Source organism: Pan paniscus, chromosome 2, assembly GCF_029289425.2.
Source record: "Pan paniscus chromosome 2, NHGRI_mPanPan1-v2.0_pri, whole genome shotgun sequence".
Taxonomy (NCBI): Eukaryota; Metazoa; Chordata; class Mammalia; order Primates; family Hominidae; genus Pan; species Pan paniscus.
In genome coordinates, this window is record NC_085926.1 from 178,756,081 (window position 1) to 178,900,259 (window position 144,179).

Consider the following 144,179-nt stretch of genomic DNA (forward strand, 5'->3'; position numbering starts at 1 on the left):
AACAATATGACCTATAAATAAGAGTATTATGGTTACTGTCTTAATAGAAAGCTTGCACACTATTTAGTGAACTTGAGAATTCAAAGGAAAATTAAACACTCAAGTATTATTTCATCTTTCTCTTCATTTATTCTGCTCTTTACTCCCTAGGAAGGGGACAATGAATCCACATAGTTCTAAAAATTTTACTCTAACCTGTACCCATCAAAAGAGTGTGAGATTCAGGCTGGGCACGGTGGCTCATGCCTGTAATCTGAGCACTTTGGGAGGCCAAGGCGGGTGGATCACCTGAGGTTAGGAGTTCGAGACCAGCCTGACCAACATGATGAAATCCCATCTCTACTAAAATTACAAAAAACATTAGCTGGGCGTGATGGTGGTTGCCTGTAATCCCAGCTACTTGGGAGGCTGAGGCAGGAGAATCGCTTGAACCCGGGAGGCGGAGGTTGCGGTGAGCTGAGATTGAGCCGCTGCACTCCAGCCTTGGACAACAGAGCGAGGCTCCGTCACAAAAAAAAAAAAAAAAAAAAAGAGAGAGAGAATATGAGATTGAAACAAGCTGACCATGTACTTTTTTGCTTTTTATATACTTAGCACCTAGCCAACGCTTACCATGTTTATGTATTCCAAACACGTTTAGTTGATGAATGAATTTTAAAAACTGCTTTTATAAGAATTTTTCGGCAGGGCGCCATGGCTCACGCCTGTAATCCCAGCACTTTGGGAGGCTGCAGTGAGCCGAGATCGTGCCAGTGCACTCCAGTCTGGGTGACAGAGCGAGACTCCCTCTCAAAAAAAATAATAATAATAATAGTAATAATTTTTCTTAAATGTAGAAGATCATAATTGAAATTTTAAAAAATCTAAACAAGAGAGAATTGAAAGTCTTTCCTTAGTCTGCATACAAATGTGTATTTGATTACATTTCTTAGGTTAACCAATATAGTTAATAATGTTTGGGATAAGGGAAAAAACTTTTCTATAGGTAAGAGCGTCACTTGATACAGTGGACTGGATCCAATACACCTCCTTCATCCCCTGCTCCCATGGTTTCTTTAGAGCAGTGTGTCATTATCATTACTACAACTCTTTTTAGTCATTAGTTTATTCACAGAAAACAGAATGAAAAACTCACAAGAGAAAAACAAACAAAACACTTAATCGAGGTCAAATGACTCATTAAATCCTAAAAACACAAAACAGCATTCTCTTTGTACCTTCCATTGGATGAGATGTCTTCTTTCCCATTTTTACCCAACTGCACCTACTTGATTTAACATTTTTTAAATAGAAGTATCTTCCTCTCAACATATCCACGTATATATTTAAAGCAAAACAATTTTAATCAAATTCACATGCAGATTATATGGGCTCCCGCTAATTCCTCTTATCATAATCGACCAGAACAGTGGTACTGCCATGCTTTATAGAGTTTTAGAATAATTTTCTTTGATGCACATTTCATATAATTATAAAATGATATGGGCTGTTTAAAAATATGTTTTATAAAACCAATTCCCTCCCCTGTCTTATTAACTCGTGAAAGTACTGAACAGTAAAATTTTTGAAAGTTATTTGTTGCCCATCGTTTTGGCTTTGAAATTTCCTTTATGTTGGAAATTGAACAAAACACTATTAAATTTCACCTGTGTTTCTAAGTAGTTTTACTTCTTATCCCAAATATATTAAACAAGTACTACAAAATACATATCATCTGTAGTTACCTTTCAAAATGCCTCATCAAAATTAGCAAAGGCAATTCATGTCCAAACAGAAAATAACTCTATGGTAAAATTGAAAAATGCCGATTTTTTTTTAGTTTGTAAATCATCTTTAAAAATTTAAATGTTGGACGGGCACAGTGGCTCACACCTATAATCCCAGCCCTTTGGGAGGCTGGGGTGGGGTGCAGAGATCACCTGAGGTCACAAGTTCGAGACCAGCCTGGCCAACATGGTAAAATCCTGTCTCTGCTAAAAATACAAAAATTAGCCACTCGTGGTGGTGGGTGCCTGTAATCCCAGCTACTCGGGAGGCTGAGGCAGGAGAATCACTTGGGCTGAGGAGGCGGAAGTTGCAGTGAGCCCAAATTGCGCCACTGCACTCCAGTACGGGTGACGAGTGAAACTCTGTCTCAAAAAAAAAAAAAGAAGAAGAAGAAGAAGAAAGGAAATAAAAAACAGATACAGCCTCATCCTAAACTAACATGTAATGGAGCAGTAGTAATTAAAACAATCTTATCCATACAATTGAACAATATGCACCAATAAAAGAAATGGAATAGGACCACAGTTCCCAAATTTTGTGCCACAGGCACCAGGACATGGCAGTGAATTTACAGGAGTGCTATGGGATACTTTTTTTTTTTGAGACGGAGTCTCAGTCTGTCACCCAGGCTGGACTGCAGTAGCACGATCTTGGCTTACTACAACCTCCGCCTCCTGGGTTCAAGTGATTCTCCTGCCTCAGCCTCCTGAGTAGCTGGGATTACAGGAGTGCACCACCACGCCAGCTAATTTTTGTATTTTTAGTAGAGACAGGGTTGCACCATGTTGGCTGGGCTAGTCTCGAACTCCTGATATCAAGTGATCTGCCCACCTCAGCCTCCCAGAGTGCTGGGATTACAGGCACGAGCCACGGTGCCTGGCCATTTTACGTTTTTAAAATAAACATTGTGACACTTGACATCTGTTAGGCATTGTGCAAACTACTGTCAAGGTAGTTGACAGTTTATACATTAGACTATCCTACATTCTATTCCATGATGTTATAACCTTGCACGCATGGGGTTTTCAGTGATTGATGTGACAAAAACAAAAATCAAACAGGAAATATGGGTAGTAGTATATTTTATTAGGGATATTAATTACATATGTAAAACCCCTTCACCTTTGCCACATTCTATTGGTTACAAGCAAGTTCCAGGTTCTACCCACACAAAAACTGGACACCAGGGAGCAGAATCAGGAGGGGTATCTTAGAATTCTGTCTACCACAATATACAGAGTGCAGAACCTACTGGTGACTGAAAATCTGTGAAACACAGCTTTAACCAACCAACTCTCTCTAGACTGTTTCTTCTATTCATTCATTCATTGATTCATTCATTCATTCATCTATCCATTCATTCATCTGACTTATGTAAGGCACTTACAGCCAGGCACATAGTAAACTGATCGTAAGTGTCGACTACCATTATTTTTATTTTTTTATGTTTTAAACAACAACTGAAGATCGTATATGCTCAATGCTAGGTAGTGGAAGGGAATACAAAGGAAAATAAGACTGATCTCTGTTTAAATTCTGGGAGTGAAGGTGGAGGACAGCCACATAAATAAGCGATAACAATTCAATGGACTATGCAATATTACAACTCTGCACCATGTAAGATGGGTGTTCAAAGAAGGAATGCCAATTCTGCACTACGTCAGTGGTGCCTTTATAGGGCAGAAGACAATTTAGTGGCATCTTGAAGACACTGTAGTTTGGCTGATAGTCAAGGAAGGAGATGTTTCAAACCTAAGAACAACATGAAAAATGACCACAGTGTGAAAAAGCAAAATTCAGCCCAGTTTAAGCTTTTCCCTTTATTCACACAGAATTTGAAAATATTTCTACTTCATTTGTATTATACCACGTAACTGTTTGCAACATTTTGTACTCATTATTTTTCATCAACTCACATGCTCTTTGAAGAAGTTTTAAAAATATACAGATCAACTATACTTGGTATTTAATAAGTAATTAATGAATGGGGAGATGGATTTGGGATTGAATTGGGAATAATACCATAAGCCACACTAAGAGGTCTGGAATTAATATATTTGTGAAAGGTAGCTGTGAGGTAATGTTAAGAACAAAGACCGTAGAGTCAAACTGCCTGGCTCTGCCAAATTACTGATCTTGGGCAAATTATTTAACCTCTCTATGCTCTGGTTTTTGCATTTGTAAAATTGGAATGAAAATAATGGCTGCTTCAAAAGGGTTGATGCAAAGATTAAATTAAATAATATAAAGTACTTAGAAGAATATCTGGCATATATTATATGTTCAATAAATGTTTAAAATGATGATAATATGATGAATTGATAGTGTCAGATAACAAACAAGAAATCATGTGTTTAGAAGTAAGATCCTTTGACTAAGGTTTTTTTTTTTTTTTTTTTTGCAGTTTTTACATTTTTATTTAAACACAAAACGTGCATATGAGCTGTCTACTCATTTTCTTTGCTGCGCAGCCTGGCATTGGGGTTGGTGACTCTGATGGCCAGCTGGGCAGCTCTTTCCACCAAGGCTTTGCATTTCTTGGAGGAAACTGTGAGCGATCTCAGTACAGTAAGATTTGTTGCACATCAGCAGCACTTCCAGCTCCTTGGTGTTGTGGACCAGGAACTTCCAGAAACCACTGGGCAGCATGTGCTTTGTTTTTTTGTTGTTCCCATAACCAATGTTGGGCATCAAGATCTGGCCCTTGAACCTTCTATGAACCCTGTTGTCAGCACCTCTGGGTTTCTGCCAGTTAGGCTTAATTTTGACATATCGGTCAGACTGGTGCCAGATGAACTTCTTGGTTTTCTTTTTGAGGATCTTGGGCTTCATAAGGGGTCTGAGGGCAGCCATGATTCCGAGGAGGAGATGACTGCCACCTCCATAGGTAGCGCCCAGGTTGGGGTTTTTAAAAATTAATTAACTTATTTATTTTGAGACAAGGTTATGAGACTATTTTTTTTGTTTTTTGTTTTTTTTGTTTTTTTTTGAGATGGAGCCTCACTCTGTCACCCAGGCTGGAGTACAGTAGCACAACCTCGGCTCGCTGCAACCTCTGTCTCCCAGGTTCAAGCAATTCTCCTGTCTTGGCCTCCCGAGTAGCTGAGATTACAGGCACCCGCCACCATGCCCAGCTAATTTTTTGGTATTTTTAGTAGAGATGGGGTTTCACTATGTTGGCCAGGCTGGTTTCGAACTCCTGACCTCAAGTGATCTGCTGGCCTTGGCCTCCCACAGTGCTAGGATTATAGGCATGAGCCACTGTGACCAGCTGAGACTTTCTAACTTTTGTACTTTTGTAGAGACGGGGTTTCACCATGTTGCCCAGGCTGGTCTCGAACTCCTGGCCTCAAATGATCCATCCACCTTGGCCTCCCAAAGTGCCCAGGTTACATGTATGAGCCACCAAACCTGGCCTAAGGTTGGCTTTTAAAAAGAGAATTCTTATCAGTAGAGAGGGATAAAGACTGAAAAATCACAATGGAGAAGGCAGAAACCAGTTAAAGAGCTACTGCAAGCATAGAGAAGAGATGAGTAGAAACTGAAGGAATACAATGAGAGTGTAGATAAAGAGATAAAATTGAGATATTTAAAATGTCGAAGTAATGAGGCCTACTAGGTAGAGATGTGATAAGAAATGAGGAGAGATTCATAGGTAAATTTAAGTTTTTACTTAAAGAAAACCTTATGAACAATTGGGTACATAATGATGCCATTAGTTAACATAGAACATAGAGGAAGATCCCTTTATCTGTGGAGGGAGATAAGTTCTTTTTGGAAAAAATTGTATTTGAGGTGTCTTCAAAACTTGCAATGAAGATTTTAGAGAAGATTAAATTTTGGGAGTCTGTAGTGAATGTTCAGCATTTAAGACTGTCGGATATAAAAATGCTCTAGAAATAAATGCTCGGTGCCACAAAGTGAAACCAGCACTCAGGCAAAAGTTTTCTCAGCAAGGCAATTTACTTCTGCAGAAGGGTGCCACTCACATCAATCAAGATAGCAAGAGCACATGGAACAAAGGAGAGCAGGGGGTTTTTATCTCTGACGTGTAGTCCTTACCTCTGTGTCACTCCCCAATGGGCTGGGGTCAGACCACACAATCTGAACTGACCTAATTGGCTACTTTCAAATATCTTTCTAAATACGGAAGGGAAGGGGGATGTGAGGTACAGTGGTAAAGCATGTGAGACGTGCAGTTTTGGGCAAACAATGGGTGCAGGTAACCAAGGAAACAGATGTGAGTTATTGATTAGAGCTGACAAGAAGGGGGTAGGCTGTTTAGAGTAACTAGGGGCGAGGAGGCAGGTAGAACAAGAAAGTTAGGTTTGGGAACAAAGAACCAGGAAGTTAGCAGGCTAAACCTTTGAAGAGAAACTTTATTGTATCCTACAAGATCAGGAAGATGAGATTTTTTAGGGAAAGTTTATATGAGGAGAAACTATAAAAGAGTAAATGCAATTTATAGGAGGACTATTTTGAAAAAAAATAAAAAGAGGCTACATGGTGTAATTTACAGAGCACAGGAGACTATATTATTGTATTAATATAGACTATTGCATGTAAGAATATTAATAAAAGATGGAAGGCAACAGGCATGGTGGCTCATGCCTGTAATCCCAGCACTTTGGGAGGCTGAGGTGGGTGGATCACTTGAGGTCAAGAGTTCAAGACCAGCCTGCCCAACATGGAGAAACCCCACCTCTACTAAAAATACAAAAATTAGCAGAGTGTGGTGGCAGGTGCCTTGCAGTCCCAGCTACTCCAGAGGCTGAGGCAGGAGAATTGCTTGAACCCAGAAGGCAGAGGTTGCAGTGAGTGGAGAGTGTGCCACTGCACTCCAGCCTGGGTGACAGAGCAAGACTCAGTCTCAAAAAAAAAAAAAAAAAAGAAAAGAAAAGAAAAAAAAGATGGAAGGCAAAGTAACTGATTAATGCAGACTAGATATAAACTCCCCTGGAGCAAAGATGCAAAGATTTCTGTTTTGGCATGACATTATCTTGCCCAGTACTTCATTCATTATAAGTTCTAAGTAAATATAGATGAATACATGAGATATGAATGATAAAAATAAATATACCAGGTGCAGTGGCTCACGCCCGTAATATCAGCATTTAGGGAGACAAAGGTGGGAGGATAGCTTGAGCCTAGGAGTTCGAGACTTGCCTGGGCAATATAGTGATACCCCCATTCTCCAGAAAAATTAAAAATAAAAAACCATGAATAGATATACCTAATCTATGTAACAACATGGAAAATGCTTAATAATACGTGTACAAAAAATAAAGCAGAATATAAGTTGATCCTCTGGTGTGTACTGGAGTTTGAAAAAAAAAAAAGCTGATCAGCAGTATGATTATAATTTTGTAAAATTTATATGTGCAAATAGATAAGAAGTCAAGGCTTAAATGAAAATAGTTTGTTAGGGTGATTAAAATACTGCTCCCCCAACTTTGGAAGGCTGAGGCAGGCGGATCACAAGGTCATGAGATCGAGACCATCCTGGCTAACATGGTGAAAACCCATCTCTACTAAAAATACAAAAAATTAGCTGGGCATTGTGGCAGGCGCCTGTAGTCCCAGCTACTTAGGAGGCTGAGGCAGGAGAATGGCGTGAATCCGGGAGGCGGAGCTTGCAGTGAGCCAAGATTGCGCCACTGCACTCCAGCCTGGGTGACAGTGCGAGACTCTATCTCAAAAAAAAATACTGCTTCCCCTCAACCCCAACCACTTATTTGGAATTCCATTCATAATGTAATTTAATAAGAAAGAGAACTGTTAAAACATATTTTAAAATTTTATTTATTTACTTTAGAGACAGGGTCTTGCTCTGTTGCCTGGGCTGAAGTACAGTGGCATGGTCATAGCTCACTGCAACCTTGAACTCCAGGTCTCAAGTGATCTTCCTGCCTCAGCCTCCTGAGTAGCTGGGATGACAAGCACATGCCACCACACCTGACTAATTTTTTAAGAAATTTTTTGTAGAGATGGTGTCTTGCCATGTTGCCCAAGTTGGTATTGAAATGTTTTTGACCAGAAGGCAGGATCACTGACCTCTACAGCAGGCTTGAGTCTATTGTGGTTACCTTAGGCTAGCCAATTCACCTCTTTGAGGTAGTGCCATTATGCCAAAACATGAAAAAGATGATTTCAGATATAACCAGGTGGAATGGAGACAGTAATAAAGGGGACAGTATTCTAGTAAGAATATGAAGGCTCCCAAGGAGCAAGATGACCGAAGCATAGAGTATAAGCGAGACATGGCAAGAGTTGAGCTCGGCCTAGAGACTCCTGGCAAACAACAAAGGGATTTATGTTTTATCCTGTCGTTTCAGCTATTTGGGTGGCTGAGATGGGAGAATCACTTGAGCCCAGGAGTTTGTATTTAGCCTAAGCAACAGAGTAAGACCCTTTCTAAAAAAAAAGAAAAAGGAAAAAAAATGTTATTCTAAGGAAAATGGGAATCCATTACAGGTAGAATAAAGCAAGCTGTGGCTCTTAGAAGACCAGAAGCTCATGTGAGGAAGCATAAGGTTTTATCAAAACTTAGAGTTTACTCGAGAGGCTGAGGTGGGAGGATGACTTGAGCCCAGGAGGTCTCGGCTGCAGTGAGCCTTGATTGAGCCACTGCACTCCAACCTGGCTGACAGAGACCCTATCTCAAATTGTTTTTTAAAAAAGCAAAAACAAAAACACTTAGAGACTATCACAGGATAGCTGTTCACCTCACTTCCCTGGTCAGGTAAACTTAGGAAAATTCTCAACTTCTTCGGGAATGAGGACTTGAAAATATATTATCACAAATTCATAATCTGGGGGCTGTGATCAGCCTCCTAAAAACTTGCTCACCTCCACATTACCCTGAATATTTTCCAGAATTTGCATGGAAAATTATGGGCCTCCTTATTTTAGAATTCCTTGCTTTCAGTTCTTTCTTAATGTTATTGTTATGAAACAATACTCGCTTTTTAAAATAAAATTTTTATTCTGGAATAATTTTAAATTTACAGAAAAGATTCAAGTGTAGTACAGAGTTCCCACATACATTCCAACTAGTTTCCCCTAATGTTGGCATCTTATATTACCATAGTACATTTGTCAAAACCAAAAAACTAATATTAGTATATTGCTATTAACTAAATTCCAGACTTTACTAAAATTTCACTAGTTTTTTTCCACTAATTTTTTTTACTAACACTTGGTGCCAGGATCCAATCCTGGATAGCAAATGGCATATATTGTCATGTCTCTTTCATCTCCTCTGGTCTGTGACAGTTTTCACTTGTTTTTCATGACACTTCATCTGTTTCAAGAAGTCAGTTATTTTGTAGAATGTCCCTCAGTCTGTTTTTGTCTGATAGTTTTCTTGTGATTAGACTGGAATTAAAGATTTTGGAGAAGACTACCACAGAGGGGAAGTGCCCTTCTCACCACATCCTATCACAGACGGGATGCCATCAACATGATTTGCCCCTGGTGATATTAGCTTTGATCACTTGGTTGAGAAATCTGTTCTTCAGATTTCTCCACTGCAATTGTTTCTTTTTTTTCTTTTTTTTTTTTTTTTTTGAGACAGAGTCTTGCTCTGTCACCCAGGGTGGAGTGCAGTGGTGCAATCTTGGCTCACTGCGACCTCCACCTCCTGGAGTCAAATAAGTCTTGTGCCTCAGCCTCCCAAGTAACTGGGACTACAGGTGCCTGCCACCATGCCCAGCTAATTTTTTTGTGTGTTTTCAGTAGAGACAGGGTTTCACCATGTTGGCCAGGCTGGTCTTTAACTCCTGACCTCAAGTGATCCGCCTGCCTCAGCATCCCAAAGTGCTGGGATTACAGGCATAAGCCACTGCACCTGGCCCAGTTGTTTCTTATACATACTTTATTCTTTCGACATCACTAAGTTCAACCCACACTCAAGGTGAGGAGGAGTAAAGAGGGGAAAGAGTGAATAAATTCCATCTTCAGGAGCGGGGGTTATCTGCATATATTATTTGGAATGCCTCAGTAAGAAAAATTTGTCCCTTTATTCCCATTTATATGTTTATTTACTCATTTATATCAGTCTAGATGCCTTGTTGTTCATTGTATGAGTATAACCCAATACTACTTTTGTTTTATTTAATTAATTAATTTATTTATTTATTTATTTTTGAGATGGAGTTTTGCTCTTTTTACCCAGGCTGGAATGCAATGGTGTGATCTCGGCTCACTGCAACCTCCACCTCCCGGGTTCAAGCAATTCTCCTGCCTCAGCCTCCCAAGTAGCTGGGATTATAGGCACCCACCACCACATCTGGCTAATTTTTTGTATTTTTAGTAGAGATGGGGTTTCACTATGTTGGCCAGGCTGGTCTCGAACTCCTGACCTCAGGTGATCCACCTGCCTTGGCCTCCCAAAGTGCTGGGATTACAGGCATGAGCCACTGCACCCAGCCTTATTTTATTTTTGTCACAGAGTCTTGTTCTGTTGCCCAGGCTGGAGTGCAGGGGTGCAATCTCAGCTCACTGCAATTTACATCTCCTCTACTCAAGCGATCCTCCCACCTCAACCTCAACACCCGGCTAATTTTTGTATTTTTTGTAGAGATGGCATTTCACTACATTGCCCAGGCTGGTCTGGAATGTGCAGGCTCCAGTGATTCACCTGCCTCAGCCTCCCAAAGTGCTGGGATTACAGGTGTGAGCCACTGAGCCTGCTCTACTTTATTTTTTTGCTCAGATTACCCAGCTTTGGCCATTGAGAGCTCTTTCAGGTTGGGTCCTGTGGTCTTTGATGTACTCCCATCCTTTAATTTTCTGAGTACTTCCTTGCTTTCTATAAGCCTCTGTAAGCATCTGGAAGAAGCTAATGGCTCATTTAATAGTTTCTCTGGTCCAGCCCTAGAATAATTTATTTCTCCAAATATTCTTTTTCATTAACAATTTGTCCCAGCTAGGCACGGTGGCTCATGCCTGTAATCCCAGTGAGACAGCCAGGTGGAAGAGGGTCCCTGGAGAAACTCCAACCAGCCTGCCCACTGAGGTGGAGCCTCGGGAAGTTCATGATGTTTGTAGCAGGGAGGAGCCTGGCTCCTCCTCTTCCTGTATGGAACCTGAGATTCAAGCTGCAGGTGGGAAGCACTCTAGCAGGGACTCTGTCCTAGCAAGAGTCCCTGTTTCCCCCCCTTTTCTTCCTTTTCACCCAATAAAACCCTGCTTTACTCACCCTTCAAACTGTCTGCAAGCCTAAATTTTTGTGGCCATGGGATGAACAAGGACCCCATCTTTAGCTGAATGAAGGAAAAGTCCTGCAACATTTTTTGGCACCCAATGTGGGGCCTCAAAAAGCAGTAAGTGAAATGGGGACTCAAAACCTCTCACTGTTGCTTCTAAGCCTTTTCATCCTTGGAGTTCTGAGGGTGGGAGAAACCATGTCCCCAGCCCCCCATCACTCCTGGGCCTTTTCATGGCTTTTTCCTTCCTTTTTCAGTACTGACCGGCGAGCAGCAGCTCCCCATGACTCTCCTCTCCTTGCTGGGGCTGGGATGCATGGCCCAAGGGTCCAGCACAGCCAGGTGGCTGGCATTTTCCGCCATGTGCCACTGGAGACTTCCCTTTCCCCAGCCAGGGGGCTCTACTCCATCGGACAGTAATTAAGCTTTTCTCCTGTTGGAGGAACCAGTTGTATAAGAATAAGAGGTTATTTCTCAGGCATGTTTAAACCTTTTTTTTTCCCTCTTCTCCACCCATCAGCAGTTAACCTTTAAATTTTTTTCCCCCATTTAAGAAGATGGTTTTATTAGGCCAGGACCCAACTCTCACTGTATTCTTTGCAAAGTTTTGGTTGTGAAATCAAGCCTCCATCTTATTTTATATCCTGAGGGCAAGGCTTGTAACTCCGGTGGCAAGGCTTTGTTTAGCAATCCTGACTTAGGGAATAAGTTTCTTTCTGGTTTGATATCTGCATGTTTTCCTAGCCCTGTTTCTTAAAGAGTGACACCCAATGACTGGGTTTTCTCCTGCCTCTCAGTGTGTATGTTGTGCATAATGTCTGCAAAAAGAGCATTAATTAATTTGGCCTAAAGGAAGACAAGGGCTTGGATCAAATACTTTTTAAAGGGAAGATAAATGCTGTGGTACCTTTTAGTTCACATGACTTTAATCTTTGAGAAATAAAAACAGTCCTAAAGACTATTGGTAAAATGCAGGTCAGACGCAAGGTTTGCATCTGTTTTAAGGTTACAAACTGCCACTGCACTCCAGCCTGGGTGACTGAGCGAGATTCCATCTCAAAAAAATAAAATAACAAGATTTTCCTAAGGTGATAATCTGCTCTTTGGCAAAATTTGTAAAGGGTTATAAAAGACTTTTGCTTCTTTGAAATTTCTAAGTCATGATTTTGGCAAAATAAATAACTTATGGTAATTTGGAATTCTTTTTTTATTTCCTTTGAGACAGAGTTTTGCTCTGCCGCCCAGGCTGGAGTGCAGTGGTGCAATCTCGGCTCACTGCAACCTCTGCCTCCCTGGCTCAAGTGATTCTCCTGCCTCAGCCTCCTTTGTAGCTGAGACTACAGGCATGTGCCACCACACCCGGCTAATTTTTGTATTTTTAGTAGAGACAGTGTTTCACCATGTTGGCCAGGCAGGTCTCAAACTCCTGACCTCAGATGATCCACCCATCTTGGCCTCCCCAAGTGCTGGGATTACAGGTGTGAGCCACCATGCCCAGCCCAGAAATCTGGAATTATATTTCATAATATCAAGTGTTTTAAACCTCAAACATTTAACAGCCTTCCCAAAATCAAACTTCAGTTTCAAAATTGTCTTTCCTGGCACCTGCCTTTTCGAATACTTTAGAGGGCCCCTGAAATGTCCAGAAAAGAGAGGTAAACGGGATTATGTGACAAGTTTAGGTACATGGAATTGCCAAAATATGCTCAATCTTCTTTAGGTTGTATCTTGGTGAATGATGCTAATACATGTTCCAAATTGTATGGAATTTATAAAATTCTAATGTCTGAATATATGCTATCAATCGTAATTAAGGTTTTTATGTTAAGTTATTGTAAACCATGGAGATAACCAAACTTCTTTGTCAATCATGTTTCTAACTGACTACCCTGGACATTTTGCTATTCACAGATAATTGTTGTCTTGTTTTAATCCTTTTCAAAGATGGTTTATAATGAGCTATATAACTTTTTTTTTTTTTTTTTAGTAGAGACAGGGTTTCACCATGTTGGCCAGGCTGGTCTTGAACTCCCAACCTCAGGTAATTTGTCTGCCTCGGCCTCCCAAAGTGTTAGGATTACAGGCATGAGCCACCACGCCCGGCTGTGATGAGCTATAGAACTTTAACAGGTGCTCTCAAACACAGGCTTCTCATAACTTTAGAGATTGTAACATTGGAATAAAGGAAAATGTACAGGACTCATAAAGCTGAAATGCTCGTGAATATCAAGCAAAACAAGAGTTAACTAAATGGACAGAACTCAGCTGAAGCAACCTTTTTGAAATTTGCTTGGAATATTGCTGATCCTTGTTTTGTTTTTCAGAGTCAAGGAAACTTTTTTTTTTTTTTGAGATGGAGTTTTGCTCTTGTCAGCCAGGCTGGAGTGCAATGGCACTATCTCGGCTCACTGCAACCTCCGCTTCCTGGGTTCAAATGATTCTCCTGCCTCAGCCTCCTAAGTAGCTGGGATTACAGGTACTCACCACCATGCCTTGCTGATTTTTTGTATTTTTAGTAGAGACGAGGTTTCACCATGTTGGTCAGGCTGGTCTTGAACTCCTGACCTCAGGTAATCTGCCCACCTTGGCCTCCCAAAGTGCTGGGATTACAGGAGTGAACCACTGCACCCAGCCATTTTGAACTATTTAAGGCCTTTAATAATTGAGTAAAGTATGCTCCTATGAACAAAATTTGGAGTATGTTTGTTTTTCTCTACCTGGTTCCTCTAAAATTTGGAAACTATCTGTGAGCATTCATATGGCAATATAGTGCACTAAGAATCAGTGCACTAAGAATCCATTTTCTTTTGCAAAAGAACCCAATTGGAGAAACTGGTCATTTTACCACTGGAAGGACATGCTTTCCTTTAAGGAGTCAATCTCAACTTGCAGAGCCAATAAAAGCCCAGTGGGGAAACTGGCCTCATACCCTTGCCTACACAGTCCCTGTACAGGATTCCTGACCTGTGGTCAGTAAAGAATGTCACTTTCTAACAGGTCTAGAAGCTCCAAGTTTATCTTGAGACCTTAAGAGGAGAGAATCACCCAACTCACAGGTGTTTGAGGATACAAACCCATGGTTGGGCTCAGCTTTAAAATGTCTTATCTTAGATCCGTTGGGGAACAGAGTTCCATCAAAGCCAATCCAAAAGGCCTATGTAGAAGTAATTATTCTTGCTGCACTTTATGCAAATAATCAGGCCAAGTATAAGATTAAAATATATTGGGCCAGGCACGGTGGCTCACGCCTGTAACCCCAGTGCTTTGGGAGGCTGAGGCAGGCCGATCAGGAGGTCAGGAGTTCGAGACCAGCCTGGCCAGCATGGTGAAACCCCGTCTCTACTAAAAATACAAAAAAAAAAAAAAAAACTAGTCAGGCATGGTGGCACACACCTGTAGTCCCCGCTACTTGGGAGGCTGAGGCAGGAGAATTGTTTGAACCTGGCAGGCGGAGGTTGCAGTGAGCTGAGATTGCGCCACTGCACTCCAGGCTGGGCGACAGAGCAAGACTCCATCTCAAAAAAAAAAAAAATTATTAAAATCTATTTTGCAAACCACTCAGTCCTATCGTAATTTTTTTTATTTTTAACAAAAATGAGGACTGGAGAGAGAGAAATTATGTTCCCAAACTTATCATACATTTGTCACTAAATTCTAAACTCACTAGCTGTTTTCAAGTTTTTGCCTACATGTTAGACTAGCCCTGCTTGTTCCTGTGAACCAACCAGCAATCTCTAGCTCTAACTCAGAAAAGACAAGAGGGATGGTAATGTAGAAATCCAGATCAACATTCTGGTTCTGGGCAATTATCCTACAAATCCTGCCAGATTGTGATGGGGATAAACAGGATGTCCATCACTTGGAGGTTTCCTTTTTGGGAAAGTAAAACCAAGGGAGCTAACAAAAGCCAGGAACCATGCACCCAAATCCTAACAAGCATAACTATAGCTACCAGTTATCTGGGTGTGTCACAAGACATCCTTTTCTCTCCCTTGTTGGAGGAGGACTTCAATTCCACAGTTTCACCTTAGCATTCGGCTTATGATAAGGAGTCTATGCACCGCCCCCTCGTGACACATTTTTGTCCCAGACTCAACTTCAAGCTTCAAGTCAAAGCCGTGGGAAAGAAAACTGGATCTAAGGGATCCAGAGGCAGATGACAACAGAGGTTAAAAGGCACAGCGCAGGTGAGCGTGGCTGATTCCTGCCGATTAAGCCAAGTCCAAGCTTCCTATTTCATGGATAAAGGCCATGTTAGTATCCATGATGTAAATTAGGTCTAGGCAACTCCAAGGCTACTGACAGCAGGGGAGATAGGGTATATGTGGATAAGAGCAGATGATTCTTGCCCCCTAGATGCCCCCTGCTTCATGGGTGGAAGTCGCTTTGACACCCATGGCGGCACCTGCCAAGGTCGCAGGGACTCGGGGATGCAAGGACGGAAGATGGAAATAAGTTGCTCTTCCATCTCTCCCTCACATACCCTGGGTATCTGCTAGGAAGAGAAGGGAACCAGGGAAACCTGCTTCCCTCTCTCTAGATGGGTAGCCATTCATCTTCAGTCTGTACCCCATTCAAATGCATACTGAACCTCTGGGACTCCTTTAAAAATGCCTTCTTTTTCCTTTCTCCTCCTCTGTTCTCTCTTCACTAATAGGTAATTGTGTTTTCGTACTACACTCCCCTGAGATGCATCCTCCAACCTGAAAGAGTTAATTTGCCAAGCTTTAAACTGGTTGTCTTAGGATTGGACTTAGGGGAAGGGAACCCAGAAGCCCAACATGCCAGCAAAAGGGTAAATTTTTTTTTTCCAGTTGGGCTTTTGGCCTCCCTCTCCCTGTGCAAACTGGTAAAAGGCCTAAGGATTTTTGAGCTGTCCTTACCCCTACCCTTGTTTCGTTTTCATACATGTTTTCTAATAACCTGGTTTGTCTGTTCTTGCCTTCAGGCCATCAAATTCCAAACAGTCATGCAACTGGAGCTTCTGACAATGGCCTCTTCTGCCAGGAACCCTTAAATAGGCCTCTGAGGGAGCTCTGACTGCTATTTCCCCCAAAACAGCACCCCCTGTCAGCAGGGAGCAGTTAAGATTGGTCTTCGTCCTTATCCTTAATCTAAGAGCAGTTAGATGTACCTTTTTTTTTTTTTTTTTTTTTTTGAGATGGAGTTTCGCTCTTGTTGCCCAGACTGGAGTGCAATTCATTGCATGATCTTAGCTCACTGCAACCTCCACCTCCCGGGTTCAAGTGATTCTCCTGCCTCAGCCACCTGAGTAGCTGGGATTACAGGCATGTGCCACCATGCCCGGCTAATTTTGTATTTTTAGTAGAGACAGGCTTTCTCCATGTTGGTCAGCCTGGTCTTGAACTCCTGACCTCAGGTGATCTGCCCGCCTCAGCCTCCCAAAGTGCTGGGATTACAGGCGTGAGTCACCGCACTCGGCCAGATGTACTTCTTTAGAGAGGGGAATGAGACAGCCAGGTGGGAGGGGGTCCTCAGAGAAACTCCAGCCAGTCTGCCCACTGACATGGAGACTTGGGAAGTTCACTTTGCAGCAGGGAGGAGACTGGCCCCTCCTCTTCCTGTGTGGAAAGTGGGATTCGAATAGCGTGTGGGAAGTGCTCTGACGGGGACTCTGACCTAGCGAGAGTCCCTGTTTCCCCCTTTTCTTCCTTTTCATCCAATAAAACCCTGCTTTACTCACCCTTCAAACCATCTGTGAGCCTAAATTTTTGCAGCTGTGGGACAGACAAGGCCCCCATGTTTAGCTGAACTAAGGAAAAGTCCTACAACACCAGCACTTTGGGAGGCCAAGGCGGGCGGATCACCTGAGCTCAGGAGTTCAAGACTACCCTGGAAAACATGGCAAAACCCTGTCTCCACTAAAAATACAAAAATCAGCCAGGCGTGGTGGCACGGGCTTCTAATCCCGACTCTCAGGAGGCTGAGGCAGGAGAATCACTTGAACCTGGGAGGCGGAGGTTGCAGTGACTGCACTCTAGCCCAGGCAACTTAGCGAGACTCTGTCTCAAAAACAAACAAGAAACCCAGTTTATCAGATTTAGCCAGTGGGAACGTCTCCAAACTGGCTGGTGGGTTCTTATAACACGGTCCATCAGTATTTGAGCTATACGTATATTGTGGCACAGCAGCATGTACTAGGTTCATCTCATACTCTCCTTCCCCTGACATGGAATCAGCCATTTCTCCTGGAAGCCCTGGTTCCTATTATTCGGGAACTGCGTTTAAAAACTAAAGTCTGAATGATGGGTATACGTCTGCTTCTTTAAAAATATAAAATGTTTTATCAAAGACATTTTTAATGAACTAAAAAGGTAAGACTTTAGAATTTCTAATGAACTAAAAAGGTATGACTTCAGAATTTTATTCGTAGGCGTAAAATATGAGCTAGGATGCCATGGACTTCAAAAAGTACTTTTTTTGATTTTGGTGGTCTTGAAAGCATTGGAAACTAGGAGTTATTTTATTGTAAACATAGACTTGACCTTAGACTTTTATGAATATGATAACTTATTACTGTAGTGAAGACTTTGAAAAACATACACAAGGCCAGGTGCAGTGGCACACACCTGTAATCCCAGCACTTTGGGAGGCCAAGGCAGGCGGATCACGGGGTCAGGAGTTCAAGACCAGCTTAGCCAACATGGTGAAACCCCATCTCTACCAAAAATACAAAAAATTAGCTGGGCATGGTGGCAGGTGCCTATAATTCTAGCTACTTGGGAGACTGAGGCAGGAGAATCGCTTGAACCCGGGAGGTTGCAGTAAGCCAAGACTGCGCCACTGCACTCCAGCCTGGGCAACAGAAAGAGACTCCATCACAAAAAAACAAAAAAACAAAAAAAGAAAAACATACGCAATTAATCATTTTTAATCATCTTTATCCTTCTATAACTGTTCATTTTATTTTCTCTTTCCATAATTGTGCATTTTATTTTTAATCTTCCATAACTGTTACCTTAAGTGCATTTATTTATTTTTAAGTTTTTTTTCTTTAAATCAATGTTACTGCGCTCTTATTTAAAAGGAGGGGACCACCATTAGCTTCAAACAGCACTAGGCCAATGTTTCTCAAACATTTAAGTAAGCCTTTATTAGTGGAAAGTTCTCTGGTCTATTCATTAGTATTTTATTTCAACTTTTAAAATGTTGATAATATCCACTGAATTGATTTCATGATCCAATAATGAATCGGGATTAGCCGTCTCTATTAAAAATACAAAAAAATTAGTTGGGCGTGGTGGCATGCGCCTGTAGTCCCAGCTATTCAGGAGGCTGAGTCGGGAGAATGGCATGAGCCCAGGAGGCGGAGCTTGCAGTGAGCCGAGATTGCGCCACTGCACTCCAGCCTGGACAACAGAATGAGACTCGTTTAAAAAACAAACAAACAAACAAACAAAACACTAAGTAAGGCTGTGCGAGGTGGCTCACGCCTGTAATCCCAGCACTTTGGGAGGCCAAGGTGGGCGGATCATCTGAGGTCAGGAGTTCAAGACCAGCCTGGATAACATGGTGAAACCCCATTTCTACTAAAAATACAAAAAATTAGCCAGACGTGGTAGCACACACCTGTAATCCCAGCTACTCGGGAGGCTGAGGCAGGAGAATCGCTTGAACCCAGGAGGCAGAGATTGCAGTGAGCCAAGATCGCGCCATTGCACTCCAGCTTGGGCAACGAGAGTGAAACTCTGTCTCAAAAAAAAAAAAAAATCACTAAGTATTTATAGTGATTTCAGATAAATGAGTCTTGTACTTAAAATACTGAATCTAGCAGTAATAGACTTCTAGAGTTTAATAATAATAATTTAAGTGCTTATTACATGCCAGACACTGTGTAGTCAGCACCTTTACATATATTTCTTCACTTGATCTTATTAGCCCATTGAGGTAAACATTATTCTACATTTTAAAAAGAGAGAAGTAAAGCTCAGAGATGTTAACCAACTCACTAAAGACCATATAGCAAATAAAGGATTCTAATTCTAAAGTTCATGCCCTTAACCGCAACATCACAATATCTCAGCACTATTAGCAATTTAATTAAGGTGGAATGAGCATAAGAGTTACATTGTAAGAGTTGCCTAAAAAGCATAGTAAAGGAAAGCAGCTTAAGAGTTGAAAAATGACATGATAGCATAGGCCTGAAATATGATCCTAAAGTTAAGAACCATGTCTTGTCTATTGACTTTCAGAACATTCTATTTTTCTCGGTCACTACTGGTGCTACCAGACCTCAGACCCTCAGTTCTGCATTAATGCATCTCAGTCCTGGATTGTCTACAGAGCAGAAAGGATACTCTTTCTTCTGAAGAAAATTGTATTTCTTCTTTTTAGCTTTGATCTTTGTCAAAAATTCTACCTATTTAAAGAATCAGGCTGCTTTGGGCACACTGCCTGTGGGGTAGCCCTGCTCCAAAAGGAGCGGTTAAAAAGAAGGAAAGGGGCCAGGTACATTGGCTCATGCCTGTAATCCCAGCACTTTGGGAGGCCGAGGTGGGTGAATCACCTGAAGTCAGGAGTTCGAGACCAGCCTGACCAATGTGGTGAAACCCCGTCTCTACTAAAAGTACAAAATTAGCTGGGCTTGGTGGTGGGCGCCTGTAATCCCAGGAGGCTGGGGCAGGACAGCCTGTAATCCCAGCTACTCAGGAGGCTGAGGCAGGAGAATCGCTTGAACCTGGGAGGCGGAGGTTACAGTGAGCCGAGATTGTGCCACTATACTCCAGCCTGGGCGACAAGAGCGAGACTCCATCTCAAAAAAAGAAAAAAGGGCCAGGCGCAGTGGCTTAAGCCTATAATCCCAGGACTTTGGGAGGCCAAGGCGGGCAGATCACTTGAGGTCAGGAGTTCAAGACCAGTCTGGCCAACATGGTGAACCCTCATCTCTACTAAAAATACAAAATTTAGCTAGGCATGGTGGCAGGCACATGTAATCCCAGCTACTTGGGAGGCTGAGGCAGGAGAATCACTTGCACCCAAGAGGTGGAGGTTGTAGTGAGCAGTCTGGGTGACAGAGTGAGACTCCGTCAAGAAAGAAAGAAAAAAGAAAGAGAGAGAGAGAACAGAGAGAGAGAGAGAAAGGAAGGAAGGAAGGAAAGGAGGGAGGGAGGGACGGAGGGAGGGAGAATCAATTAGTTCTCAAAAAATTTTAGAAAAACTTCAATGTCTCACTACTCTCCATAATTATTTTCCTTTTCCCAGACACAACTGCGTTTAACTTTTTAGCTTATTATTTGGTGTCTTCCATATCTCAAAAAAATATGTGGTCATTTATCTATTGCCCATAGATTATGGGCATTGTGGAAGATGAGACCTCAGCTCTCTTCCCTTTATTTCCCACATTACACATGCACAAGTACCACTGCTCTTTCTTCAACTTACTCATGTTGGAATTCAGTTGGATCAATTTTATATGTATTTTCATAATATTTATACATTCAGAGCTGAGCCATGAGATAAATGAGGACTACTTTTCTGGAATGACTTTATTTCTTCCTAATGTTGTTAATTATCTTTTTAAAACTTGCTTAATGTTCTAACTACCTATTCATAATTCAGTCCCAACAGTCCATTAACCATCTAAATATCTGCTCAAGAAGTTCATTCACAGGAAACATTCTATCAGATTAATCCTGAAAAAGTCTCTCTCAAAGATGTTTTTACTTCCTAAAAACTGGGCTGGAGGCTAGGTGCGGTGGTTCATGCCTGTAATCTCAGCACTTTGGAAGGCTGAGGCAGGCAGGCAGATCACCTGAGGTCAGGAGCTGAGGCAGGAGAATCCCCTGAATCAGGAGGCAGAGGTTGAAGTGAGCCAAGATTGCGCCACTGGACTCCAGTCTAGGTTATTTTTAAAACAAAAAACAAAACAACAACAACAACAACAAAAAAAACCTGGGCTGGTTACACTCTTTTGTGTTGATGTTATTACACACTTTTTAAAAAATATTTTTTTTTAGTTTTTCAGATAGCCATTTCTGGGTGCAAGGCTGGTTAAACTATTTTTTCTTTCCTTTTTTTTTTTTTTCACTGTTGGACACCATTGACTAGACGGTTACGCTCCTAATACAACTGTTATGCTGACATCTTCCTTCACCAACATCTGGGGATTCACTTTTCACCTCTCCTCTGTGTTAGAATCCTTTTTTGACCACTCAACTTTCTTTTTTTCCTTTGGAATAACCATAATCTTCAGCTGCTTCCTCAGAAAAAAAGTTGAGTAAGCAAATTTTTTACGTTTTTTAATGTCTTCTTTTCTTTTTTTTTTTTTTGAGACAGAGTCTTCTGTGTTGATCAGACTGGAGTGCAGTAGTGTGATCTCGGCTTACTGCAACCTCCACCTCCTGGGTTCAAGCGATTCTCCTGCCTCAGACTCCTGAGTAGCGGGGGCTACAGGCACACAACACCACGCCCAGATAATTTTTGTATTTTTACTAAAGATGGGGTTTCACCATGTTGGCCAGGATGGTCTCCATCTCTTGACCTCGTGATCTGCCTGCCTCAGCCTCCAGAAGTGCTGAGATTACAGGCATGAGCTGCCGCGCCCAGCCTTATTTTAATTAGGGAAGGGTTTTTGCCATGTTGGCCAGGCTGGTCTTGAATTCCTGAGCTCTAGTGATCTGTCTGCCTTGGCCTCCCAAAGTGCTGGGATTACAGGTGTGAGCCACGGCACCCAGCCTTAAAGTATTTTCATTTTACTGTTACAGCTGATGATAGTTTGGCTGGCTATAAAATTCTAATTTTAAAATAATATTCCTTCAGAATTTTGGAAGGCATTGCTCAAGTATCTTATTTCCATTGTTGCTATTTAAAAGTCTAAAGTGATTTCAATCCTCCATCTTTTGTATGGGAACATTCTTTTATTTCTAGAAGCTTGTAATATCTTATTTTCTTCTCAGGCATCCTTGAATTTCTTGATGTGCTTTGGTGTGGGTGTGTTTATGTGTGGGGCACTAGATGGGGTCTTTCAATGTGGCACTACGTGTCCTTCTTCTCTGGGAAATTTCCTGAATTATTTCATGTACAATTTTTCCTCCTCCTTTTTCTCCATTCTCTCTTTTTAGAATGCTTACTATTTGGAAATTGTATCACTTAGACTGATATTCTTATTTTCTTATATTTTCTAGTGTCCATATGTTAATCTCTTTGCTCTATTTTCTAGAACATTTTCTCAACTTTATCTTTCAACTCCTTTATTGAGTTTTTTGCTTTTGCTGACATACTGTTAATTTCCAGAAGCTCTTTTTAATTTTCTAAAATAAATAAATATATAATGTATGCACAATAGCATATATACGTCATAGATTTTATATATATAAATATATACATATGTATAATTCTACACACACACACACACACACACACACCCCACCATCACCACCACCACACCTAGCTAATTAAAAATTTTTTTTCTGTAGAGATGAGGGGGTCTCACTCTGTTGCCCAAGTGAGTGTTGCTCACTCTCCAACTTCTGGCCTCAACTCAAGCGATCCTCCTGAAGAGCTGGGATTACAGGGGTAAGCCACCATGCCAAGCCTGAAATTTTTTTTTCCTTGAGACAGAGTTTTGCTGTCATTGCCCAGGCTGGAGTGTAATGGCGTGATCTCGGCTCACCGCCACCTCTGCCTCACGGGTTCAAGTGATTCTCAAGCGTCAGCCTCTGGAGTAGCTGGGATTACAGGTATGTGCCACCATGCCCGGCTAATTTTTGTATTATTAGCAGAGACGGGGTTTCTCCATGTTGGTCAGGCTGGTCTCGAACTCCTGACCTCAGATGATCCACCTGCCTTGGCCTCCCAAAGTGCTGGGATTACAGGTGTGAGCCACCGGGCCCGGACAATATTTTTAATATTTATAAAATCAGGCACAATTAGTTCTAGAAACTGTTGATTGAGAAATTAAAAGTTATTTTCTATTTCCTAATTTTTTGTTTCTTGAGAAAGGATAACTATCGTCTCAATTTAGAAAAGTTAAAATTGGCCGGGCACGGTGGCTTACGCCTGTAATCCCAGAACTTTGGGAGGCCGAGGCAGGCAGATCATGAGGTCAGGAGATCGAGACCATCCTGGCCAACATGGTTAAACCTCGTCTCTACTAAAAGTACAAAAATTAGCTGGGTGTGGTGGCTCGCACCTGTAATCCCAGCTACTCAGGAGGCTGAGGCAGGAGAATGGCTTGAACCTGTGAGTCAGAGATTGCAGTGAGCCCAGATTGTGCCACTGCACTCCATCCTGGCAACAGAGAGAGACTCCGTCTCAAAAAAAAAAAAAATAATAACAATCAAATAAAAGTTAAAATTAATTTCAAGGCTGGGCACAGTGGCTCACGTGTCATCCCAGCACTTTGAGAGGCCGAAGTGGTCGGATCACCTGAGGTCAGGAGTTCGAGACCAGCCTGACCAACATGGACAAATCCTGTTTCTACTAAAAATACGAAATTAGCTGGGCGTGGTGGCGCATGCCTGTAATCCCAGCTACTCGGGAGGCTGAGGCAGGAGAATCGCTTAAACCCGGGAGGCAGAGTTTGCGGTGAGCCAAGATTGTGCCACTGCACTCCAACCTGGGTGACAAGAGCGAAACTCCATCTCAAATTAAAAATAATAATAATAATAATTAATTTCAAGTGAAATACTTCAAGGAGATTTAAAATGATAGCACGTTTCAATATCACATTAAGACAATTCAAGCTAAAAATAGTGCCACAAAATTGATCGAAACCTTAATCTTAATAAGTGTTCCAGTAGCTGTGTATACAAGGTTTCAATCTGCATTTACTTTTATTTTAAAAAAGTATTTTCCTTTTTGGAGTGCAGTGGCACAATCTCGGCTCACTGCAGCCTCCGGGTTCAAGTGATTCTCCTGCCTCAGCCTCCTGAGTAGCTGGGATTACAGGCGCCCACCACCACGTCTGGCTAATTTTTTTGTATTTTCAGTAGAGAAGAGGTTTCACCATGTTGGCCAGGCTGGTCTTGAACTCCTGACCTCAAGTGATCTGCCCACCTAGGCCTTCCAAAGTGCTAGGAATATAGCATGTAACCCAGGAGGCAGAGGCTGCAGTGAGCCAAGATCTGGCCACTGCACTCCAGCCTGAGCAACAAAGTGAGACTCTGTCTCAAAAAAAAAAAAAAAAGAAAAAAGAAATAGTACTGCTTTTCAATACAGAAAACTTGGAAAATATAGAAACTCACAAAGAAGGCAGAGCATGGTAGCTTATGCCTCTAATCCCAGGACATTAGGAGGCCCAGGCAGGAGGATTGCTTGAGCCCAGGAGTCCAGGGTTGGCCTGGTTAACACAGCGAGACCCCAATCCCTATTTAAACATACATACAAACACACACACACACACACACACACACACGCACACACACAGAAAGAGAGACAGAGAAATAAACATTCATAGTGCCACTACCCTAAGAGAACCACTGTTAGCATTTTGGTAAAGTCTTTGTAATACATGTTCATGCAATATACATATATGTATCCTGTACAAAATTGGTTGCATATATAAGCTGCTTTTTACAGTTATAGACATCTTCTCATATCAGTAGATAGTCTTCTATAATTTCATTGCTAGTGGCTGTAGAAGATTCCATGGTATAGTATTTAAAAATGAAAATATCTTTTTTTTTTTTTTTGAGACAGTGTATTGCTCTGTTGCCCTGGCTGGAATGCAGTGGTGCAAACACAGCTCACTGCAGCCTCGACCTCCAGGCTCAAGCAATCCTCCTGCCTCAGCCTCCTGAGTAGCCTGGACTACAGGTGCACACCACCACGCCCTGCTAACTTTTGTCGCTTTTGTAGAGACGAGCTCTCATTATGTTGCCCAGCCTGGCTTTAAACTCCTGGCCTCAAGTGATCCCCCTGCCTTGACCTTCCAAAGTGCTGGAATTAAAGGTATGAGCCACTGTGCCCAGCCAAAAAGAACTTTTTTTTTTTTGATCAGGTAACATGCTCATTGTGAAAAATTCAGATGAGGCAAAAAATATAGACATTATATAGTTTATGTAAATCATTAGCCCATCTTCTGGAAATATCCTCTAATAATATATGGAAATATTAACTTTCAGACTTTATATATGTATATACACACTGCATATATATTTTAATATGATTATGTATGGTGTTTTGTGACATTCTTTAAAGTGAACATCTTTTTATGATGATGAAAATAGATCTACATCAAAATTTTAAAGTTTGTGTAATGTCCCATTTTGAATATTATATGGAGGCTGCAAACAGTCATTGATGTGGCACTGGAAATGGAAAGTAAGAGGGCTCAAATCGTAGTTCTGACACTTATAGCTTGTCTGATCTTACATGTGTTACTGGTTGCTATAGGGCTCGGTTGCTTAACTGAAATCACGAAGTCTACCTAGAAGAAGTAGTTAAGTGTTGGCTGGGTTCCAAATTCAAATGTTTTCGCTATGCAAGGCCTGAAGAGGGACAATACTTATTCTTTAGAGTTCAGGCAGTATGAGATGCTTTGGCCTGTGCCCAAGTGGAATTTTCGCATCCATACTCAAAATCACTCACATTGAGAACAAACAAAAAATACACTGAAAGCCAAAACAGAGAGAGAGAGAGGAGAGAAGAGAGAAGAGAAAAGGAGGAGAAGGGAGGGGAGGGGAGGACAGGAAAGGAGAGGGGAACCCATAAAGAAAAGCACACTGGGACCCTCATACACTGTTGGTGGGAATGCAAATAATGCAGCCACTTTGGAAAAGTCTGGCAATTCCTCAAAAGGTTTAAACATGGAGTTATCATGAGTCAGCAATTCCATTTCTAGCTATATACCCAAGAGAAACAAAAACATACATCTGTCTATACCAAAACATATACAGCAGTTTTCATAGCAGCATTATTCCTAACAGCCAAAAAGTAGAAACAAAGCAAACGTCTATCAATTGATGAATTAATAAATAAAATGATGTGGTATATCCATACAACAGTATATTTGACAAAAAGGAATAAGTAGTAATACATTCTACAACATGGATGAAACTATAAAACATTATACTAAATGAAAGAAGCCAATCATAGGCCAGGTGCAGTGGCTTACGTTTGTAATCCTAGCACTCTGGGAGGCTGAGGCGGAGGCAGTGGATAACTTGAGCTTAGGAGTTCGAGACCAGCCTGGGCAACATGGTGAAACCCCATCTCTACAAAAAATACAAAGATTAGGCGGGCGTGGTGGGTGGTGTCTCTACTCCCAGCTACTTGTGGGGCAGGGGGTTGAGGCGGGAGAATCACTTTAGTCCAGGAGGTGGAGGTTGTGGTGAGTGGAGATCAAGCCATTGCACTCCAGCCTGGGCAACAGAGTGCGACTCTGTCTCAAAAAAAAAAAAGAAAGGAAAAAGAAAAAAGAAAGCCAGTCATAAAACAACACATATTCTGCAATTTCATTTATATTAAATATCTAGACTAGGCCAATCTATATAGGTAGAAAACAGGATAGTGATTTCCTAGGGCCTGGGGAGCTGGGGTTAAATCTAGAGTGAACGCTAACAGGTATGGGGTTATTTTTGCAGTGATGAAAATGTTCTAAAATTGACTGTGGTGATGGTTGCACAAATCTGTGAATATACTAAAAACTACTGAATTGTACATTATAAATGGGAGAATTATATCTGAAGAAAACTTTTTAAGAAAGCAAATAGGACATTATAATTCTGAAGGATCATAATGAGATACAATATAGAGTGTTAGCATAAGGTGCCCTTAATAAATGGTGGCTATTACTCATTGATGGGCATTTAGTTGTTTACATTTTTCTCATGATGATCAACACTTTAAAAAGAACATCCCAGCCCAGTGTGGGATGGCCAAGAGTTCAAGGTTACAGTGAGCTATGATTGTGCCACTGCACTTCAGCCTTGGCGATAGAGATCCTGTCTTAAAAAAAAAAAAAAAAAAAAATAGGCCGGGAGTGAATAAATAGGCTGGGCACGGTGGCTCATGCCTGTAATCCCGAGGCAGGCAGATCATGAGGTCAGGAGTTCCAGACCAGCCTGGCCAACATGGTGAAACCCCATCTCTACTAAAAACACAAAAAAATTAGCTGGGTGTGGTGGTGCGAGCCTGTAATCCCAACTACTCCGGAGGCTGAGGCAGGAGAATCACTTGAACCAGCAGGCGGAGGTTGCAGTGAGCTGAGATCTCACCACTGCACTCCAGCCTGGGCGATAGAGCGAGACTGTCTAAAAAAATAATAATAAATAAAATAAAATAAAATAAATATTGTAGTCCTAGCTACTCGGGAGGCTGAGGTGGCAGCATCACCTGAGCCTGGGAAGTCCAGGCTGCCACGTAATCACTCCACTGCACTCCATCTTGGGTAACAGAGTGAGACCCTGTCTCTAAATAAATAAATAAATAAATAGAATATCCTGTACATAACAACAGTGAGCACTTTCACAGCCCTCATTTTTTCCCAGAATCTTCAGAGATGCAGACGTGCTCATAAAATGTTGTGTACATTTTATTTTTTTAGAATCTGAAAAACTGGGTCGGTGGGCGTTTCATGGGAAGTATAGAATGTTAGCAAAGTATCCTTTCTTAAGTTTTTCTGCGAAAACGGTAATAATGTAAGTGTAACAAGGGGCACTTATAGTATTATTTTCCAAAGCCCTTGCTTAGGGAAGGAGCTTCAGTATTAAGTTGTTAAAATCCATACCCAAAGTATTTGTTATGCTTACAAAACTGGAGGTGGTTCTGCTTTGATCCTATTTGCGGAAATTTGCATGCATTTAGCAGAGGAAAACGTGGTCTCCTGCTCTATTAAGTTTGTCTGACTACTTTTAATAAGGCGAATTCACCTAAACTCTGTTCTAGGGTGTGAACACAATTACTTGCCCTGAAAATACTCAGTTTGACTTTTAAATAGCTAAAGTGGTAACAGGTGGGGAGAGGGCTAGGCCAAATTGTTTGAGGGAATGTGGAACTGTGGAATTTGAGTCAAGAGAAGGCCCAACTTTTTTTAAAAAAAGAGCGGGGCGAAATAACTTGGGGCACAATAGTATGTCTATTTTGTAGGCATCCCTCTTCCCCAGGGCAACTGGAGCCCAAAAAGTGGGTGAGAAAGCCATTCCAGGGCAGCCAGCACTTCCAGAAGTTTAAGGTCAGGATGCCGGAGCTCAGGGGAATGCCGATGCGCCGGGCAGGCTGTGCCTGGGAAGTTCATTCTGTGGCAGCTGGAGGCACTACTCGGCCGCCGCGGTGCGAACTGCGTGCACTGTGGGGCGGGGACCTAGGGGCGGGTCAACAAAGGTCGGGCGATTGTGTCTGGAGGCAAATCCGACGTAGACGGCGGCAGGCGGAGCCCAAAGCCAGTGATGCAGGGTGCGCAGGGATCCCACCTCGAGAGTCGGGGCGGCACGTTGGGACCCCAGGGGTGAAGGGCGGGGGATCCCAATCCCAGCCCTGTTTTCCCCTCCCCTTTCCCCGCCTCCTTCTCGCCCCTCCCCCCTCCTCCCCTCTGGTTGGAAAGTTTCTAGAATCTCTTCCCAGCGGCCTTTGCGGTTCCAACATGGCGGAGCTGACGGTGGAGGTTCGCGGCTCTAACGGGGCTTTCTACAAGGTACTGACCGTTTTGCCACTTTGTCGAGTGTTCTGGGTGCTGGAGCGCGTTTGAGGGCGGGTTGGTGGTCCCAGAGAGTGAGGTTTGGGGTCGGAAAGGCAGCCAGGCCAAAGCTCGAGGCCGCTGGATTCCTTGCTTCTCCCCCCTCCACCCGCGGTTTAACGGTCTCGGGGGCCGGGGCTCCGTTATGTTTTGAAACAACACGTCGGACACCTCTTGCATTTTCCTAGTTATGAACCCTCTTGGTTGCTAGTACGGTTCTTGGCGGGCCGGTGGGAAGCAACTGAGTGGCTGCTGGGCGGCGGGAGCTCCTTCGGAGCAGGCCCGAGCTCTGGGAGGTGGGGGAGTCGTGAAAGGAGGCGGTGGGATTGTGTGGTCTCCCCCGCTCCCCCGCCCCTCGAACTGGGCCGGGCGGGAGCTCCTCAGCCCGCTCCTCCGACCCCTCCCCACCCCTTGGGGCGGGTGTATCGCTGAATCTTTGGAATTCACCCTTGTATTTGAGTTTTGGGCCAACAAATCTTTAGTGTCTGAGGAGAATGGGGGTACTGGATTGAGGGTTAGGATCAAATACAGAAAAGCAGAAAACCTTGAATTGTGGCGGGTTGGAATATTTTTGCGGCCTGGGAAATTGGGCGGCGCCTTAGCCCCTCTATTACGGAAGAAAAGGAGAGTTGTGAGCTTTAAAGTAAGATTTAAAATGCGAAATGGATCAGGGAGATAGGTGGAGAGGTGACTAATTCCTTTATATCACTGCCCCTGTTTTTGGAGGGAGGTTTTGTTTTGTTTTGTTTTGTTTTGTTTTTTCTCCCACGAGGTTTTTTGTTTGTTTGCTTGGGAGGAAGGACATCCATTACTATGGAATCGGGGCTGAAAAACGTAAGAGGAATAGAGTAGAGGAATTTGGTGGGGCATTCAGCGTTCACATATCTGAAAATGAAATCCTGATAGTTGATTTTTTGCCACTATAGCGTTCTTTTCTCCTTATTTTCCCGAAATACGCCAGGCTGTTAGAAGATCAATACAGAATCTCCCCAGCTGTTGTCTGTCAGTCAATCTCACTAAGCCAGCATCTCAAATGTTTGAGAGTCTTGGCTATTTTTATGAAGGGCCTTCTTCTAATACATGAGTATTGTGCATATGCAAAGTGAATTCTCACAGGTTTTCATTTCAGCGTACCTTTTATCCTATGGGTTTTTATTTTATTTGGCCACGATTTTCTATTTTCAGCATTTTGATTTTCCTTTCTTAGTTTACTGATTAGCTCTGTGGATTTGGTTTAACTGTCACGTGGTACTAGCATAATGGGGAATCACAGCGTATAAAGGATCCCCCTAAGCTTTTTGCAAGTTTAAATCTCCTTAGGTGGTAAACTTAAAGTAGGAACAGTGCCTGTTGGAAATGAGACTTTATGTTAATGCGTGAGCAGTTAACATTGACGTTCTCGGTTTAAGACTTGATGTCAGACCAATGACCTAGGTGAAATTTGAGTACATAGTTAATTGACTTTTGTTGTTATTGAAACCTGGTGGTTGCTTTGCCTGGACTACTGCAGATACAGTTCGCTGGGTAAGACGGCGAAAAGAATAGACTTATCTATGTTTTTCCTATCAAGTGTAGATAAGTCGTTTTGCATCACCCCCCACCCCTTTCCCGAAAAGTTTTAAATTCTCACTATTTGGCCCTATAGTTCTTGTATAAGGGAGGTATGCATTTTTTCTTGCATATTGGAAAAAATAAAGTGATTATTTTGCTTTAATTCATGGTTCTGCATCATGCATGTGGTAGACAACTATTTTTAGCAAAGTATATTTGTCAATAGCCTGCTATGCAAGATATTTTTTCCTTTTTTTAATAAGGTGAAGGTAATTTTAGTAAAGATTGTTTGCAGTTTACTTTGGTTTCTCACGGTATTTTTTTTTTCCAGTCAATTCACAATGAATCAAATGTCCCCATTTTGGAACTCTGAAGTATTTATAATTGATCTCTATACATATCTACAATCTACTGCTTGTTTCTACTTAGACTTTGACTCCATTACTCATTTTGCCTCACAAAGTGAGTTGGTACTTTGACAAAGGTTGGAAAGGACACTAGCCACCTGTGTGTGCACTGAAATCATGTACGCTTGAACATTTGGAATTTTATGTCCAGCCATAATCCACTTGCATATGCACTTTGTGGAAACTGTGGTCTTCAGAACTCTGGAAGAATGAGAATGGCGGAGTGGAAAAGAGTCCTGGATTTGAAGTAAACAGATGAGAATTCTAGGTCTGTACTTCACCTTACCATTATCTAACAATGGACCCCTGAACAAATCTCTCTGTCTAACATGAGGGGCTTGAAGTAGTTCTGTGATCCTCAGTATATTTTTATCCTATTAAACTGCTGACTTGAAAACCATTGGCTTATTGCACAGAAATTTATTGCTTTTTATTCATTAGAATGTAAAAGTTAATGTTAATTTACACACAGTAAAATAAGCCTTTTTTGGTGTACGGTTATGAATCTTGATAAATGCTGACAATTATCAAGATTAACTGTCACCTTAACTGTGGTGGTGTCAGCATTTATCAAGATTCATAGCCCCCAAATTTCCGTCATGCCCTTTTCAGTCAACCATTCCTCAACCCCAGCTTCTAGAGTGTTTTCTGTCCCCATAGTTTTTCTTATTCAGAACGTTACGTGTATAGAATCGTACACTATATTGTGTAGTGTTTTGAGTCCGGCTTCCATTTAGCGTAGAAGCAATTTAATTTTAATCAGTTTTTTTCCAATTTAGAAGATAATACATGGTCACTGAGGGAATTTTGGAACTCAGCAAAAACTAGAAGTTGCCTTGAGATGAGAGCTGTTAACATTTTAGTGTATTTCTTTGGTTTTTTGTGGTGATTTTTCAATGTACAGGTGATCTGAATTTCCCCTTTTCCCCCTCCTCTTACCCCGTATAGGCAGAAGACACACATTTGGCCGTAAGTGTGAATTGCCATTGATGAGTTTCAAAGTCAGTTATCATGCCTTGAGGCAGTACTCTGTAGACTTTGATTAAAGTTTTTGTAGTAGAACTGAAACTTCATTTCACAAATTAATTGGAACCAGTGAAACGCTGAAGATCTGAATATTTTACCTAAAATTAGGGTAGCCTTTAAAAAATAGTATGTACACAAATGGTGGCGTGCTAAATACATTGTTCTGCATTTAACAGTGGCTCTATAGTTAGAGATATTAGAAACTTGATTTGTGCATGTTCGTAGCCCTATAAATCTGCGGGGATGAGAGAGAATGGGAAGATGTTAATTAAGCATTTGTTGGTGGGCTATGCTGTTATATAAAATAACATTATAGGCTTTGTACTTTTGTACTTCTCATACCTAAAGTAGCATCTTAGGTTTTATACTACTGGACATTTAAGGTGTCTTGAAAAAGAAAGTTTTAATGAGGTAGAATGTATATTCTATAAAACTAACCTTTTTTAAGTGTACAGTTGAATGACAGTATATTTACAGAGTTGTGTAACCACCGCCGCAGTCTTCCTTCGGAACATTCCATTACCCCACAGAAACCTCCGGCTCATTTGCATCATTAAAGTGCTTTTTAACTGATGTATAAATATATATTAGTCTTTGTAATAGCATTGCAATTTGTATGGCCTTGGGCTGAGTATAATTTCATTTTATTTTTATTTTTTGAGACAGAATCTTGCTCTTTTGCCCAGGTGGGAGTGCAGTGGTGCGATCTCGGCTCACTGCAACCTCCACCTCCCAGGTTCAGGTGATTCTCCTGCCTCAGCCTCCCAGGTAGCTGGGACAACAGGCATGTGCTAACATGGCTGGCTAATTTTTGTATTTTTAGTAGAGACGTGGTTTTACTCTGTAGGCCAGGCTGGCCTCGAACTCCTGACGTCAAATGATCGCCCTCCTCGGCCTCCCAAAGTGCTGGGATTACAGGTGTGAGCCACCACGCCCGACCATGAGTATAATTTTAAATAGAAGTTGGAAGTAAGTCACTCAGTTTCTGGCTCATAGGAAAGTTTCCATGATGTTCCAAGGGAACCTGTAAGCTCTGAGATTTCAATCACTTTCTGCAGAAGGTAGAGTTACTTTTTTTTTGTTTTCTTGAGACGGAGTCTTGCTCTGTCACCAGGCTGGAGTGCAGTGGTGCAATCTTGGCTGGCTGCAACCTCTCACTCAGTGGTTCAAGCGATTCTCCTGCCTCAGCCTCCTGAGTAGCTGGTATTTCAGGGACGCACCACCACGCCCAGCTAATTTTTTGTATTTTTAGTAGAGACGGAGTTTCACCATGTTGGCCAGGATGTTCTCGATCTCCAGGATGGTCTCCATCCATCCGCCTCGGCGTCCCAAGGTGCTGGGAATACAGGCGTGAGCCACCGCGCCTGGCCAGAGTTAATTACTTTTAGAGCTGTCTGCTTCAACCGTGTAACTGTCTACAAAACAAATCTCAAAGTACTATATTTCTATAATTCCCTGTTTAGCTTGATTTAATATTAAGTGGAATTTGAGCGTAATCTAAATTATGCAGTAGATATATTAATAATGATGACCAATAGAATTATAGTAAAAAGTTGCGTTCAGAGGGTATGCTGACTTTTCAAGGTTAGTACAGAGTCTTGTTAGTTGGTTTCATTGTGGAGATTTGTAATTGAAAAAACGATAATTGTCTTAATATTAGGCCACCCTGTTAATTTAAAAATACATAGTTCCAGATACTTTAAAATGGTTGTTTTGCATATTTAAAAAGATAATTTTCATTAAAATGCTAAGGAATGAAGATTTAACTGGATGTCAAAATAAATGATCACAACAGCTTTTATTTTCATTCACAGATAGTTGCAAAACGTGGAGGGGAAGGAAGGCTGGGATTTTCTACTCTATCTTGCTGATGGTGATCACAGTTATTAAAAAGTCAACTTAGGCCGGGCGCCGTGGCTCACGCCTGTAATCCCAGCACTTTGTGGGGCTGAGGTGGGTGGATCACGAGGTCAGGAGTTCGAGACCAGCCTGGCCAACATAGAGAAACCCCATCTCTACTAAAAATACAAAAATTAGCCAGGTGTGGTGGCACACGCCTGTAGTCCCAGCTACTTGGGAAGCTGAGGTGGGAGAATCGCTTGAACCGGGGAGGCAGAGGTTGCAGTGAGCCGAGATCATGCCATTGCACTCCAGCCTGGGTGACAGAGTGAGACTCTGTCTCAAAAAAAAAAAAAAAAAAAAAAAGTCAATTTAAATGCATATATTTCTTGTAAAGTTTTGTGTTTTGTATTAGAAGAGCAACACATAATTACGAAAAATATGAAAGCAGAAAAGCACATCTTATCTATCTAGAGAGATACTGTCAAGGCCCTGGCTTTAAATACTTCCAGAAAACATTATTTTTCCGTATTTTTACTTTTATGTACCTGTTATTTTCTATGTCAGATATTTGTGTGCCTTCTGTAAGATAATAGTTTAAGATGAGAGCCTGTTCTTTACTAGATTATGTATTAAGCTTCTATATGTATTTCCTGATTTTCTTTTCCCAAGAACTCTGTGAGGTTGGTTTTATTTTTTTATTTTTTATTTTTTAGTAGAGATGGGGTCTTGCTATTTAGATCAGGCTGGTCTCAAACTCCTGGTCTCAAGCAATACTCCCATCTGGGCCTCCCAGAGTGCTGGGATTACAGGCATGAACCACTGAGTCTGGCCAGCATTAGGGATTTTTCAAAGTAACTTTTAGGATAGTGAGCTTACATTTTCATTAGGAGGAAAAGGGCAGACACTTTGCTGGATTATCACTCTGGGTAAGTTCTCTATCACAGTGTTTAAGGTTGTCAAATTAGCTTTTTTGTAGTGGGAAGAGCAATATGCATTCATTCCATGATTGACCCCTAATTCTTGTAATAGTCTTTAACTGGCAGGATCATCCAGGTAAACTCCTTGGTTTTTTCATATGCAGTATGAAGCAGTTGTATTTCCTTTAACCTATTTATAAGTTGTGAAATCTTCGCTAGTTTCTGTTGATGGCAGTCCCATCTACCTCTAGTAACTGTAACTAATTTTCATTGAGTACCCAGACTACTTACCAGACTTTGTAGGTGCCTTACTCGAATTTCCCATTTAATCCTTTCAACCACAGTGAAGTAGATAACTCCACTATTTGAGAATACTGAGGCTAAGTGAATCCAGGTCTGTAAAGTTAGATGCTGATTCAAGATTCAGACTCTGAAGTTTGACGCCACAGAACCAATTTCTTTAACCATTATGGTGCAATATTTTTTGAAGTACAAATGTTTTGCCACATTATTACTAATTTTGAATTGTTACTAATATGAGGAGAATTATGAGGAATAAATTGGGAGATTCCCAGAGAAATGATTTGAGCTATGCCTTTGCTTTAGACAAATCTGCTTTCTAATATAGTAGCCACCAGCCATGGAGCTGAAATGTACTAGTCTGAATTGAGATATGCTTTAAATGTAAAATACAAATTGGGTTTCAAAGCCTTAGAATTAAAAAAAAAAAAAAGTGAAACACCTCAATTTTTTTTTTTTTTTTTTTGAGCCAGAGTCTTGCTCTGTTGCCCAGGCTGGAGTGCAGTGGCACTATCTCGGGTCATTGCAACTTCCGCCTCCTGGGTTCATGTGATTCTCATGCCTGAGCCACCCGAGTAGCTGGGATTATAGCTGTGTGCCTCCACGCCCAGGCAATTTTTGTATTTTTAGTAGAGACAGGGTTTCACCATGTTGGCCAGGCTGGTTTCGAACTCCTGACCTCAAATGTTCCACCTGGCTCAGCCTCCCAAAGTGCTGGGATTACAGGCGTGAGCCACTGCGCCGGGCCAATAATTTTTTACATTGATTACATGTTGGATAATATTTTAGGTATATTAGGTTAAATAATATTGAAATTAATATTACCTATTTCTTTTCATGCATTTTGTTTTATTTTGAGATGGAGTCTTGCTCTGTTGCCCAGACTGGAGTGCAGTGGCGCAATCTCAGCTCACTGCAACCTCTGCCTCCCGGGTTCAAGCAATTCTCCCGTCTCAGCCTCCTGAATAGCTGGGACTAAAGGTGTCAGCCACCACGCCCGGCTGATTTTTGTATTAGAGATGGGGTTTCACCATATTGGCCAGGCTGGTCCCAAACTGCTGACCTTATGATCTTCCTGCCTCAGCCTCCCAAAGTGCTGGGATTACAGGCATGAGCCACTACCTCCTTCTTTTAATCAAGATAATTTATGCTATCAGTGTATTTAACTTGCCTGCCATTCTCTATCTTCAGCGTTTTTTGCTGTCTATTTTGGGAAGATGAACAGAGGTCTCCATTAGTAAAATAGCTGATGAAGTTTATTATTGTTGGCAAAGGGATGCGCTCCCGTGTTGAGATTTCTTCAGATCAGGAGCCTCAGAGGCTCCTGAATTCCTTTCTTAATCTACATAATTAATCATAGGTAGCTGTTTTTGGTTCCCTTTTCATATAACCTTTTTGTTTTTACAGTTTTTCAGGTTATTTTCAAGTCTTAAATTTTGTTGATATATGTACTTAGTTCATAGTAAGCCCTCAGTGTATATTTGTTGAATGATGTGTAATCTTAGTAACTGCTAACTTCATCATTTCTGATTTTGGTTCAAACTGAATTTAAATGATTTTTTTAAAGAAGTTTTGATCTTGGTCAAGTTCAGATACTGTCACAAAACTTTATGCATGCATAGAGGGAACTGTATAGAACTTAAACTCTGCAACGAGAAAGTCAGAATAGTTTTGTTCTTTTTTTTTTTTTTTTTTTTAGTCTAGCTCTGTTGCCCAGGTTGGAGTGCAGTGGCGCAATCTTGGCTCACTGCAACCTCTGCCTCTTAGGATCAAGCGATTGTTGTGCCTCAGTAATTATTGTAGCTGAGATTACAGCCATGCACCACCACGCCCGGCAAATTTTGTATTTTTAGTAGAGATGGCGATTTGCCGTGTTGACTAGGCTGACCTTGAGCTCCTGATCTCAGGTGATCTGCCTGCCTCAGCCTCCCAAAGTGCTAGGATTACAGGTGTGAGCCACCATGCCCGGCCCAGAATAGTTTTGGGTGGCCATTTGGAACTGTTAACTTATTCCATTTCAAAGAGAACTGTTAGATAATACATACAAATGGGTGAACCTAACAAGCCAAGAACATTACTGGTATGTGAACAGTAGTAGTAGACACTTGTGTATTCTTAAAGAAATCTTCACATCCTCATTGTCCTTTTTCTTTTTTCAAACTCAGAACAGTTACATGCTCAATACTAATGAATGCTGAATGCTTGCCTTGAATAATTTTTTTTCTTATTAGAGCTTACTCCATAATTGGCTGGGCGCGCTGGCTCTTGACTGTAATCCCAGCACTTTGGGAGGCTGAGGCGGGTGGATCACTTGAGGGCAGGAGTTCGAGACCAGCCCGGCCAACATGGTGAAACCATCTCCACTAAAAACACAAAAATTAGCAGGGCATGGTGGCTGGTGCCTGTAATCCCAGCTATTCTGGAGGCTGAGGCAGGAGAATCCCTTGAACTCAGGGTGGGGGTGTGTGTGGAGGTTGCAATGAGCCAAGATCACGCCACTGCACTCCAGCCTGGGCAACAGAAACTCCATCTAAAAAAAAAAAAAAAAAAAAAAACTTGTAATAATTATTGTAATGTATAATGTAATTGGTAAATTTGCAGACTTTTTGAATTTGTGGAACAAGTATCTAGTGATTTGGAATAATTTTACTTTGTAGATTTAGTTGCGTAGATCTTTTTAAAAAGGATATTGTTTGAAGTTAAGACTTTTTTTGATTGCAGTAGCAGCCTTGACTATTTGGTACTTGTTGGAATCAAATTACAACTTAGATCTTTTAGTTGTTGTAAGCTTCTTATAAGTTTATATCTTATAAATTTGAGATCCCTAGAGATGGAAAAATTAGAAGTGGGGAGTGGTGATGCACATACGTGCTGTATGGAAAACGTGTTGGCTGACAATAAGATATATTCTAATTCTTAAAAGTATACGTTTACATAGACACATGTATAATTTTACACACACGTAAGTATGATATAAAAACTTAGTCTGTTGTATTTTTTTTTCCCCTGGTTGCTCTTCACCACCTGGGTCTCTCACCTCCGCCTCCATATTAGGTAACCTTTGTTTGTAGCACATATACGTGGTTCCATATATTTCACTATGCTCGTAGAATTGTATATAGGTACGCATTCAGTTACAAGTATAGGGTTTTTCAGTATTACTGTATAAAAATAGGATCATCCACATCTTAACTATTTTCATGTGGAGTATGATTTATTTTTTAAGGTTATATAATCATAAGAATGTATTAAATTCAGCCATTCCCCAGTTAATAGACATACACTTTGTTTTCAGTTTTTTGTCGCTCCACATAACTATTTCCATTGGATAGATATCAAAGAATGGGATAGCTTGGTGAAAGGGAACCTTTAAAAAAACAAAAAACTGTAATAAATGTTGAAAGATTGCTTTCCAAAAAGGCTTCTGATGCTTCCTGTGTTCTCCATCAATAATAAATGGCAGCTTTTTCTTTTTATCTGTGCCAGAAATTGGCTTTATGATCTTTAATTTTTGCCAGTCTGTTGGATGTAAAGGGATATCTCATTGGAACTTGATCCCAGTTGTGAATTTTAATGTTTGTTTGCCATTTGAACTTGTTCTTTTAAGACTTACCTTTGTTTGCCATTTGATTTTGTTTTTCTAAGAATTGCCTGTCTTTTGCCCATTTTTTTGTTGGGGTGTCCTTTGTCAGTTTTGAAAATCTTTCTGTATTACGGATAGTAAGCCTCTGACCTGATGTAAGAGTGTCCACTCTCCCACCTATTTATTTAGGTTATTAATTTTGAGATAGGATCTCAAAATAAATAATACTGTGTCACCCAGGTTGCAGTGCAGTGATAGGATCATGGCTCATTGCAGTCTTGACCTTCCAGGTTCAAGCGATCCTCCTGCCTCAGCCTCTGGAGTATCTGAGACTACAGACATGTGCCACCATGCCCAGCTAACTTAAAAAAATTTTCTGTAGAGATGGGTCTTGTTATGTTGCCCAGGCTGGCCTCCAACTCTTGGACTCAAGTGATCTTCCTGCCTCGGCCTCCCAAAGTGCTGGGATTACAGGTGTGAGCCACACTGTGCCCTGCCTCCCCATCCTTTTAACTTCTTTTCTTATATTGCTGGTCATAGTGAGATTTTAGTTTTTAACATAATTTTTTTTTTCCATTAAGGCTTCTGGGTTTCCAGTCCTGGTTAAGACAGTCTGTGCCCAGATTATACATACAATTTCTTAGGTTACTTTGGAGTTTTATTTTTACATTTAAATAGTACGTTAATATTTTTGCATATTTGTATGTATAGGCAGTTATGCTAGTGCCATGTATTAATCATCTCTGTTTGAAAGTTGTTTTTCTTGCATGTGTGTCTCTCCTTAGCTGGATCTCCCTCACTTCTAGGATTGGGATGAGAGGTTGATGCTCAGCATCCTGGAGGGCTGGATCCCATTCCAGATTGATAGACCCTCCTGAGAATTACTCCAAAGAGTCTGGGGTGTCCTGGGAATACCATACAGAGATCTCGAGAAGGGAACATTGTGATTTGCTTTTTGGCAAATAAGGCCAGTTAGGGATCTTATTTTCCTTACATTACTGTCTTGGATCCTCTCTTGTTATACACAGTAAGTAGTGGGATCTGAGACCTTACAGTGAAACCACTGTATTGTAGTGCCTTCATTTAGTGAGGCTTTTTTTTTTCCTTGCCCTGATAAGGAGCCCTTTATATAATCTGTTAACTATGTAGACAGTCCAGAAACTTTATTATGAATCTTTTAAATTACTTTACTTATCATAAAAGCTCCAGGAAGATTTACCATGGTAGTTGTGGGGAGGGAGTAGCTTTAAGTACTCCTAGCACATCTTTGAGTGTCAGGGAGTACCCCAGTTTAAGAATCTTCACCTCCTTTATTTTGCAAATAGAGAAATTGTTGTTGTTTTAGGAGACCGGTCTGTTGATCTGTCTCCCTATGTTGCCCAGGCTGGCTGGCCTCGAACTACTAGGCTCAAGTGATCTTCCCCGCTCAGTCTCCTGAGTGGGTTGGGATTACAGACCCTCGGGCATCCTTCTTGAGAACTTTAAAGTTGCCTAGATAACAATGATCACCCAGATCTGGGAGACAAGTCAGACTTTTGCAGCTTGAGTTTCTTTTTTTTTTTTGAGACAGAGTCTTGCTCTGTCGCCCAGGCTGGAGTGCAGTGGTGTGGTCTTGGCCCACTGAAACCTCTGCCTCTCGGGTTCAAGTGATTCTCCTCCCTCAGGCTCCCAGGTAGCTGGGACTTAAGGTGTGTACCACCATGCCCAGCTAATTTTTGCATTTTTAGTAGAGATAGGGTTTCGCCATGTTGGCCTCGAACTCCTGACCTCAGGTGATCTGCCTGCCTCGACCTCCCAAAGTGCTGGGATTACAGGTGTGAGCTGTCGTGCCCAGCCTTCAGCCCGAGTTTCTTATCTTAACTATAAGGCACAGAAACACAGTTTCTCAGTTCTCCTGGTGATGGCACATAGGTCGTAGTACCATTCTAGATATATGTGAGAGAAGTTAATTCATTACACACAGCGGATGCCTTATTGCATCGGGCTGTATTCTCCTAGAATCCTGGTTAAAAAAGATTGTTTGCTGTGTTCAGTTTTCTCTTTCATTTTGAAAATCCTGTTAAATGGATCATGCTGTGTAGGGTGCAGAGCAGGACAACAGATGAGATTCTGACTGTGGACGTGTTGATTTTAGGTGTCAGTAAACTATGGGTGGAGATATCTGAATAGTTGGAAGTTGGGTTTAGAATCAACAGAATAGATTGTTTTTCCATATATAGATTTGGGAAATTAGTGGAAGATCAACCAATTTTTGTATTTTTAGTAGAGACGGGGTTTCACCATGTTGGCCAGGTTGGTCTCAAACTCCTGACCTCAGGTGATCCACCTGCCTCGGCCTCCCAAATTGTTGGGATTACAGGCGTGAGCCACCGTGCCTGGCCTCAATGCAATTTCATTATACCTAAAACAGCATCAGTTGTCAGAGGCACTGTACCATGAAGAAAGAAGAAATGTGCCAATTAATCTGAACAATGGTTGTCTTTATTTTTTAATATTCTTATGTAGTTATTGAAAAATATCCTAACAGTCCCATACATAAAATGGGAAGTTCAAGCAAAAGAAATTCATTAAAACATATTCATATTCAGATACCTGTGTTTCTTCTCAAAATATCTTCCTCAGTGCCATGGAGAGTATTGATGTTGTAAACCTACTTTAAAAGGGCTCTCCTGGCCGGGCGCGGTGGCTCACGCCTGTAATCCCAGCACTTTGGGGGCTGAGGTGGGTGGATCACGAGGTCAGGAGTTCGAGACCAGCCTGGCTAATATGGTGAAACCTTGTCTCTACTAAAAATAAAAAAGTTAGCCGGGCGTGGTGGCACGTGCCTCTAGTCCCAGCTACTCGGGAGGCTAAGGCAGAAGAATTGCTTGAACTGGGAGGTGGAGGTTACAGTGAGCTGAGATCAGGCCATTGCACTCCGGCCTGGGCGACAGAGCGAGACTCCATCTCAAAAAAAAAAAAAGTGCATACCTCTGTTGTCTTCAGGATTTTCTTCCAGTAATTTTTACTCATTTTGTGAGCTTTGATCCTAGTGCTTTCTAGATTTTATCAGAAGGTGTTAACAAACAAACATTCTGATAAGAAACCGCGGTCATTCCTAAAGTGGTTCTTCGTTGGTTTGCTGACTGAAATGCTCAGGGGTTACCATCAGGTGCCACAGAAAATCGCAAGCAAACCAAGTTTGAGTACTAAAGAGTGACATTTATGTCCTGACTGACATGTGGCTGTCAGCTATTCCAAGATGCCATCCATTGTAAGAAGCATCCTGATATCAGAGATGTTAAATCATTCAAATTGATGGGCTGGAAAGGTAGACTGGGGCCAGAGTATGAATCAATAAATAAACTGATAATTGATCAAGGGATAAAAAGTGATAATAAAATCCATTGTGGCAGTTCTTGGGGAAGAAAAAACCCGAGGTACTGAATTTTGCATGAATGATGTTAGTACCTTTTTCTCATGGGCTATATATTTTGTAATCAAATTTATCCACATCAGTAATATTTAACTGATGTAGTTGGGATAAATGGAGAGTTAACCTAGTCAGAGGAAAGACCCTTCACTATCTAACAGACAGCCCAGTGTCTCTAATAAAGAAGGATTTATTTTAATCAGTTTATCTTTAGAAATACAGTAAGTACTTTACCACAAGTTTGCATCAGGAATTAAGCCATGAACTGCACTTTTTTCTTTTTTTAACACATTTGAGAAGGCATAAAAAAAAGTAAAGTTATTTCTGACTGTTGTGCTAAATCTAGAGAGAAAAATAAAATGTTTAAATTTCATGCCAGCGATTCATGAGAAGAGAATTAAAAAGAAAAACAGTAGTCTTAAAGCTGGAGTGACAAACTATGTAAGAATACTTGATCAGGTTTGAGGGAAGCAGTAATGTGAGTCTGATACTTCCTTTTGCTTCCGTAAGAGAATAAATGTGAACTAGAGGTATGATTCCTGACAGGTCTCCTGCTTTACCATGAAACTTTTAATAGGTTGGAATCTTGAGACTGGAGTCATTAAAAAGTTGGGTTAAGCCAAGGGTAGTTCCTAACCTCTATTTAGGGGGATTGTACTGTATATATATATATATATATATATATATATTTTTTTTTTTTTTTTCTGGCCTTTTGTTGGCATTAAAAAAGAAAAAAGGCAGTTTGTTTTGCAATCAGAAAACTCTTCTAAGAAGAATTTTGAAATATGAGAGTTACACTTTTAGGGTGTAAATCTTCGATTTTTTTGGTTCTGGACTTGGTTTTAAAACTTCGGATTCAGGCTGTGCTGTTTCTGATTACATTTGGTAGTCTGCCAAATACTAAGGTTTTAAAGTTTCTGTTTACTCCTTTATAAAGTTTGTTTACTCCTTTATAAGGAATGTAAATTTACTGTTGTAATGAATTGAAATGGTAGGAAGGCATCAGTGGGTCTTAAAAAAAATCTAAAGTAACAGATGAATTAGTAATCATGGTTACTTTCCAGTCAAAAGAATTTTTCTAGACTAGGATGGTATATTCTTAATGGGTTTATTAGGAATGTTCCTGAAGGGACATCTGTACAGATTTCTAAGCCACAACTCAATCAAGATACCTGATCTATTGATCAGTATTTCAAACATTAAAATTTTCTTTCAGCTTGAATCCAGGTTTTGGACAAGATAATTGCCTTACCAGTTGTGAGTTAGTTTTTGATACTTTGGGAACCTTGCCTTAAGTATCTTTTTATGATAGGTGCCTTATTTCCTCTGATTAACATTACTACCAGACTCAATCTTTTAGAGTTTAAAACTATATGAATTGGCAAAAGTATTTCATCATTTGGTTCATAGTGATTTAGTGAAAAGTGCTCAAGACAGATGAGATTTTAAATTTGTACTTTTAACCTAGGGAGTGAAACTTTGGGGCTATATAAGATGTGTATTGTTTCAACTTTCCTTCTTTAAAATGAGTGCTCTTATAAAATGAGTGGTTTATAAATGATATTTTGTCTGCCGTCATACAGTGTCATTAGGTCACTGTTCCACAGCCAGGGTCCATAATACATCTGTTCAGATTTTTTGCTATATTTGTAATATTAATCTTTTAACTCCTGAAATATAGTCATACCATGTTTCTTTCTGTTTAGCCTATAGGATTTTTTTTCCACAACGGCTCCTGTCAAGTTGAGAAACTTTTTGTTTTTCAGCTATATTCTGTAATTTCAAAAATATATTCATAAAGTAAGCAGATATCCTGTGTACTTTTTTCCCCCACAGGCCATTTAAGCACCCGTCTAAAAAAAAATGAGTAGATCTTCATAGTAAGGTAGGATCTACAAGACACAAACTGAAGAGAAAAGCAAAGTTCAGAACAAATTGTAGCAAATGTTTAACAATTTAAAGGAGATTTGTATATTATTAAAATTACATTTTTTCCTGTGAATTACTTGTTCACCTAGTTCATATCCATCGATACCTTTTCCATCAGCTTGTTCTTACTCACCTAAGAATATTTGAATTGGGGATTTAACCCTGTTGTATGCTGTTTCACCCTCTGCCCCCTTTTCTCCTTTGTATGTGATGCTTTTATATTTTAGCTTCTGGGTAGTATATACTTTTATCAAACTTTGTGGCTTTTGGGTTTTGCTTTTTTGGTTAGAAAGGCCTTCCTTACTGCAAGTTATAGATAATTGGCTCCTGCTTTCTCCTGGAATTGTTACTGATTTTTTTTTTGAAGTTTGAATGTTTTATCTATTGATTTTTTTTTTTTTCTGATGAAGACACCCATTTCTGTTTTCCCCAAGAATTATTTAAATGTTCCAATACCATTTTAAAAAGAGTCCATTCCTTCCCCATTTGTAAATTCCTAAATGACTTTAGGCCTACTTTTGGAATCTGTGTTCTGTTCCTTTAAAATATCTTTTCCATCTTCATTATTGTAGTTTTAAAATAATCTTTAAGGTTTGGTAAGTATGGAGTGTTATTGTTCCCTCCCATCCCAGCCCCCCCCACCCCATTTTAGAAGTTTCCTTTTTGAATGCTTTCTTTTTTAAAATTTTTTGAGATAGGCTTATTTTATTAGGTCCCCCCACCCCAAACACATACACACTGTTAATATTTCAGTGGGATCCCATTGAAATTATAGGTTAATTTTAGGAGCATATTGAAATTTTTATAATATCAAGGTGTCTAAGAACATGATGGTGTTTTACATTTTCCTAAATTTTGTATTTATATTTATTAGAGCTTCAGACATTTTTTGTACATAGCTTTTGTGCATATTTCTGTTGTTGAGGACACTTGTAGGATTTATTTTTTGGTTGTTGCTGTAAGTAGAATTTTTTTGTATAAAATTTTTATTTTACAGCTGCCTGTTGTTTACATGTAGAAGGCTAATGGATTGTTAACAGTTAACTTGCTGCTTAAGTGGATCTTTGACTAGAACCTTTTTTTAAAGAATTGTTTTATACTAGATTGCTTTTGAAATTAGTTCTTCGGATAGTGCTTTTTCACTGCTCAAGGATTCCTTCTACTCCTTCCATCCCTACTTTCATTTTACACTTAATTTATGGCATTTTTTGTTTGTTTTTTTTTAGACAGAGTTTCACTGTTGTTGCCTAGGCTGGAGTGCAATGCGCTGTCTCGGCTCACTGCAGCCTCCACCTCCTGGGATCAAGTGATTCTCCTGCCTCAGCCTCCCAAGTAGCTGGGATTATAGTCATGCGCCACCACACCCTGCTAATGTTGTATTTTTAGTAGAGACGGGGTTTCTCCATTTTGGTCAGGCTGGTCTTGAACTTTGCCTGCCTTGGCCTCCCAAAGTGCTGGGATTACAGGCGTGAGCCACCGTGCCCGGCCTAATTTATGGCATTTTTAGTTTTTTATTACATGATGCCTGTTTGTTTTGTCAGAGTTATGTGGGCATTTTAAGATATTTTTTTTTCCGCCTATCCATAGCAAGCTGTGAACATCTTAAGATTTTGAATACACTTCAGATGTGTTATACTGCCTAGTTATTAATGATTATCTTATAGTTAAGAGTTTCAAATGTAAACATTATTGGACTGTGCGAGTGAACAAGACAAGTGACCATTTAATAAGGATGCCTTGAAATCTTCTGTGTCTGCATATGTATGGGAAGAAGAAAAAGACATGTCAAAGGCTTTGTTCTGAGAAATATGGGACCTGAGCCAGGTGGGTGTGAATAGGAAGAGAGACAGTCGAAATCCCCAAAGATTGGATGGAGACTTAAAGGCATAAAGCCCCCTGCCATGTGCAGACAAATGTGGCTGTTGCGGTGTCTCCTATCGGATTTTGGCAAAGACCCAGCCCTGTCAATTTGGGTCTCTTGAGCAGGTGGGGAGACCTACCATCATTCTGGTGGCTTGGGAATACAAAAATACATTTAAAAGTATTGACTGTGTCCTGTGTCAAGTGGACTAAATTTTAGAGAAATCTGCCCATTAGAAACACCTTTGTCTAGAATTTAGGACTTGGGGATTAGATTTTATGGAGTAGGATGTTAGAAATCGTTCACTACAGTCCAAATAGATTTTAAGGACTTGGTGTCAGGCCTTACTCTAGTAAATCTTATGGCAGAATGATACTAGCAATAAGAGTAGATGCACAAGGGCCGGGGCGTGGTGGCTCACGCCTGTAATCCCAGCACTTTGGGAAGCCAAGGTGGGCGGATCACGAGGTCGGAGTTCGAGACCAGCCTGGCGGACATGGTGAAACCCAGTCTCTGCTAAATATACAAAAATTAGCTGGGCGTGGTGGCGTGTGCCTGTAATCCCAGCTACTCGGGAGGCTGAGGCAGGAGAAGTGCTTGAACCAGGGAGTTGGAGGTTGCGGCCAGCTGAGATTGCACCACTGCACTCCAGCCTGGCAACAGAGTGAGACTCCATCTCAAAAAAAAAAAAAAAAAAAGTAGTTGTACAGAGCTGTGTTTTAAAGTTTGTGAAAAATGTGCACTCAAAGTTGATACTGATGTTTATGGTGGAAGCGTTTGTGGGAAAGGTAGAAGTGGTGATTTTTAGATAGAAAAAAGGTTTTTATTACAAAGAGTGAGAGATTATTATAAAGGTGAGAAAGGAGTGAAAGTTCCTAGTGATTTAGAGTTCTGATTTGAACTAATCCACTATGAATTATACAGAGACTAGAAAGATTAATTTGTGAGACTTTTCAAACTTTGTGAGAGTTTATTGAAGAACTAGAACACGTTAGTGGAAGTTGAAAATATGGCTGTCTTCTGATGGAAGAGATGCTTTACTAATATTCATAAACATGGAAATTCCCAGTTTCTGAAATTTGTTAAAAAATGGCAAGGGTATAATACAGTTATATTTGCTGGTAACATAACTGAATGTGCTGACCAAAGTGATTTTTGAAAGCGAATGTGGTCCAGGTGTGGTGGCTCATGCCTATAATCTCAGCACTTTGGGAGGCCGAGGCGAGTGGATCAGCTGAGGTCAGGAGTTCGAGACCAGCCTGGCCCACATGGCAAAACTCTGTCTCTACTAAAAATACAAAAAAATTAGCTGGGTGTGGTGGTGTAGTCCCAGCTACTGGGGAGGCTGAGGTAGGAGGATTCCTTGAGCCAGGGAGGTGGAGGTTGCTGTGAGCCCAGATCACACCACTGTACTCCAGCCTGGGCAACAGAGCGAGACTGCCTCAAAAAAAAAAAAAGACGTGAATGTGCCCTACTAGAAATAGAGAAACTGGCCAGAAAGTCATTATTATAGCATGGTCAGATAATCAGAGCTTGAACTAGAGTGGCAACTCTTAATATTTAAATTTAGGGAGGATTAATTAATAAATATCTCCAGAATTGCAAGGCAGGAGCTACTATAGCAGTCTTTTTTGTTTTTTTCTTTGAGATGGAGTTTTGCTGTTGTCGCCCAGGCTGGAGTGTAGTGGTGTAGCCTCGGCTCACTGCAACCTCTGCCTCCTGGGTTCAAGCGATCCTCCTGCCTCGGCCTCCCGAGTAGCTGGGATTACAGGCAGCTGCTACCACATCTGGCTAATTTTTGCATTTTTAGAAGAGATGGAGTTTCACCATGTTGGCCAGGCTGGTCTCGAACTCCGGACCTCAGGTGATCTGCCTGCTCTGGCCTCCCAAAGTGCTGGCATTTCAGGCGTGAGTCACTGCACCGGGCCTACCATAGCAATCTTCAAGAGAAAGATATCCTGGGTTTTAGGCCTCAGTGAGGATGTTTGCATAGAAATGTCCCGTGGCACACAAATAAATGAGACAACAGGCAGTTGGAGCTGGAGAAGAGAACTGAGCCATTCCCACTGCCAGTTTATATTTTATAGTCTTAATTTGCTTAGAAAAATGTCTAACACAGAGTATGCCCTTAAAAATTAGTTGTTGTGGTTTTTTTTTTTTTTTTTTTTTTTTTTTTTTGGAGATGGGGCCACTCTGTCACCCAGGCTGGAGTGCAGCAGCATGGTCATGGCGCAGCAGCATGATCATGGCTCACTGCAACCTCTGCCTCCCAGGCTCAAGTGATCCTCCCGCCTCAGCCTTCCAAGTAGCTGGGACCACAGACACGCCATCAGGCCTGGCTAATTTTTTTATATTTTTGGTAGAGATGGGATTCCACTGTCTTGCCTAGGATGGTCTCGAACTCTTGAGCTCAAGGTGTCCGCCTTTCTTGTTCTTCCAAAGTGCTGGGCGCCTGGGCTTGCTTTGTTTTTTATTACTTAAGTTACCCTTCTTCCATTTACTTTGTAAGTTTCAAAAACAAACAAACAAACAAACTTTTTTGTTGTTGTAAGTTGCCTTTTCCCTTTATTCTCTTCTTTCTTTTGGGTTTATTCCTTCAAGTCTCTTTACTGTTAGTTAATGGACTTTTGGGAAGGAGTGAGATAAACAGATGTGTTCATTTTTGTCTTACTTTGACCAGGTACTATACATGTGTTTATATAGCTAGTGTGCCTTGGACATTATGGAGTCTAGTGTGATAAAGATGTTTTAGAAAAGTATTTCCTATGTACCCCATGGTTGAAAGTGTGTGTAAGCATTTGACTAACATTCAGTAATTTGCAGTTCTGATTCATAGTAATATAAAGTCATTTAATGTTAATTGTAATTATATAAGTGCCAAGGACTGCTTGCCTATGGTTACATAGTGGTGGAATCAGGATTTCAGCAACAGTAATTCTACACCCAAGTCCTTTGCTCTTTCTTGAGTATGTCAGATCTTATGGTTTCTTTCAGCTGTATTAATCAAAGGAAGATAGAATAAGAAGGCTAATTTTAATAGTAATTTTAAGGCTGAAAAATGACCGCCAATTGTTATTGAGAATCTGTATTCGTTCCAACATAATCGTGAACAGTGTACTCACTATAGCCCAATTTTCTTTTAAGGGAAGGGAAAGAGAAGTATGTAGGAAAAATAAGATTAAGTTAATGGCAAAGATAGTATTCAAAATGGAGTCATGCATTTTACTGAAGGTGAACTATAATATTGATAACATTTATAACAAAATTGGGTTCTTACTTTGTGCCAGGTACTGTGCTAAACATTACTTCATTTACTTCTGATAAATTTTTCATTAGGTGGATGATACTGTAATTAATTTCATTAGATCAAAACTGTATTCAAGAATATACAAGTGATAGAGCTTGGGTATGAATCCTGGCAGCCAGTACTCCAGAGCTTGAACTCTTTGTCACAGTAGTAAATACTGAACTCTTAGTCACAATACTAAATAACTGCCTTGCTGAACTAATACCTGAGGTGTTCCAGGGATGTACATTTACTTTTGCTAATTCCCAGGTAGATGACACCGGGTGAAAAATGAGGTTCAGAGAGGTTAAGTAACTTAAAAGATCGTATGTCTCATAAATGGAATAGATGGAAATCAAACTCACATCTGCCTAATTCCAAACCTTGTGTTCTTTTAGCACTCCCTATTATCTTTGAACTAATACAACCTTTTAGAGTTACGAAGTGCTTTAATATATATGCTTTTATAATGTTTTTGTGTCTTGCAGGGATTTATCAAAGATGTTCATGAAGACTCCCTTACAGTTGTTTTTGAAAATAAGTAAGTTATTTTTGTTGACAAAGGCCTTAATTTTAGAGATGGCAGTGCCAAACTTTTTGCTTTTGGGTGTTCCTACTGCCAGTGGAAAAATGATTTTGCTTTTGGGGGGTGGGGAGGTTTGGTTGTTTGATCATAAGTCTAGTTTTGATAATTCTTTATCTGTTTTTCTGTCCATAATTGTCACTTTTTTCATAACCCTCTTCGCCAGAACATGTATGGATATGAATCAGTTTTGCAGAAATAGATGGCACAAATTAGATGATAATATGCTTAATATTTAAAAGCCCAGAATTTTCAAATGAGGTTGTAGAAGGTCTTCCAGTTGACTACTGGTCATCAGAATAAGTATTAAGCCATTTTTAATTGCCTGAGGGGTATGCAGTCTAAAAATGGGAAAGACAGCATGCTGGGTTTGGTTAGGAAGGGCTATAAAATAGCGCTGGGCTGGGTGCGGTGGCTCATGCCTGTAATCCCAGCACTTTGGGAGGCCGAGGCGGGCAGATCACTTGAGGTCAGGAGTGTGAGACAGCCTGGCCAACATGGTGAAACCCTGTCTCTACTAAAAAATACAAAAAAATTAGCTAGTCATGGTGGGGGGCGCCTGTAATTCCAGCTACTTAGGAGACTGAGGCAGGAGAATTGTTTGAACCCGGGAGGTGGAGGTTGCAGTGAGCCGAGACGGCGCCGTTGCACTCCAGCCTGGACGACAAGAGCAAAACTCCATCTCCAAGAGCACTGTTTAATTGATGGTCAGAAAAAAACTGTTCAGCTTCCACTTTTAAGCTGTTTCTGGAATTGCCTGAAAAGATCTTTGCCTAACAGCTGCTTCATGTAGAAACAAGTGTTGAGATGACTTCTATCTTTGAGCAGCTGCCATTTGGACAGTAATGGTGAAAAGAAAGCATCCCCAAATCTTTTACTTGTCAGCTGCTACTTTGCCCAGCCTTGGCAGATAGAAACTTGAGGGACATTTTATGTCATAGTATACTTCCCAGACATATAAATGACCTATGAGAAATTAGAGTAGGGAATAATTTTTTACTTTATAATTTCAGCTTTTAAAATACAACATAAAAAATGTCAGTTAACTGCTAAATTGGTTTAATACATTCATATTTGCTACAGAGTTAAAAGTAAGCTTTTTCTAGGTTCTAATTATAATGTATATATCCACTGTAGGAAAGATAAATGGAACGTGAGAAAATGAAATCTTTTGTAATTCAGCTGTTCAAAATAATTGCTGATAATTTTCTGTATTTCTGTGAACATGTATACTAAAAAGAATTACACAGTTTATATTGTTTTGTAATATATGAAATTGTGTTTCCTTTATTGATAGGTCATGTAGTTGTGAAACTATTTGAAATAAGTTGATACCACTACTATTTATTGGGCAGCTGTCCGAATCAAAGTTAGTCATCACTGTGAACTTAGCTTATTTCATTTGCAGAATAATGTATGTATTGCTCTTATGATGAGTAATTTGGGAGAATGTGTACTGCTGTTAGGATGAGTAATTTGGGAGGTAATGTACAATTGTTAACAATTATGTTAATTATGAACTTATTAAGAGTCATACAAAATCTGTTCTACTTCAGTAACTAATTACTTGGGAAATTATTAATAGTATGAATGTTGTTTTTTTTCTCTTTAGGGAAAGCTAAATGATAAACTAACTTGAAAAAATATGCAACACCAGGCGTAGACTATATATTTTTAAGTTGTTAATACACCTTTTCTAATCCTTCAGTTGGCAACCAGAACGCCAGGTTCCATTTAATGAAGTTAGATTACCACCACCACCTGATATAAAAAAAGAAATTAGTGAAGGAGATGAAGTAGAGGTATGTATTTTTAAGTTTATTTTCTTGTGTCTATTTTTTTGATTTAAATAAATACTCTTTTAGGAGAATTAGCTTAGTTGATGGAGGATAAATCTAATTCCTTTTCTCTATTCTTTCTATTGGTGGTAATAGCTGTGTAATATAGCAGTGCTTGAGTTTTGGAGTTAGAATCGGTCTCACCTGTCCCATTTTTAGCTTTGTAGACTTTAAATTTATCATTATAATTTGGAAGTCATGGATGATAGTGCATTTGAATTCTTAAAAGAACCTAGCATAGAACGCTATGCACTATGGTGTTACCCTTTTCCTTCTTTTTGCTAATTACTTTAAATAATTTGTCTTAACGATTTGCCTAGGTGTCTTTATGAGGTGTTAATAGTTATTTTACTATAGTGATCATTAACAGAGTTCATATGTAACAACGTGAAATATTGTAACTAGCTTTCTGCCTTCTACAATATTCTAGAAATGTCTGAGGAAAAATTTAAAAGTACAGAAAAGCAAAAAAAATACAGGAGGAGGGAAAGAAAAATCACAGCTCACAGATGAATAAAACATTGTTCATGTTGTGCATGTTCTTTCAGGCTTGTCTCACCATCCCAAAATGATGGGATTATAGGCGTGAGCCACCGTGCCCGGCCCTACAAACATTTTATTTTATTTTATTTATTTATTTTTTGAGATGGAGTTTCCCTCTTGTCTTCCAGGTTGCAGTGCAATGGCGCTATCTTGGCTCACTGCAACCTCTGCCTCCCAGGTTCAAGCGATTCACCTGCCTCAGCCTCCTGAATAGCTGGAACTACAGGCGTGTGTCACCACGCCTGGCTAATTTTTGTATTGTTAGTAGAGACGGGCTTTCACGATGTTGGCCAGGCTGTTCTCGAACTCCTGACCTCAGGTGATCTGCCCACTTTGTCCCCCCAAAGTGCTGGGATTACAGGTGTGAGCCACCGTGCCTAGCCATTTACAAACATTTTAAACGTACGTATTCTGTACTAAGCACTTTGCAAATGATTTAGTTATCTGCCAATTTTATTTTACTTTATTTTATTTTTTGAGATGGAGTCTCACTCTGTCGCCTAAGCTGGAGTTCAATGGAGCGATCTCAGCTCACTCCAACCTCCTCTTCCCAGGTTCAAGCGATTCTCCTGCCACAGCCTTCTGAGTATCTGGGATTATAGGTACCCACCATCACGCCCAGCTAATTGTTTCTTACTTGTAGTAGAGACAGGGTTTCGCCTTGTTGGCCAGGCTGGTCTTGAACTCCTGACCTCAGGTGATCCGCCCACCTTGGCCTCCCAAAGTTCTGGGATTACAGGTGTGAGCCACCATACATGGCCTGATTTTTTAATGACAAACTTTCTTTGAGCTCTCATTAATCTAGATAATATGCTAGGAAGTCAAAAATTGCAGCACTTCAATCCCTGACAACCTTAACTTAGTGTACCCACTTTGGTGGAAGTCAAAGATAGTGAGTAGAGTGAATGCTTTACTCATTCATGAGGGACTTGGCTCATGGCACCCTGACATAATTTATACTTTGCTTTAGTAAAAGCAAAATAGTACACAGTGAACTTAGTGCAAATAATTAAAATCCAGGCAGAATTTTTAAATGGCAGTAAGTTAAGAAGTAACTTTTTGTAAGGATACCTGTAACTATCTGTGTGTATTAGAGTTCTTGAGGAAAATGTTACTGGTGGCATCTGGGGGAGACACGAGGAAACAAAGTGGTGAAGTGACTGCTGCAAATCAAGGAGTGTGAAGTGGGGTCCTTGGTGGGTGCTATATATGGCAGTGATGCTGCAGATTACTGTGTTCATTTGGACTTTAGATTTTATTGAAAATGTTTTTCTCAATATTGTATCTCTTTCTAATAGTTTTCTGTGAGAATAAAGGGCTTGATTCATTTTCATTTTTCAAAATTTATTTCTGGTACCGTGTTTTTTGGATTTTGAGTAAGCAAAAGTTAGGTCAAGCAAGGAATGATGTAGGTTTGGACATGTTCTAGAATTAGAAATGTGTGGCACTCAGTTTTGAGAGTAATGCTTCTTACACTTTTTTGTTGTTTAGACACTTAAAATTGGTAGCGTCAAGTCTCAGATTAAAGGGAAAACTACTCTTGGTGGGGTGGTGAGGGTGTTGTTACAGTGTACTTTTTCCATTCCTGTCCAGGAGGGTCCTTCCCTGTTCCTGAACAGTCTGGCTCACCCCTGTGGTCTGCCTCCGCTTTTGTGAAGAAGACATTGGTGTTAGAGATTGAATGATTTAGAAATTGAATCTAGAGTTTTTTTTAAATTTCACGTTATGTTTTATGATTCAGCTCTGGTCAAATTTGCTCTCTAGAATTTTGTAAGTCATTATCTGAAATTAAGATGTGATTTTTTTTCACTTTTGAAAAATTTAAAAATTAATATAAGGAAAAAGTTTAAGCATAACCTTGCCACCCATAGGATTTTGTTTTTTTGTCACCGTTTATTAAGGATTTATCCGTATTACGTAGAGTGTTTAGAAATTCGGAGTTAGTGCTTTCCCAGGTAACGTTTCGAAAGCCTCTTCCCCTTCTTTAAATTTAAAGTAATAAAGCTTAATGTAAAAAATGAAATGGTAAAAAATTATATAAAGTACAAAGTAAACCTTCCATCTTAATGTAGGTGTACTTGTCCACCCACCCTATCTTAAATCTCATTTACCAGAGTTGATTCTCTTGTAAGTTTTTTATTTGCATGTATAAAGGACATACTTAAGTTGAAAAAAAATTGGGATTAAGTTATATATTTGTGACTTTTGTATTCACTTAATTAGGACAGCAAACATTTTCATGTCTTCTCATTTAAATTTACCTCATTTTTTGTAACCACCTCAAAATTATTTGGTGTGGATATATCAAATTAAAAGACATTGAAATTACCAGATTTTTTGCTGTTAGCAAAAGAAAACAATGCCAGAGTTAAAGTTAATATTCTTATGCAAGTCTGGTAGTATAATTCCTAAGAGGTTAACATTTTTAAAAGTATTAAAATGTACCATTTCATCCTCCAAAAATGTCTTCAGAATTACTTTATACTTTTATTAACACTGGAGGTATCTTTTTCATACATTAAGTGACTGTATTATATTGTTCGTATGTACAGTTTTGTAAACTTGGTGGATGGAAACTGATGTCTCGTGAATTCTCATTTCCTTAATGAATAGTAGTATGGGAACATCACTTAAATTAGTTGGTTGGCTCTTAACCCCTTGTTCTGTGAATTGTCTATTTTTTGTTTGTGCAGTTTTTGGTGTAGGAAGTCCTTGCATTTTATGGTTGAGTTTTATTTTTTTTATTTTATTTTATTTTTGAGATGGAGTTTTGCTCTTGTTGCTCAGGCTGGAGTGCAATGGTGCGATCTTGGCTCACCACAACCTCCACCTCCCGGGTTCAAGCGATTCTCCTGCCTCAGCCTCCCTAGTAGCTGGGATTACAGGCATGCACCATCATACCCGGCTGATTTTGTATTTTCAGTAGCGACGGGGTTTCTCCATGTTGGTCAGGCTGGTCTCAAACTCCCGACCTCAGGTGATCAGCCTGCCTTGGCCTCCCAAAGTTCTGGGATTACAGGTGTGAGCCACTGTGCCCGGCCCTGAGTTTTTATCTTTTTTGTGTTTTTTTCTTAGGCAATTTTTTTTATTTTTTATTTTTTGAGATGGAGTCTCACTAAGTTGCCCAGGTTGGAGTACAGTGGCACAATCTCAGTTCACTGCAACCTCCACCTCCCGATTTTAAGTGATTGTCGTGCCTTGGCCTCTGAGTAGCTGGAATTACAGGTGTGAGCCACCATGCCCAGCTAATTTTTTTATTTTTAGTAGAGATGGTGTTTTGTGATGTTGGCCAGGCTGGTCTCGAACTTCTGGCTTCAAGTGAACACCCGCCTCGGCCTCCCAAAGTGCTGAGATTATAGGCGTGAGACACTGCGCAGGCTTACTTTTACATTTTTAAATTATGTTTTTTACATCTGCTTCCCTGCACTATTTTTCCCTTATACCGGTGGGGGGGTGTGGGTGGTAATCCTTTTAGGTTGCTTCATATCTGATCGCCTTAGTTATGAAATGTAATTTTTTGGTCAATAAACACTTTTTCTTAAAATTTTTCTGGGATTGTGCAAAATAGCAGAGGTAAACTGACATTCTTCAATCATACTTAGAGATGGTCAGGCTCGATTGTTTACTGGTTTATTATAAAGGATGCAAGTCAGGAACTGCCAAATGAAAGAGATGCATGAGGCAAGGTCGGGGTGAGGGAAGGGGCTTGGAAAGTAGAGCTTCCATGACTTCTTTGAGCATGCCACATTTCCAGCCCATGAATAGATTCACCAGCCTGGGAGCTCTACCATCATACTTTTTAAACAGATTATTTCAGAGTCACAAAACGGTTTGTGTCCTCTTCTTAACTGTGTGAATACTTTATTAGCTTGTCCAAGGTTAGTCTGGAGGTTGGGAAGCTGATAACCAGTTTCATTTTTTGTTTTTCCAAATGTATTCACAGGGTTTGGTCAGTTTTGTGCCAGACTCACAACATTCTTCTGCAGCTCTAGGAATCCTTCTTTGAAGGAAAGAAAAGGTGACTTTGCCCTTAGTAATAAATTTAGAACAAAAATGATCCGAGAGAGCTTTATTAAGCTTGTAAGGTGATTTTTAAAGACTTGAGCCATAAGAAATTTCCATTCTTGTAGGTCAGAAATGGTTAAGTATTGACAGTTTCATATGGTTTACACTAACGTTTTGTTACATTAAAAATATATTGGTTGCTTAAATACAGGGTTTGCCTTTCTAGCCCCTTAGGAAATTTACATGAAGTTACAGCACATAAAGTAATGTCATGGCCCAGCAGTGGACCCAAGAAGACATCATATGATTTATAGTAGAAAGTTAATTTTGAAAAGGTCTAAAATGGAAATATTTATTTTTATACCTAATTAGTGGCTTTTTGTTTGCCTTTTAAAAAGTGGTGTCATCTCTTTAAAAATCTTCATAACACTTAATAGTAAATATTTCATAAATGTTTGCTTAATGATTGATTTTTGCTGACTAAAGATTGCTAGAAAAATATGCTCCGCCTGTAAAGTTTGAAGGTAATGTGAAAATGAAGAGTTCTTTAGATTTCGTTTACATTGGGTATCTAGTACAGTGTTTTGGGCTCTTGGAAGGGCAGTAGAAATATCCCTCCTCCCTCATTTCACATGTAACATTTTTGCTTTTTATTTTAGATATCTGCCTTGCTCAGCAAGTAATATATAAGCAACACACATAGACATGTTACATAGTAAGCCTGACATCTAAGTTGATAACGTGTTTTGTTTTTGTTTTTTTCTGTTTTCTTTTCTTTTTTTTTTTTGGAGATGGAGTTTCGGTCTTGTCCAGGCTCTAGTGCAATGGCGCCATCTCGGCTCAGCGCAACCTCCGCCTCCTGGGTTCAAGTGATTCTCCTGCCTCAGCCTCCCAAATAGCAGAGATTACAGGCATGTGCCACCACACCCAGCTAATTTTGTATTTTTAGTAGAGACGGGTTTTCTCCATGTTGGTCAGGCTGGTCTCGAACTCCTGACCTCAGGTGATCCACCCGCCTCGGCCTCCCAAAGTGCCAGGATTACAGGCTTGAGCCACCACGCGCAGCCCTGATCATGTTTTTTGTAAGGTTTCTTCCTTGCATTTAGCATATTTGAAATTTTAAAAACCTGTTTTTGAACTGTGAGGTTTTCTGGTTTAGTATTCATAGTTAAAATAGGAATTGGCAAGTTTTTGTTCTTGTGGCATATGCCTTTCCTTTTCTAGTCATATGGCGGATTGTCAGGCATTATGGTTATATATCTATATATTATATTAAAATGTTGGGATAGGCGCCTTGAGAGAAATTGGATTAAAAAAGAGAATAAAAATTATCTGAGGTAAGACACTCCTTTCTTTTACAACTTTTTAGATTTTTTTTTTTCCCAAATTTTATTTTTTTGAGACAGGGTCTTAACTCTGTCACCCAGGCTGGAGTACAATGGTGCCATCATGGCTCACTTACAGCCTTGACCTCCCGGGCTCAAGGGATCTTCCCTGTCTCAGCTTCTTGAGTAGCTGGGATCGTAGGCGTGTGCTACCATGCTGGGCTAATTTTTGTATTTTTTGTAGAGATGAGGTTTTGCCATGGTGCCCAAGCGAGTCTTGAACTCCTGGGCTCAAGCAGTCACCCACCTCAGCCTCCCAAAGTGGTGTGTGCTACCATGCCTAGTCTAATTCAGTATTTTATTTATATAAAAGATATACATGGATTATTTACTCTACTTTTTAAAAAGTTTTAAGTTTGATTCTTTTGGCCAGTCTGAAGTTTTTAGCTGTCTGTATTTAGATGTAGTTTTTCTCATCATACCAGACCATTGTTAGTCTTACTGCTTGGGAAACGCTCGCACATAAAGGAGAGACGAACATATTCTTTGTTACTTGTTTTTGTCTTGCAGAGTGGCCAGTTTCTAGGACTTGATATAGTAAAGAAAGCTGGTAGGAAACTGATTTGTTAAAGTGTCAGCCTTAAAGGTGAATGAGATAATACTGTTATTTAGGTAGAGAAATCATACATGTTCATTCCAGATGTTAAACTTTTCTAATGCGCATTTTCTTCTTAAAATGTCATAATACAAAATGGCAGATACATAACAGCAGTACTCAATAAATGTATTTCACATGTTGAAAATGGGTCCTTATGATTATTTAGTTTAATAGTAAATAATAGGAAAATTTCTTTGGAAAAATGGAAATATAGTTAATTTACTGAAGACTGGTAAAAATTCTCTGTCTTTGATACTTCTTCTTAATTTGGCTACTTGAAAGGCATAGGTTGGGCCAGGTGCAGTGGCTCACGCCTGTAATCCCAGCACTTTGGGAGGCCGAGGCGGGCAGATCATGAGGTCAGGAGATTGAGACCATCCCGGTTAACACGGTGAAACCCCATCTCTACTAAAAATACAAAAAATTAGCCAGGTGTGGTAGCGGGTGCCTGTAGTCCCAGCTACTCGGGAGGCTGAGGCAGGAGAATGGCGTGAACCCGGGAGGTGGAGCTCGCAGTGAGCTGAGATCGCGCCACTGCACTCCAGCCTGGGCGACAGAGCGAGACTCCGTCTCAAAAAAAAAAAAAAAAAGGCATAGGTTGAACATTATGAACTTGAATGAAAAATTGATGACTTTAGGATCCAGATTGGAATTACATTTAAATCACTCACATTTGTTTGCTTGAGTTTAGAGATTTTTTTTGAAACAGAATTTGACTTGGGATCATTTGGTGGAAAGAATCCTGAAATAGGCTTTTGGAATTTGATTCTTCCTATTTATTTCATCCTGTACTCCATAAAACGATAGTGATTAAAATGAGTGCTATTGTGTTTTTAGGCTTCTCATCATGGTCACTGCACAGTCTCCTGGATTTTAGTATGTTAGAGCAGTGTGTGGGCCATTTGAGAGTGTGAATTGTTCCTGCGAAATAGTTTGCAGAGTTAAGTAAAATCTGAGGAAAAGGAATTTCTGTGGGGCGCTGTTATTCAATGACATATTCGTAAATCAATTCAGTAATTAACATTTAGGATATAGTACACTAGAGCACAGTTTTAATGCTGGCTTATTGAAGTGATATTTTATTGTGTGAGATATACTCTTCATTTTGTATAGGATATGATTTGATCCATAGCACTGTAAGTGGGGGTGTTTTTTTTTTTCCTTCTTCCTGAGACGGAGTCTTGCTTGTCGACCAGGCTGGAGTGCAGTGGCGTGATCTCGGCTCACTGCAACCTCTGCCTCCTAGGTTAAAGTGATTCTCCTGCCTCAGCCTCCTGAGTAGCTGGGATTACAGGCACTCGCCACCATGCCCGGCTAATTTTCGTATTTTTAGTAGAGACGGGGTTTCACCATACTGGTCAGGCTGGTCTCAAACTCCTGACCTCAGGTGATCCACCCGCCTTGGCATCCCGAAATGCTGAGATTACAGGTGTGAGCCACTGTGCCCGGCTTTTTTTTTTTTTTTTTTTTTTAAGAAGGAGTCTTGCTCTGTCATCCAGGCTGGAGGGCAGTGGTGCGATCTTGGCTCACCTCCCAGGTTCAGGCGATTCTCCTGCCTCAACCTCCCAAGTAGCTGGGATTACGGGCGCCCGCCCACCACCATGCCCAGCTAATTTTTGTACTTTTAGTAGAGACGGGGTTTTGCCATGTTGGCCAGGTTGGTCTCAAACTCCTGACCTCAGGTGATCCACCCGCCTCAGCCTCCCAGAGTGCTGGGATTACAGGTGTGGGCTGTGCAGCCAAATTTGTAGTGTTTTTGATTCAGGCTTAGGAATTTAGGTTTAGTCACTTTATGAGAGTAACTTGGTCTTTCAGGGGTGAAGTTATGAAGCTTACAGAAGTGGATATTAAGTTTAAAATTGAGTTCAGCATTTCATCGTTCAGTGAGAAAAGCCTCCAGGCAGTTGGGATGGTTTATTTAGAAAGCCAGATTCATGAATGATTATGCTTTGGTGAAAATAGAATAAGGGGGTTAGGTAGTTTTAAGACATAACATTTTCAGCAAATGAGGCTTGATTTACCCACATTAACAAGAGATATTCGAACTGCCTCTCTGAGATAGTTACTCGAATGGGCACCTTCTTTTGGTTGTTAGGATATTCTTTTTTTTTTTTTTGAGACGCAGTTTCGCTCTTGTTGCCTAGGCTGGAGGGCAATGGCGCGATCTCAGCTCACCGCAGCCTCCGCCTCCCAGGTTCAAGCAATTCTACCTCAGCCTCCCGAGTAGCTGGGATTACAGGCATGCACCACCACGCCTGGCTAATTTTGTATTTTTAGTAGAGACAGGGTTTCTCCATGTTGAGGCTGGTCTCGAACTCCTGACCTCAGGTGATCCACCCACCTCGGCCTCCCAAAGTACTGGGATTACAGGCGTGAGCCACCGCGCCCGGCCTAGAATATTCTTTTTGTAACCCTCAGTATACTTGGGAAAACAGTCATCACTGATCATTTACCAAATAATTTTGTAGCAGAAAGATTGAAAGGGTAGTAAGGTCGTTATTGGACCTTTTTTTTTTTTGAGACAGGGTCTCGCTCTGTCACCCAGTTTAGAGTATAGTGGCATGATCATGGCTCACTGCAGCCTTGACCTCCCAGTCTCAAGTGATCCTCCTTCCTCAGCCTCCCAAGTAGCTGGGACTAGAGGCATGCACCAACCACACCTGGCTAATTAAAAAAAATTTTTTTTTATAGAGACGGAATCTTCCTGTGTTGTCCAGGTTGGTCTCAAACTCCTGGGCTCAAGCAGTCCTCCTGCCTCAGCCTCCAAAAGTGCTGGGATTACAGACATGAGCCACTGTGCCCCCCATTATTAGACTTTTTTAAAGGCCATTATTGACTCCATGCTGGAGTATAGTGAAGCAAACACAACTCACTGCAGCCTTGACTTCCTGGGCTCAAGAGATCCTTCCACCCTACCCCAGGCCCCCAAGTAGCTGAGATTACAGGCACATGCCACCATGCCTGGCTAACTTTTGTATTTTGCATAGTGATGGTGTTTCACCATGTTGTCCAGGCTGGTCTCGAACTCTGGAGCCAAAGTGATCTGCCCACCTCAGCCTCCCAGAGTACTCGGATTATGGGCGTGAGCCCCACCACGCATGGCCTTATTAGACATTTTAGTGAGGGTTTAAACATAGCAAATCTAACTTTTTCATATTTTCCAGGTTTTGATGATATATGTATCTACAATGAATGCAGTTCTCTAAATGTAACTAACTGCTCACTGTTATACATGAACCTAGAACATACCAATCTTATAAATATTGATAGCAGATTTAAAATATATCTCTAATAAATTCTAGCTTATTCTGGTTATTCTTACAGTTGGATCATCAGAATGCAGTCCTTGAATACTTTGGAACTTTTAATGACATCTCATTCTATTGAAGAAGGGATAGCCATCTCTGTGCTGTAATTTTAGCACATTTAGTCAATTGGATTGACTAATCTATTGAATATTTTTGCATTTCATTATCTTTCTTTTTCTAGTTACCTTTGTATACACATCTGCTTTTGACATTTCCACTTACGAAGTACATTTTGGCACACAAACATTTCTTAAAATTTTATCTTCAATTTTTATTTTACCTTTTTTTCCCCCCCGGACAGGGTCTCGTTCTGTCACCCAGGCTTGAGTGTAGTGGTACAATCTTGGCTCACTGCAGTCTCAACTTCCCAGGCTCCAGCAATCCTCCCACCCTAGCCTTCCATGTAGGTGGGACCACAGGTGCGCGCTACGACACCTGGCTAATTTCTTTTGTATTTTTGATAGAGATGGGGTTTCATCATGTTGTCCAGGGTGGTCTTGAACTCCTGAGCTCTCAAGCAGTCGACCTGCTTTGGCTCCCCAAAGTTTTGGGATTATAGGTGTAAGCCACCGTGCCTGACCACAAACATCTTAAAAGATGAAAGAATACTGTCATATACCCTTTTAGCAAACCAGGATGATCTGGGTTCTTGTTGGAGGATTTTGCATGATGGAGTCTCAGTTGAGTCATTAACTGGATGAGAATACACATCATCTTTCCCTCTTCTCCTTAGAAATACATTGTTTGAGAACAATGAGAAATACATCGTTTGAGAAATACATTGAGAACATTCATCTAAGATGTCACCATCTCAGACTTCATAGTCTGAGGTTTTGCTTTGTAAGATAATTTCACATTTATCAGTAGAATCTAGTGTGCTGCTATCTCTTTGCATCTGTTGTCTGATATCTCTAATAATTAGAAAGGCCTTCCTCTGTAAATTTTTCTTCTCTTCGCAATTATGAGTGAAAAAAATTCATAATTATCAACTGGTCAACGGTAGCTAAAAGCAGACTACAAGGATGGTGTCTTTGGTCTTTTTGAACTGTTTTGAAAGAGATGTGATACCTCAGGCTATGCAGTAAGGAAACTCTATGAACATTAACAGTTTATTTCACTGTTGTATCCTCTAGGTGATGCCATCATTCCTCTGTTCCATTTTAGTCTTTATTTAAAGCATAGCTGAGAATAACTGATGAATGTTGATGAAATTGTAAAGTGTTTCAAGATATAGGAAAAATAAGATCACTAGATTCTACCTTACATTTATAAAAGGGCCCAGTGGATACATATAATAATTACAGAATAAGGGTGAGTTCTGTTCTAGTCTTAGAAAAGTAAACTTTCTTGTTTTTTGGAATATGTCGTAAGGAAGAATATAAGTCATGAGATATTGATCCCTTCGAATAGTTAGATCTGTTTATAAAAGAAATGGAAAAGCTAAAATTGAGTTTAATGGACCCTGATTGGTATATTGGACTTCCTGCTTTTTCTCATAGCTTTTTTCTAATCATGGTATACGATAAAGTTCATTAGTAGGTTTTGGTTTATTCATTTCCAGTTCCAGTATTCCTACCACTTCCAAGATTACTCTCAAATCATCCTGATAGAAGCTTCAGGCTTTCTAAAAGTCTTTGTTTTTAGTTGTTTGTGTTTATCTCCCAGATGGCTGTTAACAGCCACCGATAGGTTTCCCTGATGATCTCTGCAAGGACAGTCAATCTTGGTTTTTATTGGTTTTTAGTTTCTTCTCAGCCCGCCTTTGCTACCTTTCTCTATATTGAAAATATAATATGTTAAAGAAGCTCTGCTGTGTCATAAGAAATAACTCTAATCCCAAGTGAAAGCTTCTGTGACCTATTACGTTAATAAAACTGATATTTATAGATATAAAGAATATGACTTGTTTTTTTGTGGATAGTTTTTATTTTGTTTTTTTTGAGATGGAGTTTTGCTCTAGGTGCCTAGGCTGGAGTGCAATGGTGTGATCTCTGCTCACTGCATCCTCCACCCTCTGGACATGATTCTCCTGCCTCAGCCCTCCGAGTAGATGAGATTACAGGCACCTGCCACCATGCCCGGCTAATTTTTATGTTTTAGTAGAGACAGGGTTTACCGTGTTGGTCAGCCTTGTCTCGAACTCCTGACCTCAGGTTATCCACCCACCTTGGCCTCCCAAAGTGCTGGGATTACAGGTGTGAGCCACTGCGTCCGGCCTGGATAGGAATTTTGTAAGATACTAGCTAGATGTATTCTGCTAGATGGACTGAATGTGTGTAATTTTTTTATTCAGTTAAACAATTTTAGTACATTTGATTTAGGTTCTTTAGCACGGGATCTAAATGTCATATCCTCGATGGAATTTAAAAATTACGTTAATCACTTTCTGAGAACAATTTTTAATATTAACAATGTTGACAGAAACAGGAAGACCTGTGTTTTACATTATTTAAAACTCCTTTGTAAGAGCATTTCTTTAAAATAATACTTATGTTTAGTAAACCTCATGAATATGGAATTAATTTCTAAGAAGCTAAATTGCCCAAAAAAGTAGTTTTATTTTTAAGTAGTAAATTTAAGTTACATATCACTTTCTTTAAATTGCATTTAATATGCCAATTTAAATAAAATAGCATTTTTCATTCTTAAGTTTAATGGGATTGGGTATTAATAAAAAGTCATTTACAGCATTGAAATCTTTTGGGATGAATGGATATAGGCATTTTTTTTTCTTCTCAGGTATATTCAAGAGCAAATGACCAAGAGCCATGTGGGTGGTGGTTGGCTAAAGTTCGGATGATGAAAGGAGAAGTAAGTACTCTTCACACTTGCTTTGTGACTAGTTTCTAAGGAAGTACCTCAGTGCTTGGTTTTTGTAAATCTTATTTCAACTGTTAGTTTTATTTCTAAAAGCCTACCTGAGAAATAGTTGATCAGACATTTCCATTAGCATTAATTTCTGTTTGTGTTCTGTATTGGCAAACACCAAAGCTGCTCTCCAGAGGTACACCTCAAGCATGTAAGGACCACCAAGGTTCATGCTTGTAAGAACCTATAATCTAGTTTAGGCAAATCAGATTGATGTAGCTAAGCTGTGCTTAGTATTTTATGCCACATGGGGGAGGGTCCGTTGGTTAAGCTGAGCAAGGTAATTAGAACTTCATTTAAACTTCATTATTTTTGTTCAGATGGGATTTTTAAAGTATTTTGATGTCTTTTAGTTTTATGTCATTGAATATGCTGCTTGTGACGCTACTTACAATGAAATAGTCACATTTGAACGACTTCGGCCTGTCAATCAAAATAAAACTGTCAAAAAAAATACCTTCTTTAAATGCACAGTGGATGTTCCTGAGGATTTGAGAGAGGCGTGAGTAATTTTATATACTATTGAATTGTTCTGTGAATTAAGAAGATTTTTCAGTCCTACAAAACATTTTCCCTAATGCCCAATCAAACCTTCTGATGGAAAATCATCTTAATGAACAAAGGTTTTAGTGGGGGATGTCAAAATGAAACACTGACTTTGTATTGTGACTCTCCTCTGACTTTAATCTGTTATTGAGTTCTTACACATAAATTGATTTCTCTCTAGGTGTGCTAATGAAAATGCACATAAAGATTTTAAGAAAGCAGTAGGAGCATGCAGAATTTTTTACCATCCGGAAACAACACAGCTAATGATACTGGTAAGTTAGTACCGTATTATAAGGTAGCTTATTAATGGGTATTGCACAGATTTTATAATTACATATTTCAGAAGAGAAAAGCTAAGATCAACTTAGTGTATAGTGAATTTATTAATATAGTGTGGGAGAAAAATTTGTTTGCAGCTATAAAATGTTAATTACTTTACATTCTTAATATCATAAAATTCTTAATGTGTGAGATTCCGGATTTTTCCCCAATCAAACATATTCTGAATAGCAGATCTAAATAATACAGGAATTCAGAAAGGAAAGTGTGATTACTCAGAGTAGTGAATGTTAGGTGAAAGAAGTGTAGTAGATGAGAAGCAAGGAAGGCTTTGCATAGAAGATGGGATGGTGTTTGTGCTATTTGGAAGAATGATTAAAGTTTTGAGTAATTAGCTTGTTTGTTTATAGTCTGCCAGTGAAGCAACTGTGAAGAGAGTAAACATCTTAAGTGACATGCATTTGCGAAGTATTCGTACGAAGTTGATGCTTATGTCCAGAAATGAAGAGGCCACTAAGCATTTAGAAGTAAGTGGGTTTACTTACAAAAGAGTTTTCTGTGTCCCATTTAGTTTTTGTTTGTTTTTTGGAGACAGATTCTGGCTCTGTTGCCCAGGCTAGAGTGCAGTGGCACAATCTTGGCTTACTGCAACCTCCGCCTCCCGGATTCAAGCGGTTCTCCTGCCTCAGCCTCCGTGTAGCTGGGATTGCAGGTGTGCCCCACCAAGCCCAGCTAATTTTTGTATTTTAGTAGAGGTGGGGTTTTGCCATGTTGGCCAGGCTGGTCTCGAGCTCCTGGGCTCAAGTGATTGCCCGCCTCAGCCTCTCAAAGTGCTGGGATTACAGGCATGAGCCACCGAACCTGGCCCCCATTTAGTTTTATATTTTTCAAGTTCCTTGCTTCAGACGAAGGCAGCCCAGGACCTCTGTTTCGTGACTGTTTGGAGTTGTGTCTGTAGAAGAATTGCTTTTGCATTTTACCTTTTATCAAACATAGCCTTTCCTTTGCGAAATGCCTGTTGACTTGTTGGTAGGACTTAGATGACAGGTGCCAAAGAGCTAAGAAACTAGGGATACTCAGTAGACTGTATTGCTAGTTTTTTACTTTGTATTTAACCTTTTTATTTTTTTAACTGCCTTGTCGTCTGTCAGTCATGATATCTTTCATCAGTAACTAGTTCACTGTAACAACTCTTGTGTGAGAGGAGAGGAGGACTAGGAGTGAGGCATCATGTGGCATGTAGTATTAAAATATTAAGCTTATCATTATATCTCTGTCTTATCCTGAGGTACTCTGTTTTGTCCTGTTCTTCCCTGCTACACTAGTAGGATACTTGTTCTTCCCACTCACTCACACTTTCTAGATCTAGATGAACACATGTGCATGCACACACTGTGATGTCTCAGAGAAATTAAGATATGTTTATTATCCTTAGGACAAATTTGGAAATGTTCTCATTAATTTAAAAATTCTGAACAAGGGATATGTGAACAAATCTGCCTGTATCTGGAAAAGTGTTTTAGACTAATAAAATAGATGAATAAAACAGTTTCTTTTCCCCATTCATTTTATGACATTAGATGAGTTTCCTTTGTTTCTTAAGAAACTTGAGTTTTGGCCTTTTTAAAAAAATTTATGTGGGTTTTTGGTGGTTTTTTCTTCTTGGGTTTTTCTTTATACTGTGGTAAAGTACATATGAAACTTAGCATCTTAACCATTTTTAAGTGTACACTTAGTATTAAACATGTTTACATTATTGATCAATCTTCAGTACATCTCATCTTGTAAAACTGCAAATCTATACCCTTTAGACAACTGCTCATTTTCCCCTTTCCGCAGCCCCTGACAACCATCATTCTATTTTCTGTTGCTATAAATTTGACTATTTTAGATACCTCATGTAAGTAAAATCATTTTAGTCTTTTTTGTGACTGGCATATTTTACTTAGCATCAAGGTTCATCTATGTAGCGTGTGTCAGAATTTCCTTTTTAAGACAGAATGTATATACCACATTATGTTCATTCATTAATTGGTCTGTGGATTTGGGTTGCTTTCACCTCTTTACTATCGTAAATAATGCTATGAACATGGATGTGCAATAAAACATTTTGTGGCCGCGTGTGGTAGCTCATGCCTATAATCCCAGCACTTTGGGAGGCTGAAGTGGGAGGATTGCTTTAGCCCAAGAGTTCGAGACCAGCCTGGGTAATATAGTGAGAGCTCGTCTCTACAAAAAATAAATTTAAAAAAAAAATTAGCTGGGCTCAGTGGTGCGTGCCTGTATTTCCAACTATTCAGGAGGCTGAAGTGGGACGATTGCTTGAGCCCAGGAGATTGAGTTGGCAGTGAGCCATGATCACGCCACTGCACCCTAGCCTTGGTGACAGAGTGAGACCCTGTCTGGAAAAAAACCAAACCATACAAAAAAGCCATTTTGTATTTTGATCTTTTATAATACTAATTTTCCTCTTTTATTAGTGCACAAAACAACTTGCAGCAGCTTTTCATGAGGAATTTGTTGTGAGAGAAGATTTAATGGGCCTGGCAATAGGAACACATGGTAGTAACATCCAGCAAGCTAGGAAGGTTCCTGGAGTTACTGCCATTGAGCTAGATGAAGATACTGGAACATTCAGAATCTACGGAGAGGTAAGTTCTCTTTCTCCTGCCTTGGCCTTTAGTTTATTAACCATCTATTGTTTGATTATATTTTTATCTGAAATTCCAGTTTCCCGTGAAACATTTTTGAGGTAGCATGTATTCAATTAGCATCAGTCAGCCTAGTAGTCATTACTTATGAAGCTGAATTGAAGTTAACTTTGTATTGAGGGGAGTGAAAGATTTACTAAGTAATTAAATATGTAGTTTTTTTATTGAGGTTTCTTAACCGCTTCTGAGTTTACTTCAGTTTTATACCCGTTAACAAATAATCTATCGAAGTATTTTTTTGAATGTTTACTGTGTGCCAGGCACTGGCAGGAGTAAATGGTATAGATTAGAATAGCTTTTCTAGAACTTGAGTTTGTATAATACTTCGTCACTGGTTAATCATGACGTTTGCAGGGGTAGAAAATTAGTAAGTTATTTTAAAAATGTTATTCAGCCAGGTGCAGTGGCACACACCTGCAGTCCCAGCTACTTGGGAATCTGAGGCAGGAGGATTGCTTGAGCCTATGAGTTTGAATCTAGCCAGGGCAACATAGAGTTTAGAAAAGTATATATAAATTTATATATATACATACACACGCATCTTATCTATATTTTTATATATGTAAATTGAGACCATCCTTCAAATTAGAGTAACTGGATTTTTATTTTTTAAAGAGACAAGGTTTTGCCATGTTGCACAGGCTTGTCTCGAACTCCTGAGCTCAAGCAATCCACCTGCCTCAGCCTTCCAAAGTGCCGGGACTATAGGCGTGAGCCACCGTGCCTGGCCTGGAGTTTTTTTTGAATGACAATTTTGTGTCTTGACTTTTCATACATAGCTCTTATGAACAGCTGCTTTCACATAGTAAAGCTGACTAGAAGCTTCACTTTTAATTTCAAAACCTTTAAAAGTAGACAGTATAACATAGTAATTAAGAAGACAGCCAGACACGGTGGCTCACGTCTGTAACCCCAGCAATTTTGGATGCTGAAGCAGGAAGATCACTTGAGTCCAGGAATGAGAGGCTGCAGTGAGCTATGATCATGCCATTGTCCTCTAGCCTGAGCAACAGAGCAAGGTCCTGTCTTGTTGAGAAGGAGGAGGGGAAAAAAAAAGACGAGCTTTGGAGCTATACTGCCTGGATTGGAATTCACTTTAAGTAGGCTGCTTTGAGTAGGCTTGGAGTTTGTTACTTCCTTGTATAAGTGTTCTCATTATAAAATAATAATAGTGCTTACCTTAATACAGTTCTTAAGGATTGGATGCATTGTAAAAAATGTTGATTGCATATGGTATATCATGTAGTGTGCACACAATAATTTGAGCTATGGTTTTAAAATTAAAAAAAATGTTTATTTGCTTTTTTTTTTTTTTTTCAAAGAGACAGGGTCTACTCTGTTGCTCAGGCTGGAGTGCAGTGGCGTGATCATAACTCACTGCAGCCTCCAACCCCTGGGCTCAAGCCATCCTCTGGCCTCAGCCTCTTGAATAGCTAGGACTACAGGCATGTGCTGCCATGCTGGGCTAATTTAAATATATATCTATATATTTTGTAGAGATGGAGGTTTCCTATGTTGCCCAGGCTGGTCTCAAACTCTTGGCCTTAAACGATCCTCCTATATTGGCCTCCCAAAGTGCAGGGATTACAGGCGTGAGCCCACTGCATCCGGCCTTATCTGTGGTTATTAAAGAACGCACGTTAAAAGTGAAAGTGACTTTATTGAGAAGTAGAAAGTCCGTGTAGAGACTCACTCCCAACCCTCTAGTTGTTTAAAATTGTACTCATTAGAAATTATGAATTTTGATAATCTTACCAGTAGGTACTTTTAAAAAATGCATCTCTGCAAAAATAGCTTTTTAAGTCATACACCTGATTTTGAGAATAAATAAATCAGACAATTTTAACAATTTGTATTGTTAACATTTAACATGAGAATTTCAAGCAGGAGGTATAGACTAGTATATTTAGGATTGGGTTAAAGTTTTGGCTGTTCAGCAGCTGTGTAATTTAAACTCTGACACTAAATTTCTCAGCAGCTTAAAGATTTTAGAGATGTTATTTTATTTTTGGTTTTAATAGTACTGACTGATTTGGGGTTTTTAAAAATGATTTTTTTTAAGTACTTTGTGAATCACTTCACCTGAAATCTCTCCCCAGTGGAATGAGCATAATCTTTTAGTAGAACATAATCATTCAGAATTTTCTCTTTTCTCATCTTCTTGTTTTGGATTATGGGTTGCTCCGAGATTGAAACAGGATTTCATTTTTACTTTTCCCCTCATCTACAGAGTGCTGATGCTGTAAAAAAGGCTAGAGGTTTCTTGGAATTTGTGGAGGATTTTATTCAGGTTCCTAGGAATCTCGTTGGTAGGTACTTTTACTAAATGTTAAATAAGTTAATAAACATTATTTAGTTACATATAGCGACTTAATTGAAAACTAGTCTTGTAGTCTGATAACCTTATTCCAGTTATGTGTAGATTTATTTAGATAGCAATACTTCTTTTCTTTTTTTGGTGATAACATTTTGTGTAACTTGTTATTGTCATATTTTAAAAAGTAAAGATGTTTCTTCTGTACAGGATGACCCACTAATAAGGCCCAGGGTTTTTATAAGTTTGTCATTACAGTTTTTCATCAGTCTTTTCATCCCTTGGGATCTTCCCTATTATTCTCACTCCTTTACTCTCTTTTTATGACTGATATATATTCATCAAAATTATGATAGTACTTTTTGAGAAGGTATTGGTGATATTTGTTTTGTTTAGTGCAGAAGAAAAATAACAGTGAACTAACAATAGGGTAATAAACCTCTACACAGTAGGTCCTGAATAGTAGGTTGTTGCAAGGCATAGAATAGTAAGGTAAGAAGTTGTGGGCAGGAGAGAAGGATGATAATATGAGGGGAGGTTTCACTGTTTATTATTTGACACCATTATTGAAACTGTTGTACCCATGGATTATAGTCAAGTGACAAGAATTTGCATTTGAAGCTATGGTTAAATGAGCATTATAGCTTGGAATGAGTTAATTTATAGCTCTGTTATTAATATGCCCTACATCTGTGCTGTCTTTTTGCTATTTGAGGCAATTGGGAAGGCTTTGGTTATGTGTTAAGTATGCAGTGACTATACTAAAAATTGACTTACCTAAACATTTAATATAAAAAGAAGCATCAAGATAATGTAGTGTAGTTTTACTAGGAGGGGGACGAGTTTTTGTTCCCTGTTATCTCTCATTTTTTTTTTGACGCTAAGGAAATACTTTCAGCTTCTTGGGTTCCATTTATATAATGCGGCCTATTCTGCCTTTAGGAAATGATGTTTAGCTACGGACATTCTATTTGTTAAATTGTATAAAACAAACGTTAATAGAAAAATAAACACTTCCATTCTAAAAAGATTTTTTTTTTTTGGTCATTAGTAAGTAGTATATTCAGGAAAAGTAGTTTAAAACACAGGAATTTGTTTCTCGGAATTTAACTGTTAGTATTTATGTAAAAATAAATTTTTTTTTTTTTTTTGGAGATGGAGTCTTGCTTTGTCACTCAGGCTGGAGTGCAGTTGCAGCGATGCAATCTCGGCTCACTGCAACCTCTGCCTCCTGGGTTCAAGTGATTCTACTGCCTCAGCCTCCCAAGTAGCTGGGACTACAGGCGCCTGCCACCACGCCTGGCTAATTTTTGTATTTTTAGTAGAGATGTGGTTTCACCATATTGGCCAGGCTGGTCTTGAACTCCTGCTCCTGATCTTGTGATCCGCCCACCTCGGCCTCCCAAGGTGCTGGGATTACAGGCGTGATCCACCGCGCCCGGGTGTAAAAAGCCTTTCAATTCTGCTCAAACATTTGGATAGGTATGACATTACTGCCAATTGTGTAAGCTCTACTTTATTAGTTCTTGGTATACCATTTTTCACTGTAGACTGAACTGCTAGAAAGATGAGATGTTAAAATTCAATATAAACTTGAAGAATTTTGTATAATTATAATTATACAAAATATAGGTAGGGTGCACGTTATCAAATGTTTATCAGTATCAAATGAAATCACCTTTGATAAGCTGCTTTTGAAAATGCTGCCCTTTTAAAGAAATCGTTAATTATTGACATCTGTCAGTACTAACATTGTGGTAGCTGCTCTACAGATGTAATTTTGACTTAACTAAGGTTTCCTCACTTGTAAAAATGATTTGGCAGTGGGTTTGTGAAAGGGAACCAGGTTTCTTTTCAATCCAAGTCTGTCAATTATAAAAGATAGCCTTGGTCTTAGAGAGTTGTGGTAGGTGTTGTGAGTAAAAGTTTCTGATATTTCAAAAATAAGAAAATTGGGTATATTTGTAGTTCTTTGTTCTCTTTATTCACTGAAGTGAGTACCTGTTGTCTCTTTTCCTGTATCCTGTCTACGTTGGCTTTGGTGATGTGGGTTGTGTGCTCTTTAGGAAATACACATTAGCAGTGACTATTACACACTGGTGAAATACTCAGGAGTAGTACAAGAATTTCTATTGGTTGTCATGTGTAAAAATACAGTGTTTCCCTCCATAATGTTTTATGGATGAAGCAGGCTTTTGAATAATAGTACATTCTTAGTCCAAATGAAAGAAAAAGAGAACTGAGGATTAAAAGGGAATGAGAACACTTGGGTAAGTTCCAGAGAGGATTTCCTTACACATTCGGGTTCTGAGAGTTCTAAGATGACCATTCCCACCCCTCCCAAATCAAAGGGAAAAATATCTGAACGTTGATTTGAAAATGGTTCAAAACCTTTCACCTCCAGAAGCCTTCCTTAATCACTTCTCTCTGTCCCTTCAGCATTTATATTCAGTGCTCAATTTATACTACAGGTCTACTTCAGTTTGTCAATATGGTCTGGAATTTAAACTATGGAAATGATCATTTAAAATATTGACGGTCTGTGGTGGGACTAAATAAAACTTGCAGGTAGGTTCCTGCCAAGGACCCCAGAAGGGTGATGGATGATCACTCAAAACTGGTATAGTTCACAAGAAGGAAGTGGCAAAGGTTCTGGGGGAGGAATATGGTATGTCAACCTAATCTTTGTTTTTCGAAAGACATTTGCTTACTTTTAGCAGGGTCAAGGATGGAGTTGCTGCTTGAGCTTCACTGTGTTAACAATGAAGGTTGCTTTTATGTGCTGCTGCTAGGGCTGCTCAGAGAAGATACACGTCATGTGAATTCCCTGCCCTACTTTTTTTTTTTTAACATGTTCAATTGCTGCTGCTTTTAAATTTAGGCTTATTAATGGGGAAGGAGGCTTGAGAGTAGGAATACAAGAGAGAAAAACCCATTATAGTCCTTTTATTGTATTGACCAGTCTACTGTTGTCGTTCTTATTCATTCTTTAATAGAAACTGTTCAGGCATGCAACAGGAAAATCTTCCATTTTAACTCTTTCAACCAAGGTTTAAGTTTTTGTGAAAAGTGATATACTTAAATTAACTGAGGATGTGGACTTGATAACAAATACGCTGTCGCTGTTCACTAAGGGATACATCGGTTCCATATGGTGAAGGTTACTTAATAGTACTTGTTAATAGGTACACAACTCAGTGTTGCTTTGTTATTTATGTGAGTATGTGCTAATCTTTAGATAGTCCTTTAGGGAAAGAGAGCCTTTTGACCCCTTTATTTATTAATATACTCAATAACTGCTGTTTGACAGACTTACGAGTTAAGTGTAGAAAAGTTAAATACTTGAATTTTATGTAATTTTACAATATTTTATACCTAGCAAGACAGCGTATCATGTACATGCTTTATGTCATTTTTTATATAGCTGTGGAGTACTTGAAAAACTTCTTGATGTAAAATATAATACATGTAAATATTCATTCTAAAGTTATCTTCAAGTCATAGAAATCTCTTGGACCCATAGAAACTTGAAAATAAAAGCAAGATTGATGAATTTGTTACTTATGTGAATTAATAAAGTGCTAATGATTAATGTCAAAATAGTTTTTCTCTTTGCCTTTATGTATACATCCAAGGTTTTGAAATGGGTTGGATATTTTAAAAATATGAAAATGATATAAGCATATTTTAAAAGTCTAGATTTTGAGAATTCCTTACATGTGAACACTGTTGTCAGTCCCAGTTAGTAACCTTAGGTGTGCTGAAAGAGAAGTAAGTTTCAGACCAAGGGTGAAATTTCTTGGTAGTCTGTAGGGCGAGTTAATTGAAAGTAAAAAGATGGGAGCTTCACTTGATGGTTATAATTTAGTAGCAAGTTACAAATAATTGGGGCTGACACTGAAAGAATAGCAGAATTGAGTTTTAGCTTACCATTATATTTGTTTTCTCTTACTAAAGGAAAAGTAATTGGAAAAAATGGCAAAGTTATTCAAGAAATAGTGGACAAATCTGGTGTGGTTCGAGTGAGAATTGAAGGGGACAATGAAAATAAATTACCCAGAGAAGACGTAAGTATTTAAAATGTAATCTCCCTCTTTAAAATGTCCTTTTTTTGGCCAACTTAATAGTTGTAAACATTTTGTCTGTTTTATCTGATACAGAGGGTTTTTCTGTCTTCTTTTTAAAATTATGTTTTTATAATATTATTTCATACACTTAGAAAACAAGTCATTTTCTACTATGTGGGCCTTGTTCTTAGTTGTTTTGATTAGTACTTCAGTAAAAAAAGCCAGTTCTTGACATAAAGATTTCTATTTGATAATCTTAACAGTTATTTTTCATACGTAGAGTGTAAAGCTGTAGAACTTGATACTCCCAAAGGAATTTTTTTTTCAATAGTTTTTGGGGTATAGGTGGTTTTTGGTTACATGGTTAAGCTGCTTCAGTGGTGATTTCTGAGATTTTAGTGCACCTGTCACCTGAGCACTGTACACTGTATCCAATATGTAGTCTTTTATCTCTCACCCCCCTCCCAACCTTCCTCCCCACTGAGTCCCCAAAGTCCATTATAGCATTCTTTTGCCTTTGCGTCTTCATAGCTAAGCTCCCACTTACAAGTGAGAACATATGATATTTGGTTTTCCATTCCTGAATTACTTCATTTAGAATAATGGCCTCCATCCAAGTTGCTGCAAAAGACATTATTTTGTTCCTTTTTATGGCTGAGTAATATTCCATGGTATATATATACCACATTTTTTTTTGTATCCACCATTGGTTGATGGGCACTGAGGTTGGTTCCATATCTTTGCCATTGTGAACTGTGCTGACAAAGGAATTCTTGATTGTACTCTCCTTAACTATTTTATAGAATCTGAAAGTATTGACCACTTCTTGATTGAAATCCCCTTACACTTTTACATTGCTATAGAATCTGAAAGTATTGACTTTTTTTTTTTTTTTTTTTTCCTGGAGACAGAGTCTTACTCTGTCACCAGGGTGGAGTGCAGTGGCACGATCTCGGCTCACTGCAACCTCTGCCTCCCTCATTCAAGCGAGTCTCCTGCCTCAGCTTCCTGAGTAGCTGGGACTACAGGTGTGCGCCATCACACCCAGCTAATTTTTGCATTTTTAGTAGAGATGGGGTTTCACCATGTTGGCCAGGATGGTCTCGATCTCTTGACCTTGTGATCCACCTGCCTCCACCTCCCAAAGTGCTGGGATTACGGGCGTGAGCCACCGTGCCCGGCCTTGACCATTTCTTAATTGAAATCCCCTTACGCTTTTACGTTGCTATAGAATCTGAAAGTATTGACCATTTCTTAATTGAAATCCCATTGCGTTGCTGTTAATTCGTTAATTCTGATCCTAGCTTTCTAAAATTTTTTGTCGTGTTTCTTCCCACATGTTGATGATGTTTTGTCTCCTTAAAATTCCTGTTTTTTGGTCATATCATTAATGCTGTACAATGAGTTTTTTTATGAGAATGTTTAGTGTTTTTTTTTTTCCTGAGATTTTGATTATCCTTAGAACAGAAACTATTCTTATACATTAGCAGAAGATTCTGGCAGTTAACAAATAGATGTTATTTGGAATTAGGTAACTAGATGAAATTGGCTGGCTCGGTTGCTAATTTTATGACTTCAGCAAGTTACTTTGTTAACTGTAAAACTGGTAATACTATTTCTTAGTCAATTTTTAAATGAGTATTAAATCAAATACATGAAATGCATAATACAGACCTGAAAACAGGCTATGTGCTTAAGATTTTTTTAGGTCCTTGCCCTCCCACCCCCCTTTTTATTCACTTTGAATGCCCTTTTATCTGCTTGTGAACTCCTGAGGACAGTGTTAAGACTTCCTCACTCCCTAATCTTAAATAAGGAGTTTCCCTTGTTTCATGCTTTCATAGTTGAAATGACTTCTTCAAAGCCACTGTGAACCTCTGTAATAGCTGTGCTATATCCCTAGCACTTGCCCTGTTGCCTAAGTTTTAAATGAACCATATCTAAAAATCATTACTCTTAAAAATTACTTTGAAAATAATTGAGTCATATATAGAACTAAAATGTCTTAAACCACGCTTAGTTTCATATTTAGAACAAAAAATCCCTAAACCATTCTGTTTAACTGTTAGAAACCATTCTGTAAAATGAAGAAAATGGGAGACATGGAAACTGATTGGGGGAGTTAAGCTTTACTCTCATTTTTCTCAGCCATTAAGAAGCTGGAAGTATGTTTCTTTAAAGAAGAAAAATTCACAGTGTGCCATCTTATTTCTCTTTTCTGCCACTTTTAAAAAATCTTATTCAGAAGTTCAGCAAAGTAAACCAAGTCTGGCCTAATACTTTGATTTACTTGAATACCTCTACGTATCTTAATAATTCCTTTAATTTTACATTGTGTAAATATTTATGCTCTGGAGGTGATATTTCTTTTAGTGGTCAGGAAGTACCTCTTGTAGTACACAGACACTCAAGATTTTGTTACCTGAGCACATACTGTAGGGATAACTGGGCTAATGTGCTTTATTATGCTTTAAAGCTATACCTACTACGGTGATGTATCTATCTAGTCTGTAAGTTTATAGACAGTTTGAAGGAAAATTGTTTATTTTTGTTTTTGGAGACAGATGCTTGCTCTCTTGTCCAGGCTGGAGGGCAGTGGCACAGTCTTGGCTCACTGCAATCTCTGCCTCCCAGGCTCAAGCTATCTTCCTACCTCAGCCTCCCAAGTAGCTGGGACTACAGGCATGTGCTACCCTGCCAGCTAATTTTTGTATATTTTGTAGAGATGGGCTTTCTCCATGCTGCCCAGGCTGGTCTCGAACTCATGAACTCAAGTGATCCACCTGCCTCAGCCTCCCAAAGTGCTAGGATTACAGGTGTGAGTCACCATGACCTGCCAGAAAATCATTTTAACTTTAAAAGTTGATTTATATACTTGGAAAATTAAGTTAATTATAAATCAGAAAACTTGATATAAACTGATTTTTAAAAATTATTTTTAAAGTGTTTAGCACACAGAAGACAATTTACAACAGTAAATTGGGGTGCAAATATGACAAGTTATTGAAAATCTGAGTATTTCAACTTACATGGATTTTAGCATTTTTTTCCTTCTTAAATCTTGAAGTTTAGTACATGTAAATTGCTGCGTGTTTCAGAAGAGTTTTCCTAATTATATATTGGTGCTGGGTACGGTGGCTCACGCCTGTAACCTCTTTACGAAGTCAATAATCCCAGCGCTTTGGGAAGCCAAGGCAGGAGGATTGCTTGAGGCAAGGAGTTGGGCAACAGAGCAAGACCCTGTCTCTACAAAAAATAAAAAGTAATAGCTGGTTGTGGTGACACGCATCTATAGTCCCAGCTACTCTGGAGGTTGAGACAGGAGAATCACTTGAGCCCAGGAGTTTGATGCTGCAGTGAGCTGTGATTGTAACACTGCACTGTAGCCTGGGCAACAGAGCAAGACGTCATCTCAAAAAAAAAAAAAAAAAAAAAGTGTGTGTGTGTGTGCCTGCCTGTCAGTTTCATTTCACTTTTAGGCTAGAACTTTGTTAAAATATTAAACACTGAATACTTTTTTTTTTTTTTTTTTTTTAAACAGGGTATGGTTCCATTTGTATTTGTTGGCACTAAAGAAAGCATTGGAAATGTGCAGGTTCTTCTAGAGTATCATATTGCCTATCTAAAGGTTTGTATATGGTTCATACTATGTTCTGATGTTGTTGCTGCATTTACTACATAAATGTTGTACATTTGCTACAAATTTAAAATGTCCTCACATTAAACATTTTATATTTGAAGTAAACTTCAAATCTTTAAATACTTTTTGTTAATTCAGCTTCAGATTTGCCATTGTTCTACATGAGAATTTAAAAAGTCCTTTGTCATCATAAAATGATTGGCCTTGTGTGCATAATTTCTCTTCTTTCTGAGCTTTTATATTTCTTTCTTTCTTAAGAAATGATTCCTTTGTCTTCATGCAATTTGACTCTCAGATCACTTATGTATCTGCATGTTCATACTGGAGCCATTTTGTTTTTCCTTTTGTACTTTACATACAAATAGGGTACAGAACCAGGAGTGACATTGGGCTTCCTTGGTAACTTTGGCATTATGCAAATCATCTGCATCATCTCCACTGACATTACTCGATAATTTGTAACCATTGTTAACAAAATAGTCTATTTGAGTTGATACATAAAGAGCAAGGGTTTTTAGAAAAATATGACCCATAAATTATTAAACATTTTAATTTTATTTTCTACTCTTTCCCTTTTATTCCTGCTGTGTTTCTTTTTAAAGTATAATAATATCCTCACCTGTTCTCTGCCTCTAGTATGTTTTCCTCCCAGTCTGTCGTATCATTGTTGCTGTTACTATTTTGAGATCACTCCGATAATGTCATTTCTTTTCTTTTGAAATTCATCTTTATATGAAAAGTTGCAATTAAAGCTGGCATTTTGAAGCCAGTGCTTTATCTTTCAGTACTCATCTTTTAACCAAGAGCTTTCTCTAGACATCTAACCTTTGCATCCTGTAATGACCTCAATTTCTGAATGACGAAGTCTAGCACTCCTTCTAGGTCACAACTCGTGTCACTGCTTTGATAGGAAAGTAGCTTGTTAATAGTACCTTTCATAGATGCTACGTGTATCTCATTCAGCAATTCTAACTCCTTGAGGGCAAAATCTGGTAATATTGTATAATTGTTAGCTATTTAATAAATAACTTATTTTAAAGCTGTCTGTTAAACATCCCCTTGATTGGGGAGAGTCCATGTCTTCTTTTATATTGTATGCCTATAGCAGCATGTTTGGCACACTCTAGACCATTCAGTAAATGTTGAACAGAAACAGCAAATGACCTCATCAGTTCTGTTGACTAGGAACACAATGCTCTTTACCATCTAATTGCCTAAGGTCACAGCTTTGATAGGGAGTACAGCTTTAGCTTTAGGCTTTAGGAAAACAAAAAGTTATATATAAGAAGACTTACTCTTTTTTGTTTTGATTGTAGGAAGTAGAACAGCTAAGAATGGAACGCCTACAGATTGATGAACAGCTGCGACAGATTGGTATGGGTTTCAGACCTTCTTCCACCAGAGGGCCTGAAAAAGAGAAAGGATATGCCACTGATGAAAGTACCGTCTCTTCTGTACAAGGTTCTAGGTCTTATAGCGGAAGAGGCAGAGGTCGTCGGGGACCTAATTACACCTCCGGTTATGGTAAAAAAAAAATTTTTTTTTTTTTTTTTTTTGGTAATAGTAATAATAGTAGTTATAGTTTAGGTGCTCTAACACATTTTCTTATAATTAGTTCATTACTCTGTCTTGGCTTTGAGGGTAGAAGGTAGTTCTGAAGGTTTAGTACACGTCTTAGTAGTAGTGATAGTATACATTAAAATGACAGTAAAATATATAAAATTTCCAAGCAGTTATGTAATGAAGCAAAGCATGTTTTTAAGTTGGTAGTTCATTGTCATGTTTATTATATTTACAAAGAATACATATGTAACTTGTTTTTCAAATACTTCGCTAGTACAGTTTTATACATTTCCCAGTAAATACCTAGTAATGGTGGTGGTGATACTTCTAGGAATCATCTTTTGTCTACCCTCTTTAAGTAAAAAATGAAAAGTGTGCGAATCACTCTAAGATTGCATATAGCAAGTCTTTTTACTAGCTTTTAAAAAATATTTTATTTACTCATTTGGCGTATTTGAATATATTAACATCTCACATCTGGAATTATTTTATTTAACAACATTTCACTAAAATGAAGGCTCTGAAAGCCAGAATCTAATTTAACACTTTATAAATGAACATTTTCTAAAATGTATTTCACTGTGAGGATTGGGTCTAACCCAGATAGGAAGGGGGACAGTGGAGTGGTGATAGTCAACAATTCTCTAATCCTAAATTCTCCCTTATTCTTCTTCAGCTTTGGAGTTGTTCCATTTTTCTACATTTGGACTTGGATCTTAGCAGTGACCTGATTTGTTTTTTTCCTTCACCCCTTTTCTTTATTTTCTCTTTTCCTTTTCTTTTCTTCACTCCTATACTTACTCCCTTTTGAGGAAATATAAAACCTTTCCCAAAATGTAAGGCATTTAAGGAAAATAGAAATAAATGCAAATTTCATGCTTTAATTGGAGGATCATCTAATGCTGACAAAGTTATATTAAACCTGAACTATCTTCAATTTGTTGTAGAGTTGTAAGTTTGTGTCCCTGCCCTTTAATATCATATCTTTATGTTCTCATTTTCTTATATATATGTTATTTAATGCAGTATTGAAACCTAAACAGCAAAATTCTAATAAAGAAGTGTTCAGCATATAAAGGGATGAAAATTGCAGACTATTATTATATTTCTGAAAATGTTTAATGCAAAAGACAGTTAACCAGTAATCACATAGAAATTAAATATATTCTCATTGATTTTTTGAACCATACATTATTAGCATAGATAATCAGACTTGGCTTATTGGATGATGCATATGATGAATTCATTGAATAATTTTATTAGCTTTTGTGGGAAGTCGGCTTATTGATGAGAGCTTACTCTGGCAAAATGCTTTTGTTGAGAGTAGATAATTATGTGAGAGGTAGAGAAACATCTGGATTCAAGAAAGCTGTGCAAATTGTTCAGTAGATGGCACTCTTAGCTCTGAATCTTAGTGGAATTGATAACATTTTATTTCTTGAAATAGTTACCGAACCTGAGTGGGCTTGGAAAAGCAAGAAAAACCATTTGAATTTGGTTGTAGACATTCATGTATACATTATATCAGAGGGACTTGTAGTTGATTTATTTATATATATATATATATATATATATATATATATATATATATATATAATGAGTACTGTAGTTTTATCAGTTTAACAGGAACTATAAGAAACATTTCCCAGTATAACATCTCTGAAGTTGGTATGTGTGTTAAATTGGACATCTTACAACTTTAGCAGCATTTTCTTTTTTAATGGCACATAAAATAATGTCTTAAAATTGATGGCCTCTTGGAGTCGATAAAACGTGATTATTTTTAGCTGTTAAGCTTAGCACAACCAACCATTGAAAAATGATATAAACCATCTTCATAAGGTGATTTTAGAAGTTTGAGGGGAAAATATGATTTTAAAATTGGTTAAAAACACAATGTCATTATGTTTTGTTACTTTTTTTTTTTTTTTTTTTGAGATGGAGTTTCGCTCTTGTTGCCCAGGCTGGAGTGCAGTGGCACAATCTCGGCTCACCGCAACCTCTCCCTCCTGGGTTCAAGTGATTCTCCTGCCTCAGCCTCCTGAGTAGCTGGGATTACAGGCATGCACCACCATGCCTGACTAATTTTGTATTTTTAGTAGAGACAGGGTTTCTCCATGTTGGTCAGGCTGGTCTCAAACTCCAGACCTCAGGTGATCTGTCCACCTCGCCTCCCAAAGTGCTGGGATTATAGGCGTGAGCCACCAGCCTGGCCTAGTGTCATTACTTTTAAAGCTTGTTTAAAAAAACGACTTTGAATCACCAACCTGTGTTTTACAAAATTGAGAGGTTGGAATAAATGGTTTCCCTGATTTTATTAGAGTATTTGTTTTCTATTGCAGTAATAAATTATCACAAACTTAGAGGCTTGACCACAGAAATTTATTATCTTATAGTTCTGTTGGTCAGAAGGCTGACATGGGTCTCACTAGGCTAAAATCTTGTCAGCTGGGCTACGTTTCTTTCTGGAAAGTCTAGCGGGGATTCCCCTTTCAGTAGTTTAGAAAATTTCTCTACTTTTAAAGACCCAGTGAGATTAGTTTGGATCCACCTGGATAATCCAGGATAATCTCTCTATCTCAAGGTCCTTAACCTTAGTCACATTTGCAGAGTCCTTTTTGCTATCACAGAAACATTTAATATGTGTTATTAACAGTTATTTAATATGAGTAATGTTGAGCACTAGCCAATACATTAAAATTTTGGGGGGTACGGCCTCAATATCTGTTTTACCTGCTGAAATCTATGATTTAGACATTCCCTCTAAGTCTCTTGAATACTATATGTAGGTTAAATTTAAGGAAGACTTTACTTGCTGTGACACGGGGTTAGATAAATACTACACTGGATTTCTAAGGATACTTCAATATGAACTTTTGAGAGAGTCTTCAGAATGAAGTATTCTTCATTTGCCCTGAATTTTGGTAATGTTTTCAGGTAGGGTATAGGTTTGTAAATAAATTCAGAAGTTCTTAAACATTCTGAAAGGTTTTTTTTTTTTCACTATTCAAGGAAAGATAAATTGCCTTCATTACAACTTTTATGACATCCTGTTAATAAAGTACTTTTTGTCATTTGGTGAAATAAATGTTAGGGGAAATTAATTCCCTTCCCTGAGATTCTAATCCCAACAAAGAATTGAAAGTAATAGAAATTTGATGTATTCTTTGAAAAATACACATCCAACTAATTACCTAATTGTTTTTATAATTGACTAGTTACATCTGTTAACACCATGTAGAGAAAAGGTAGGCATCCTAGAGTTATCGTTAAAGGAGAAAGGAAGTGAGGCACCTTCATGTATAAAACTTTACATTTTATTCCCTGCACCTTAATACTTAAAACTTCTTCTGTCTGAAGAGCTCTTGTTTGCATTTTTCCTCAAATGATTGCAGAGTTTAAATATAGGGAACTTCAAGGTATTTCATGAAATCACTCTTATCTGAGAGTTTAGCAAATGAACTTCAAAATAATGCAGCAAATTATTTGGTTGAGAAAATTGTTACACACTCTGCCAGGCATTTGAGGACATATAAGATGGAGTTCCACCCTTTATCATAGACCAATTTTGAAGTAATTCCACAGGGGGAAAAAATAACAACACGGCACAGTCTGTGATAGATGTGGGGCGATTTTAGGATAACAAAAAATGGGGAGAGATCTGTCTTAGTTGCAGTGGTCTGAAGTTAGAATTTGAACCAGGCCCTGAAGGAGATATATTTGGTCATATAAGAGGGAAAGAAGAAGTGGCATCCCAGAACTAACAAGTGGAAATGAATATGATAGTGATTGAGTCATATGTATCTGACATTTTAGTTACAGTAATTATTAAATAATGATAATGTAGGCTTCTGATTATATCTTTGTGGTGTTTAAATAAATTTTTGAAAGGTCACCATTACAATAGTTGCAGTGTTAGAAATGGTCTGTAAACTTTTAAAGGCAATGCTGAATATTTGTCTCACTGGTCATGGCTTCAGTTCTGTTGTCAGGTGAGAGACCTTCTGTTTCAGAGAAACCTTAAATTCTGTTTAGTAATTGCAAATATTAGGTTGGTGCAAAAGTAATTGCAGTTTTTGCCATTAAAAGTAAGAAAAGCAAAAAGTAAAAGTAGTTACTTTTAATGGCAAAAACCGCAATTTAAGATGCTAGTAAAACATGCCATCATTTTATATACAACCTACTGGAAAAATTACTTCTAGCTTATAATAAAGATGCCATCAGTTATAAGAAATATCTTGATTTCAGAGATGTTAACATGTGAAAAGTATACCCTAGAATCAATGAAATTATGGTGAAATACACTATACAGTTAAACTATTCAGTTTTCTAAATATGATTAATTTACTCAAATATTGAAGTTATTTTTATTGTACTAATAATTTAGGTTACTAAAACCCAAATGAGCAGAAACATTTGACTATCCATACTAAGTACATTCTAATATTGATAAATGATGTTCTGTATGGTTTTTTTTTTTTTTTGGTGCCAAAACCTAGGAATTAATGTTCTGTATATTTTCTGTAATTTTTCTGTTGACTGCATTTCTGCACATCAGTTTTTTTTTTAACTTCCATGACTTTGTATTTCCTGGATATTATCCCCTTTTGCTGATGAGATGGTCACACCTTTGACTATATTACATGACATAGCACATCTTAGCAGACTGCAGTGAGGGATTCTTCTGCTGGTTTTGAAGAAGTGAGCGGCCTTCTGCACATCAGTTTATTTTTTAATCCGTATTAACTAGTAGATACTATACTAGTATATTAATAGTATAATAATTGATTATTCCTTAGTACGTTTCAGATTGATTTTAACTTTCATGGATCTTTCTTTGAAGCAGCCAAACAGTATTGCTTATTTAAACAATAATTTGTAGGACATAATTTTGAACATTTTAAAAGCCTCTTTTTATAGAAATCTAAGTGGTTTATGTTCTTTTCTTTTCCAAGGTACAAATTCTGAGCTGTCTAACCCCTCTGAAACGGAATCTGAGCGTAAAGACGAGCTGAGTGATTGGTCATTGGCAGGAGAAGATGATCGAGACAGCCGACATCAGCGTGACAGCAGGAGACGCCCAGGAGGAAGAGGCAGAAGTGTTTCAGGGGGTCGAGGTCGTGGTGGACCACGTGGTGGCAAATCCTCCATCAGTTCTGGTAGTCTTTTCTATACTCTGTCAGCATCCATTATTTGTAAACAGTTTAATTTTACAAAAGTTAATTCATCTCCCAGGGCCACCCATTTTTGGAAGTTTCTCTTGCTACTCATTGTCTTAGAGAAAGTAGTGGACCATATAGCAGTATCAGGAAAAGCCCTCGTAGAGTGTTTCTCAGTGAAGGTTTACTTAGAATATACTGGTCAGAACTTTAGTTGGCAGCTTTTCTTGATATGATGAGGGTCAGATGTTTCTCTCTTCAGGTTTTGGAGGCTTATTTAATTAGAATTTTTTTGTTTTCCCTAGAATTTTGGGGTTATGTATTTTTGTTTGCCAGACAGACCCAGGATTTCTAATGCACAGAGAGATGTCAGTACTTTTCTATACTTAATATTGAAAACGAAGTGAAGAGCATTCTTAGCTACACTATGTAGTACTTTGGGAACAGGGAAAAATTGTGGAATTAACTAAGTTTTTTAATTGTTGGAGGAACTGTGCTGTAAAGAGGAGTGTTTGGATGACTAAAGATTTGAGGGTGTAGGAAACGTTTTACTTGATTACTTCTGTCTTCTAAGATTTGTTTATGCTTTACATTAAGTTGTAGGAGTTTCCAGAATATCCTTGGTTACCATAACGGGCTAGGGAGTTAATTGCCAGGGATACATAGACTATATTAAGGATATAACTTTAACATATCATTATGGTATACCACGTTAAGAAACCCGCACCTTCCTTAATGTTATACCCATGAAAACTTATGTAGTATTTTAATATTATAGAAAGTGTGTGTAGATACATTAAATATAGATGCCAACTGTGCTTACAAATTACAAAAACTGGAACAAATCAGGGCAAAAATTAGGAACTTGTTCTTTGTTTGTTTAGATTTTCTCCCTTTCCACAGTAATACTCTTTGAGACTTTAGTTTACAGGCTTTCAGGGTAATAGTTTTTATATTTTAGTACACTTTGTACAGTTACCAAGGTGTTTAAAATTACAGTATACTGAATTGCAAAATAAATGTACTTGACCTAGTGTTTTATGATTAATGGATACGCTTAGTGTCTTTTGCAAAGATGCTTAGCTTGCTAGCTGTTACCAAAGGAATCTTAGGAAAAATCGGAATTAGGTGAATTTCTTCTATAAATTTGATTGTTGGAGGTAATAAATGCACATAGGTAAGATGGGTATTTTTCTTATGAATTGTACCTTACAGTTTTTCCTTTTCCACCTTCACATCACCTTCCATATTGTTTCTAAAGATGGAGTACTAGTCAGCATTCGTTTCAACATTTTCCTTTCATAACCAGTTAGAAGTTCAACCTTATTTAATTGGCTGCTTTGTTTCAACTTGTCTTGATTGCTTCAGTTCAGTTACGGATTTCTGTTATGTCGTGGAATGCAGGTATTGAATATTATTTGGGAAATAGTCCATCAACATCAACACAACAAAGCTGCAGTCATTTTGAACTCAGTTAAGGGGATGAAAGCTCGCTCTTATAATTATTTCTTAACAGCTGAATATTTGTTTCTTTTCGTTTTTGTTTTTCTAGTCTCTGGGCAGGATTACCTTGAAATGTGAATGCCAGAATTAGCATTTAATACACTATTTTCTAATGTATATTTTAAAAACAAGGCACAGGAAATGTTAGGAAGCCAAGATGTCTGCTTACTTTCTGCTTTAATTTTTCATCACCACTTAAAGTTTTATCATATTTAATTATCTTTGTTATTTTCCAGGTAAATAATATTGAAAACATTTTATTTGAAGACAGTGCATTTTTATTGGGGGAGATTGAAGTTTATTTATCATTGATATAGTTCAATATAGATCAAACATTCATAATTGCAGTCCTCTTAAACGAATATTTCTTGCCTCTGACATGAATATAGTGCTCAAAGATCCAGACAGCAATCCATACAGCTTACTTGATAATACAGAATCAGATCAGACTGCAGACACTGATGCCAGCGAATCTCATCACAGTACTAACCGTCGTAGGCGGTCTCGTAGACGAAGGACTGATGAAGATGCTGTTCTGATGGATGGAATGACTGAATCTGATACAGCTTCAGTTAATGAAAATGGGCTAGGTATGTAAGCACTTAGGGAAGAGAAATATATATATATATAAAATTGTAAACTATTGTTAGTATATGAAGCTTTTTTCAAAGAAATATGCAATTCACAAATTGACTTTTTCTTAGTGTTTACTTTGAACAAGGTAGATAGCTTTTTGTCTGTCTTAAATGTTTAGTTCTCAGATTTGTTATAGCCAAATTATTTGAAACTTGGAGGGTTAAAGTGCCCTTCGATGCCATTAAATCAGTACAAATATTCAGCTGGCAAGGTACTTAGTGCTTTTATTGTCCCCAAGCTAAAATCAGGCTTTCATCTTGCCTCTTTTAAAATAATTATAAATGACACTGGTAAAGGTACATATATCAAGAGTAGGCATTAATTTTCAAGGGCTAAAATGTCATTAACTTCGGTATAAACCAAACTGTACTAGAGAGGAAGACTGTGTCCCTGAATGATGGCAGTTTAAGTCTGAGTTTTACTGTGAGTTAAAACCCTCTGAATTTCCAGATGATAATTCCATTTTTAATCCATTTGGAATGCTGAAAGCTACAAAAATGTATTTCCTGTCAGTAAACATTTGTTGTTTTATTTTTGTGTTTAATTAAAAGTTTATTTTTCCCCTTTAAATCTTTGAAGGAAAGAAGGTTTTTTTGTTTTTTTGTTTGTTTTTGTCAGAATAGTTCATGGTAAACTTTGCAATTACAGATGATAGCGAAAAAAAACCCCAGCGACGCAATCGTAGCCGCAGGCGTCGCTTCAGGGGTCAGGCAGAAGATAGACAGCCAGGTAACTTGAGTGGACCTGTGGATACCATCAGGTCACAAGCATGAAAAAAATGTCATATGTCTGCTTTCTAAATATATTATACTTACATGTACACATGTGTGCATATACATTCAAAATTTGCATTGCATAAATTGTTTATTCAACTAATAAGACTACTACTATTAAGAAAATGCATTCTTCCTTCACAGTGTGTTAGTAACTTGTCTAATTGAACTAATGTTGTGTCCTAATTGTTTACATGGAAATACTGTTGAGAAGACCATTTTGTTCACTTGGCAGTTTCTTCACACTTGAGATGGGGCCTGCCATCCGAGGGACTGTGTTGTAGATTGTGATCAAGGTTGATTGGCAAAACTGGGCAGCTTTTGCATGGTGCCTGCTTACTATATCTGAATTCAGCACCTCATTTTTGTGGGAGTTGTAATACCCACAATTAAAAAAAAAGTATAAAAGAGAAAAATATTTGAAGGTGTCTTTAACCTAATGCGAGGAATGCATGTTGTTTTTGTTTGTTTATTGTAGTGTGATGCCTTTTCCCTTACACCTACTAACTATTCAAATTAATAATACTTACTTAGTTTTAGAATGTTTATTTTATGTAGTCATTAATTTTTAGTAACTTCAAAGAAACTTGTTTGCTGTGTCTATTATTTTGAACATAATTCCATTTCCTGTGTACAGAGAATCACATGTATATTCACAATGAAGCAATTGTGTGCACCAGAAATAAACCCCTTTCAAACTAATCAATTTTTGCATTCTTTCCAAAACCAGTTCTTTCATGTGTTTTCCCCAAATAAAGAATGTAAATTCTGGCATCTTTACTATTTTAAATTTAGTGGTTGTAGAGACATTTGGGAAAACTGGTTAAGAGAATTAGTTCCCATCCCTAAAAGTTCATGTTTTAAAGATAGTTGGAAATTTTTAGAGCAATTAAATATTGTCAAAAAATAGAAAGTGTCCAGAAAATATTTGTTTTCCTTCCCCTTCTTTCCTCCCCTCCTTTAATGTTGGAAATATATTTTAGGGCTGGGTGCAGTGGCTCATACCTGTAATCCCAGCACTTTGGGAGGCCAGGTAGCAGGATTGCTTGAGCCCAGGAGTTTGAGACCAGCTTGGGCACTGGGATCCTGTCTAGAGAAAATACAGAAATTAGCTGGGTGTGGTAGTGCGCACCTGTAGTCCCAGCTACTCTTGAGACTGAGGCAGGAGAATCACTTTAGCCTGGGAGGTCGAGGCCGCAGTGAAGGGTGATCGTGCCACTGCACTCTAGCCTGGGTGACAGTGAGACCCTGTCTCAAAAAAAAATGTTTTAGATGAAGAGATTATTTCATTTTTTGAAGGTGGTACAGCAGTGAATACATTTCTGGCCCTACTGTAAACAAGAAAATTCAGGCTATCGGTATGAACTTAACAGAATATATTACAACATTTATTAACTAGATGTATGGTGGTTTATTACCAAGTCAACAGGTATAAAAGGAGTAACAGTGGGGTTTGTTGGAGAAGAGGCAAAAATTTCTGCATGGTATTAATTGCAACTTGAGTAGTTTGGAGGCTTCAACAGTTTGACAATGATTTCTGTTCCATACTACATCTATTCCTGTTTTACTTCTTTGGGATTACTACTTCCCTCTTTTAAAACTCCTCACATTCCCTAGCTTGCCCCTTCTCCCAAAAGATAGGGTGGGTAAAACAAGCACAAAACTGTTAACCCTTGATCCTAGTAGCAGTTCTAGGAGGCAGCCTCCCTCTAAAGCTAATATCAATATTCTGTTTAAAACACTCATTTAATTTGATCTCATCTGCTCAAAATTTCTTGTTGCTCTTAGTGTCAATTAAGCAGTGACTATTGTTTACCACACTTAGAATGTGACAATACACACTGGTGTCCAGTTGATTAACTTGGATCCATTCGAGGAAATTCTAGAGTCCATGTCATTACAGAAATTGCCTGTATTTTTTTCTAGATATTGTTAATTATTAATCTGTATTGGACTTTTAAGGGGCTTGTATTATAAGGACTGGCTATAAACAGGTTTTTATTTGAATTAACAGAGGTTTCTTTTGGCTTCCTTTTATTTAGGTAGCGGATACCCCAGCTAAGTGCTTGTTAATTTAGTTGATAACTATATCAAAATATTATTCTATCTCTGTACACAGTGGATGAAAGGTTCTAGGAATTGTTTCAACAATGTGTTAGGTTGGTGCAGTTTTTGCACCCACCTCAAAATGGCAAAAACCACAATTACTTTTGCACCAACTTAATTTAGCAGCAGGCTTTCCAATTAGATGTTTTCCTAGGTGTCACTGAGGGCCGAACTTGGAAACAGTGCATTCACTATGCTGTTCCCCACACTGGCTAGAATTGTTCTTGTAATAGGTTTGCTACCATGTATGTAGACATAATAAAGTGGATTATGACAATAGCCCTTTTTCCAATATTGTAAACTCTTTTTAATGTAGTTATAAATATATTAGCAATGAATTTAAATAATTTAAAAAGCTTCAAGATGAGCGTACTGTTTCTTACAGTTTGGAAGGAAGGAGGCAGTTTCAGATTTGAAACATCTTTAGTGGTTTTCTAGTAAATGATGTATGTAAGTTCTGAAATAGGTTGTTCCTTTGTGGTTTTAAAAGATTTACATAATAGTTCTAGAAAGTTCTTGGATCTTATGAAAGTGTTAGCATGTTAATTCATAATTAAGAAACGTGAATTGTAAATACCATCCAGCTTTTTATTATACCAGAATGATTTAGTTGTTTTCATAGAATTTATACTTTATGGACCAATTCTCCCCATACCTAGTGACTTTAAATAAATAATTTAAAATTTACTGGAGATTTCATTCTTTACATAATTAACTTGCTCCCATAATTTAAAGTATATATTGTACTTTTACATATCAGGGATTTTCTGAAACAGTTTGCAATAGAAAATACTTGAAAGAAAAAAGGGTGGTTCTTTTGGTATTTCTTAAAATCAGTGAATTCTAAGTTTCAATTCTTTTTTTTTTTTTTGAAACAGAGTTTCACTATTATTGCCCAGGCTGGAGTGCAGTGGCACAATCTTGGCTCATTGCACCCTCCACCTCCCGGGTTCAAGCAATGCTCTTGCCTCAGCCTCCCAGGTAGCTGGAATTACAGGCTGTGTCACCACGCCTGGCTAATTCTGACGGGGTTTCACCATGTTGGTCAGGCTGGTCTCGAACTCCTGACCTCAGGTGATCTGCCCACCTTGGCCTCCCAAAGTGCTGGGTTTACAGGTGTGAGCCACCATGCCCGGCCCTAAGTTTCAGTTCTTGAAGAGAGAGTGTTGATGTATAAAGTGAGTCAGTCCACATACTGTAGAACATAGGTCATTTGTTGAAGTTGGGTTGACGTGACAGTAGGGTGTTAGGTTGGGTTTAGTCTTTTTCCTAATCCACTACTGCCACTTCTTTGCAAATACACATTTCAGATCGTCCCTACCAAGATTGGCAAAGGGGGTGTGGGAGGGGTGTCATTGAATACACTCTGGACCTTTTCCCACTCTGATCAATGTCCACATTTTTAGGGTGGTGGTCTGTCATCTTTAGTTTGCTTGTAGTTTCTTATTTTAATCACTCAGAATCGTTTCTAGTGTGAAACGTTAAAACAAAACCATAGAATAAACCACACTTGGATATCTTAATTGTGCTTTAAAAAACACACACACACACATTTGAGTAAATATTTTTGTATCTGAAATTTTCAAATTTAAGTAGATCATACTACGATTTGGACCAAATTTGCCCCATTCCCCCCTCCCCCCCACTCCCCGATAATTGCAAACACTGGGCTTAGAACACTGCGTTTGTATTTCCTTTTACTGGTTGTGGGTTTCTCTAACAACTTTGTTCCACAACATTAGGGTCAACCAGAAGCAAATAGCTGGATTCTTGGGAAGGAGGAATTTAATCTAGATTTCCTCAATCTCAAGCTTGAAATTTTCTTCAGCACCAAAAGCCCAGGTAGATTTTTAAAGCTTTGTTTTTGGTTGGAGGTGATACCCAGCTTAAGAAAATTTTGACACTGGGTGACCCACCACTAGTTTAATAGTGAAATTACCCTTTATCCATAAATAAACTTTAGAAATATTTTTTCAACACCTGTAATTTTTTTCTCATCTTTAACAGTCACAGTTGCAGATTATATTTCTAGAGCTGAGTCTCAGAGCAGACAAAGAAACCTCCCAAGGGAAACTTTGGCTAAAAACAAGAAAGAAATGGTAAGGAGAATTTAACCTGTAGGTTTTTTTTTTTTTTTTTTTTAATTTTTGGTATGGTTTAGCTTTATTTTTTACTACTTTTACTGTGTGATCACTTGTTTCCACAAATAGACAATACTATTTTAGTTAAAGACTCTTGAATATGTTCTTGGCCCCAGGTAACTAAAGATATGCATGCTTGAGCCTGAAATACTTTTTAGTTAGAGCTTCAAATAGCATTTATAAAATTCATTCTGCCCAAAGATACTGGGCATAGAGACTATTGCCTAATTCAGGAGCAATAGGCTATATACCTCTTCTCATTGATGGATATAGACCTTTTAAATTTTAGTTCTTTTAAATGCTTTACAGTATTTGATATGTAAATGTGATTTCTCAAAATAAGGTGAGTAAAGTAGGTGATTATTTGTTTAATATTAACTGTTTATGTCATTTTCATGGTGAGCTTTCCAGTGTTTTAAAATTAGGTACAGTTTTCATTAGTTTAGATGTTTTGTGTGGTTTGGGCACTGCTAGGGTACTAGAGATACAAAGTTGAAAGACCCATAGAGTGGAATACTTTGGTATTTGTTTTGAATTTTAAAGATGTTTTAATACTTTGATCCATTGCGGTATATAAAACTGAAAATTTTAATTAGCTAATTAGTGTTTATGTAGCTATTTTCCTCCTCAGCTATAGATTTCATTTATAAAGAAGTTGAAAAAGTTGTCTCCCTTTGGCAGGCAAAAGATGTGATTGAAGAGCATGGTCCTTCAGAAAAGGCAATAAACGGCCCAACTAGTGCTTCTGGCGATGACATTTCTAAGCTACAGCGTACTCCAGGAGAAGAAAAGATTAATACCTTAAAAGAAGAAAACACTCAAGAAGCAGCAGTCCTGAATGGTGTTTCATAAACTGAAGAAGTTCCTAGTTTACAGTTCTTTTACATTACATTTACAATAGTGCTTGTACAAGCTTGCCAAAGATAGAATATGGATCGCCAGTCTTTACATCGCACTTTCAGTTCCTCCATTTGGAATTCAAAAAGGGGAGGGATCCTGAAGAAATCATATGTTAAACATACTTTGACACCTACTGTGTTATAAAATATATCATCAGATGTGCCTTGAGAATAGTATATGTAACATTAAAAAAAAGTTGCTGGCTATAGGAAATGTTATTTTGTTTTCAAAATATGGCAGAGATGGGGGGTGGTGGGTGGGGTGGGATCCCTAACGTAATATTCTTTATGAAAGCATTAGCTGCTTTTGTTACATTTTTAATATGCAACCACTTCTTCACCTGAGGAAAACTAGAATGAAATGCAGTCTAAAATATTTTGCACTGAACTGTAATTTCTTCATTAGTTTAGTCTGGAAACTGGTCTGTTTTAATGTGTTTTTTAAATGCTGTATGTAGAGGAAAATCTGCAGACCACTGGAATACATTTGTTAAACTCTCATCTGCAGGGACACTGGGCGATACTTGGCAGTGACTGTTCTACCTTGAGGCTTTGTTTGGTTTATTTATTAAAGTGTACAGTATTTAAAAATCAAACATAGCTTTAGTTAAAACACTAAGCTGAATTAGTCATGTCCATTCAGACATAACCTGAACTACTGAAAAGATCAATTTCCAGAAGGTTTATTCTGTATAAACTACATGTTAGTCTTCAGTAGAGTATCTTTTTTTTTCCTTTTTTTTTTTTTTTTTTTATTTCGGTTGTTTGATGTGCAATATGTTTTTGTATGCAGGTAGTAAATAAACTTTGATCTTCCATTTGCTGAATTTTTTTAACTTTCTACTTTTTACACCAATTGTTGCAAAATAGTTGGAGCTATTAATAGGCTTAGGATAGTATACTTTGCTTTTTAAAAAGCATTTATACTTGCTCATAAATAGCATTAAAATGTCAGTTGGCCATTTAATCATTTTGTAATGAATCCTCTGAAATCTTTACACAAGTTTAGGCTGTTAGATGCATAGGTAATTCATAATACATGTGATAATTAGCAAAAAAACCTAACAAAATTCTAATCAAAGGCAACTTTGGAAGACAATGGGGGATAGAAGGGATGACAAGCAATTTTTAAATAATAGGCCAATGATTTGCTTCTTTATTCTCAACTTATTTTGAAGGCTCTCATATCAGTGACCAAAAATCAGTTATTAAACTTTATGTATATATTTTAGCAAGAGCTTAATTTTTATGAAGATAAAGACATGAAGTTTAACAATGGTACAACAGTTAGTACAGCTAATTGTGAGGTCAAGTAATTGTTAGACATAGGGGAAGGCTTTGTTCCACAATATTATATGGACCACTGAACAAGAATGACAGCCCTTTGTTATCACTTGGCATATGAAAAGTGTTGTGTGCATAGTTTGTGTTAATTTTTTATGTGCATAAAAATGTGATTTTAATTTATATGCTCTGAAGGATAATTCAGGGTATAGTTAAAAATGTAAAATGTGCCAGTTCAGTATATATAACCCTAGCCCTCAAATTATTCTGATTAAGGTTAAAATGTGCTGGTATTAAGTGCTTTTTCCTGAGGCCTTCTGATTGGTTCTTGGTAACAGAATTTTAAAGTAAGGTGTGAGTAGTGCCAACTCCTGTCCCTTTATATATAAAGGTATCAAGTAATTTCATGTCCTGATATTTAAAAAAATTACCCACAAATGTGTTTTTTTAAATCGATCAAAGCTAGAAACAGGTTGTCTCAGTTCTCTTACATAATTGGGTTAAAAATTATAAGGTATTAGAAGAATTTTAATTAATGCCAAATTGGTAAATGTAAAAAAAAAAAAAGACTTTTCATTTTCTCCCACATAGAATAGTCAGATATATTAAACATCCCTTTTCCATAAAGATGGTTTCAATGGGAATGGAAGAAACAAAATCTTAAAAGAGTGAGTATAGCTGAACCAATTCTTCATTCTAGCAATAACCACACTAAGTTCATTACTTTACAAATGACTAAACCCAATGTCTTGTCCTTTAAAAAATATAGGTAGTGCAGAATTGTGATAAATACGCATTTGTTTTTTTAGAGAGCCCCACTCCCCAAAGGGTAGCCATTAATTCAGGTAGCCTTTTAAATGTATTTGAGAGGGGTCCGTCTTTTTGGCTGCTATCCTAGTTAGGTGAGATGTTGCTATGGGAAGAACTTGCCACTATACGCTAAACACACTTAAGCAAAAGATGTATTCTGGAGCCTGGCACAGTAGCTTATGTCTTTGGTTCTAGCTACTCAGGAGCCTGAGGTGGGAGCATCATTTGAACTCAGTTCTGGGCCACTGAGACCCTCTTTAAAGAGAAGGAAAAAAAGGTATTCTGGAAGATCTTGTGCAGTTCCAACAATGTTTCAGCATATATATGTGAATTCATGTATGACACCTGAACGGAATCATGAAGTAACAGCTGAGATTATACGGTGGCAAAAATGATCTGCTTTTCCTGAAGCTTTGGGAGGCCTAGGATTCTTGCTTTAGGCATCACCTTTGTTAAGCCTTAAAGGGGGCTACAACTTGTGCAAAATGGTGTCTCTGGTAACACTTCAGAAATAATTGGCAAAAGTGTAATAGGAATACACAAATCTTTATTTTGAAATAATCTTGTATTTTAATGTGGAATTAGAAGCAGCACATCAAACTGGTGAGTTCACAGAAACTTACCTGAGATGATGCTGGGTTCCATTGCCGTTGTGCTAAGTCACGTATTTTTGTAGCTGCTGTTAGCTGTGTCTAGCGTTTTGTAACCTAAGGAGGGTCTTATAGAAGTTGGTATGTTAACTAAATCTTGGATTGGGAAACAGCACCATTTGTATCCTCTGCAAACAGATTTACGCTTTTGAGGCTGAAACCAACTAGTGTTCTCATGGGCTGTTGCCTAAGGACAGATAAACATGGAAAACAGGCTATGTCCAGGGACAGATGATTGGTGGTTAAGAATTACAGTAAAGGAAAATTACACCTGGATTTTCTTCTGTAAAGTTTCAAGGAACTTGGATTTGAACTGTGAATCTACTGTTTTGGCAAAAAATCTCAAAGAAAAGGATGTTTTTACTGTCTCAGTCTTCCTGTCTTTGCTACACGATTTGGATCCCTTATGCTTTTTCGTTAAGAATGTCTGTCTGCTATAGTGAATTTGCTAGCCCCTTATTTTTTTTTTTAATTTTAGTTCTTTATTAGAACGTGTACTTGAATGGACTGTAGTTGCTCATAACCCATGTTAATCTCTGATAGTATTTGGGTTTTATTTCAGGAGCTTTTGCAATAAAGCAGTAACTGCAATCTGCTAAAGTCAGACTTAGCAAGTGGTGTTAAAACTGATTTAAGTCCATTACATTGAACAGTAGGAAATTACCACTTTTGTAAGGCTCAAAAATGATCAACTATTAACAGTTTCTTATGGTTCAGTCTAATTACAGATTTTTAAAAAGTTTATCAGTATATCATTTCAGATTCATCCGTATCTTCTGTAATATTATTTCCAGTACTGAAGTAAGGTACACAAAAATTCCCCTGGAAAAACTATATTCTAGTTTTGTAAGATGATTTCCCACAGTCCATTTGCTTATTTCTTCCTTTGATAATTCAAAAAGATGCTTTAGGTAATGGTACAGAATTAGAAGCTGCTATTTTAGCTCTATTAACTTTTTCTCTATGGTTTCAATTTTATCCAACCAGAGAGGGCTGGCCTAGTTGGTATCTTTAAGGCCCTTCCAGTAGTAATTTGAGTCTAGTCACATGTCAGACCCTGAGCAACACCTAACCAAATGCCCAAGTATTCTCATAAGGAGTATGCTGAATTTAAGTGGTGTTTGTTTTACATATGTATCCATCCCAGACATTTTCAACTATGCTGAATGCAATCTATAAGATATTCCAAACAAGGACAAAGTAATTTTTCACAAGTCTTACAGCCCCACTATTAAGTATGCCACTTATTAGCTTCTTGAATTTCTTTGTATTTCAGTGATTGGGATGTTCTTTTTTTTTGGGAAAGTTTTTTTTACCCCTTTGTACCCTCTTAATTGGATTAACTGTAAAATGTACATATTAATTTTCTAGTTTTAGAGACCATTTTCATTAAAAATATTTTCCAATAGTTTTTCTAGATAAACAATTTATACTTAATTGTTGCTTGGTTGCTTACATTTCAACCTCTAGGCTTCCTTTTTCAGCTAACTTGGCTGTCTTCAGATTGTAAAGAAAAATGTAAACATATATTTGAAATTTCATTAACTGAAACTGCTGTAAGGTGTTAGCAAATGTTAACCATAACAGATTATCCCGTATCATTGGACTGTTCTATTATTGGGTCAGGAATAATAGGTGACACAGGATAGAAGCTCTTCCTATATATATCTTGTTGCTAAGGCAGTAGTTGGCTCTAAGCTGATAAACAGCACACTGTACAGCAGTCCAAAAACTAAAACCAGAGCTTAGGTCATTCAAGTTAACTGGTACTCAAGGTTACTCATTCCAGGATACTTTACATAACCAAAAACCTAGGAGAGCATTCTACATTGTAATTTTTTTTTTACTTTGTTTACATAAAATTTACAGGGTTTTGTTTTTTTAAGCCTAGTCTGTTCTTTGACATTGTTGATTCATGTTCTAAATTTTCATCAGATTTAACATGTTTGGAGGCTCTTGTGCACTCAATGTGAACCTACTGCAAGCTTCTGAACTGCAAAACCTTTTTTTTAGGTCACTGTCAACAGAAAGATGCCTTATAGAATTTCTCATGATTGAAACAGAACTCTGCATTCTAACCTAAAACCCCTCTAACCCTTTAAATGAAGCATTATGCCTGCGTGAAATTTTATTTTTAGACATTTCTGATACTAGGTTTTCTTTACGGGAGGGCATACATATTCAATATACTGAATTTATACAGCTTTCAGTGTGGCAATATATTAAGAAGCTAGTTCCCTAATTTTTCTCAGTTCTCATTGGTTTTCCATTTAAATGTTTCCATAAGTACTCTCATCATTTGGAAAATACTTGATGGCAGGAGAACTTGCTTAAAACTAAAGGTGGAGAAAGAGTTAACTTCCAGGACAACCCATTATAGCTCACTTCTTACAACAAAGCAGTTTTTATACAGCACCTTAGGACTCATTTCTAATGTCAACCCAGATGGCCAGTAAAGGCAAGGGAAGAGGCTAAGTAGACTCACAAAAATCTCTGATATTGAGGTCTAATATGAAGGCTATAGATAGGAATTCCCCACAAACTTCTAATGAGGACTAATATGAACAGCAAATTGGAGAAGACACCAAGGACCTAATTTTAGTTTCACTAGCCGTGGGACCTTAGAAAAAAGACCATTTGCTCTGGACTTTTGTTTCCCAAGCCATCAAATGTGGAAGAATCCTCACAATTTCAAGTTGGTCATGTATACTTCCCTTTTACAGAGAAAGCTGAAGCCTCAAGGCTCAGATTTACCTGGCTTCTGCAGAAGTTTAACTTGTAACCTACCTCTCATTCCCAAAGTGTGTTTAATCATGCCGCCTTCTTTAAAATATATCTGGAAGCACCAATGAGTAAAGACAAAGGCCCCAAGCTAGATCTGTAGAGATAAGTACTAGACTCACATCTCAGTACTATCAAGGAAAACATGCTTAGGTTATCAGAATTGTGAAGGCCATAGTACAAAAAGTTAAGAGAATGGAACTCAGGATCTGAGAAAGATCAGCCATTCTCAGCATGTTGCCTTGGCTGCTTAACCTTACTAAACTTCCATTTCCTCACATGTAAAATGTACATCATAATAACTAGTCTACTGAGATAAGGGAAGAATACTTAGCACAGTGCTAGTACACTGTAAGTACTCAAATGTTACAGATCCAAGTATTTTGTAAGAAAATACCAGCAAAAGATAAAAGTTTTTTTATGGATCGTATTTGTATCAATCACCTACCATGATCTAGAGCCCTCACATGGATGACATTTAAATGTTCAGTTTGCCTAATAGCCTTCAATGAAACACGGATTCTTCTACTTAAAAAAGGTAAGCCTGGAGAAAATAAAACTGATTACTCTGCAAGAAAAAAATGTGCTCTGCTGTGCTCCTTGGTATTTTTAAGTGGTTTCCATTGTCTTAACACCTGTCTTAAAACGGGTATGTTGTTTGCACTGAACCCTCAAAAGTATTTATACCTATTAAGTTAAATTTCCCTTTTTAGAGTTAATGCTTCATTGCCTGTCGGCATATTATCACTATCTGTCTTTGAAAAATTTTCTTTTAAGTCTCAACTATTTCTTCATAAAGCTCTTGTTCAGAGAAACATTTTTTGATTTGTCCAATGGACTGAAATAAAAGGTTAGTAAACCAAAATACAGTTGATCCTCATTATTAGTAGAATTCCTTATCTGTGAATTTGCCTACTCACTAAAATTTATTTGTAACTCCAAAATCAACATCCTTTTCTGGTCATTTGTGAGTATTTGCAGAGTGACAAAAAATGTAAACCACTTTATGTGCACAAGGCAATGCTCTACCTTGTTTAAGCTCTCACACCATAAACAGATATCCTTTTTGTGGTCTATTTAGTGCCAAGTTTCATGTTTGTGCTTTTTGTTGGTGATTTTGCTGTTTTAAGATGGTTCCTAAGAGTAGTAGTGAAGCGTGCTACCTAGTGTTCCCAAATGCAAAGAAGGCCGTGATGTGCCAAGCATGAGTTAGTTTAGTGCTGTTGGCTGTTAATTCAAAGTTAATGAAATACTAAAGAATGTTTTCAAGCAGAAACAGGTCGATCAAGGTTATATACTGACTGGCAGACAATATTGTGACCAAAGGGTCACAGAATCTGTATTTCTCTTAGGAACTTGTTCCTTATTTGCTAATTCAGTGTTCATAGCCACCTTAAAGAACAGAATTACCACAAACAAGAACCAGCTGTACTTTCATGTCTCCTTGTCCCTGGAAATAATTTATCCTGCATAAAAGCCTTAGAAGCTAGTGTTTCATCATACACTAAATCATAACAGACTCCATCAGATTTTAAACAAGGGTATAGGATAGAAAACACAAAGAGCAGATATACCTTTACTTTATAAGGCAGATAAATATTACCTCCACTCTTTTTTTAACCTCAAAAGTCCTTGTATCCTCCAATAATTAAGAACCTTATGATGATTTAAGGAAGTTTAGATGGTAGGTAGTATAATTTATCATCTTAGAGCTACACATAAGAAATACTCCTGTTGAGAAATACATACTAGTTTATACCAGATGTTTTATACAGGTCCTCTTGTTAAGATCCTTATATATTTTATGTTAGACGAACAGTAAGTAATTTGCCTTTAAACATCATTTAAATTTATTAGTGTATAAATTCTAAAGAGTCCAAATTAAATATGTTGATATTGAGAACATTTCAGTTTTGCTAACAGGGTTTAAGCTTAATCATAACAATTGCAGAAGTTTGATTATGTCAAGAAATAGCCAACTGAAGGAATAATTTATAAATGGTCAGTACCTTTAAGGGGCTAGCTGAATACAATGTAAATACTCATGCCTGTAATCCCAGTACTTTGGGAGGCTGAGGCGGGAGGACTGCTTAAACCCAGGAGGTTGAGGCTGCAATGAACTGTGATTGTACCAGACCTGTACTCTGAAATCTTTATCATACTATTTTTAATGCATGAAATAAAAATGGTTTATATGTACATAGAATACACACACACACACACCCCTAGGTCAATTTCTTAGGTCTCAGTTGTGGTTAAATTCACTTTTAAATACAAGTTGCCAGGCCAGTTGCCTGTACCTGGAACAGCCTTTCCACCGAATAAGAAGAGTCCCTACTCAAACAGCTTAAGCTAATTTCCATCATACTATTTATCACATAGTCTAATTACCAGTTTATCAGTCTCCCATTAAAGTGGGGGCTGCCTGAGAGCAAGGACTCTCATCTTCACTTTGCCTTGAAAAGTAGACATAGGTCCCAAATTATCTGCTAAATGAGTAATGAACAATATTTCTATTCAGAAGGTGTGTGCTTGCCCATAATTAATATGCAAATATTCTAAACTATAATCTGATTTAAAATCCCCAAATTTAAACAAGAAAATTATACCAAGGCTTTGAGATTTAGCTTGTGCTAAATCATTTTTTAAAATTGTAGCTCTGAGGCATTTTATTATAAAAACTTAGTACTCATATACATAAACTAATATGAACTTAAAATTCATCATACATTTACTTCATTTTTTAGCTTGACCTTCTAGTAAATCTTTAGCTTCATTGATTTTGGCTGCTATATAAGGAGATCCTCCTATAGGAAGAAAGAAAAAAGAACAGTTACAATATGGATTCTCAATTTCTGCTTGCTAAAAAGCTACTCTTGTTTCAAGGACTCCAATGCTTATCTGAGGGAGATTTAGCAGAAACAGTGTTTTAATTTTTAAAAAATAACCCTGACACTGCAACTGGATGACCAAATATATGGTAATATATGTGACCAATGAGAAATGAAGTAATTTACCTGGGAGATATTTCTACAAAAATAACACCTTTTTAGAAAGCTTAAACTGATAGAAATAGGATTTCTATCATAGATATATATGTATATGCCTTTGAACTGGTGTTAGCCTATTCATGATTACAGGTCATAAATGAACATCAATTATACCATGTTATTTTAATACCATGATATTCTCAGAGGCTTCTGAGCTGTTTACTGGAAAGATCCCAGTTTGCTTTACATCCTTCTTCTGTCCAGTTTTTCTTTTCCTATTATCTACTGTCCCTTCACAATGTCATCTACAGCTGCTTTCCTACGAATCTGCTGGAGGAGTGATTCTCAAAGTATGGTCCTAAGACCAGCAAGAAATAACAGGAAATTTAGTATAAATGCATATTTATGGGGCTCCACTGCCGACCTACTGAATCAGAAGCCCTCCATATAAAACAAGCTAAATTTCATAAAAGATACTGTGAAGTAGATATCAATTATAACCCTGTTTAAAATGTCAAAACCCTTTTTATTAATGAAAGCCCTCTCCTGTATAAGTAAAAGGATACAAACACTAGAACATGAATTCTGTGGTCTATTTTTTGGTATTCAAAGAAATTCTTGCTTTCCTTCAACACAGCCAAGGCTGCATAGAAGTCTATCAGAAACGAATAAATAAATCCCATAAGTTTCTATCTAGGTAATCTCCGTTTCAAGGTATCTAAAATGGATAAGGAAAAATTACATTTTAGTTTTACGAAATTTAACGTTTTAATTATAATAAATGTAGGCCAGAAAAACCCACAAAACATAGTAATAGTAGCACTTACATCTGCTCATTCTGTAAGTAAAGTTTTCACTTAATTTCTTTTAAGACACCAAAAATATATGGCTCCAGCCTAGGAGACAGGACTTACAGATTTAAGTGTTTCCTTTCTAATAGCCAGGAATTTGAGATAAAATTATCCCATTAATAACTATTGGTCACACCAACAACATCAACGAGAATTTAATGACTACTTACCTTTGTCAGGATGATTTAAAAGCATAATTCGTCGATGAGCATCTCTTATTTTCCCTTTATTGGCAGTAGGGCTAATTAAAAAAAGAAATGGTATTTACTTCATCCTACTTCTGCATCACATAAAAAAACTGTACATAAAGGCCAATTAAAGACACTGTGAAACTGCAGTAAATTAACACAACAGTATGAAAAGCTGTTTAGAAACCTCAACACACCCAATGCGTATCCTAAATTGGGAAACTAAACTCCTTAGAAAAGTAAGGCACTCTCAAAAATGTGTTGAACTTGCAGTACCCATTACAACAGTCCTTTTATTGATAAGAAAAGCATGTTTAAGGATTTGAAAATGAAGAAGGCAGAGTTTTTTTTTTTTTTTTTTTTTTTTGAGACAGTCTCACTCTGTCCCCTAGGCTGGAGTGCAGTGGCTTGATCTTGGTTCACTGCAACCTTGGCCTCCCGGGTTCAAGCGATTCTCCTGCCTCAGCCTTCCGAGTAGCTGGGATTACAGGTGTGTGCCATTACGCCTGGCTAATTTTTGTATTTGTAGTAGAGACGGGGTTTCACCATGTTTGCCAGGCTGGTCTTGAACTCCTGACCTCAAGTAATCCACTGGCCTTGGCCTCCCAAAGTGCTGGGATTACAGACGTGAGTCACCGCGCCCGGTTGAAGGCAGAATTTCACCACAAAAAAAATGTCAGTTACAGAGAACAACACTGAACACTGTGATAATCTGCTGAGGAGTCTATCTTTAAATAAATGAAAAAGTGCCTGTGTTTTAGTAAACACTCTAGGAAAAAAGAAAAAGTGCTTAAGTGCTAGTGTGCCTTCTCATTTGAAGGATTGTTTACATCTTAAAAATAACATGAAGGAACAGTACAGTTTCATTGATTAGAATTGGTAATATCAATCTTCCTAGGACAAAATCCCCCATGACCCTCTCCTATTAAAGGAGAGAAGGTCTTTCTTATATTTCCTCATGGCTCTACAGTGGTAGAAAAATGCTAAAAATATTAGAGATTATTTTACCTTACACCTAGTATTAATGCTGCTTCCCGTTTTGTCATTTTGGGTTCAAACCCACCTCTATAATAGCCACCACTGAAGGCCTGAAAGAAGAAATGCATTTGTAAAGAAAGGTTAATAAAATAAAGTTGCTTTAAAAAAGAAGTCTGGAAATATTCACAGAACTAAGAAAAACTAAGACATTTCAGAGGACTTTAAGTGCAATTCCCGAGGTATTTTAGCTAAAGCTGAATAAAGTTTATAAATAAGTAGCAACAAGTAGTATTTTAATGATCATTAAACAGATTCATTTTTTTCCAGTCAATATGAACTATCTTAGAAATATAAGACAAAATAACAGTGTCTGAAAGCCAGGTCTTCCGGGAAAGATCATTCCAAATTAGCCATATTCTAGATAAAAATCTGCAAGAAGTGGCTCAAGAACAGAAGTCTTTTGAGACAAGAGGTTCAAGTGTATTTGAAACAAGACTTTAAGATATATATACAGAAAATACCACTATTAGGTCCTCTGACCTTGCCATGTCAGAAATCATATTGGTAAAGCCTACAATCACTCTATTCTGTTACACTTAATCACAACATATTCAACAGGTGATCACAGCCAAATCTATTCTTAACTGTGACCACAGAGAGTATGACCATAACATCAAGCCAAACCCTATAGCCTAATTAACTAGAGTGCTACCTACGTATGATGTTTGGGAGTGCCGGGGCCACATGGTAAGATCGGATCACTTTAGAATCATATACCTCTGCGTGTGCGATGCAGAGCAGATGAAGGAAAACAAGAATATGTACAGATGATGCTGAAGGTGATGGTATGTGAAAAAGTGAAACTTGGGTCTAGTGGGGTACTAGAATTGTCAAAACCCCATCCAACTCTGTCACATATAACATCTGATGTTTCAGGGTAGCACCATCACAAAGTTCAGAACTTCTATACTCTCCTTGCAGGAAGCAGGAGAATGGGTCCAAAGCAATCACTTAGAACTTCATGGATATTTGGAAATTTACCCTTCCCTAAGTGTGGCTCTAGGTTTCAAATAGAAGCAGCAAAGAATTAACAAAGTCTTACAGATTTTGGTAGGCTTTGAAAAACTTGTTTTACTTGAGGCTCCATATGCTTCATGGCTTGCAAAACGTAACGGCCTAAAACCAAAAGCAACAGAATAAGTAAACTAAATCTCCAATCTCCCCGACTTCACTTCCACCCCCAAACCATAAACAAACCTGCAAATCCTGCAGCAGCAATGGTCAGTCCAACTGCTACCACTGTACTGGCCTGGTAAGGGGGAGAAGAGTAAATATTTACTTCTCTAATTCCCACCCTTTCTCATTTTGCCCATTCTTCCATCCCCAACTCATTACAAACTGCATTTTAATAGGAGAAACAACTTTTTTCTTTTCTTTCTTTTTTTTTTTTTTTTTTTAAGAGACGGAGTCTTGCTATGTTGCTTAGGCTGGTCTTGAACTCCTGGCCTCAAGCAATCCTCCCACCTTGGCCTCCCAAAGTGCTAAGATTATAGGCATAAGCCACCATGCCTGGCAGAGAAACAACTTTTAAGGCGGAAATATTCTGTCCAGTAATCTTTAAAACTACTGCATCTGTTATACTGAATGCATTAAAGTTACAGGATTCATCATATGGGAAAGAGGGCAAGTTCGACTTGCTTATTTATCTTTACAATAGTGAAAAAGATGATTCCCTCCCTTTGAAAACTTCTTTCATCACCAGACAAATTAAGTCACATTAAAGTTCAATCAAAAGTAGTGGAAATAGGCCAGGCGCGGTGGCTCACGCCTGTAATTCCAGCATTTTGGGAGGCGAGGCGGGCGTATCACTAGGTCGGGAGATCGAGACCATCCTGGCTACCATGGTGAAACCCCGTCTCTACTAAAAATACAAAAAAAAAAAAAAAAAAAAAATTAGCTGGGCGTGGTGGTGGGCGCCTGTAATCCCAGCTACTTGAGAGGCTGAGGCAGGAGAATGGCGAACCCGGGAGGCGGAGCTTGTAGTGAGCCAAGATTGTGCCACTGCACTCCAGCCTAGGCGACGGAGCAAGACTCCGTCTCAAAAAAAAAAAAAATGTGGAAATAAGGTTTCTGCTACAGAAGGAAAAACTGTTTACAGACGGCTCCTGTAAAATTCTAACAACGCATTTTCGAGGCTAAACGTGGGCTAAACTAGGAGACTAATACCTTTGGCACTGCCCTGTTGTTTCCTAACAAGACAGGCCCAAATATGTTCAGGAAGCATGGAGAAGACATCTGTCAGCAAAAGCCAAAGAGAAGGACATAGCAAAGTGGAGCTAGTGCTGTGAAGATGTGTTAGGGCAAGGGCACTTATAATCAAATACGTTTCCACTAATCTCCGAGTCCTTGACAGCCTCTGACCTTACAGGAGTTCCAGGCAAGCAACACCTGCAGAGCCCGTGCGGACAAGAAGCTGGAGAACCGTGCAGAAAGACGATGTAAAAACACAAACCCCCAAGAGAGCGAGCCAACAGGGTTGTGTCCTGGTGAGTGTGACTCCCCAGTAACCGAAACCTCCCGCCCGGAGTCGCACTAAGGAGCACAACTTCAACTCCACACCTCCGAGGCCGGGAGCTGAGGTTGAGGCCTGGGCCGGAGGTCGCCAAGAAGACCGGAAGGCCGCACTCACCATGGCTCCGGCTGGGCTCCCTTGCTTCCACCGGGAGCACGGCTCATCCCAGCTCAGAGGCCGCGGCCAACACCTGCACGCCTTTACCATAGAGCGACGCAACCCCCAACCTCAAGCACAGGCGCCCTACGCAACACGGCAGGAGCAGCCGCAAACTAGGCTGGAAAACTGTCGTAAAAGGGGACGCGGAGGAGAAGGAAAGTCGCTCAAGCAGTGGACAGAGCGGAGAAAGCGACTTCGGGTTGGTTGAAGGGTGGGCGGATCTCTTTATTTCTGGGTGTAGGGGTGGGGCTTCTCTGTGTTTTCTGTCCTTTGCTCCTGGGCGGTGGGTATTTGGAAATTCTTGCAGGGAAGGGCATGGGCAGCCTTACTCAGACCGATTTTTTCCCCCTACATCTTAGCCCCTCGTTTTGCCTTTATTTTATGTTAATAATTGTCAAGGGTAATGAATGTAGTTAAACGTGCTGTGACATTTCCACCACGAACCCAAACAAATACGTTGTAACCCAGTGTAGGAAACGAGATGCCCAGAAAAACAAATGAAACCAACCACACTGTGTTTCAGGGATTGCTCGGTAGCATTTTTTAATGTAAAAGAACTTCATTTAAGGATGTGACTTGACAAGACTTTGTGAATATTTGGGTTTTCGTTTTGTAGAATGGGATTAAAGACAGTTCATATTCTGAACATGGAATGTCAAGATCCTACAACTGAAAAGGGCTATTTAAAAGTTTTCCTCCTCACCCAAAATAAAAAGTAGGGCTGGATTTTGCCCTTACGTGAACATCAGTTTCATACATCCCTACATAAATGCTTGAGAAGAAAAAAATAATGGAGACAATAATGGAATTTTACAATGCAATGTTTGCATGATCAAAATAAGTTTGGAGTTACTTCCCACTCAGAATTTACAGAGTGTTAAATATCCGTTTACGTTGCAATGCAATTCTGCTTTGATGAGTTGGTTAGTTATTAAACAAATATGCAAAATTTTTGGGTTTGTTTTCCTCATCTGTAAAAGCAGTTTGCATTTGATAATCCAAGAGCTCTTCTAGCTCGAAGGTTTTTGTGATGTAATTTATTGTCAACACATGATTTAAGGTGACATCCAGCACTAAGACACTAGCATTAAGTTTATAACTTCCTCTTTTGCCTCTCTTTTATCTGGTTTTTACCCAACAATTACAAAATAAATAATCAAGTGAGGCATAAGACCTTGGGACCAAATTGGCATCAACAAGCTAGAATGCTATCTGGAAAAATTTATTATGCATATTTTTGGTATGTACAAACTGTGTAATGCAGTTTCTGGAGGAATAGATTTACAGTAGACTCTAATTAGCTTTGAGACTTTACAAAACCCAGACTCAGGAAATTGGGAGTAGCAACACAGCAAGACATTTTGTTGAGCTGGAGATAGCTCTGTTTTTGGTGGCAGATCAAACTGGAGGTAACCTGGCTCTGTCACTTACTAATACTGTGACTTGGAAAAGTTATTTCTGATTGAGTTTCTTCCTCATTTGTAAAATGAAGGTAATGGTAACTACCTTGCCGAGTTTTTGTGAACGTAGAGATTATGCACATATTGTGTTCTGCTTATGGTCATCACTCAGTGTGGGGCTATTATTATGAGGGAAGCCAGAGTGCAAATTGGAGTGTAGAAGCCTTCCTCATTCTCATGATACCTCACTCATGAATCTTAAGTCTGGTTGCCTCTTACCTACCTGCCAAGATCCTAGAAACAGCCTTGAAAAGTAATCTTTTTAAATGTCCATTGACTGATGAATGGATAATCATTCCTCATTTCTTTTAGCTTCTGGTGACTGCCAGCATTCCTTGACTTGTGACTGAATCACTGCAGTCTTGTAAGCCAGCATCTTGAAATCTCACTCTGCTCCAACTTTTCCATCTTCACATTGTCCTTCTCTTCTGTTTGTAAAATCTCCTTCTGGTTTCCTCTTAAAGGATATATGTAATTGCATTTACCAGCTACCCAGATAATCCAGGATAATCTCCCCTTCTTAAGATCCTTAACTTAATCATAGTTTCCAACACTTTGCCATATAAGGTAACATTCACAGGTTCCAAGTATTAGGACCTGAAATCTTTGGAACACATTATTTAGTTTACTATAGAAAGTAATAAAAGACAAAAGAGGGGGTAGGGACAAAAGAATGAGAAAGGACTCAAGCACATCTTCTTAGTTTCTCATCCCAAATTTTTAAATCAGGTAAGTCACTTCTCCTTGGGAAGAATTAAGTGAGAGTTGAGAGCGGTAGCTAAGAGTGTTCTTGCACTGTGGCTTTCAAACATTTTTTGACTGTCATCCTTAGTAAGAAATATATTTTACACTGTGACCCAAGGAGCAAATACATACTTGCACGCACAGATATACATAGTAGATTTATTTATGAGATAATACTTATCCTTACTTCATGAAATGCATGCTGGTCTTTTCTGTTTCTTAAAAAAATAAGTGCTAGAAAACCTACTAAACTCAGAGCCCACTAATTGATCATCACCTAAAGTTTGGAAATTATCACTGCAAAAATCCACACTTGGAACTATAATGCCAGGCAAATAAGGGGTTCCCCCACCAACTAAAAGCCATACGCCAGACATTGTACTAAATGCTTTACATAGATTGTTTCATTTCACCCTGTGAAAGTAACATTTACTTCACTATATTGCTTTGCTATATTGCTGGATGTATTTTGCTTTTCCCCAGATCCTCTCTCTACCTTTTTTTCCTGCTCTGTGCTCCAGAGGAGCAGAAAGGTTAGGAGGGTGACCTTAATGAACTGTATCCATGAACAGCTCTCTCGTTTTCTGGCTTAAGGTTCATTTAGGTCTATGATCAGGAGATCAGAAGGCAGGAGGAAAGTGAATTCATGGTTTTTATTTCTACCTCTCACTTTCTGGTGATTGTTGTAAGCTGACTGAATTGGTCTGCTGAAGAATACAGCTCCTGTTGTGTGCAAGTGTTCTGGTCATTACTCCTTCCTGTTGCTCCTTCACATTTAAGGATAGTCATGCCTTTGCTACTGGCCCCTGCTTGCTAGGCACAGGGCACTGGAACATTTTGTGCCAGTTTCCCTTAATCCTGTCCACATCTTTGTAAACAGTCCTCTTATTAAACTCTCCATTTGGCCGTGGTGTGAATGTTTGTCTTCCCCCAAATTAATATGTTCAAAGCTAATAACCAATGCGATGGTATAAGGAGATGGGGCCTTTGGGAAGTGATTAGATCATAATGGTAGAGCCCTTGTGAATCAGATTAGCGCCTTCATAAAGAGGCACGAGAGAGACCCTCACCCCTTCCACCCTGTGAGAACACAGTGAGAAGGAACTGTCTGTGAAACAGAAAGGGCCCTTACCAGACACACATTCTGCCTTTGTCTTGGACTTAAGGGTGAAAAGATGGCTGTCTATGAAGAAATGGGCCCTCATCAGACACCAAATCAGTCAGGACCTCACTCAAACTTCCCAGCTTTCCAGAACGCTCAGAAACAAATTTCTGTTTTTATAAGCTGCCAGTTTATGGTATTTTGTTATAGCGGCCCAGACTAAGGCAGTGTACCATCTGTTTCCAACATGAATAGTGACTATTATTTTTATGCTATTTTTTTTTTGAGTCAAAAGTCTTGCTCTGTTCCCCAGGCTGAAGTGCAGTGGCATGATCATGGCTCACTGCAGCCTCTAACTCCTGGCATCAAGTGATCCTCCCTTCTTAGCTTCCCAAGTTACTGGGACTACAGGCATGAGCCACTGAGCCCAGTTTGACGATGACTTTAATAAGAGGCCGTTGCAATAATTCAAATGAAAAATGATAGTAGCAGTGGTGGTAGAGTGAAGTGGCTGGACTCCTGCTTATATATTTAAGGTATAGCTGAAAAAATTTGCTGATGGATGAGGTATAGTGTGTGAGAGAAAGAAAAGTCAAGAGTGACTCCAAAGCTTGAGGCTTTAGCAGCTGGAAGGATGGATTTGCCACTGAATGGAACTAGAAAAACTTCAGGAAGAGCAAGCAGGAAGTGGAAGGCTTTTGCCATGTTAAGTTTGAAATGCCAATGAGATATCCAAGTAGTGCTGTCCAATAGGCAGTTGGACATACAACTCTGGTGTCAAAAGAGAGGTTTGGGAGTCATCAGCCCATGGAACAGGTAAAGTCATCTTTGCATGAGTGGAGACAGAAAGAAGAGGAATAAGAACTGTGTTTTGGGATACACCTGTGTTTGGAATCTGGGGACATGAGGAAAAAAAGAGAAAATTATTTAATAGACTGAAAAAGGGTAGGCATAAACCAGGTAAGTGTGGTGTCTTGGTACCCAAGTGAAGAAAGTGTTCAATGGAGGAAGGAGTGATTAACTGTGTCAAATGCTGCTAATATTCTTCTGAGGGAGAGCCTTTGGAAACCAAAAAGCAAAACAAGCAAACAAACAAATGTTGCTAGTAGTCAAATAATAAAGAATTGAGAATTGACTATCGGAGATCATATTCATGAGAATTTCTATGGTGTGATGGGAATGAAAGTCTGATTGGAGTGAGTTCAAAAGAGGATGGGAGGATAGAGAGTGGAGATATGGATTATAAGAAATCTCTTTTGGCCGGGCACAGTGGCTCACACCTGTAATCCCAGCACTTTGGGAGGCCGAGGCGAGCGGATCACGAGGTCAGGAGATTGAGACCGTCCTGGCTAACACGGTGAAACCCCAACCCTACTAAAAATACAAAAATTATCTGGGCGTGGTGGCATGTGCCTGTAGTCCCAGCTACTCAGGAGGCTGAGGCAGGAGAATCGCTTGAACCAGGGAGGCGGAGGTTGCAGTGAGCCGAGATTGTACCACTGCACTCCAGCCTTGCGACAGACGGAGACTCTGTCTCAAAAAAAAAAAAAAAAAAAAAAAAAAAAGAGAAAGAAAAGCATTTTTAGCTACTATAGGAATAGGAATGATCTTATAGAGGAGAAAATTTGGAAAAATTCATTGAATTATGTAATTTAAGAATGAGAAGAAAATGTAGAGACCATATTTCCCCCAGAAGCTTTATTTTATAAATGAGGAAACTAGGCCTCAGATTGGTTGACAGACTTTTCCAAAGCCCTGACAGAGTCCAGTAATTGTTTGCCTTTCTGTTCACTTTCTAGATATGTATAATGTTAGGGTCATAAAATGAGTTGGTCCTAGAATTGTCTTTGCCTATGTTTTCTTACCACTCTTTCTAGGGATTATTCGAGATCTGGATTAGTGACATCTGAATTCCTCATTAGTAGCTATTTAAACCCAGGGGATCTATCTTGTGTAGGCAGCTGTTCACATAATGCTGTATGGAAAAGCCCTTTGCCTAAAATTCAGTGGCGCTTGGTAGATACTCGCTTCCTTTCCCTTCTTCTTTGTTCCACCCATTTTTGTCTCTTCTTCTCTCCTTTCTTTCAATGATCCTGCCATCTCCTGACAATCTACTGTGAAAAGAAAATAAAAATATGGGACCCCAATTCACTACTCCAAAAGAAAAAAAAATGAAGCTGAAAGCTGACTAATGCAAAAAGCTGACTTTCCTTTTGTTCCTAAGCAGATAGCTACAGATACAAGGTTAAATATCTCCATAGGTAGCTCCTCTATGTTCACCTTATCTTCTGCAAAGTGTTGGTTAACTGAGCATGAGACAAATGCATCATTGACTATTCTCTTGCCTGCCCTTTTTCTCTTGCAACATGTGGATTACCATACTTTCCCTCTTTCCCCTCCAGCCCATGTTTCTCCTTTAAATATTGAAGCCCTCAAAATTATCTTTGAAGGACAGCGTAGACCACAGACTGTTTCTGTGATTCTGTGTTTATTTCTTCCAGGCATGTCCTTAACCTTAGCAAAATAACTTCTAAATTGATTGAGACGTGTCTCAGATACCTTTTGGTTTACACTACCATTAGGAATTCATCTTATGTCTCCTGTCTGAATGTGAAATTCTTGGTGAATGATCAGACTGAGATATGATCAACAGACTCCTCTATGAAGTGTTTTAAGAGATCATTTTGGTATTAATAACTAGTCAAAGGAAGATTTTAATTGGAGTGCAAAAAAAGAAAGGAAGGAAGGAGAAGATATTTAGAGCAAGAGAGGTTGAGGACAGGCCCAAGTAGGAATGATGTGAGGACCCAAGACACTGGGAAAGAAGAGGGGATGCTGGGAAGCCAGAAGGGAACACCCATGGTCCAATCACTTTTTCTTCCAGCTGGCCTCATCTGCATCCAAGTCAGGTGACCTTGCTCTGCCCTGTGGATATTATAAAATAATTTATAACTGTTTCTCCTGTGATTTTCTCACCCCTTTTCTCAATTTGCTTCATTTTTCTCTCACTGCATCTGTTTTATTTTATTGTATTATTTTTTGAGACTTAGCCTTGTATCACCCAGGCTGGAATGCAGTGGTACAATCATAGCTTACTGCAGCCTCGAACTCCTGGGCTCAAGGAATCCTCCTGCCTTAACCTGCTGAGTAGCAGGGACTATAGGTGTGTGCCCCCACACACAGCTAATTAAAAAAATTTTTTTTGTAATGATGGTGTCTACTATGTTGTTCAGGTTGGTCTGGAACTCTTAGCCTCAAGTGATCCTTGGACCTTGGCCTCCCAAAGTGTTGGTATTACAGGCATGAGCCACCATGCCCAGCCTGCATCTGTTTTAGACTGGGTTCCTACTTTCCTTTCTAATTACAAAGACGTGTGTGTGTGTGTGTGTGTGTGTGTGTGTGTGTGTGTAAGTCTAGAGCATGTGGGTGGTGGACCAGTGAGAGAACTGCAATGTGTTTGATCAGAAAGACAGCATCCAGGAAACATATATTTCAGGATAAAGGCTTTGCTCTTTTCTCAAGCAGTGAGGAAAGAAAATTGAGACACTGTGGATTTCAGAGAAAACTTGAAAATTGGGGTAGCTTAAGTGCCTTTCCAAAATGGAGATTCCTCAACTGACCCTCCATTTCATTCCATCTTAGCATGCCTTTGCCCATTGCCTTCCTCAGTCTTTTTTTCTCCTTCCTTAGCCTGGGTTCCAATTATATGCAGCAGCTTTATGTGTTAAATAAATTGAGCTCTCCCTGCTGAGCTGTCAGCGAATGGAACTGACCAACAGAACAATCTATGTAAGTGCATCTTGTGCCTGGGCCAGAGAGACAAGCACAATTATTTGATTGCTGGAGATTGCTACTAAATGAGGATGAAATAGCTGGTCTGAGACTTGTTGGTGAATATTATTAATAATATAGTGTCATGCATTAATAACATAGTGTCATGGGAAACAAAGCTACACTGGAGGGTCTGTCTGAAATCCCATTTGAAATCACATTTTCAGGGGGCTAGATGGTTGAGGAGATGAGCAATAATAAAGCAACTTTAAGCACAAATTTAGGAGTTTCACTTTGACTTAGGCTGAAGTTAAGAGAATATACATCACCGTTATACGTTATTTGGTGGCCAGAATAAAGCATGGGATACATCCTTGTCTAATTGTCATAAAAATTGTGCTTCTATAATATTCTACTGTGAAAAATCATCTTCACTGTCATCATTAGAGGGCTTTGCAAAAACTCCATAAAATTCTTTCTGGCACCTATTATGCCCTCAGTTACTACATGCATAGCAAACTTCTTTAGCCCGGCACCACAGACAGTCTTTCCAGACTTCTCTTCCACTTCTCCCCTTCATAAACCTCATAGCCTTGTCAAATGGGATTTGTCACCACTATTCTTCAAATGTGCTCTGAAGTCCACTGCCCCCTGGGCTTTTAGCCAAGTCACTCCTGCTTTTCCAAGTGCCCTTCCCAAATCCCATCTCTGTCCCTCAATTAAATGTCCAGATCAAATGTGCCTTCTGCAAAGCTTTCTTTGTTCACTCAAGTCTGGAACAGGTGTCTACAAACTTTATGTAAAGGAACATATAGTAAATATGTTAGGCTGTGCAGGCTGCATATAATCTCTGTATTCTTTCTTCTTTTTAGATGAAAATATTAAAATGATCCTTAGCTTGTAGATCATTCAAAAACAGACCACAGGATGAATTTGGCTTATGGAGCATAGCTTGCCAAACCGTGGTCTAGAGTGATCTCTCCTTTCTCCAAACTCCTGTACAATTTTGTTTGTGTCATACTGCCAGTTTCTATATAATGTATAGAAATTATTGGTATAGAAGTGTTTTCTCTATTAGACTGAAGATCCTTGAAAGAAAGCATGTCACATATACTTCTTCTTTTTTTTAGTTTTTTTTTTTTTTTTTTTTTTTTTTTTTTTTTTTTTTTATGAGATGGAGTCTCGCTCTGTTGCCCAGACCTGAGTGCAGTGGTGCAATCTCGGCTCACTGCAAGCTCTGCCTCCTGGGTTCATGCCATTCTCTCACCTCAGCCTCCTGAGTAGCTGGGACTACAGGCGCCCGCCACCATGCCCAGATAATTTTGTTTTTGTATTTTTAGTAGAGACGGGATTTCACCGTGTTAGCCAGGATGGTCTTAATCTCCTGACCTCATGATCCACCTGCCTTGGCCTCCCGAAGTGCTGGGATTACAGCCATGAGCCACCGTGCCTGGCCTTTAGTTCTTTAAAAAAAAAAATTTTTTTTTATACTTTAAGTTCTGGGAAACATGTGCAGAATGTGCAGGTTTGTTACATAAGTATACACATGCCATGGTGGTTTGCTGCACCCGTCAACCCATCATCTACATTAGGTATTTCTCCTAATGCTATCCCTCCTCTAGCCCTCCACCCCCCCCGACAGGCCCTGGTGTGTGATGTTCCCCTCCTTGTGTTCATGTGTTCTCATTGTTCAACTCCCACTTATGAGTGACAATATGCGGTGTTTGGTTTTCTGTTCCCGTGTTAGTTTGCAGAGAATTATGGTTTCTAGTTTCATCCATGTCCCCGCAAAGGACATGAACTCATCCTTTTTTATGGCTGTATAGCATTCCATGGTATATATGTGCCACATTTTCTTTATCCAGTCTATCATTGATGGGCATTTGGTTTGGTTCCAAGTCTTTGCTATTGTGAACAGTGCTGCAATAAACATACGTGTGCATGTGTCTTTATAGTAGAATGATTTATAATCCTTTGGGTATATACCCAGTAATGGGATTGCTGGGTCAAATGGTATTTCTGGTTCTAGATCCTTGAGGAAACACCACACCGTCTTCCACAATGGTTGAACTAATTTACACTCCCACCAACGGTATAAAAGCATTCCTATTTCTACACATCCTCTCCAGCATTTGTTGTTTCCTTACTTTTTAATGATCGCCATTCTAACTGGCATGAGATGGTATCTTGTTGTGGTTTTGGTTTGCATTTCTCTAATGACCAGTGATGATGAGCTTTTTTTCATGTTTGTTGGCTGCATAAATGTCTTCTTTTGAGAAATGGCTGTTTATATCCTTTGCCCACTTTTTGATGGGGTTATTTGTTTTTTCTTGTAAATTTGCTTAAGATCTTTGTAGATTCTGGATATTAGCCCTTTGTCAGATGAATAGATTGCAAAAGTTTTCTCCCATGCTGTAGGTTGCCTGTTCACTCTGATGATAGTTTCTTTTGCTGTGCAGAAGCTCTTTAGTTTAATTACATCCCATTTGTCAATTTTGGCTTTTGTTACCATTGCTTTCGGTGTTTTAGTCATGAAGTCTTTGCCCATGCCTGTGTCCTGAATGGTATTGCCTAGGTTTTCTTCTAGGGTTTTTATGGTTTTAGGTTGTACATTTAAGTCTTTAATTCATCATATGTTAATTTTTGTATAAGGTGTAAAGAAGGGGTCCAGTTTCAGCTTTCTACATATGGCTAGCCAGTTTTCCCAACACCATTTATTAAATAGGGAATCCTTTCCCCATTGCTTGTTTTTGTCAGGTTTGTCAAAGATTAGATGGTTGTAGATGTGTGGTGTTATTTCCGAGGCCTCTGTTCTGTTCCATTGGTCTTTATATCTGTTTTGGTACCAGTACCATGCTGTTTTTGTTACTGTAGCCTTGTAGTATAGTTTGAAATCAGATTGTGTGATACCTCCAGCTTTGTTCTTTTTGCTTAGGATTGTCATGGCTATACAGGCTCTTTTTTGGTTCAATATGAAATTTAAAGTAGTTTTTTCTAATTCTGTGAAGAAAGTCAATGGTAGCTTGATGGGCATGGCATTGAATCTATAAATTACTTTGGGCAGTATGGCCATTTTCAAGATATTGATTGTTCCAATCCATGAGCATGGAATGTTTTTCCATTTGTTTGTGTCCTCTCTTATTTCCTTGAGCAGTGGTTTGTAGTTCTCCTTGAAGAGGTCCTTCACATCCCTTGCAAGTTGTATTTCTAGGTATTTTATTCTCTTTGTAGCTATTGTGAATGGGAGTTCACTCATGATTTGGCTCTCTGTTTGTCTATTATGGGTGTGTAGGAATGCTTGTGATTTTTGCACATTGATTTTGTATCCTGAGACTTTGCTGAAGTTGCTTATCAGCTTAAGGAGATTTTGGGCTGAGATGATGGGGTTTTCTTTTCTTTTTCTTTTTTTTTCTTTTTGAGACAGAGTCTCTCTCTGTCACCCAGGCTGGAGTTCAGTGGCTCAGTCTCGGCTCACTGCAAGCTCCGCCTCCTGGGTTCACACCATTCTCCTGCCTCAGCCTCCTGAGTAGCTGGGACTACGGGCGCCCCCCACCTCGCCTGGCTAATTTTTTGTATTTTTAGTAGAGTTGGGGTTTCACCGTGTTAACCAGGATGGTCTTGATCTCCTGACCTCATGATCCGCCTGCCTTGGCCTCCCAAAGTGCTGGGATTACAGGCGTAAGCCACCATGCCTGGCAGATGATGAGGTTTTCTAAATATACAATCATGTCATCTGCAAACAGAGACAATGTGACTTCCTGTCTTCCTATTTGAATACCCTTTATTTATTTCTCTTTCCTGATTGCCCTGGGCAGAACTTCCAATACTATGTTGAATAGGAGGGGTGAGAGAGGGCATCCTTGCCTTGTGCTTGTTTTCAAAGGGAATGCTTCCAGCTTTTGCCCATTTAGTATGATATTGGCTGTGGGTCTGTCATAAATAGTGCTTATTATTTTGAGACAAATTCCATCAATACCTAGTTTATTGAGAGTTTTTAGCATGAAGTGGTGTTGGATTTTATCAAAGGCCTTTTCTGCATCTATTGACATAATCATGTGTTTTTTGTCATTGGTTCTGTTTATTTGATGGATTATGTTTATTGATTTGCATATGTTGAACTAGCCTTGCATTCCAGGGATGAAGCTGACTTGATCATGGTGGATAAGCTTTTTGATGTGCTGCTGGATTTGGTTTGCCAGTATTTTATTGAGGATTTTTGTATCAATGTTCATCAGGGATATTGGCCTGAATTTTTTTTTTGTCTTGCCTTTGCCAGGTTTTGGTTTCAGGATGATGCTGGCCTCATAACATGAGTTAGAGAGGAGTCCCTCTTTTTCTGTTGTTTGGCATAGTTTCAGAAGAAATGGTACCAGCTCCTCTTTGTACCTGTGGTAGAATTTGGCTGGGAATCCATCTGGTCCTGGGCTTTTTTGGTTGGTAGGCTATTAATTACTGCTTCAATTTCAGAACTTGTTATTGGTCTATTCAGGGATTCAACTTCTTCCTGGTTTAGTCTTGGGAAGGTGTATGTGTCCATGAATTAATCAATTTCTTCTAGATTTTCTAGTTTATTTGTACAGAGGTGTTTATAGTATTCTCTGATGGTAGCTCGTATTTCTGTGGAATCAGTGGTAATATCCCCTTTATCATTTTTTATTGTGTCTATTTGATTCTTCTCTCTTTTCTTCTTTGTTAGTCTGGCCAACAGTCTATTTATTATTTTGATCCTTTCAAAAAACCAGCTCCTGGATTCATTGATTTTTGGAAGGGTTTTTCATGTCTCTATCTCCTTCAGTTCTGCTCTGATCTTAGTTATTTCTTGTCTTCTGCGAGCTTTTGAATTTGTTTGCTTTTGCTTCTGTAATTCTTTTAATTGAGATGTTAGGGTGTAGATTTAAATCTTTGCTGCTTTCTCCTGTAAGCATTTAGTGCTATAAATTTCCCTCTAAACACGGCTTTAGCTGTGTCCCAGAGATTCTGGTACGTTGTGTCTTTGTTCTCATTGGTTTCAAAGAACTTTATTTCTGCCTTCATTTCGTTATTTACCCAGTTGTCATTCAGGAGCAGGCTGTTCAGTTTCCACGTAGTTGTGTGGTTTTGAGTGAGTTTCTTAATCCTGAGTTCTAATTTGATTGCACTGTGGTCTGAAAGACTGTTTTGATTTCAGTCCCTTTGCATTTACTGAGGAGTGTTTTACTTCCAATTATGTGGTCAATTTTAGAATAAATGTGATGTGGTGCTGAGAAGAATTTTTGGGGTGGAGAGTTCTGTAGATATCTATTAGGTCTGCTTGGTCCAGAGCTGAGTTCAAGTCCTGAATATCCTTGTTAATTTTCTGTCTCTTTGATCTGTCTGATATTGACAGTGGTGTGTTAAAGTTTCCCACTATTATTGTGTGGGAGTCTAAGTCACTTTGTAGGTCTCTAAGAACTTGCTTTTTGAATCTGAGTGCTCCTGTATTGGGTGCATGTATATTTAGGAGAGTTAGCTCTTCTTGTTGCATTGATCGCTTTACCATTATGTAATGCCCTTCTTTGTCTTTTTTGATCTTTGTTTGTTTAAAGTATGTTTTATCAGAGACCAGGATTGTAACCCCTGCCTTTCTTTTTTTTTTTTTTTTTTTTTTTTTTGCTTTCCATTTGCTTGGTAAATATTCCTCCATCCCTTTATTTTGAGCCTATATGTGTCTTTGCACGTGAGATGGGTCTTCTGAATACAGCACACCGATGGGTCTTGACTCTTTATCCAATTTGCCAGTCTGTGTCTTTTAATTGGGAAATTTAGCCCATTTACATTTAAGGTTAATATTGTTATGTGTGAGTTTGATCCTGTCATTATGATGCTAGCTGGTTATGCTGGCCATTAGTTGGTTAGTTTCTTCATAATGTCGATGGTCTTTTCAATTTGGCGTGTTTTTGCAGTGGCTGGTACTGATTTTTCCATTCCATGTTTAGTGCTTCCTTCAGGAGCTCTTGTAAGGCAGGCCTGGTGGTAACAAAATCTCTCAGCATTCGCTCCTCTGTAAAGGATTTTATTTCTCCTTTGCATATGAAGCTTAGTTTGGCTGGATATGAAATTATGGGTTGAAAATTATTTTCTTTAAGAAAGTTGAATATCAGCCCCCACTGTCTTCTGGCTTGTAAGGTTTCTGCAGAGAGATCCGCTGTTAATCTGATGGGCTTCCCTTTGTGGGTAACCTGACCTTTCTATCTGGCTGCCCTTAACATTTTTTCCTTCATTTCAACCTTGGTGAATCTGACAATTATGTGTCTTGGGGTTGCCCTTCTTGAGGAGTATCTTTGTGGTGTGCTCTGTATTTCCTGAATTTGAATGTTGGCTTGTCTTGCTAGTTTGGGGAAGTTCTCCTGGATAATATCCTGAAGAGTGTTTTCCAACTTGGCTCCATTCTCCCCATCACGTTCAAGTACACCAATCAAACATAGGTTTGGTCTTTTCACATAGTGCCATATTTCTTGGAGGCTTTGTTCATTCTTATTCATTCTTTTTTATCTAATCTTGTCTTCACGCTTTATTTCATTGAGTTGATCTTCAATCTCTGATACCCTTTCTTCCGCTTGATTGATTCAGTTATTGATACTTGTGTATGCTTCATGAAGTTCTCATGCTGTGTTTATCAGCTCCATCAGGTCATTTATCTTCTTCTCTAAACTGGTTATTCCAGTTAGCGATTCCTCTAACCTTTTTTCAAGGTTCTTAGCTTGCTTGCATTGGGTTAGAACATGCTCCTTTAGCTTGAAGGGGTTTGTTATTACCCACCTTCTGAAGCCTACTTCTGTCAATTCATCAAACTCATTCTCTCTCCAGTTTTGCTCCCTTGCTGGCAAGGAGTTGTGATCCTTTGGAGGAGAAGAGAAGTTCTGGTTTTTGCAATTTGCAGCCTTTTTGCACTGGTTTTTCCTCATCTTCATGGATTTATCTACCTTTGGTCTTTGTTGTTGGTGACCTTGGGATGGGGTGTCTGTGTGAATGTCCTTTTTGTTAATGTTGATGCTTTCTCTTTCTGTTTGTTAGTTTTCCTTCTAACGGTCAGGCCTCTCTTCTGCAGGTCTGCTGGAGTTTGCTGGAGGTGCACTCCAGACTCTGTTTGCCTGCCTATCACCAACAGAGGCTGCAGAACAGCAAAGATTGCTGTCTGTAACTTCCTCTGGAAGCTTCATCCCAGAGGGGCACCTGCCAGATGCCAGCCGGAGCTCTCCTCTATGAGGTATCTGCCGACTCCTGCTGGGAGGTATCTCCAGTCAGGAGGCACGGGGGTGAGGGACCCACTTGAGGAGGCAGTCTGTCCGTTAGCAGAGCTTGATCGCTGTGCTGGGAGATCCATTGCTCTCTTCAGAGCTGCCAGGCAGGAATGTTTAAGTCTGCTGAAGCTGCACCCACAGCTGCCCCTTCCCCTGATGCTCTGTCCCAGGGAGATGGGAGTTTTATCTATAAGCCCCTGAATGGGGCTGCTGCCTTTCTTTCAGCGATGTCCTGCCCAGAGAGGAGGAATCTAGAGAGGCAGTCTGGCTACAGGGGCTTTGCAGAGCTATGGTGGGCTCTGCCCAGTTCAAACTTCTGGGCAGCTTTGTTTATACTTTGTGAGGGGAAAACTGCCTACTCAAACCTCAGTAATGACAGATGCCCCTCCCCCCACCAAGCTTGAGTGTCCCAGTTTGACTTTAGACTGCTATGCTGGCAGTGAGAATTTTAAGCAAGTGGATCTTAGCTTGCTGGGCTCCACGGTGGGGTGGGACCCAGTGAGCTAGACCACTTGGCTCCCTGGCTTCAGCCCCCTTTCCAGGGGAGTGAACGGTTCTGTCTTGCTGGCATTTTGGATGCCACTGGGGTATGAAAAAAACTCCTGCAGCTAGATCGGTGACTGCCCGAATAGCTGCTCAGTTTTGTGCTTGAAATGCAGGGCCCTGGTGGCATAGTCACCTGAAGGAATCTCCTGGTCTGTGGGTTGTGAAGACCATGGGAAAAGCATAGTATCTGGGCCAGAGTAAACCATTCCTCATGGCCCAGTCCTTCATGGTTTCCCTTGGCTAGGGGAGGGAGTTTCGCCACCCCTTGCACTTCCCGGGTGAGGCGATGCCCCACCTTGCTTCGGCTTGCCATCCGTGAGCTGTACCCACTGTCTAACCAGTCCCAATGAGATGAGTTGGGTACCTCAGTTGGAAATGCAGAAATCACCCTTATTTTACTTAACGATGGCCCGAAACTGCAGGAGTAGTTATGCTGGTATATTGTTATACATGTTCTATTATTATTGTTGTTCATCTCTTACTGTGCCTAAATTTATAAATTAAACTATATCCATAGGTATGCATGTGTAGAAAAAATAGGCTGAGCACGGTGGCTCACGCCTGTAATCCCAGCACTTTGGGAGGCCAAGGTGGGTGGAGCACTTGAGGTCAGGAGTTCGAGACCAGCCTGGCCAACATGGTGAAACCCCATCTCTACTAAAAATACAAAAATTACCCAGGCATGGTGGTGGGTGCCTATAATCTCAGCTACTTGGGAGGCTGAGGCAGGAGAATTGTTTGAACCTGGAAGGCAGAGGTTGCAGTGAGCTAAGATCACAACACTGCACTCCAGCCTGGGCGACAGAGCAAGACTGTGTCTCAAAAAAAAAAGAAGAAGAAGAAGAAGAAAAAATAGTATAGTCATGTGTCATTTAATGACAGGTATACATTCTGAGAAGTGTGTCCTTAGGCAATTTTGTTATTGCGTGAACATCATAGAGTGTACTTAGACAAACCTAGATGGTAGAGCCTACTACACACCTAGGATATGTGGTGTGGACTACTGCTCCTATGCTACAAACCTGTATGGTATAGCGTGTCATTGCACTGAATACTGTGGGCAATTGTAACACAGTGGTAAGAATTTGTGTATCTAAACATAGAAAAATTACAGTACAAATATGGTATAAAAGATTTAAAAATGGTACACCTGTATAGAGCACTTAGCATGAATGGACCTTGCAGGATTAGAATTTGCTCTGGGTGAGCCAATGAGTGAGTGGTGAGTGAATGTGAAGGTCTAGGACATCATTGTATTTTTCTTTCTCCAATAATAAATTAACCTTAGCTTACTGCAACCTTTTTACTTTACACACTTGAAAAATTTTTTAATTTTTGACTCTCCTGTAGTAACACTTAGCTTCAAACACAAACACATTGTATACCTCTACAAAAATTTTCTACAAATACAAAAATTTCTACAAATATTTTCTTTCTTCATCTCTTTATTCTATAAGATTTTTTCCATTTTTAATTTTTTTGGTTTTTGTTTTTTTACTTTTTAAACTTTTTTTGTTTAAACACACACATTAGCCTAGGCCTACACAGGGTCAGGATCATTATTATCATTTTCCGTCTCTATATTTTGTCTCATGGAAAGATCTTCAGTGGCAATGAACCCATGGAACTGTTGTCTCCTATGGTAATAATGTCTTCTTCTGGAATACCTCCTGAAAGACATGCCTGAGACTGTTTTACAGTTAACTTCTTTTTAAAGGTAGAAGGAGTGCACTCTATAACAGTGTTAAAAAAAAAAGTACAGCATAGTAAATACATAAACCAGTAATGTAGTCATTTATTATCATTATCAAGTATTATGAACATATATATATTTTTGAGACGGAGTCTTGCCCTGTTGTCTAGGCTGGAGTGCAGTGGCATGATCTCGGCTCACCGCAACCTCTGTCTCCCGGGTTCCAGTGATTCTCATGCCTCAGCCACCTGAGTAGCTGAGATTACAGGTGCGTGCCACCATGCCTGGCTAATTTTTATAATTTTTGTAGAGACGGGGTTTCGCCATGTTGGCCAGGCTGGTCTCGAACTCCTGCCTTCAAGTGATCCACCCACCTTGGCCTCCCCAAGTGTTAGGATTACAGGCGTGAGCCACTGTGCCTGGCCTGTACATAATTTTATATGTTAGACTTTCATATGACTGGCAGTGCAGTAGGTTTGTATACATCAGCATCACCACAAATAGGTGAGTAATATGTTGCTCTATGGTTGCTATGATGTCACTAGGCAATAGGAATCTTTTAGCCCCGTCATCATCTTTTGGGACAACGTTGTATATGTGGTTTGTCACTGACCAAAACATAGTTATGTGGCACATGACTGTATATATAAGGCTTTGTACTATCCATGGTCTCAGTCATGCACTGGGGGTCTTGGAACCTATGCCTTGAGAATTAGGGGGACTACTCTAACTGCATTTAGTAATCTTGTTGTCAGTCAAGATAAATTGATGATCATAATTGTCACTTAGGTACATTACAGATGATAAAAAAAAGTCTACTAGAGGCAATATCTTGATCACAAGCTAAATTAAGCAACATTTAGACTAGGCACATAGAGCTCAATAATTGGTGGTAGTTTATAAAAATAACTTACCTACTAGGTAAAGGAGTAAAGATTTGACTTAAGGTCTATTTGAATTCTAAGCCTATGATCTTTCCCATGTAATCAAAATAATGTTGGGTCATATTGGGTTCTATGCTGAGCACAGATTTGCATTGAAATTAACAACAGTGAACTGAAAAATAAAAATAAGAAATAAAAACAATCTACACATACAATTAGCTGAAACACATCAAGATATTTTATGGCTGTGGACCCCAACTCCCAGGTCACAGACTGGGTATCAATCTGTGGTACCGGTTAGGAACCAGGCCACACAATAGGGGTTGAGCAGTGGGGGAACAAAGCTTTATCTGTATTTACAGCCACTCCCCATCATGCGCATTACCACCTGAACTCAGCCTCCTGTCAGATCAGTGGCAGTGGTGGCATTAGATTCTCATAGGAGCATGAACTGTGAATGTGAAATGTGCATGTGAGGGATCTAGGTTACATGCTTCTTATAAGAATCTAATGCCTGATGGTCTGTCACTGTCTCCCATCACCCCCAGATGGGACTGTCTAGTTGGAGGAAAACAAGCTCAGGGCTCCCACTGATTCCATATTATGGTGAGTTGTATAATTATTTCATTACATTTTACAATGTAACAATGATAGAAATAAAGTACACAATAAATATAATGCAGTTGCATCATCCTGAAACCATCCTCCCTCCCTCCGGTCTGTGGAAAAATTGTATTCCACAAAACTGGTCTCTGGTGTTGGTGCCAAAAAGGTTGGGGACCACTGTTTTATGGCAGTCTCTAAAGGAAATATCACGAGGGAATAAGTTCTTAATAGTCAGAATTTCCTTATGTTCATCTTTCTTTACTGCATCTTTCTTTTTTTTTTTTTTTTTTTTGAGATGGAGTCTCGCTCTGTTGCCCAGACTGGAGTGCAGTGGTGCAATCTCGGCTCACTGCAACATTCACTTCCTGGGTTCAAGTGATTCTCCTGCCTCAGTCTCCCAAATAGCTGGGATTACAGGCACCCGCAACTGAGCCCAGCTAATTTTTGTATTTTTAGTAGAGACAGGGTTTCGCCATGTTGGCCAGGCTAGTCTAGAACTCCTGACCTCAGGTGATCTGCCCACCTTGACCTCCCAAAGTGCTGGGATTACAGGCACCTGGGATTACACCACACTTGGCCCTTACTGGATCTTTCTTAATGTCTGTCTCACACAAAATCCATTGCCAGACAAAATTCAGTCTCCCAATTGTCTCCCAATTCTGTTTACTCAGCTCTTTTTCTTCTTGCCACCACTCTTCAAGCTATGTCATTCCCTTCTTCGGTCACTCTCTGCCCATTCAATGTTTTTCCCATTTCCTTATTTTCCCTCCCTTCCTCATCTACACTATGGTAGGCTGTTCTTTGGTGGGTAACCTATGCAAACCTACTCACAAAGGCCAAGGTAACTGAGAGGCTGAAGAAATAGGCTGACAAATCCATTTTTTTTCAGAAAGAAACATTAAACAGGGACTTATGGCTGGGAGCGGTGTGACTCACACCTGTAATCTCAGCACTTTGGGAGGCTATGGTTCCATCCCTTTAGGTTCCAACCCCTTAGGAGGCTGAGGTGGGAGGATTGCTTGACCCCAGGAGGCAGAGGTTGCAGTGAGCTAAGATTGCACCACTGCACTCCAGGTGACAGAGTGAGACCCCATCTCAAAAAAAAAAAAAAAAAAAAAAGGAGAATTACAAACAGAAGCCAGAAGCCATGTCTTAGGTGGTTGCAAGACAGTGGATCCTTGGACCGTTATCCTTTAGACACAGGGTGTATATACCATAGGGAAGAGATAAACTTGCTTCAGAAGGAATGTGTGAGACAATTGGAGTTGACACCTCAGAAGAAGGCAAGAATGTTGTGTGTGTCATAGCCTGTAATTTGCTTAAGGGCAGGATTTATGGTAAGTATTTTCTCTTACACATGGAAAAGAAGATAAAATAAAAATCTTAAAGGCATTTCTGGAACCAGGGTTAATCAGAAATTAATATGACAAAATAGCATCCAAGGTGGAGTTGCTTAAGCCTCAACATAGGCCAAATTCTAAGATAGACCCCAAGAATTCCACCTATCCTGGTGTACACCACTTAAATGATTTTCACCCCCTTGGGTGTGGACTGGAACTATGAAGATGGTGAGATAGTCATGTAACTGCCCTCCAGGTTCACCTTTCCTGCTGCCTAGATAGCTGACTTATCTAGACAGGGGAATTACAATAGAGAAAGAGTAATGACACAGAGCCAGCTATGTGGGAGACCAGAGTTTCATTATTACTCAAATCAGTCTCCCTGAGCATTCGAGGACCTGAGTTTTTAAGGATAATTTGGTGGGTGGGTGGGGGTGCCAGTGAGTCAGGAGTGCTGACTGGTCAGGTCAGAGATGAAATCATAGGGAGTCAAAGCTGAGCCAGTTCTTGCTTGGGGGCCACAAGATCAGATGAGCCAGTTCATCCATCTGGGTGGTGCCAGCTGATCCATCAAGTACAGGGTCTGCAAAATATCTCAAACTCTGGTCTTAGGTTTTATAATAGTGATGTTATCCCTCAGAGCAATTTGGGGAGAGTCAGAATCTTGTAGCCTGCAGCTGCATGACTCCTAAACAATAATTTCTAATCTTGTGGCTAACTTTTAGTCTTACAAAGGCAGTCTAGTCCCCAGGCAAGAAGGAGGTTTATTTTGGAAAAGAGCTGTTATCATTGTTTTAAACTATAAACTAAGTTCCTCCCAAAGGTAGTTTGGTCTGTGCCCAGAAATGAACAAAGACAGCTTGGAGGTTAGAGGCAAGGTGCGGTTGGTTAGGTCAGATCTCTTTCACTGTCTCAGTTATAATTTTGCAATGGCAATTTCAGTCACTCCCTTGATTAGATGACATAATTTGGTAAAGGTGATGAGACATTCACTCTTGTGGTTACATTACTTTATATAAGACACCATCATAGCAGACTGTAGTGTGATTTTTCTGGCTTGCTTTGAAGAAGGAAGCTGTCATGTTGTGAGAGGGCCATGTGGCTAGGACCTGAGAGTGGCCTCTAGGAGTTGACAGCCAGTAAAAAAAAGGAAACTTCAGCTCTATAACTGCAATGGCTGAATTCTGCCAACAACTTGAATGAACCTAGAAGAGGTCCCAAGCTCCAGATGAGAGCGCAGCCCTGGCTGACATCTTGATTTAAGCCTTGTGAGATCCTGAGCAGAAAATCCAGATACATTGTGCCCAGACTTCTGACCTACATAAACTATGAGATAATAGACGTTGTTGCATGGCAATACATTTATAGTAACTTATTAAACAGCAATAGAAAATTAATGCATGTACATTAACTTAGTTTGTGTGATAAGGTCCAGAAGTATCTGGGAAAAAAGTGGTTCTGATCTTTTATTTCCACTACAATGCACAAATAAGACACCTAAGGATGTGGCATTCTTCTGTGACAATAGTGGCTCCCTATATCTGCGACTCTCAAAGGCAAAGGGAAAGGCTTACGTAGTTTGTCAAAGCCCCCAGGTAGCTGGGATATGCTTTGGGTTGTGAACTACTGCATTATAACATTTCAGGGACTGCTTCAACTGGGTCTGCCTCCCATCTCTGGATTAGGTTATACACTGACTATTTGATTTTAATGAGCTGGAAATTTTAAGTCAACAAAGGTGACTTAAAAGTCATGTTCCCTCTTCCTGATAAAATTCAATGCCAGACAATATCTAGATATGAATTGCTCCTATGGTTTTGTGAAAATAAGTAATTCAAAATCTAAACAGTTGGAACTTTAAAATATTTGAGCCTTAAGGGAATGTAGTTATGGGACCCTGTTCACATGACAGGCAGCAGTAATCTAGGTAGCTGTAACCTTAATTTTCTGATTAGATTAGCCTTCTTCCTCACCCACATTGGTAAAATATTGTAAACGACTGAAGAGCGCCAAGGAAGGCCCCTTTTCTCTTAACTGTTGATCTTTATTATAGATTAACTTCCCTCCTTCCTCTCTCACACAAAGACTGTATGACTATCACATTGTCTAAGATATAATGTTAAGTACATGCTTTTAAATTGGAAAGGAAAAGAAAACAAGTTGTATGAAAAAGACTTCTGAGTTGGTGCTAAAATGAGGCAAGACTTTGGGGCTATGGGGTTGAAATGAATATATTTGTAAGTAAGAAGGACATGAATTTGGGGGGACCAGAGGCAGAATGCTATAGTTTGAATATTTGTCCCCTCCAAAACTCTAGTTGATTTTTAAAAAAAATTTTATATATTTATTTTTGTTTCAGTAGGTTTTTGGAAAACAGGTGGTGTTTGGTTACATGATAAGTTCTTTCGTGGTGATTTCTGACATTTTGGTGCACCCATCACCCAAGCAGTGTACACTGTACCCAATGTGTAGTCTTTTATCCTTCACCCTGCTCCCACCCTTTTCTCTGAGTTTCCAAAGTCCACTGCATCATTCTTATGTCTTTGTGTCCTCATAGCTTAGCTCCCACTTATGAGTGAGAATATATAATGTTTCGTTTTCCATTGCGCGTTACTTCACTTAGAATAATGATGTTAAATTCCATCCAGGTTGCAGCAAATGCCATTATTTCATTCCTTTTTATGGCTGAGTAGTATTCCATGGTATACATATATATACCACATTTTCTTTATCCACTCGTTGATTGATGGGCATTTGGGCTGATTCCATGTTTTTGCTATTGCGAATTGTGCTGCTATAAACATGCATATGCAGATATGTTTTTCGCATAATGACTTCTTTTCCTCTGGGTAGACACCCAGTAGTGGGATTCCTGGATCAAATGGTAGATCTACTTTTAGTTCTTTAAGGAATCTCCACACTGTTTTCCGTAGTGGTTGTACTAGTTTACATTCTCACCAGCAGTGTAAAAGTGTTCCCTTTTCAAAAGTGTTCCCTTTTCACCGCATCCATGCCAGCTTTTACTATTTTGTGATTTTTTGATCATGGCCATTCGTGCAGGAGTGAGGTGGTATTGCATTGTGGTTTTGATTTGCGTTTCTCTGATAATTAGTGATACTGACCATTTTTTTCATATGTTTTTGTATCTTCTTTTGAGAATTGTCTATTGATGTCCTTAGCCCACTTTTTGATGGGATTGTTTGTTTCTTTTTTCTTACTGATCTGCTTTAGTTCCTTGTAGATTCTGGATATTAGTCCTTTGTCAGATTTATAGATTGCAAAGATTTTTCTTAGAGTGGCAGTATTAAGAGGTGAGACTTTTTTTTTTTTTTTTTTTGAGACGGAGTCTTGCTCTGTTGCCCAGGCTGGAGTGCAGTGGCGTGATCTCGGCTCACTGCAACCTTTGCCTCCTGGGTTCAAGCGATTCTCCTGCCTCAACCTCCCGAGTAGCTGGGACTACAGGCATGTGCCACTACACCTGGCTAATTTTTGTAATTTTAGTAGAGATGGGGTTTCACCATGTTGGCCAGGCTGGTCTTGAACTTCTGACCTCAGATGATCCACCCACCTCGGCCTCCCAAAGTGCTGAGATTACAGACGTGAGTCACCACACCCAGCCATCTGTTCATATTTTTACCATTTCCTTCCTTTGATTTATTTTGTTTATTTTGCTCTTCATATTCAAACTTCTTGAGATGTTTAACTGGTTAATTTCTAGCCTTTCCTCTTTTCTGATGTATGCAAATGTTATAAATTCTGATGTATGCAAATTCTGTAAACTCCCTCTAAAGATTGCTTTGGTTGTATCTCACAATTTTGGTTTCTTATGTAGTGTTTTCATTATTGTACAATTCCTAATATTTTCAGATTTTTATTGAGATTTATTTTTCTTTGATCCACATTGGTTGTAAAGTACATTTATTCATTATCAAACTTATGGAGATTTTATATTACTTTACTTTTGAATTGACTTCTAGCTTAATTACAATGTGGTTTGAAAACATATTCTATATTATTTCATTTTTTGAAATGTCTTGAGATCTGATTTATGGTTCAGCATATGATCACATTAATAAATATTTTATATGTAATTGAAAAGGATATGTCATCTACCATTGTTTAATATATATCATTAGGCTGTTTACTAATAATGTGATACAAATCTGCTATATATTGCTGATTATCTGTTTGTTGTGTCAGACTATAAGAGAGGTTTGTTAAAATATTTTACTATAATTGTGGATTTTTCTATTTCAGCTTTTGGTTCTTTTGCTTTTTGCTTTTTGTGGTTTGAAGCTATGTTAGCTTACATAGAAATTCAGAATTATTATATATTCCTGGTTGGATTGCTCTTTTATTTTTATGAAATATTTTTTAAAATCTCCGCTAGTACTTTTTGCTTAAAGTTTTCTTTCCTGACATTAATATGTCTACAGCAATTTTCTTTTGGTTAGCCTTTGTGTGCTGTGTCTTTTCACGTCATTTCACTTTCTACCCTATTCCTTTATATTTAATTACTTTTATACCTTTGGAGTTAAAAAAATCCAATTTGACAATTTTAGCCTTTTAATTTGACTGTTTAGTTCATTTATATTTGATCTAATTTATGGCATCTTATTTGTTTTCTCTTTAACCTTATTTCATGTTCTCTTTGCCCTTTTTTCTTGCCTTCTTTTGGATGTCAAGCTTTCATTTTTAAAATTCCGTTCCTGCATCTCTATTATTTGTTGGTTATGCATTCTTTGACAGTCTTCTTCTAGTGGTTAACCTTGATAACCAGCATGAATCTTTAACTTATGAAAATGTAATATAAATTAGTACTTTTTCCATCTCCTAAAAGGCTTTTCCCCTTTCTGCCTTTTGTGTTATTGTTGTCATCTATTTTAATTCTACATATATTTTAAATACTAGAAACTTTATTTTTACTTTATATAATAAATATTCATTAAGATTTATCTAGATATTTATCTTTTCTGTTGCTTTTTATTTCTTTTGTTTTTTTACCTACATTTTCATCTCTTTCATGATTATATTCCTTCCACCTGAAGAAATACTTTTAGTATTTCTTTTAGTCTTCACTAAAAGATCTATTGATCTATTGATCAATCTATTGATTGCCACAGTTTTTATTTGAAAACATATTTGTTTAATTTTACAATTACTGCATATAGTTTCTAGCTCACTGACAAACGTTCAATAAAAAAGTATAGCTGTTTTAAATTTACATCTGATAAATTCAAACTCTGAAACCTTTATGGCTCTGTTTCTCTTGTTTGTTATTTTTACTTATTCTTGTTCATGTTCTCTTGCCTTCCTTTGTATCTGCTTATACTGGATCTTCTGCCGGACATACTTGAAAAATTATTTGTAGAAATTATTTGAGAACTTGTAAGATGTTACCTTCTTCCAAAGAGGATTTTTTTTTCTTTAAGTGTCTACAAACACTAACCTTTGGGTTATCATTAATCTGGCATTTTCTGGACCACTCAGATGACTTAAATCTGGAATTCCATTCCTGGTTCTCCCAGGTACAGCTCTTTGGGATGCCAATGCAAAAATGGAGGGTGTACTAGAGCCCTCATCATTGGGGGGCCGGGACTCACTCAATTTTGTCACCCTAGCTGCACGAGCCTGTCAAAAATGTATTCTTTAGTGTCTCAGCTACTTTATCCAAAATTGGCAAATGTCATCAGAGTAAAAGGGTCAATATTTGGGTAGCCTCTTTGGATTTCTGACATTGTTGATACCTCAGAAAAGTTATTTTCACAATCTTGTTAGCTCTTTGATCTATCTGTGTCAGTGTTTTAAATATTATTCATTTTTTGGCAGTTTTCCTTTGTTGGTAGGGTAGTGTGAAAAATCATTTAGTCAACCATGAGTAAACTCCAAAATCTTCCTGTTCTTTATAGCGAAATAAAAAATAAGCAAGATCTGACTACATACAATTAAAGACATTCAATAAAGAATGTGTAGAAATTACATGTTGTTTTCCCCTGTTGCAAAAATATCACTCATCTTCTGGGAATGGACATAGGAAACCTTGTATGCCATGCTTAGATATGCAATAGTCATCCAATCTACTTCCAATGAGTAGAAACATTATTTACACAGTAGTTAGAGATCTCTGGCCTCATGAATAGAATTTTCCTTGGAAACTTATATTATGTGCTATAAATGGAATGGATATGGCTATGTGTCGTTTTAAATATAGTTAATAATGTTGGAGGAGAGAAAGAGAGAGAGAGAGAAACTGGTTTGCTGATGATATTACTGTAAACCTAATCTGATTTATAAGTAGACCCGTGGGATAAACTGTCATGGGGGTTAATTTCATGATAGTGGTGACTGGATGTGATGGGAGATGGAGAGGAGAGCTTGGTATTTTGGATTTCTGTTTAAGCCCTGTGGAGAGAAGAACTTCAAGCAAAAACTGAAGGAGTGCTTTAATGATGGGTTTGCTGAAATGAGGGCACCAGCAATGCTGTTATGATTCTCAGTGACAAGTGAGACCCAGAAAGGCCACAAGAGGGTCTGGCACTGAGAACTCTATGGGGATCAAATGTCATTTTCATAACTTGGTATTGTGACAATTAGACATCCAAAGAGAGCTCAACAGGCAACTGGAATTATGGTACAGGGTATGGGCTGGAATTTAGTATGGAAAATACAAATTTGGCAGTCCTCAGCCTAGAGGTAAGAGTGACACCTTCAAAAACAAAGACATTAATTGTTAAAAATAGTGATTCTAGGCTGGGAGCAGTGGCTCACGCCTGTAGTCCCAGCACTTTGGGAAGCCGTGGTGGGTGGATCACTTGAGGCCAGAAGTTCGAGACCAGCTGGGCCAACATGGCAAAACCCTGTCTCTACTAAAAAATACAGAAATTAGCTGGGCATGGTGGTGTGTGCCTGTAGTCCCAGCTACTTGGGAGGCTGAGGCACCAGAATTGCTTGAACCTGGGAGGCGCAGGTTGGAGTGAGCTGAGATTGTGCCACTGCACTTCAGCCTGGGCGATAGAGCAAGACTCTGCCAAAATAATAATAATAATAATAATAATAATAATTCTATAGAAACTATAAAAATCCGATTGTTTTAAAAACATAGTTCAAGCATTTCTTTATTCTTGGACATATCCCTGAATTGAGATGACCTGGATTATTTAAAAACAAAGGAGTTCTGTACGTGCAAATTAAAGGACAGTGAAACAGTAACCTGAACCCCACTGAAAGAAATCTATCAGGTAGCAGAGTAGTGATGGGCTTATAGGTGGTGGACTTATTGAAGGTGAAGACAATGAAGGCAAACATGGAATAAAGAACTGAATTGGCTGGGCGTGGTGGCTCACGCCTATAATCCCAGCATTTTGGAAGCAGCCTCAGCAGGCGAGCGGGTCACCTGAGGTCTGGGGTTCAAGACCAGCCTGGCCAACATGGTGAAACCTCGTCTCTACTAAAAATACAAAAATTAGCCAGATTGTGATGGCACATGCCTGTAATCCCAGCTACTCGGGAGGCTGAGGCAGGAGAATCACTTGAACCTGGGAGGTGGAGGTTGCAGTGAGCTGAGATCACAGCACTGTACTCCAACCTGGGTGACAGAGCGAGACTCTGTCTCAAAAAAAGAAAGAAAGAAAAAGAACTCAATCATTTGTTTTCAATAAACTAGAATGTAGTTTATAATAAATTAACCACAATAGCTAGAAAGACATGTTGGGGCCGGGTGTGGTGGCTCACGCCTGTAATCCCAGCACTTTGGGAGGCTGAGGCAGGTGGATCACGAGGTCAGGAGTTCAAGACCAGCCTGGTCAGTATGGTGAAACCCTGTCTCTACTAAAAATACAAAAAAAAATTAGCCAGGCATGGTGGCGCACGCCTGTAATACCAGCTACTTGGGAGGCTGAGGCAGGAGAATTGCTTAAACCTGGGAGGCAGAGGTTTCAGTGAGCCGAGATCTTGCCACTGCTCTCCAGGCTGGGTTAAGAACACCTGAGATTTCCTCTCCATTCTCCCACTATGCCCAATCGCCTCAGGTAGGAAAACACTCACTAACCACAGGCCCAGGGAATCCAAATTTTCCCTGGGCCTTGCCCAGTGTTTGGCAAAAACATATTTACTAGGTCCCTGACATCCTGGCTAAGTTCCCTGAAGTTCCAATAGGTAGCACTGCACAATTTCACGTAGCCCTTACTTTGAGTTGGGTTCATTTCCTTGATATATCACTTAGCCACATATCTGTTACTAGAAAACATTCTTCATTAGGAGCTACTTAATTCCACAGTCCACAACTTGGTTTATCTAGGTTAGTTGCCATTTTTTCTTTTTTTCTTTTTTTTTTTTTTTGAGACAGAGTCTCACTCTGTTGCCTGGCTGGAGTGCAGTGGCGTGATCTCGGCTCACTGCAATCCCTGCCTCCCACATTCAAGCAATTCTTCTGTCTCATCCTCCCAAGTAGCTGGGACTACAGGCGCATGCCACCACACCCAGCTAATTTTTGTATTTTAGTGGAGATGGGGTTTCACCATGTTGGCCAGGCTGTCTTGAACTCCTGACCTTGTGATCTGCTTGCCTTGGCCTCCCAAAGTGCTGGGATTACAGGTGTGAGCCACCGCGCCTGGCTAGTTGTCATTTTTTCTAAGAGCTCCTACTGTACAGCCCTGCCAGCAGGACACATCTATGAGTGGGTGGTCCCAACTGCCATGGCTTATTTGAACATATGATTCTTTTACTTCATCCCTATTTTGACTTTATGGCCAAAATTTCTTAATACCCAAACTCTCTGGTTGAAACAGACTATATTATTCTTAGCTCCTGGCCTGCTCTATCTTATTATCTTTTATCTCAATCCCCATATCTAACGAGTCACTTCCCTTTGCTAATTGTAGCTTTGAATTATCTTCTCTTTTCGTCATTCTTGCTGCTACTGCCTTAGTTTAGATCCTCATCGTTTCTTGGCTGAATTATTAACTAACAAAGTAAGTGACTATGAAAATGGTATGGTGGAGTAAGCTGGGTTTTTCTGAAGGAAATATTTACTTACTTGAACTGGAGAAGGGAGAATTTTCTCCTTTAAAAAAAAAAGTAAAGGGGTATTGGACATAAACTCAGGAACATGGGCTTACATGGAGATTCCACTCGTGTGAGTGGAGAGGCTTTTTCTTCACTGAGCCCTGGTAGGAGGCATGCATGGATTCAAAGTCAGATTTTCCCTTATTCTTTCTTTTTTTTTCTAAAAATATTTTAATGAAAAAGTTATCTTTCTGTAAACATTTCATTATACTACAAATGAAACATCTGAATCCATTACAGAACACTTCTGAATTCTTAAAAATCAGAAACCATATTGAAGTTTTAAAGTAATTTTGAATATTTAGATAGGCTAACAGTCCTTACATTACCCTTGCACACTGGCATGCTTATTCACTATTTTGTGACATCAATTATTGGAACTCCAAGAGATACTGTCATTATTTAGGCTTCAAATTGTGACTACTATATACTGGAACTCTTAAAACCAAGCCTATTTCAATTATTTAGTTACTTAACAAATATACTTTATTACCACATATTCTCCTTTAGGACATGAGTATAAATACAGCTTTTTAGAACTGCAATATTGGAAGCAGTAACCTACAAATTGGTTTAAAAAAATCAGTTAAATCTGCCTCAACCAATTCTATAACAATTTTTTTTTTACTGCTGCTACAACTTATGAGAATACTGTATTTTTCAGAAACAACAATGGAAAGCAATGTTATTTCATAAAGAAATGAACTAGAAAGAACAATGCTGTTAAAATATAAAAATGTTTCATGGTTTAGGAAATTTGCTTCACTAAAACCATGTTGTGAAAGAAATTCATCAAAGGCTGTTTCCTTACTCAACACATGTATAGAAATTGGGTTCTGATTTAGATACAGAGCCAACCAGTTATTTTCTGAGAACACCGGCAAACTGACTGCTCTTCATGTAGGAAATTGATCATTTAGAAACTAGTTTGCATTTTCCGTATTTGTCTCCAAAGGCTTTTTTTTTTTTTTTTTTTTTTTTTTTTTTTAGTAAACTAACCACCTGAAGTGTTAAGCCCTTTTGGGGCAGCAAAAACAGCCGTTATTAACCATCAACAACCAGTTTGAACAGATAATTCAGTATTCTTTGGGAAAATGTCTTCTTACAAAGGAGCACTAATTAGGCCCCCAGCTGCTTCTGGTTAACAGATGAACCAAAACAAAAAAGAAACCAAAATGTAACCTATTGGTCCAATGAATTCCCTGAATTTATATGCAAGAGTAACTTATGAGGCCACTTGAAGACCAACTTTTATTCGTGACATCTGGTAACTTTTCTTTTTTGAGATGGGGTCTGTCACCCAGGCTGGAATACAGTGGGGCAGTCAGCTCACTGCAGCCTCGACCTCCTGAGATAAAGGGATCCTCCTACCTCAGCCTCCCAAGTAGCTGGGACTACAGATGTGTACCACCAAGCCTGGCTAATTTTTATATTTTTTGTAGACAGGGTCTTGCTATGTTGCCCAGAATTGTCTCAAACTCCTGGACTCGGGATCCATCTGCCGTGGCCCCCTAAAGTGCTGGGATTACAGGCGTGAGCCACAGTACCTGGCCCTGATAACTTTTAATGTTCTTTTGAAGATGTTTTTCCTAATATGAGGATTGGCAGTTTACTGAGTCTGTTGTGTGTCATGCTTATTACAAAAACGGTTTTCACCAAAGCTGAAGCTACTTTCTCTTACCAAATTTGAGTTTACCCTGAAGACACTAATAATGAATTGTATACACCGGGGGTCACAACTGACTCAAGAGGAATACTTATGGCTACTGCAGGGGAATTTTTAAAACTAAGGTTTAAAATGTGTTGGACATGGTACCAACGTAGTTTTCAGCTGAAGATTTTTACCAGTGTGCCTACTAGAGAGGGACAAAGTTGTGAAATATGTAATATAGACTTGTAGGGAAACAAATGGTGTCATCAGATTTTACTGTCAACTAGAAACCTTACCCAGCCAGAAATCTTTGTATTTTAGATAGTAGGAAAGATGTTCCTCATTTAGACAAGTAGGGTTCTCATTCAACCTGCAAATCAAAAAGATTACTCTTATCTTGCTTTACAAAAAAGTACTCTTTAATTAGTGAAAAAGTTCAAATTCAAGCCTTGCCTAATGCTTATTGCCCTTCCTTGCAGGTCTAAATGCTAGACCTAGTGACTGTGGCAACTATCTCTCACTGATGTTCCAGAAAGAGAAGAACTCCTTTCTGCTAGACTTTCTTTGATATTTCAGTTGTGATAAGCAGATTTAACTAGCGTTTGGAAAGTTGCTCACTATCATCAATGCATGTTATGCCTTCACTTCTCTGGATTTGAAGCTCTTGCTGCTGCCTTGTCATTCTTTATTTATGCTGACTTGTCCATACACAAAAGCCTGCTGAAGTCCTGTCTTAGTGAGTTTCATTTGATCCACACTGTACTTAAAAAGCACATCTTACATCCTTTAAAGCTGGTTAAATCGCTCTCCTCATGGCTTACTTTTCCACACTGTTCACAAGAGCTAAGCTAATACAACTTATAAACAGGTCACATACACAGATTTCACCTGCTTATATGTTGGAAACATCAACTTACTGTAAATGTTTTCACTATAATGCTAGTTCCAGAACATAAATTTTCTTATTATTTCTAAGAGCAATTCTAGGGAAAGTTACATTCTGTGTTGGAGTTTCTTTTCCTCAAGTCTTCCATAGTCTTTTAAAAGTGTTACTCTACACTGTGGAATTGAGGGAAACATTATTTCCTCTTTAAGGTTAAAGTGGGGACATCAGCAGACTCTCCAGTGAATTAATCCTCAGCAAAGCGGTGTCTCCAAAGGAGTAATCCAGAAGAGGCAGTACCACAGCGATGAGAGGAGGGGCAGGTAGAACATATGGAGGAAATTATTCCTGATCATGGCTGTGGCAACTCACTAGGAAACTCCCAGAAATTATACTGGGAGTGGCAGAAGTAAAAGAATATACTTTCAACTTCCAGCTAGTAGGCCAGTGGGGCTCACATCGTAATAACTTGGGTAAGAATAATCTCTGATAGTATGCACTGGCTGGTCAGGCTGGTGACATATGGGTTATATTCAGTATATAATTTTGAATTACTTTGGATAGCTTAAGGATGGCCGTGAATTTACTTGGTTTATAATCAGAGAAGTGTTTATTTATAAATAATCTATCTATCACTAACTGATACCTTAGTAAGAAAAAAAGTTAACTCAAATCCTCCTCTCCTTCACATTTTAGGGAAATGCAGTAGAATATAAAAATAAATTATAACAAGTTATGGAGGACATCTGTTTAAAAATGGACCACAAGGATATCAGATTTGAATAATTTCTCATTTTCTCTTTGCACAGAATTTTATTGAATCAGCAAGACTATATCCTTTCTAAAGATAAATTCATCAAAAGAGCATCATTTCCTTAAAGTCATTCCTTATGCTATTGTAAATGGCATTTTTAAAACTTAAAATATTGAGATATAATTTATATGCCATAAAATTAGCCATTTAAAAAGGTACCCTTCAGTGGTTTCAAATATATTCACAAAGCTGGGCAACCATCTCCACTATCTAATTCCAAGACATATTTGTTATCCCCCAAAGAAACCTCGTACCCATTTGCAGTCACTCTCTATTATCCCCTTCCCTGATCCCCTGGTAAGCACTAATCTACTTTCCATCTTTATAGATTTGTCTATTCTGTATTTATATGAATGAAATCATACATATGTGGCCATTAGTGTCAGGCTTCTTTCACTAAGTATAATGTTTTCCGGTATCATTCATGTCATAGTAGTATGTATTAGTTCTTCATTCCTTTTTATGGTTGAATAAAAATTTATTGTATGGCTGCACCACATTTTGGATATCTATTCATCAGCTGCTGGAATTTGAGTTTCTACTTTTTGACTATTATGAAATAACTCTGCTATGAACATATCTGTACAATTTTTGTATAAACATATTTTTTCAATTATTTTGGACATACATCTAGGAGAGGAATTCCTGGATCACTTGGTAATTCTATGTTTAATTTTTAAGCAGCTATCAAACTGTTTTCCATGGTGGCTGCACTGTTTTATATTCCTACCAGCTATGTATGGTTCTAATTTCTCTGCATCCTCACCAACACTTGTTATTTTCCAAGTTTTTTTTCATTATAGTCATCCTATGAGGTGCAAAGCGATGTCCTGTTTTGGTTTCTATTCGCATTTTCTTGCTGACTAATAATGTTGAGCATTGTTTTCATCTTTCATCTGTTTATTGACCATTTGTATATCTTCTTTGTAAAATTGTCTGTTTAAATTCCTATTTAAAAATTGGGCCATCATTTTTATTATTGAGTTGTAAGAGTTCTTTACTCTGGATACTAAATCTTTATCAGATACATGATTTGCAAATATTTTCTTCCATTCTATGGGTTACCTTTTTTCCTTTCTTTCTCCTTTCCTTCCCCTTCCCCTTCCCTTCCCTTCATTTTGAGACAGCATCTCACTCTGTCACTCAGGCTGGAGTGCAGTGGCATGATTATGGCTCACTGCAACCTCAACCTTTCAGGCTCAAGTGATCCTACTGCCTTAGCCTCTAGAGTACCTGGGACCACAGGTGCATGCCACCACACGCAGCTAATTTTTAAATTTTTTTGTAGAGATGGGGTCTCACTATGTTGCCCAGACTGATCTTCAACTCCTGGCTCAAGTGGTCTGCCTGCTTCTGCCTCCCAAAGTGCTGGGATTACAGGCATGAGCCAGCATGCCTAGCCAGATCTTTTAAAATGAAATGTAGGCATTTACAGATACAGGTTTACCTGAGTCCTGTTCCACTGAATTCCACACTTTTGATATATTGTGTTTTTGTCTTCAGTTAAAGAATTTCCCAATTTCCTTTCTGAGATTTCCTTTGACCCATTGATTATTTTGAACTGTGTTTTACACATGTTCCACATATTTGTGATCCCCAATTTCCTTCTGCTATGAATTTCCAGTTTCATTCCATTGTCATAAGAGAACATACTTAGTATGCTTTTAATCCCTTAAATTAATGAGACTTGTTTTATGGCCTAACCTGACCTTTCCTGGGGAATGTTTCATGTGCACTTGAGAAGAATGTATTATATATTTTTCTGTGATTAAGTGAAATGTTCTTTAGATATCTGTTAGGTCTAGTTGGTTTATAGCATTGTTCAAGACTTCTGTTTCCTTACTGATATTCTGTCTAGCTTTTTATTATTGAAATAAAATTATTGAAAATATCAGTATTAAAATTTCCAACTATTGTTGTTGAATTGCACATTTCTCCTTTCAGTTCTGTTAGTTTTTTTCTTCATGTATTTTGTGGCTTTGTTGTTAGATGCATAGGCATTTATAATTGTTATATCTTTTTGTTGACTGACCTTTTTATCATTATGAAACATTATTCTTTGTCTTTGGTAACAATTTTTGTCTTAAATTCTTTTTCGTCTGATATTAGGATTGCTGCTCCGGTTCTCTTTTCATTATCATTTGTATGGTATATCTATTTTTATTCCTCTACTTTCAACCTATTTGTGTCTTTGACTCTGAAATGCATCTATTGTATATAGTATATAGTTCAATTATGCTTATTTACCAGTCTCTACCTCTTGATTGAAAACTTTAATCTGTTTACATTTAATGTAATAACTGATAAGATAGGATTCACATCTGCCATCTTGCTATTTGTTTTTTATAGATCATGTCTTTTTTGTTCCTCAATTTCTCCATTATTGCTTCCTTTTGTGTTAAATATATATATTTTTAGTATACCATTTTAATTCTTTAATCATTTCTTTTGCTATATATTTTAAAGTTATTTTCTTAATAGTTGCTCAGGGGATTACCATTAACATCTTAATATATATTAATCTAATTTGATTAATACCAATTTAATTTCAGTAGTATACAAAAGCTTTGCTTCTATATAGGTCTGCTCCTCCCACCCTCTATACTATTTTTGTTGCAAATTACATTTTCATACATTGTATGCCTGCCAGGTTAGATTTATAATTATTGTATTATGCAGTTGTCTTTTAAATTAGATAGAAAAAAAGGCAGTTATAAACAAAAAATACATTTATACTGTCTCATAGTTACCTATGTAGTTACCTTTATTGGTGCTGTTCTTTTCTGAAAAAGTTAAATAAAGTTATTTACCTGTAACTATATAGGTAAATGTAAGATGCAGTATAAATGTATTGTTTATAACTGCCTTTTTTCTATCTAATTTCAATGTATTTTAGTATCTTTTAAATGTATGTTAGTATCTTTCATAGAGGTAGTCAGAGGATAATGGTCTAAAGTTTTTACTATCTGAGAATGTCCTAATGGCTTAATATCTCCTTAGTCTTTGAAGGGTAGTTTTGCTGGATATAAAATTCTTTTTTTTTTTTTTTTTTTTTTTTTTTTTGAGAAAGGGTCTCATTCTGTTGCCCAGGCTGGAATGCAATGGTATGATCATGGCTCACTGCAGCCTCAACCTGCCAGACTCAGGTGATCCTCCCACCCCGGCCTCTTGAATAGCTGGGATTATCATGCCCAGTTATTTTTTTGTATTTTTTTTTTTTGTAGAGACAGGGTTTTTCCATGTTGCCCAGGCTGGTGTAGAACTTCTGGACTCAAGTGATTCATCCACCTTGGCATCCCAAAGTGCTAGGATTACAGGCATGAGCCACTTTGCCTGGCCATATATAAAATTATTGCTTTAAAGTTTCTTTCTCATTTTTTTCAGCTTTATTGAGGTATAATTGACTAATAAAAATTGTATATATTTAAGGTGTACACATGATGTTTGATATATATATACATTGTGAAATTATTACCACACTCAAGCTAGTTAACATATCCATTACCTCACATAAGTAATTTTTAAAAATTTCTTCCAGCACATTGGTTTTTTTTTGTTTGTTGGGATTGTTTTTGTTTTTGTTTTTGAGATGGGGTCTCACTCTGTCACCCAGGCTGGAATGCAGTGGTGAGATCATAGCTCAGTGCAGCCTATCTCCCAGGCTCAAGTGATCCCCTTGCCTCAGCTTTCTAAGTAGCTGGGATTACAGGAACACATCACCACCAAAACTGGCTAACTGAAGTTTTTTTTTTTTTTTTTGTAGAGATGAGGAACACATCACCACCAAAACTGGCTAACTGAAATTTTTTTTTTTTTTTTGTAGAGATGAGGTCTCCCTATGTTGCCCAGGCTGGTCTCAAACTCTTGGGCTCAAGTGATCATCCTGCCTTGGCCTGCCAAAGTGCTGGAATTACAGGCATGAGCCACCATGCCTGGTTCTTTCAGTGCTTAGAATATGACATCCCACTCCCTTCTGGCCTCCAAGGTTTTGGATAAGAAATTAACAGTTAATGCTAGTGAGTAGCCCCTGTATGTGATGAGTCACTTCCCTCTTGCATGTTGATAAAGACAAGCCTTTTGATTTCCTAATTATAAGTTCCTAATAATTTTGAAATCTTATTTACTGTGTAATTTCTTTTTTGACCCATGGGTTATTTAGAAGTGTGTTGCCTGATTTTCCAAATATTTGAGGACTTTCAGATTGCTTTTTGTTACTTATTTCTAATTCAATTTTCTTATACACAGGGAACATGCACTGTATGATGTGAATTCTTTAAATATATTATAACTTATTTTATGTTCCAGAATGTTGTCTATCTTGATGAATGTTTTATGTGTACTTTGCAAAAATGTGAATATCATTGAGCCCAGTGTTCTGTAGGTAAGGTTGGTTGATAGTGTTTTTCAAGTGTTCTATATCCTTAATGATTTTTTTGTCTGCTTTTTCTATCAATCATGAGAGAAGAGTGTTAAATCTACAACTATTATTTTAGATTTTTTTCTATTTCTTTTTTTCAGTGTATCCAGATTTTGCTTCATGTATTTTGAGCTCTGCTACTAAGAATCCACACATTTAAGATCATTATGTTTCATGATAAATTGCTGCACTTAGGAAATGTTTCTATTTCTGATAATATTCATTGTTCTAAAGCCTACTTTGGCATTATTATAGCCATGCCTGCATTCTTATAATTAGTGTTTGTATGAGTTTCAAATTTCTTCAAATGGCTTTTATGCTTGTTTTTTTTTATCTCTTCTAATCTGTTCATCTAGAGAATTATAAGAAGAATGTTCCTAATTTTGAACCATCCCTGTGTTCCTGGGTTAATGTCTACTTAAATATGACATATTATTCTTTTAATAGACTTGTGAATTCAAATTTGCTCATATATAATTTTAACTTAGTTTTTTTTGTAATTTCATGGATTCTGTGACAATTTAAATAACTTAAGAATTACTTGTTACTTAAAGATTTTATAGAATTAACAAGAAAAGCTCCCTGGGCCTTTTTCTTTTATTTTTTACTTGGGAAAAACTGGGAATGCAGATCTTTGATCATCACTTTAATTTATTCTATACGGTTTATTTACTTCTTCTTGAGTCACTTTTGGTAATTTTTCTTATGTAACAAATTAACTATTTCATCTACATCATCTAATGCTGAGTTTAGAGTTGAATATAATAGCAGTCTTTAGAATACACATACCCTTGAGGATATATGACAACTTTCCTAAGTGTCTATAGGCCCTAATTGTTATATGAGAATGTAAGAATAGCATAGCTTTTATCTGAATCTTATCGTGGTATATTACTTCAAGGTGTCAAAATCCCAGTGTATCAAACGAAAGAGAAATTTGAAATATTGGGCTTAGCAAATCCTCTTTTAATCAAGACATACCTTTCAAATTGCTTTCTTTGTCTCTTCACGTACTCTCTCTTTCCTCCAGGAAAAATTTGTTTCCGTGCTTCTTGTGATTTTTCTCTTTCATGCAGCAGGTTTTTCTCAAATATCTGGTAATTTTTGCTGCTCATTCATGATTGAAAAGAAAGGAAAATGAAGGCTGACTGGGAACTCTGTGTGAGGGGCCAGCCATTGTGCTAGAGGACCCCAAATGCCAGGATTGAGAAAACATCACTGATATGATTTGGCTTTGTGTCCTCACCCAAATCTCATCTCCAACTGTGCTCCCTACGTGTCAAGGGAGGGAGCTGGTGGGAGGTGACTGGATCATGGGGGCGGTTTCCCCCATGCTGTTCTTGTGATAGCGAGTGAGTTCCATGAGACCTGATGGTTTTATAAGGGGCTCTTCCCCCTTTGCTCTCTCTATCTTTCCTGCTGCCTTGTGAAGAAGGTGGCTGCTTCCCCTTCCGTCATGTTTGTAAGTTTCTGAGGCTTCCTAGCCATGTGGAACTGTGAGTCAAATTAACCTCCTTTGTTTATACTATCACCAGTCTTGGGTGGTATTTTTTATAGCAGTATGAAAACGTAATAATACAGTCACCATGGGTTACTGTTATTCACACTAACAGCCTTGACCTTCTCTGATAGGTCGTTCAATTTCTTTAGAATGATTTTGTTGATGAAATGGTGGCAGTGGTGTTGGCATGTAGATCTTTAATCAATTTTGTGAATATCCCTGAGTTTAGTCTTATTCTTATTGCTACCTTCAATCATAGCTGCTGCCTCCAAGTCCTGATCATCTCCAGAATTCTGTTTGTTTTGCAGTAGTTTGTTTTGGTGACTTTGGAGCCAAAGGTGTTCCATTTATTCTTAATTTATACATAATTGCAGTAATTTTATTTATCTTGTAAATTCATAGAATATAAAAGCAACATCTTGGTCAGGTGTGGTGGCTCATGCCTGTAATCCCAGCATATTGGGAGGCCTGAGGCAGGTGGATCACCTGAGGTCAGGAGTTCGAGACCAGCCTGGCAAACATGGCGAAACTCTGTCTCTACTAAAAATAAAAAAATTAGCTGGGTGCAGTGGGTACCTGTAATCTCAGCTACTCGGGAGGCTGAGGCAGGAGAATCACTTGAATTCCGGAGGTGGAGGTTGCAGTGAACTGAGATCGCACCACTGCATTCCAGCCTGGGTGATGGAGTGAGACTCTGTCTCAAAAAATAAAAATAAATACAAATAAAAGCAATATATTGGAGATAGGTGAGTCATTACTGCAGGCAGACATACTGGGAAGAATGATGACAGGCAACTGGTGAACTGGCAGCAAAGAAGTAAAACAAAAGACCCCTTAAATTCAGGCACAAGAACTGAAGCTAACATGCAGAGGAGTTACAGTTCTACATTGCTCAGAAGCCTCTGGGAGTTTCACCATTGCACACCACTGTGTTTCCCCAACAGGCTGATCATCAGCATCACCTGGGGAGATAAACACACATTCCCAAG

The 144,179-nt window shown here is 38.7% G+C and overlaps 2 protein-coding genes and 1 pseudogene across 8 annotated transcripts; 1 reads left to right on the forward strand and 2 right to left on the reverse strand.

Annotated features, from left to right (window-relative positions):
• Positions 1-3,683: 3,683 nt before the first annotated feature.
• On the reverse strand, positions 3,684-5,427 carry LOC100973164 (large ribosomal subunit protein eL32-like; annotated as a pseudogene).
• A 21,698-nt stretch (positions 5,428-27,125) lies between these two features.
• On the forward strand, positions 27,126-92,402 carry FXR1 (FMR1 autosomal homolog 1). 6 transcript variants are annotated; one of them, XM_008957352.5, is made up of 18 exons: positions 28,177-28,569; positions 49,214-49,266; positions 51,017-51,110; positions 63,725-63,796; positions 64,207-64,355; positions 64,581-64,674; positions 65,092-65,208; positions 67,162-67,332; positions 69,623-69,701; positions 73,664-73,773; positions 77,315-77,401; positions 78,730-78,787; positions 78,875-78,937; positions 83,932-84,135; positions 86,028-86,228; positions 86,923-87,003; positions 91,161-91,252; positions 91,976-92,402. In XM_008957352.5, the coding sequence occupies exons 1-18, from the start codon at positions 28,519-28,521 to the stop codon at positions 92,144-92,146; spliced, it is 1,947 nt and encodes a 648-aa protein (XP_008955600.1). In that variant the 5' UTR covers positions 28,177-28,518; the 3' UTR covers positions 92,147-92,402. The 6 variants fall into 6 exon arrangements, with proteins under 6 accessions (XP_003832026.3, XP_008955600.1, XP_008955598.1 ...); XM_003831978.7 differs by lacking the exon at positions 86,923-87,003 and having other exon boundaries at positions 27,126-28,569; XM_008957350.4 differs by having other exon boundaries at positions 78,730-78,937.
• A 7,142-nt stretch (positions 92,403-99,544) lies between these two features.
• On the reverse strand, positions 99,545-105,553 carry DNAJC19 (DnaJ heat shock protein family (Hsp40) member C19). 2 transcript variants are annotated; one of them, XM_003831980.5, is made up of 6 exons: positions 105,415-105,553; positions 103,983-104,034; positions 103,828-103,901; positions 102,756-102,835; positions 101,730-101,800; positions 99,545-100,525 (listed from the first exon to the last, which is right to left on the reverse strand). In XM_003831980.5, exons 1-6 carry the CDS (start codon positions 105,502-105,504, stop codon positions 100,455-100,457), a joined length of 438 nt encoding a protein of 145 aa, XP_003832028.1. In that variant the 5' UTR covers positions 105,505-105,553; the 3' UTR covers positions 99,545-100,454. The 2 variants fall into 2 exon arrangements, with proteins under 2 accessions (XP_003832028.1, XP_054966698.1); XM_055110723.2 differs by lacking the exon at positions 103,983-104,034 and having other exon boundaries at positions 105,415-105,546.
• Positions 105,554-144,179: the final 38,626 nt, after the last annotated feature.

Bases quoted from the DNA above. Each gene is read 5' to 3' on its own strand.
- FXR1 (XM_003831978.7), top strand. From the start codon at position 28,117: ATGCCGGAGCTCAGGGGAATGCCGATGCGCCGGGCAGGCTGTGCCTGG. The intron at 64,356-64,580 runs GTGAGTAATTTT...ATTTCTCTCTAG, and splicing joins CCTGAGGATTTGAGAGAGGC to GTGTGCTAATGAAAATGCAC. The intron at 86,229-91,160 runs GTATGTAAGCAC...CATCTTTAACAG, and splicing joins AGTTAATGAAAATGGGCTAG to TCACAGTTGCAGATTATATT.
- DNAJC19 (XM_003831980.5), bottom strand. From the start codon at position 105,504: ATGGTAAAGGCGTGCAGGTGTTGGCCGCGGCCTCTGAGCTGGGATGAG. The intron at 102,836-103,827 runs GTAAGACTTTGT...TTCTTCTTTCAG, and splicing joins TTCAAAGCCTACCAAAATCT to GCCTTCAGTGGTGGCTATTA. The intron at 100,526-101,729 runs GTAAGTAGTCAT...TTCTTCCTATAG, and splicing joins TTTAAATCATCCTGACAAAG to GAGGATCTCCTTATATAGCA.